Source organism: Bufo bufo, chromosome 3 (genome assembly GCF_905171765.1).
Source record: "Bufo bufo chromosome 3, aBufBuf1.1, whole genome shotgun sequence".
Classification (NCBI taxonomy): Eukaryota; Metazoa; Chordata; class Amphibia; order Anura; family Bufonidae; genus Bufo; species Bufo bufo.
In genome coordinates, this window is record NC_053391.1 from 299863081 (window position 1) to 300007259 (window position 144179).

General features: G+C 45.6%; 1 protein-coding gene across 1 annotated transcript; it reads right to left on the reverse strand.

Moving 5' to 3' along the window:
• Positions 1-5522: 5522 nt before the first annotated feature.
• KDM5B (lysine demethylase 5B) lies at positions 5523-107174 on the reverse strand. Its single transcript, XM_040424197.1, has 28 exons — positions 106859-107174; positions 93589-93666; positions 91909-92031; positions 91606-91776; positions 90990-91040; positions 86944-87063; positions 86765-86861; positions 85031-85116; positions 83690-83848; positions 79832-79951; positions 79598-79756; positions 79338-79519; positions 79096-79258; positions 70116-70235; positions 41795-41989; positions 26855-27036; positions 26385-26506; positions 21637-21787; positions 20999-21113; positions 20544-20896; positions 12185-12323; positions 11919-12098; positions 10371-10526; positions 9778-10257; positions 9541-9652; positions 8164-8360; positions 7804-8070; positions 5523-6468 (listed from the first exon to the last, which is right to left on the reverse strand). Exons 1-28 carry the CDS (start codon positions 106991-106993, stop codon positions 6346-6348), a joined length of 4536 nt encoding a protein of 1511 aa, XP_040280131.1. The 5' UTR covers positions 106994-107174; the 3' UTR covers positions 5523-6345.
• Between the last annotated feature and the right edge of the window lie 37005 nt (positions 107175-144179).

A 144179-nucleotide genomic window follows, 5' to 3' on the forward strand; every position in this document is an offset into this window, starting at 1 on the left:
TTCTCAAAGTTGCTGCAGGGACCCCTATATTCAATCATCTTGTAGCATCTTACTGCTGTGTGAGAAGGTAATATTTGAATGTATCCGTATGATGGGAACCCAAAATAAATGTTACTGATGGGCCCTAGGCACCCCAGTCCGACACCGCTTTCTCCAATTTATGTACAGTGAATATAAAAAGTCGACACACCCGTTAAAAGGTTTCTGTGGTGTAAAAAAAAAGAGCAAGATAAATCATTCCAGAACTTTTTTCACCTATAAACTGTACCACTCAATTGAAAAACAAACTGAAATATTTTAGGTAGAGGGGAAAAAATATATAAAAATAAAATAAGCACTCAGTCTTTTTGGGTATGAGTCTATCAGCATGGCACATTTTGACTTGGCAAGATTTGCCCACTATTTGCAAAAACACTCCAAATCTGTCAGGTTGCGAGGGCATCTCCTGTACACAGCCCTCTTCAGGTCACCCCACAGATTTTCAATCAGATTCAGTCTGGGCCATTCCAAAACTTTAATCTTCTTCTGGTGAAGCCATTCCTTTGTTGATTTGGATGTATGCTTTGGGTCGTTGTCATGCTGAAAGATGAAAATCCTCTTCATGTTCAGCTTTCTAGCAGAAGCCTGAAGGTTTTGTGCCAATATTGACTGGTATTTGGAACTGTTTTCCCTCTAGCTTAACTAAGGCCCCAGTTTCAGCGAAAGAAAAACAGCCCCAAAGCATGATCCTGCCACCACCATGCTTCACTGTGGGTATGGAGATCTTTTGGTGATGTGCAGTGTTGTTTTTGCGCCAAACATATCTTTTGGAATTATGGCCAAAAAGTTCAACTGTGGTTTCATCAGACCATAACACCTTTTCCCACATGCTTTTGGGAGACTTCAGATGTGTTTTTGGAAAATGTAGCCTGTCTTGGATATTTTTCTTCGTAGGAAGAGGCTTTCGTCTTGCCACTCTACCCCATAGCCCAGACATATGAAGAATACAGAAGATTGTTGTCACATGTACCACACAGCCAGTACTTGCCAGATATTCCTGCAGCTCCTTTAATGTTGCTGTAGGCCTCTTGGTAGCCTCCAAGACCAGTTTTCTTCTTGTCGTTTCGTCAATTTTGGAGGAACGTCCAGTTCTTGGTAATATCACTGTTGTGCCATATTGTCTCCACTTGATGATGACTGTCTTCACTGTGTTCCATGGTATATCTAATGCCTTGGAAATTCTTTTGTACCCTTCTCCTGACTGATACCTTTTAACAATGAGATCCCTCTGATGCTTTGGAAGCTCGCTGTGGACCATGGCTTTTGCTGTGGGATGCGACTAAGAAAATTTCAGGAAAGACCAACTAGAGCAGCTGAACTTTATTTTGGGTTAATCAGAGGCACTTTAAATGATGGCAGGTGTATGCTGACTCCTATTTAACATGATTTTGAATCTGATTGCTTAATTCTGAACACAGCTACATCCCCAGTTAATAGGAGGGTGTGCACACTTATGCATCCACATTATTTTAGTTTTTTTTTTGTTTTCTTCCTTCCACCTAAAAGATTTTTGTTAGTTTTTCAATAGAGTTGTACAGTTTATAGGTCACATTAAAGGTGGATAAAGTTCTGAAATGATTTATCCTTGTCTCATTTTTTTACATCACAGAAACATTTTAACAGCAACACTGACATTTTAACAGGGGTGCGTACACTTTTTATATCCACTGTAGCCGAGTTATTTTCGTAGGTCATGTTTGGCGAATCTGGAACATGAGGTGAACAATCTGATGATGTCCTAGGTACTGATAAACCTAGGCAAACTATCTCCTCTCTCTCTAGAGTTTGTAGAGATGTTTTTTAAACAAATATTCCGCAAGAAATGTATACCAAATAGGAGCATGTGCTCCATGATCCAGAGGCTAGGGAAAAGATTTTGATGGGATGGGAGAAAAAAAAAAGCTCTCAGCAGCGAGATTTCAAACTGACCCATAGAGTGATCTATGATATTAAGATTCCAGCATCATTGTCCCATCCAGATAGGCCTACATGGCCCAAATCTTATTTACCTTTAGTGGACCAATGGCACGGTGTGGACATTTTTTTTAATTGAACAGTATTGGGATAGGGTTTCACAATATAGATCTTCATTATTGGCTTCCACATTACCAGGGGATCCCCTAGTTCTCCTCTTTTACTATATCTCTTCACACGATTTGATGGTATGACAAGATTCTCTCTCGGATACCTGTAATACTTATTAGGGGCCTTTCTGCACTGGCAAGGAGAGGCAGCACCATCTAGGGGAATGTGGTGGGTGGCAGTGTGAAACAGTACTGCACAGTGACAGTATAGTACTCTGTGTACGCACTCCTGTTCTCTAAAGACTATTGAGGAGCGGGAGGCATTTTCCCTCCTGACTGCACACAGCACAGCCTAAGTGCTACTCTTTTCCACAATTTTCTGTCCTACCACAGGTTATCATTCACACACACACACACAGTTTGAATGTATTTAAAGAGGACCTTTCACCGATTCTTACCCTATGAACTAACTATACAGACATGTAGAGCGGCGCCCGGGGATCTCACTGCACTTACTATTATCCCCGGGCGACGCTCCGTTCTCCTGCTATGCCCTCCGGTATCTCCGTTCCCCAAGTTATGGTAGACGGAGTCTGCCCTTGTTCTTCTGTAGCGCTGGCCAATCGCATTGCAGAGCTCACAGCCTGGGAGAAAATAACCTCCCAGGCTGTGAGCTCTGCGCTGCGATTGGCCAGCGCTAGGGCAGACTCCGCCTACCATAACTTAGGGACTGGAATCTCCGCCTACTATAACTTAGTGAGCAGAGATACCGGAGGGCATAGCAGGAGAACGGAGCGGCGCCCGGGGATAATAGTAAGTGCAGAGAGATCCCCGGGCGCCGCTCTACATGTCTGTATAGTTAGTTCATAGTGTAATAATCGGTGAAAGGTCCTCTTTAAGCTAAGTCACTTCAACCATTAAATATTGTGTACATACACAATCAAATTTCATTTTGGTTTTTAGTTTGTATCCAGATATGTACATTTCACTTGAGAAAGAAGCCATGTATCACATTTGTTTTACAAAATACGTAGTGGTATACAAAGTGGTAGTGAAATCAGTAATCCATTTGAGCATTTCTACATCTATTAAAGGGGCTATCCTGGAAAAGATATTGATGACTTGTCATAATGATGACCCATCCTAAGGATATCTGCGGGTGTCAAAGCCCCGGCATCCCTGCCAATCAGCTGTTTTAGGGAGTTCTGGTGAGAGCTGCAGGCCCCAAGCAGCTTTCCATGGACAGCGCCATAAATTGTATAATGGTTGTGCTTGGTATTGCAGCTCAACCCCATTCATTTCCATGGGGCTGAGCCGCAACTAGGCCATATGACCAATGTACAGTGATGTAACTGGCCTACAAAGAGGCTGCGGTGCTCAAGGCCTCTCCTAACAGCTGATCGGTGGCGGTCCCAGGTGTCGCACCCCGCACATCTGATAACCTATTTTGAGGAAAAGACCAATATAAATTTTTTGGAAAAGCCCTTAAAGAGAACTTGTCACCATAAAAATGCAGTGCAATGTGCAGACAGCATGTTATAGAGCAGGAGGAGCTGAGCAAATTTATATATAGAGGGATATCTATGAAGACCGTCATTTTCTTTCATATCCCCTGTGCTGACAGTTGATGCGCTTATTTTAGGTCAGATTCACATGATTGTATTTATGGTCTGTATCCGATCTAAATTTTTCATTTCTATTGGTCTGCGAAAAAAACAGCACACCATGTGCTGTCCACATCCATATGTCCGTTCCGCTGTCCCACAAAAAAGACAGAACATGTCCTATTCTTGTCCATTGAAACATAAATATTTTTTTGCAGATCCACGTTTTGCGGACAGTAAAATACATACTGCCCTGTGAATGCACCCTTAAATGCAACCATAATCTGTCACCTCTGCCTTTTCTGAAAGTGGCAAGGGCAGCATAGAAATGGCACTTGCAAAAATATGTCTGAACAAGTGCCATTCAGAAAGCCACAAACCTGGTGCCAGAAAACTGGCCTATGTGAATGATAAATCTCCCCCACAGTTGTGTGGAAAGATTTAATAAAACTTGCAGTTTATTCATTAAAATTTAGCTTTTTCAGCACTCCGTAGCCAAGTGGGGGGGACTTGTCAGCGATTGCCATGTTAACTTTATTCTGTGAATCAATAGGATTATGGCAATAAACTTATCCAGTTGTATGTTATAGTACTTTTGCACAATAAACATTTAAAAGAAAATGTTTTTGTGTCAGCATATTCTGAGAATCATAACTTTTTTTCCATTGATGAACCTCTAGCAAGGGCTTGTTTCTTGCTGACCTACTGTAGTTTACATTGGTACCATTTTGGACACGTACAACATTTATGAAAAATTAAAAAAGGTCTGTAGATATTGGGCAGTTTTTAAATAATATGTGACTTTCATAATTAAACAATTGATTCAAGTTACACAGGTCAAAAATAAAAATGTATCCCGAGGCCAGACACAAAGCTCTTTCAAAAAGTGCCCCTACCTGTGAGGAGATCCCCTCCAAGTCCTCTACTAAGCTGCAGCTGAATCTTCAGTTGGCTTTGACAACATGACCAGTACTACTGGTATGACCCACCTGGCATGTTACAAACTACAACTGCCAACCACTACAATTGACAGTTGTGGCATTCTCTAGTCTGTATGCAAAGTGTTTCATGCAAGTGCTGCTCCAAGGCTAACCAGTGGTGGAACACTGGAATAACTGTTTAAGTTAATGTTTTTTTGAGAAATGTTGAGATTCATATGACTGGTCAAAAGCTGATTCTTGCCTTAAGTTTTACTTTCTGGGCAATTGTCAGTAAAAAGTAGTAGCGGAATACACTGGGACTTTTTAGATATCAAATATGCTGGAAATTGTATATAGGTGTCATTTTAGCACTATTAACATGGGGTTGAAGAATAACCGTTGTTTAAGTTCTAGTCCATAAATCAATAGTACAAATAATGGCAGGAAACTCTGTAAAATATGTTAGCAATTTTACAAACTCTCAATTCACAGCTCAAATCCATCTCCAGTGAAGACGAGTTAGCAGCTCAGTGAAGGAGGAGACTACATCTGTGGGGAGCAGCAGCTGGAGAGGGGCAGAGAGAACACAGTACATGCAACATGCTGATGGCAAGTTACAGTCTTATTTACTGTTGGATTCACCTGAAACTACTTAGTTTTGCTGTATAATTGTCCTCCATTGCTGCAACTCTTGAGCTATACAAGAAGACATGGGAGCAGAGCCTCCCATTTCTCCATGTGCACTATATGAGACAATATATCATCTAATCTCTACTAGCTTGGGGAAAACAGAGAATTGGCGTTAGAGCCCACAGAGGGGAAAACTGGTGAAAATGCCTAATAAAAGTAATAATAATGTTAGTTCATTTACACACAACAGCTTATTCTGAAGTCATCTGAAATGACATTTGCTCTTACATAAGCCTATCTTTCTCCAAACTACTTATGTTGCAATTAGGAACAGTAAAAGGAGTTTTTTTTCTGTTATAACGAAGGATTTTTATTCCACAATATAAACTGCAAAATTTAATACAAGCTACAAGAAAAGCCAAAAACAAACAAGAAATAATAATTAATAGGGATTTAAGGAAAGCTGACATACAGCTCAGTTTGCTATGTCTAACACCCTGGGTGCCCTAAGCACCTACTCACCCAACATTTCTGTACAAGACCCTCATTTGGAAAGGGCTATTATTTTAGAGCAAAAGGTTCAGCATCTGATTTGAGTTTTGGAATTCAGAAAAGAAACAAAACCAAAGTTATTGCTCAGGAAAACTTTCCTACACAAAAAGAAAACACAGAAACTGTATGGTCTTAAATGGAACTGAAACTTCAAATCTTGGTACCTCACCCCAAGTGAAAGAATTAATATAGACTCCATTGTATACTACACAGACCTGCAACCCCTAATTATGAGGTACAAAAAGGACAAAAGCTTCTCTTCAGATACCAAACAACCCATAACAAGCTAATGGTGCCAGGAAACCAGCCGATCTGTAACAGCCTCCGAGTTGAGAAAATTAAACAAAACAACTCATATTTCAGTGAAGTCCGGGTTCCCTGGAAGGAGCAATGGATTTTACAGGGTCTGAGAAGCACCATTGAGAGCCGGATCTGGAAAGGAAACCAGGCATGTGTCTAAAGGAAAGTAAAAGGAATCCTAAAGCTCCTGTTGAGTATTGTTTTCATCAATCCTACCCAGTACTTGGGTAGGGGAATACAGTCTTGATTCACTGAGGGAAGAAGGGGGTCCAGCTCTTATTTCACTTCACTGCAGTGAGTGCACACATAATCCTCTTTCTCAGCTGTTTCTGCAGAAACACCAACGCAGACCTGGTGAAACCAGCGATTACAACTTCCATCACACTGTACCCAGTCCACCTGCCACAGAAAAGAATATAAAATTCATAAAAATGAAGACAGTTCTCTGTTTAACTAAGTTATCAAGTCCCTTATAGACATTTATAGGCTTAAAAGTACCATTCTTAAAAGGGGTTCTATCCTCTGGATAGATCATCAGCATCTGACAGGCGGAGGTCCGACACCCGAGACCACCGCCGATCAGCTGTTTGAGAAGGCAGCAGCGCTCCAGCAGCACCACGGCTGCCTTCTCAAACAGCTGATCGGGAGGGGGGGGGGGGCCCAGGTGTCGGAGGATCGATCATTAGTTAAAACAAACTGCAGAACCCCTTTTAAAGTGGTCATCCATCATTATATCAGACCTTACTGGATGGCCGACCCACAGTACTTACCTGGTCCCCGCTGCTGGGTTCAGTCGCTCCATGGCCAGATTTTCATCTCCCCGATGCGGTGATATCAACGGACACGTGCACGTGGCAGCTAATCACGGCAGGAGCAATCAGCTACCCCCCTTGCATCACAACCGTCACGTGATGCAAGGGAAGCAGTTCACCACTATCGCCAGCAATTGGCTGCAGCTGTCAAATGCCCCCCGTCACCAGGATGAGGATACAAGTGCACCAGGGTGACGTTATGCCGGCCGTGGAGAGATGGAGACTGAACTCAGTGGAGGGTAACAGGTAAGTGGAATCACCACTGTAGGTTGGCCACTCTGAGGTCTGATGATGATTATATTTTACATTGCTATAATAAAGTATTGCACAATATTAATAGCATTCCATTTCTATAAACTTATAGGAAAAACTAATGGACAGCTCAATTGTGGTTGGAAGGTGTTCAAGCATGAAAGCAAGCGCTTTGCTATCTCTAGAATTGCCAAAGAAATGAATAGAGCAGCTGAGCGGGTGCTCCTTTCATTTCAGGCGGCTCCACAGAGTACAGAGCCCCTATTCTCGTGATTGGTGTGGGTCCCAGCGGTAGGACATCCACATAAACTAATAGGTCATCCTATCTCCTGACAAGAATACCCCTTGAAGTAATCTCCCTTGTTTTGTATTATCAGCAAATACTGGCACCGATAGGGGCATGAAAAAAATAAAGTTAAATCATTTAACCTTTACACTGCCAAGTTTTCTAAACATTTGCTGTATTTATGGCAAACAAAACCAGATTTATACAATTATATCTCAATACTCATTTCCCAATAAACTTCTAGACTTGAGTAGGCTAAAGATGGAAGAAATGATCATTTGCACTCACCGGCAGCATGCAATGATCTTATGTAAATATATAATAAGCAGTATACAATGTGTTCATTTTTTGTGAAGTTTGCATCTTATCTACTCCAACCCTCACCTCATCACCTTCAGGCTCCATACAGAGGTCTGCAGGACAAACTGCATCATCCTCCTCAGATTCAGATGTAAAAGAACATAAGGAGTCACTATCACAGATTTCTAGGCGCTGCTCTCTGCTGCACAGGTCTTTGGACTGCAAGGATTTCACTCTCTTCTTACGTGGAGCAGATGCTTTCTTCATTCTACCATCAGTGCCCTCATGACGCCTTTTCAGCTTTTTGTCTGTGCATTCAGTCCTTTCCTTCTTCATTAAGCAGGATACAACCTTAAACAGGTAAGAAATAAGTAATCCGTGGACTCCCTTCTCACCACAGGAATTTGTACTCAAGTCTGTGTGTTAGAAATATTGTCGTCTTACCTCAGAACGGGTTGTATTCCATTCTGTTCCCTGCTGCTTACAGGAGGTCTTCTCTTTCCCAGCGCCTGTTGTGTTACTCTCACCAGCCAGGTTGTTTGGCAGGGTCACAAGAGCCTGATAAAGTTCATGTACTTCAGGAAGTGAGACTTGTAGAAGCTGAGCTTCCATAAGTAACTCGTCCAATTCAGCACTTAGACCTGGGTCAGAAATAAAAGTATAAAAACAGAAAAAAGTCACTAGTAGGCAACAGCATTAAGTTGAGAGATGAGTATTGTTTTTCAAATTCTCTTTTAATTGTGTATGCTGATCAGGACCTCAGTAGCATTGTGGATTGGTTCTCAGTCAGAGTGAAAATACTTCCAACATCAGCAAAGGTAACAGAAAATTCTTAAAGGGATATTTCCATGTTTGTTCCATGTCCCATGTCCCACAAACAATATTCTACAGTTTTCAACCCAGCACATGCAATATTTTACAGTTTTCAAGCAAACGCCATCTTGAGTTTTTCCAATGATATGTTATCAATCCTACAATGCATCAAGCACAGCATCACATGGGCATCTAAAGCCAAAACTATCTCTGCTTGCCAAGAGGACAAATGTAATTAGCCTACTCCACTGCATTCTTCTAAATAGAAGTATAGGAAATGGGAGCCATGTGGACCCTGCTCTTCCTGAATTTGAAGAGGACCTTTTACAGGTCCAGACATTATCATATAACTAGCGGGTTGTGTAGGGCATAGTGAAGTGATGTTACAGCACTTACTATTTTTCAAATGCACCGCTCCGTTCGCCCGTTGTGCCCCCCCCATACTGGTTTCCAGTCTGGTATGTAAATTCATAGCATCAATACAGTCCTGTTTCTCAAAAGGCGTCTCCTTCTCCCTGGCTGGAAGCCATTAAAGCTAGCTGTCAGACTGTATAACACCACTCTGGGGCAGTACAGGACACTAAGTGGTGTTTATACTACAGTGCCCTTAAAACTAACCATAAAATGCAGTAGAAGAGGTTTATTTTTTATTTCATCTTCACAAAATCACCGGAATTGTAGAGACCAGTGATCCAGATGCCAGTACACACTTGAAGAAACATTTGGGTCACAGACTCATTTCTTGCTCGTTTGACTTGCAGCTCCTTATACACACTGCTCCCCTCTACACAGGAACCAGAAGTAAAACTTTTCATCCTGCTCCTCAATTTCAAAAGAGCGTGCTTCACAAATGTTGCTTCAATAGCTTTGGTTATGGCACCATTTGAAGCCCAAACACAAAGCACCAAAAGCCCAATTATATTTAGATTGTGGCACATAAAACCAAACATGGCATACAAATAAAGCTATATTATTAATGCTGATACTTTATAAGAATATGACACTTACTGTTCAGTGGAATACAGTTGCGTCCAGGAGAAAATGGAGACTGGACATAAGTGGTCCTGTTGTCCCATTCATGAGACAAAGAGAAGGATGTGGCCCCAACACTCTGTGATACCTTTAGAACAATATTTTTTACATTAAAATGCTTGTGTTACCAGCATAACAATTTAATTTCACAAGTTAGTTAAGAAATGATGAAAATAGGATAGGTGATAACTATGCCCTTGAATGTTAACTTACATTGCAAGTATCTGAAAGCTGCCCAGCTGTTGCTTGCCATCTGTTGTACAGCTGACTTGAACTGACTCTCTCCTGTGCAAGCTTTAGCTCTTCAGAAGACAACATATGCTGTGCCCGATGCTGCCAATTGACTGTCCTCTCTATCAGATAGCGCAATGCATCTCCCTCTGGCAGCCGAACACGCAGGCGTTGTAATGATGCCAGAAGAGGGAGAATTTTTTCCAGAGGTGGTTTTTTAGAGCGATGGCACTGTGGACATAGCCAGAGTAGTGATCCGTGCTTTGGAGCAGTTATACAGCCAGTGTGGAAGCAAGCACGGCATAGCTCACACTGGATCATGGGAGCCATGGGTTCACCCTGACAAATACACACTTTCCAGTCACTCTGTTCTTCTCTCAACAACATTCTGTTTTCATTAGAGACCCGCATACTGTGTAAAGACTCCATTTCACAGAGTCTGGCCTCACCAAGAGTTGCCATCTGTTAGGTCACAGAAATGAAAAAAAAAAAATTTTAATTCAAATACAAAAGATTAAATAATAATTTCACATTTGCTTAATGTTCGAGAAATTGAATAATAAAACTATACTCACAGCGGTAGCAGTGTCTTTGCTCTCAGTCAAAGCTTTCTCCAACTCCAGAAGGCCATCTGGCTTGGGATATTTCTTTTTTCCTGCTGGCAGGTCTTTTATTTTTCTCATTTTTCTTTTCAAGCTTGAAGAGCCTAGATCACATCGAGGGCAGAGAACCTGCAATAAATATAAGGGAACCAATAAATATTTAGACCACTAAAGGGGTTTTTCCATTATACTTATCCCCTATCCACAGGAAAGGAAATGTCTGATCAGTGGGTGTCCTTAATAAAGGGACAACTCCTTTAACCCCTTCGCTACCAGCACCGTACATGTACGGCACTGGAGCCAAGTGCAAACATGGCACACGCTCACGTGTGCAGCGGGCGTCATGGCCAACGGGTCTCAAATCATTTAAAAAAAAAAAAAAAAAAAAAAAAATATAATAAATAGCTTGACAAAGGCCTCATTGAGTAGGCCGAAACGTTGCTGGGAATAAAGTTTTGGGGTCTTCACCCTGTCACCGAAAGCTGGAAGTGCTGCCTTGTTATTTGCAAAATATATATATATATATATATATATATATATATATATATATTTTTTTAAAATCACCCCACTTTCCGTATAATAATAAAAAGATTAAAAAAATACATAAACAAAAAATATATACATCATGGGTATCACCGCGATCGAAAATGCCCGTACTATTAAAATATAAAAATATTTTTCCAACAAGGCGAATGGCATAACGGAAAAAAATGGTCAAAATAGCCAATTTGCCATTTTTTCATTGCTTCTCTTACCCAAAAATATTTAATAAAAAGTGATCAAAATGTCACACACACTCCAAAATGGTATCAATAAAAACTAAGGATTGCACTGCAAAAAATTAGCCCCCAAACAGTTCAGTAAATATAACTATAAAGATTGTTGTGAGGGTCAGACTATGGTGATGTAAAAATATGTATTTTTTTCAAAGTTTACACTTATTTTTACCCTATTTAGACATAAAAACCTATACATATGTGGTATTGTTGTAATCATACTGACTCAGAGAATGAAGAGCACAGGTCAGTTCTGCTGCGAACGGAATGCTGTGGGAACAAAAACCCGTAAAACGGTGAAGGAATTGTTTTTATTTTCCTATGCCACCCCATTTGGAATTTTTTCCCTGCTTCCCACTACATCCTATGCCATATTAAATGGTGGCATTAGAAAGTACAACTTGTCCCGCAAAAAATAAGACCTCATATAGCCAAGTGAACGGAAAAATAAAAAAAGTTATAGCTCAAGGAAGCTAGGGAAGAAAAAAGAAAATGCAAAAACGAAAAAAAAAAATAAGGGTTAAAGCCTCGGGTATTCTAGTCGATTGCAAGATCCAGTTGCAGCGTAAAGAGTTATCATGCAGGCTATACAGATGTGTTATGATTGTGATAATGAGAGCTCTATACTGTTAAAAATTTGTAGAAGACCATCTACAAACAGAAGTAGTAAAGGACAGCTTTTGATCTACTGTTGAAAATCTTGCATGCTTTAATAGAGATCACTGAAATTAAGGTTTGTAATTACCTCCAGCAAAGTGTATGGAGAGTTGGGTGTTAAAAATGTGCTTGTGGCACATTCAGTCCAGGCTTGAACTTCACTAACAAGGGCTTCGAGTCTTGGCAGTGGACCAATGTGAACTGGAATTGCTCGGCCATGATTCACAAGCTCAACCAATGTGTCAAGTACAGGAACTCTGGAACCAGTCTGAAAGTGATCACAAAAGATTATTATTATTGACATAGCATTCTGTTATTTGAATTTGTATATTTGAGCTAAAAAACAAGCCTAACCTGCAAAGCCTCAACCTTCTGCAACCATTCTTGTGCTCTCTGCACTGCATCTTTCAGAGACTCTACACTTGGAAGATATGCTGGGACATTTTCCACTTCCCGCAGTGCTACAGTCAAAGTGTCAAGATCATGCCGTGGTCTATAAAAAATAAAAGGGACAGGCAAAACAACATGAGCACACTTTCCTATTGGAAGCAAATCTGCAGCTTAAGACATAATTTTATAGTGCACATATAGCAGTGGTGGCGAACCTATGGTATAGGTGCCAGAGGCAGCACTCAGAGCCCTCTCTGTGGGCACCCACGCCCTGGAAAAAAAGTCTAAGGGGTACCAATATGCCTTAGACTTTTCCTGCTATTCATCAGCGCCGGGCATGCTATGAACAGCACAGGCAGAGCATTGAATGTAGGCAGGCTATTATAGCTAAATGATAAAGTACATGGAAGATATACTGGACTGTAGTATTCAGGTTAAATTGCAGTGTTGGCACTTCGTGATAAATAAGTGGGTTTTGGGTTACAGTTTGGGCACTCTGTATGTAAAAGGCTCGCCATCACTGACATAGAATTAATCCTCATAAAAAAAGTTAGTAAACTTTACCAAAACATTGCATGACTTTTTTTTACATCATTTCAAGTCACAGGCTTCAGCACTCGCAACACTCTGCATTCCTTTGTTGCTCAGCATCTGCTCAGAACTTGCTAAGGTTATTAATAGGGATGAGCAAATCAACTTCGGATGAAACATCGGAAGTCGATTCGCATAAAACTTCGCTCCAATACTGTACAGAGCAGGAGCTCCGTACAGTATTAGAATGTATTTGCTCCGATGAGGTACCACTTGGAACCGAACCCTAGTTCGGGAAATGTTTTTTTAAACTACAAATTAATTTATGAAGTTATTACCGCAAGACTTCGGGAAGCAATAACTTCGGCTCATCGGAGGCAATACATTCTAATACTGTACGGAGCTCCTGCTCCGTACAGTATTGGAACAAGGTTATATGCGAATCGACTTTGGATGTTTCATCCGAAGTCAATTCGCTCATTCCTAGTTATTAACATTCTAAGAATGTTTGTCATCAAACCAACAAATACATAAAGATTCAGCATCACTCTGCAGGTGCTAATAGAAATGTTAGCATTAACCCTTTAAAGCCCGATGACGTACATGTACGTTATCTCTGGACGTGACAAAGCCCAGAGAAATACATGTACGTCATGGTGATCAGGCGGGTGCAGGAATGCCGGACCCCTGCTGTATGCGCCGGCATCGGTGAAATCACCGATGCCGGTGCATTAACCCCTGTGCGGCTGCAGTCATCGCTGACCGCGGCACATGCGGGCTTCAGACAAGTGCGGGGTGAGCATTGGGTCCCCACGCTGCTGTGACGGGGACCCGATGGCAGCTCGATGCCTTCCTTAGGCATCGTGGCTGCCTTCCGGGAGAGCCTGCGAGATCCAGCCCCCTGGATCTCACAGGCAAGCAGGATGGAAGTGTATTACAAGTAATACACTTATAGCCAATGCATTACAATACAGAAGTATTGTAATGCATTGTAAAGGGGATCAGACCCCCAAAAGTTGAAGTCCCAGAGTGGGACAAAAAATAAAGTGGCGGAAAAAAATAAATAAAAAAATTGTAAAAGATAGAGAAAAAAAGAAAAGTAGACATATTCGGTATCGCCGCATCCATATCAACCGTCTCTATAAAAATATCACATGACCTAACCCCTCAGGTGAACAGTCAAAAAAATTTAATAAAAACTGTGCTAAATAAACAATTTTTTTGTCACCTTACCTAACTAAAAGTGCAACACCAAGCGATCAAAAAGGCTTTTACCACCCCAAAATAATACCAATCTAACCGTCACCTCATCCCACAAAAAATGAGCCCCTACCTAAGACAATAGCCCAAAAAAATAAAATAAAAAAGCTATGGCTCTCAGACTAAAAAATGATTTTCTTGGTTTTAAAAATGCTGTTATTGTGAAAAACTTAAATAAAAAAAATAAAAATAGTATACATATTAGGCATCTGCGTCCATAAGAACCTGCTGTATAAAAATATCACATGACCTAACCCTAAAATCTAATAGAATATGACCTAACCCTAAAAATCTAATAGAAAGTGTGTCAAAAAAGCAATTTTATTGTCACCTTACATCACAAAAAGTTTAATACCAAGCAATCAAAAAGTCATATGCAACCTAAAATATTACCAGTCATCTCATACCCAAAAAATGAGCCCCTACATAAGAGAGACAGTCGCCCAAATTTTTTTTTTTTAAACTGTGGCTTTCAGAATATTGACACAAAAAAAAAAAAATTTCAAAAATGCTTTATTATGTAAAACTGAAAAAACCAACCAAAAATAGTAGTCATATTTGATATTGTCGCATCTGTAACAACCTGCTCTATAAAAATACATGATCTAACCTGTCAGATGAACAATGTAAATAACAAAAAATTAAAACTGTGCCAAAGCAGCTATTTTTTGTTATCTTGCCTCACAAAAAGTATAATATAGACCAACCAAAAATCATATGTACCCTAAAATAGTACCAACAAAACTGCCACCTTATCCCGTAGTTTCCAAAATGGGTTCTTTTTTTTGGAGTTTCTACTCTAGGGGTGCATCAGGGGGTCTTCAAATGTGACATGGCAGCTTAAAATTATCCCAGTGAAATCTGCCTTCCAAAAACCATATGGCATTCCTTTCCTTCTGCGCCCTGCCGTGTGCCCGTACAGCAGTTTATGACCACATATGGGGTGTTTCAGTAAACTACAGAATCAGGGCAATAAATATTGAGTTTTGTTTGGCTGTTAACCCTTGCTTTGTTACTGGAAAAAATGGATTAAAATGGAAAATCTTCCAAAAAAAGTGAAATTCTGAAATTTCATCTCCATTTTCCATTAATTCTTGTGGAACACCTAAACGGTTAACAAAGTTTGTAAAATCAGTTTTGAATACCTTGAGGGGTGTAGTTTCTAAAATGGGGTCGTTTTTGTGTGGTTTCTATTATGTAAGCCTCACAAATTTCAAGATTTGCTTCTAAATGTCCCAGAATGGCCTGAAAAAGGATATAGTGTGGAGACGTATACCTTAAAAGAACTAAGACCAAAGCCCAGATCCAGGCCCATTTGAAAAAAATAATAATAAGACGGTACGTAGGAAAAAATGCATGGGAGGCAGCTGAAGTTCTTCACATAATCAAACAAAGGATTTCCAGGTCTGATGGTAGACATAGGACCCCAAAGATACATAACGAGTGGTTGGGAAAGAGGGTCTGGATCTTCTCCAGGGCTGACCACACTGGAACCCTGTGGTAAGGTTCTTAAAAGTCAAAAAGGATCCCAGAAAGCTGGAGGGGCACCTGGCCCTTCATCTCCATCTCCATCGCCTTATTAGTGAGCGACACAACCTGTACCATTTTAGTGAGGGAGCACACCCAAAACAGGGAGGGAGTGGGAAGACAAGCAACATTGACTGACAATGGGATTTTGTGTGGCAAGAGGAGGAGGCAAAATGTTGAAGTCACCACCTGTTTTGAGGGTTCTGCCCCAGGTTCCAACATGACGACTAAGGGGTTAATGCACTAATCCTGAAAGCGTAGAAGCAAGCCAGGGTAAATCTTACACAGTCTGAAGATGGAGTCACCCAAGAATGTAGCAGAGCTGGAGCTGCGGAAGATGTCCCTCTGGAGAAAGAGAACACCAGACACATCTGCACGCAGAAAAGAAGGCTCAGAGAGTGCCAGCCAAGAAAGAAGGTGGAGCCCTTATGGATACTGTATGAGAAGAGTGGAGGCAGCACAAGAGGTGGCTGCTTCCTGGCTAGGCTACATTACACCATGTCCAAGAGTATGTTTTGTGCTTTTATAGCAGTTTATTAGTCTTTACACCATAGATTATCACACCATTTGGTTACAGGCTATTTATTGCTCTCCTTTACGTTTATATATGAGGGATCACAGGCATTTATTGAGTCCCTGTGGATAACTGTGGTACAAGTCATAATATTGCTTGCTTTAAAGAGGTTGTCTCATCTCACAGTTACTAAGGCAAGATTAGACACAGTCCTGACCACCAGCCAGCTGGAAAACAACAGAGTGCTCCACCGCTCACTGTTTCAGTAGCTCCCATTGCAGTGCCTGATGGAAACGGAAACACCATATCACAGCAAGCTATGCTGTTTCCCTAACTGAGAAACAGCATAGCTTGTTGTGCTACACTGTTTCCGTAGCTCTCCTGAACGGCAATGAGAGCTACTGAGACAGCAGAGCACCCTAGCAGGGTGGTGGTCAAGACTGTGTCTCACCCCGCCTTAGTAACAGCGAGATGAGACAAACTTTTTAAAGATATATAGTGTGATAAGGTGTACAAGTGCGGGAAGGTGTGTATATCCCACTCAGATACCACAGCTGGGTGGGATGGATAAGATCCAGAGTGCAGAAGTCTCAGCAGCAAGTAGGTTGCCTAGACAATGTTTTTTATGGTATGTTCTGGGCTGGATTTTAGTTGGATTGGTGGATAGGACTGTTCAGAAGGGATCGCAGGTGAGGTCTGCTCTAATCAGGCTGGGATAAAGCACCTCCTAGGGTGTCAGTCTGAGAGTTGTTATCTTGTAACAGAGACCTGCAGAGGTTCTGAGTGGTCTCAGCTGGGTAGGCTGAGGGGCCATGAGGTTAGGTGATAGCCTGAACTATGGGGGACTCAGCGACGCCTGGGGAACGGAGGTCGGAGTCGGGAGGACTGCTAGACCACAACCCCCAAAGGTACTCGTAATTGCACAGCCTGGGGGTTGGTGGACTGTTTGGCTGGGAAAGCCGGGCCTGATGCCAGGTATGAATTGTATTCTGTAGGTGAGTCAGGGATTCCGTTATGTATTAGGTAGTGTCCAGATGGGCAGGCTTTTATTTTGTACTGTTTTTATTGGTGTTTGTGTCGCAATAAAGTACAGTTTTGATATGAAAAATGCGTGGTCTGAGAAGTCTGTAAGCGTGACCCTGGAAAGAGAGCTAACCCTCACAATAGTTATTTACTTCATACACTAGCTATTTGCTATTGTCATAGCTCCATATACCAACACTGGTGTTTTATTACTTCATTTTAATTTCATTAGATTTGAAGTGTTATAACTGATATCATCTCATCTAATTATCTTTAACTATATATTTGGTTTTCCGACCACCAGGGTGTCCTCTGTACTTTTTGTGTAACTGCTATATATTATGCTTTTAACAGTTAAAGATTTGTAATATGTGCAAATACATTTTTCTTTATTTGGACCAGATCTTTTAATAGTGTTTATGTTTTGTTGTGGTTGTAGAATGGGTCTCTGTATATTTATGGGCATAGGTAGCTTATACCAGAAGCAAATAGACCTGGAAACAGTGCAGTACAGAGTCCTGCTGAAGGAAGTCTCACCCTGAAAGTGAGGCTAAGCAAACACTGGTGACGGAGTGGATCCAGTACATGACCAGCTGGCAGGGAAAGGAGAGTCACCAGAAGCCATCTGGTAGATGGAGAAAGGCCCAAACAATGGTGTGGCCACCACGTAAAGAAAGTTCTAGTCCAGGGAAGGAAACCCAAATTACAGCCCCTTTAGAGAACACAGCGCTTGATTGCCCAGAGTGAGGGAGGCTGGGTCTGGGGAAGGAAACTACTGCGGATACTTGCCTATCCTATCCTATGAGAAAATGATTCCCAATTCCAGCCCCTTCCATTTAGCTTGCTGCCTCTTGGGGAAAGCAGTTATGCTGGAAAGAGAAAATCCAAATGGTGAGGTAACCCTCGCGGACTAAAGGGGTCCACTATACCCCTTTGTCTTCAGGAGGGGGAGAATAAACAGTGGATTTAGTACTGGGAAAAAGACATTGATTACAGGTAATCCGTTTTCCATGAGCCCATGACAGCACCTGTAAGAGATACTCCCCCTTCCGGACAGGAAACATGAACTTCCCAGATCTTTAAAAGGGTCCATTCCTCAGTTTGTGACAAGATCCATAGGACTGCCAAATTACTATGTACAGTTAAACCTTAACATACCATACATACAAAAGCACCTTCAATATATATCTGCAGGCATATTTCTTCTTTAAGATTACTTGTGAGAGATTAGACTAGATAAATCTAGGGTGGGACTACCGCCTGCAAGACTTTCCTCCTGAAGGTCGTCTTGAGCAGAAGATAGATCCAATCTATAATGTTTGTAAGAGCTCCAGTTAGCAGCTCTACAAATTTGGTCAATGGTGGCACAGCCTTTCTCTGCCCAGGAAGAAGCTATAGCTGTCGTGAAGTGGGCCGAGAACCCCGTAGGAACCTAAAGACCCACCGAAGAATAGGCTAGACCTATTGTTCTCATTATCCACCTGGCTATGGTACGACTTGTAACCTTTAGACCCCTGTTAAAACCCTGAAATTGAATAAATAACTGAGGGGCTTTTCTCCATTCTTTGGTTGATTTTAAGTACCTACACACACACACACACACACACACACACACACACTTCTCCTTACATCTAGTGTATGGAACCAAGAGGGCAAAATGATTTCCTGAGACCTATGAAAATCGGAAACCACTTTTGGAAGAAAAGCAGGATCCGGTCTAAAAACAATCCTGTCTTCCAAGACAGAGGTATAAGGGGAGGGAGCAACAAAGCAGAAATCTCCCTCTCTGGAAATAGCCAGGGATCTGAAAGAGACAGCTTCCTTAACCAAGTATACCATACTCTTTTTGGCCAATAGGGGCTATTAGGATTACCGTTGCCTCCACCTTATTTTCTGGATTACTCTGGGCAAAAAAGAGTGAGAGGCGGAAATGCGTAAACCAGATCCTTGCCCCAAGGTTGAGACAGAGCCTCTATCCCCTGGGCTGAGGAAAAAAAAAAAACCTTAGGTGCACTGCTGAAAGAGAAAGTACTCTCCCTTCTAGTATTTGGAAAATCTTGGACGTCAGATCCAGTAACTGAGGTGATCTGGGTTCGGAGTGTTGCTTCTGCCTTTCAGTGCGCTGTGGTGTCTCCCCTTCCTTCCAAAGGGGAATCCGGAAGGAAAATTGGCAGTTCTCCTGAATTTGCCACACTGCTGCTCTTGCTGCTTTTTCCCTCCATGACAGCTGGCCGGTGTCCCATTTATACAGGCCACGCATTGCCCGCCATGTTTCATTGGCCCCTCCCCTGTCCCGCGTGGAACGCACGCGTCACATCCGGCACACCTGCTCAATGCACGCCTGCAAGAAAGTGCCGTACTGGCGATCCTGGAGATGACGCATCTCCCCTCCTCACCGGAACTTCGCCCGGCCTCTGGTAGAAGAGAACGAGGTGGCTGTCAGGTATCCCCCCCCATGACAAAAGGGGACAAAAAAAAAAACGGACTTCCACAGTGGCTCCTTGTGGAGTCTTACTCCATCAGGGACCTCCACTAAGTATGTGGTTAAAAATAATGAATAAACCTAGAGGCCCTGCAGCCCCCTAACAGACCTGGGAAAGATCCATCCCCCTGTCCTATGGGCAGGAAACAGGTAGAAACTGAGGAATGGAGTACGGAAGACTCTTTTAAAGATCTGGAAAGTTCTCGTTTCCTGACCGGAAGGTGTGGGATCTCTTACAGGTGCTGTCATGGGGCGTAATGGAAAACTGTGAGCTATGCTGCCTGTATGTCCCTTTCCAGGTAGAGAGAAAAAAAAAAGAAAAAATTTTAGCAGATGTGCCAAGGCAGGCATGTCTGCCTCTTACTGACAATAAGCCAAAACGGTTTTAGCTTAGTCCCTGTGGAAAGAGCATAGCTGGTGGGAGGAGATTTATGATTAGTGTCCGCCTCCTTGTGGCAGCAGCTATACCCATGGTCTGTCCTGTATCCTCCAATGACACCGTTGAGAAGTTAAGTTTTAAATAACAGGAAGGTAGGAAAAGTGCACTAAAATGAAGTTGGTTATGTTAAAAAGATAAAGCTTGGCTAGTCCATCAAGGACTGGAACCATAATGCAGATAGAGGTCTATAACAGAGGACTAACAGTATTGCTGCAATTTACTAGCTGCTGCAACAAAGGTGACTTGCCCACACGATCATACCAACTTCCATTTTGTGTTTGCATACAAAATTAACTCAAAATATATAAGCACCAACTTCATTCCGCAGCAATTAAAAACAGGCAAAGAAGTGCAGAACAATGATTATTATGTGGAAAAAAAACTTCCACACAAGCATGATGCCCTATTCCTGTGAATGTAAGTTTGTTCTAGAGTACAGGCTGTAAATCAGGATTAGTGTTAACTTCCATGTATATTATATACAAAAGGTGGAAAATCCTTTAAAAATAACGATTTGAAGCCTCCAAAAAGGAGGTTGATACTAGACCTTGTTTTAAGGAGACTCTTGCACTTGTCATCCCAATGTTCAGACATGGTCAGCAATTCCTGAAGTTTGGCCATTGCTTTCTCCACAGTTGTATGAGGCGCTAGTCCTACACCCAAGTCTATAAGTCGTCTCATAACTTCTATTGTGAGTGTCCCTGGATCCTGGCATGCTTGCTCCTCTTCCTCCAGCCAACGTGCCTGCTCCAGACGCTCTCGAAGGCTTCCTAGTGGTAATTCCAAGTCAAACTGAAAACTGGAATCAAGAAGGTCTTGAAGTTCACTAGCTTGTGGCATTTCCGCTGCTAAAAGCCTCTGGCTCCGTGCCTGAAATTCTTCCACGCGACGCAACAAGTCCTTAGAGCCACAGATAGGAGTAAAATTATTATATTTAATTTTTTTAATTTTTTAACAAAAATGAAAATGTAACAGTGGAAATGTTTTTTTTTTTTCTTTTACCTTCAGTTGAGGAGTTTGGTTGATGCTACATGGCAATAACTGAAGTTGTTTTACAAATGACCTGAGTTCTGCAACCGTAAGCTGGTTCTGAGATTTTCCACCACCTGACCGAAATCTACAGTAAGAATAAAATGGAAATAACTGACCATCTGAATAATGAAGAACAAAGGGTAAGTTAACAGAATACATCTTCCCATAGATTTAATGGAGTACAATTAATTAGTGTGTTTACCGTTCAGTGTTCCACATATAAAAAGTATTTGTTCCCAAACCGCTAAAGTAACAGTCGGCCACGGCAGCAAATATCCAAAATATGAAAGACTTCAGCGAAAAAATCCAATAATCTTTATTTCATGTTTTATTTCACATTTCAAAACGCGCCTTTTAAAACATGAAAAAGATTACTGGATTTTATCACTGAAATCTTGCATATTTTGAGTACAATTACAGATTCACTTCTTTTCACTTATTTGTCACCAACAGTACAACAGCTTGGGAATTCTAGTTATAAACACCAAAGTCACAATGTCACTATTTGGGAAATCAAATTTATGAAGCAGTATAACCTTCACAATGTAAAACTCATCCAAAAATAGCTCGGAAACATCTTTCTCACTAACAAACTGCACTTTTGTTACCTGGTGTGACGTTTTCCATTCAGCAGCTGCTGCGCCAGTGTTGCACACTTTTCTGAATCTTGTACTACAGCTCGCAAATGCCGCAGGAGGTCATTTTCAGGAAATTTCTTTGACTCCGATTCTTCTACAAGTTTTCGAAGGCATGAGAGACCTATACAGTGACAAGATAAGGTAAATCACGATACAGCAAAGAGAGGACAGGCAGGCAAGAAGCATGAACAAAGCATATCGTAGTCCACAGCAGTGAACAGAGAGAACAGCGCGTATGACTGGCCACCGCACATTTCACAGCTACGGAGAGGACAGCACGTATGAGTGACCACCCCACAAATCACAGCTACGGAAAAAAACTGTGCGTATGAGTGGCCACCCCACAATTCACAGCTACGGGATGTCTGAAAATAGCAAAGCCAGTGCTCAGCAAAACACTGAAAATAAGAATATAAAAAATAACGCACCAAGAAGGAGTGGTCGGAGGCAAATGAAACTTTATATGGGTGAATATAATGATCTACGTAAAGGTCCCTTTAGACAAGACAATTCAGCAGGCGATTGTCAGGAGGGAAGCATTGTCAGTGGAGGAGACCGCTGCTATTACATGCAGCGATCTCCTCCACAGTATGGGGAGGAGCGGTTGTTAATGCTCTTCCCCATACAGGATGCTTGTTTGTCGACAGCAGAGGCTGTTTACACGGTACAATCTGCTCCCTGCAAATGATGATTTAGGTGCCTGCACAAACAAACCAATTACCCTACAAACAAGCCTTTCGATCGTTCATTGGGTAATCGGCAGCACCTTTACAGCAGCAGATAATCGCTAATGAGTGTTCCTATGAATAATAGCGATTATCTGGTAGATTCTCGGTCCATGTAAAGGGCCCTTAAGTGATTACAATATTCGAGTGAACGGATGCGTTTATAAGGGGAAACTGCACAATTGAAAGGAGGTTCTAGTACCCTGTTGGTCAGCCTCCAGCCTGGATAAGGTTGGGCATGGAGGCATACAGGTTCTGTATGGTATCCTGCTGAACATTTGTCCACAGATACTGCAGCTCAGCCTGTAGATCCTACACACTCTGACAGCTGGAGGATATGCCTCGGCTGGTCCCGTAAATGCACAACTGGCAATAAATCTGGCAACCAGGCTATGTAATCTGGCAGAAACATCCCTGGGAAATCCTTGCTGTCTGTGAGCGAGAATTTTCCAAATGAAAAATGCCAGCTGGAAGCCTTGCCAGGAAAGGTAATACATGTGGTTGCAGGATGTCCTGCTCATATCGCTGAGCTGTCCCTCGTATCACTACTGGGGGTGACTGACTGTAGTATGTGCAAACAAAGGTGATGAAGGCTAGCTGTCAATGGCAGGACACGTATTGGACACTGACACCAAATTTCCTTTTGCTAAGCACCTGGCACGAGCAGAGAGAGTTGCGCAATGAAGGTGCCACCTGTGCCTGGATGGGGATCAACAAAACTGTGGGAGGAGCTTGTGCTTGTCAGCAGATCAAACAATCCTCTCTGCTGATTTGTCTGGCCTGTCCAAAAGTTGTCCACCATGTGTGCACTCATGTAACCAGAGTTTCCAACACCTCCTAAACAGCTAGGTCAGAAGAGCTTAGATAGTGGGCAATTTGTTGAAACAAGTCTGCTTCTCTTAATCCAATGATGCGCCCCCTCTTAAAGTCTGTCAATTAGGCGAAATGTCTTCAAGTGCATCTAGCAGTCAATGATCTCTAACAGAGGTACACTATCCAAAAGTAGGCTCTGGGGGCCTTTTTTATAGGGCAACGGGAAAAATCACGTTTACTCCCTCTTTTGGCTAGACCACATCTATAATCATTTATATAGCTGCCTTAGATATAACTGCATGCCAAGTTTTGCAGCATTCTGAAATGTCTATCAGAGTGCGATATTTTTTTTGTCAATGGCTATTTTCGGAAGTCCTATAGCAGTGAATAGAGAAAGCAATGGATGCACAACTTGCTCTCCACTCATGGTGGGACCTTGTTCTTGAGACAGGAGCACATGTTGTTGGTACAAATTTTCTGTTGTACTCAGCTGTTTGTTTGTTTTTTCTTTCGGAATTAGCCCCCATTGCAGAGCTGCGCAAATTTCTTAAAAATTTTTTAGGGTGCCATATTTAAACTGCAGTCACCTGGGGCTAATGTTTGAGACTTGTGGTAATGCCAATCGCGGACGTTTAACCCGTCAGATACTGTGGCGCACACTCCCGGCCATGCTCCGGCTCCCCCCAGCGGAGATCAAGGGAGCCGAAGTGTGTGTGTGTGTGTGTGTGTGTGTGTGTGTGTGTGTGTGTGTAGCAGCCCCTGTACTCAAGTGTGGTACAGGGCTGACGCACATTAGTTCCTATGGAGAGCCTGCCTGTAGCTAATGCGAACTATTAAAAAAGTGCAAAAAATATTATATATTATATATATATATATATATATATATATATATACACACACACACACACATTCGAATCACCCACCTTTCCTCAAAATTAAATATAAAAGTACATAAAACAATAAAAAAAATAAAACAAACATCAATGGTATTGCCATGTGCAAAGACGCTTGTACTGTTAAATGGGTTGTCCAGGTTCAGAGCTGTACCCAGACAAACCTCCATTTTCACCCAGGCAGCCCCCCTGACTTGAGTATCAGAGCAGTTCATGCTCCAATGCTCTCCTTTGCCCTGCGCTAAATCGCGCAGGGCAAAAGCTCTTTTGTTGACAATAACACACTGCCGGGCGGAGGCTTCCGCCCAGCAGTGTGTTGGGTGACATCACCGGCACTAATGGGCGAGCTTTAGCGCTGCCCTAGCAGTTTTACTGGCTAGAGCAGTGCTAAAGCCCGCCCATCAGGGCCGGTGATGTCACCGGGCTCCCTGAGCAGCCGGAAGAAGAGGCTTCAGCTCGCCTGCAAGAGACACGGTACGTCACAGAGTATAAGAAAACAGTCACTTCCGGCTAAGAATTTCCTATATGAAAACGGGGCTTCAGAAATATGTGGCAAAGGTAGGACATGTATGTATGTATTATGTATGTCACTCTAGTACTATTACACCAATGTCCCCAATCCCGGACAACCCCTTTAAAGGGTAACCGTCATGTTTTCATCATAAAATCTATTTTAGCATATGTTACTGCTGCAGCAGCATTATGTATAAAGCAATCTTTAGTTTCTTCACATACCACTGTTTTCCTTGAGTTTTTCCCTTAGTTACAGCTATTTAAAGATTTACAATATGAGGGCCTTCTCAAGATGGCTCCTCTGCCAGTTCTCTGAGGCCAAAACTGCTTTCCCTCACTTCCCATACACACTTGCTGTAGCCAGCAGCCTTCTGCCAGCCAATTAGATTGGATTACTGAGAGACACGCCTCCTCACTCTGAAGCCTAATGCAGGCATGCAGTGTGAAGGACCGCCCCTCAGTCTTCTGTGTACACTAAAGGAGAAGACAGACAAGCCCTAGCAACGGTCTTTTAAGGGAGCAGCGGAAAGGGACAGAGAACATTAATAAAAGCGGACAATCATTGGCAGACTAACTCAGGTATACATGCCTAGCTCTAATAAACTAGTAAATAAAAATATAAATATATGACAGTTACCCTTTAAAATATCCCATACAGCAAATGGGAAACCGAAAAACAACAGTCAAAATGGACAAAAATAGACGCCATTTTTTGGTTGCTTCACCTCCCACAAACAATAGAACAAAACGTGATAAAAAAAAAAGTCATACACACCCCAAAATAGCTCAAACTAGTTAACCCCACAAAAAATGAGCCTACAACACAGCTCCATACACAAAATAAAACAAAAAGTTATACATATGCGGTATCGTAATTAGGGATGAGCGAATAGACTTCAGATGAAATGTCCTAAGTTGATTTGCATAAAACTTAGTTCTAATACTGTACAGAGCTCGAAGTATCCTGTCACTACACTTCACATTGTGCACCTTTCCATCAAGCCAGAGAATACATATTTTTGTGGAAGCCTCTTTAAAAATACGGAGACAAGCTTTGATATTGATAACTGTAAATCCCACAAAAAATAAGGCGCTTTGAGACATGGCTGCGTTCTCATATTTTTGGTGCAGTTTTCTGTAATCATGGTGGTTTTGCCATCTTGCAATTGTGGAAGACTGCGGCAAAAAACGCATTGGCCGTGACACTACCACGATCTGTAAACAGACTTAGGCTACTTTCAGACTCGCGTTTGGTGCGGATCCGTCATGGATCTGCACAGACGGCTCTGTTCAGATAATACAGACGGCTCCGTTCAGATAATAACGTCTGCATCCATTCAGAACGGATCCGTTTGTATTATCTTTAACATAGCCAAGATGGATCAGTCTTGAACACCATTGAAAGTCAATAGAGGACAGATTATTTTTCTATTGTGTCCCCATTGACTTAGATTGTGTGTCAGAACGGATCCGTTTTTCACAGTTTCGTCAGACGGACACCAGAACGCTACAAGCAGTGTTTTGGGGTCCTCCTCCAAAGCGAAATGGAGACCGAACGGAGGCAAGCTGATGCATTCTGAGCGGATCCTTATCCGTTCAGAATGCATTAGGGCCAAACTGATCCGTTTTGGACCACTTGTGAGAGCCCTGAATGGATCTCACAAACGGAAAGCCAAAACGCCTGTGAGGCGTAGAAGACTTGGCATCAATTAGCAAAGTGCATTGTATACTTGATAAGAGAAAGCAAGATACATGTTATTTATCCAGCACACACCTTTTTTACTGCCTGTGGATTTCAGTGCATTAATAACCTCAGAAGCCCAGTTATCATAGGATTCTGCACGCAATGTCACAGCATTCATCATGGGATACAAATCATCCAGGGTGTAGCGATACCTGTTACAGAAGCAAGAATCTGACCGTCATATAAACAGTTTTGTTTACTACTGTAAAAAATAAATAAACACTCAGAAGAAGCAATTTCAGCCAACAAATTCATATAAATACAATTTGCACAAAGAAAGAGAAATTAAGTGCTAACAACTATGAGATTGCATCCTAACTAGTCAAAAGACATTGCCAAAGCCTACAAAAAGAAAAGAAAAAGAAAATGGGACATCACTACAGCTATAAAGGTAAGTACCACTGTGCAAAATAACAAGAAAAAGGCCAGAGCCATGTAATGGTCGACTGGACAGTTGTAGAAAATACATACACTAAAGAGGTCAGCTTTACGTATCTTACCCCATCTTATACTTGTAGGTCGGGCATGAGCACAGAGCGTCAACATGGTGCAGACATACAAGAACACCAGGACTACAGGGACAATATACTGCAGATGTGAAGCAGGTGGTTTTACACTTTACACATTGCCGTTCATCATCAATTAGTATCTCAAGATCGATCTTTTCTGACTCCACAACTCCCTAGAGAAAATAAATACATATCAGGATGTTCACTGAACATTGGTTACATAGTAATAAAGGTCTATTTACTACCATCTATTTGTAACACAGTAACTATTATGATCCAAGCAGGACAGCCAAAGGACAGTCTGCTACATTGACCACTCTCCAAGCCATGTGCATACACAATTCCAATAAGGTCATGGGTGGAGGTGCCCATTTTGTTGCTCTTTTACGGCACAGACCCACACCATAAGGTCATCTCAACCAGATTTTTTTATTAGTCAAATACTTCATAGACAATATGAGAAAAACACATCAAAAATTGTGACAAAAGCAATAAATGTGAACTCAACCTAGGGGTGGGGGTGCTTCGACACTTAGATTTTTTATTTTTGCCTTGTAGAAAAGCCATAACATGGATGCATTTTTAGTGAAGCTTCTTTACTTGCAGATCATCAATATCAGACTGGTAGTTCCTATACCTAGCATCCCACCCAACCGGTGCCAGAAATAACAGTGGATGGAGCCACAGCTTACTGCAGTTGATTCCACGACGGTGGCTGCCAAACACAACTAATTGGGGGGGGGTTCATGACCTATCCACATAGTACATCCATATCTAGACACTGGAAAATCCGTTTAAGTTTCTTCTTTTTCAATGATCCATAAGTATGGATAAAGAAGAGATCAGGTGAAAATACCTTTTTTCTGGCATCCAAAAAAGAATTTTTAACCAAAAATAAATAAAAACTTTTAGAGATTATAAGTATTAATTTTGCAGTCATAAATTTTACACTAGGTTCACATCACATTTTTGCCACGATTTTACGTTAATAGATGCCTCAGACTGATGCAATCCAGCAGTATCTGGTCACCATAGAGTTCCATTGTAAAAAAAACTAAAATAAATTAAAAATTATAAAAGTTAACATTTTTTTTTACCAGATTAAGGATAAAAAATCTATCTATTTTCCCAATGTTAACCCCTTAAGGACACAGCCTTTTTACACCTTAGGACCAGGCCATTTTTTGCAAATCTGACCAGAGTCCCTTTAAGTGCTGATAACTTTAAAACGCTTTGACTTATCCAGGCCGTTCTGAGATTGTTTTTTCGTCACATATTGTACTTCATGACACTGGTAAAATGAAGTCAAAAAAATTATTTTTTTTGCACCAAAAAATACCTAATTTAACAAAAATTTGGAAAAATTAGCAAATTTCAAAGTTTCAGTTTCTCTACTTCTGTAATACATAGTAATACCCCAAAAATTGTGATGACTTTACATTCCCCATATGTCTACTTCATGCTTGAATTATTTTGGGAATGATATTTTATTTTTTGGGGATGTTATAAGGCTTAGAAGTTTAGAAGCAAATCTTGAAATTTTTCCGAAATTTACAAAAACCCAATTTTTAGGGACCAGTTCAGGTCTCAAGTCACTTTGCGAGGCTTACATAATAGAAACCACCCAAAAATGACCCCATCTAAGAAACTACACCCCTCAAGGTATTCAAAACTGATTTTGCATACATTGTTAACCCTTTAGGTGTTGCACAAGAGTTATTGGCAAATGGGGAGGAAATTTGAGAATTTCATTTTTTTGTCTAATTTTTCATTTTAACCCATTTTTTCCACTAACAAAGCAAGGGTTAACAGCCAAACAAGACTGTATCTTTATTGCCCTGACTCTGCTGTTTACAGAAACACCCCATATGTGGCCGTAAACTACTGTACGGCCACACAGCGGGGCGCAGAGTGAAAGGTGCGCCGTTTGGTTTTTGGAAGGCTGATTTTTATGGACTGGTTTATTTACACCATGTCCCATTTGAAGCCCCCCTGATGCACCCCTAGAGGAGAAACTCCCTAAAAGTGACCCCATCTAAGAAACTACACCCCTCAAGGTATTCAAAACTGATTTTACATACGTCGTTAACCCTTTAGGTGTTGCAGAAGAGTTATTGGCAAATGGCGATGAAATTTGAGAATTAAGTTTTTTTGCCTAATTTTCAATTTTAACCATTTTTTTCCACTAACAAAGCAAGGGTTAACAGCCAAACAAGACTATCTTTATTGCCCTGACTCTGCTGTTTACAGAAACACCCCATATGTGGCCGTAAACTACTGTACGGCCACACAGCGGGGCGTAGAGTGAAAGGTGCGCCGTTTGGTTTTTGGAGGGCTGATTTTGCTGGACTGTTTTTTTGACACCATGTCCCATTTGAAGCCCCCCTGATGCACCCCTAGATTATAAACTCCATAAAAGCGACCCCATCTAAGAAACTACACCCCTCAAGGTATTCAAAACTGATTTTACAAACTTTGTTAACCCTTTAGGTGTTGCACAAGATTTAATGGAAAATAGAGATACAATTTCAAATTTTCACTTTTTTGGCAGATTTTCCATTTTAATATTTTTTTTCCAGTTACAAAGCAAGGGTTAACAGCCAAACAAAACTCATTATTTATGGCCCTGAGTCTGTAGTTTACAGAAACACCCCATATGTGGTCGTAAACAGCTGTACGGGCACACAGCAGGGCGCAGAAGGAAAGGAATGCCATACGGTTTTTGGAAGGCAGGTTTTGCTGGACTGTTTTTTTTTTTACACCATGTACCATTTGAAGCCCCCCTGATGCACCCCTAGAGTAGAAACTCCAAAAAAGTGACCCCATTTTAGAAACTACGGGATAGGGTGGCAGTTTTGTTGGTACTAGTTTAGGGTACATATGATTTTTGGTTGCTCTACATTACACTTTTTGTGCAGCAAGGTAACAAGAAATAGCTTTTTTGGCACCGTTTTTTTTTTTTGTTATTTACAACATTCATCTGACAGGTTAGATCATGTGGTAATTTTATAGAGCAGGTTGTCATGGACGCGGCGATACCTAAGGCTACTTTCACACTTGCGTTCAGAGCGGATCCGTCTTGGGTCTGCCCAGACGGATCCGCTCATATAATGCAGACTTGGGATCCGTTCAGAACGGATCCGTCTGCATTATAGCTTGGAAAAAATTCTAAGTCTGAAAGTTGTTCAGACGGATCCGTCCAGACTTTACATTGAAAGTCAATGGGGGACGGATCCGTTTGAAAATTGAGCCATATAGTGTCAAATTCAAACGGATCCATCCCCATTGACTTACATTGTAAGTCTGGACGGATCCGTTTGCCTCCGCACGGCCAGGCGGACACCCGAACGCTGCAAGCAGCGTTCAGGTGTCCGCTTGCTGAGCGGAGGCTGAACGCTGCCAGACTAATGCATTCTGAGCGGATCCGCGTCCACTCAGAATGCATTAGGGCAGTACGGATGCGTTAGGGGCCGCTTGTGAGACCCTTCAAACGGAGCTCACAAGCGGACACCCGAACGCTAGTGTGAAAGTAGCCTAATATGTATACAATTTTTTTTATTTATGTAAGTTTTACACAATGATTTCATTTTTAAAACAAAAAAAATGTTTTAGTGTCTCCATAGTCTAAGGCTGGGTTCACACTTGAGCGTTTTACAGCGCGTTTTTCAGCGCTGTAAAACGCTCAACACATGAAAACCAATGCTTCCCTATGGCCCTGGTTCTCACTTGAGCGTTTTACAGCGCTGAAAAACGCGCTGTAAAACGCCCTACGCTCAAACAAGTACTTGAGCTTCTTTGGGGCGTTTTGACGCGCGTTTGTGGCCATAGGACATTGCAGTCAATCACACAAACGCGCGTCAAACGCGCGTTTACTATTGCAAAAAACGTGCATCAAAAACGCGCGTAAAACGCGCATATCAAAGACGCTCAGGTCTGAACCCAGCCTTAGAGCCATAGTTTTTTCAGTTTTTGGGCGATTATCTTAAGTAGGGTCTAATTTTTTGTGGGATGAGATGACGGTTTGATTGGCATCTATTTTGGGGTGCATATGACTTTTTTATTGCTTGCTATTACACTTTTTGTGACGTAAGATGACAAAAAATTGCTTTTTTTACACCAATTTTATTTTTTTACGGTGGTCATCTGAGGGGTTAGATCATGTGATATTTTTATAGAGCCGGTCGATACGGACGCGGCGATACCTAATATGTATGCTTTTTTTTTTATTTATGTAAGTTTTACACAATGATTTCATTTTTGAAACAAAAAAAATCATGTTTCCATAGTCTAAGAGCCATAGTTTTTTCAGTTTTTGGCGATTATCTTGGGTAGGGTATGATTTTTGCGGGATGAGATGACGGTTTGATTGTTACAATTTTGGCGTACATGCGACTTTTGTGATCACTTTTATTACCTTTTTTGGGAAGTAAGGTGGGCAAAATTTCAATTTCATCATAGTTTTTTATTTTTTATTTTTATGGCGTTCACCGTTCGGGTAAAGTAACATGACCATTTTATAGATCAGGTCGTTACGGACGCGGCGATACCAAACATGTGTAGGGAAATTTATTTTTTTTTCATTTTTTTAACCCCTTAAGGACATAGGACGTACCGGTACGCCCTATTTCCCGAGTCCTTAAGGACACAGGACGTACCGGTACGTCCTGACTTAAAATCTGTATTCCGGCGCCCGAGGGGTTAAACGGAACGGGATTTCGGCTGAAATCCTTCAGCCGGCATCCTGTGACAACGCCAGGGGGGGTCATGTGACCCCCCCGTGTCGGCGATCGCAGCAAACCGCAGGTCAATTCAGACCTGCGGTTTGCTGCGCTTTTTGCAGTTTCTGATCCCCGCGGTCCCTGACCGCGGCGATCAGAAACTTTAGAGTGGCTAAAATCTATATTTTTCACCCCCCCCCCTGCACCCCTGCATGATTTGATGCCGGCGGGTGGTGCGGGGGGGGTGTCGCATGCGGTGGGGGCGTTGCGGGAGGCGGGCGGTGCGGCAGGCGGGATCGCGATCCCCCGCCCGCCTCCCCATGAATGATCGTTGGCTTCTAGTGGGTATACCAGGGTGCCAGCACATTGCTGGCACCCTGGTATAAACGGCTGACATCTGTACGGACCGCTGTATGGAAAAAGTTAACTGTCATCGGTCAGGGAGCTCCCTCCCTCTCCATCGGGGGGCTGCTGTGCCTTTGCAGCCCCCCGATGGAGAGGGAGAGAGCCCCCAGAGAGCCCCCCTCAGCCCTGTGCTTACCCTTCCCCGTCTGCGAAGTTCTGAGCAGACGGGGAGGGTTCCCATGGCAACAGGACGCCTGCTCAGGCGTCCTGCTGTCCATGGTGCTGAACAGATCTATGCTGAAAGCATAGATCTGTTCAGTGTAAGTAAAATACAGTACAGAACAATATATATTGTACTGTACTGTATTATACAGACATCAGACCCACTGGATCTTCAAGAACCAAGCGGGTCTGGGTCAAAAAAATGTAAAAAAAAGTGAAAAAAGTTAAGATACAAAAAAATAACATTTAGCACTGAATAAAAATTAAAAAAATAAAATAAACTACACATATTAGGTATCGCCGCGTCCGTAACGACCTGATCTATAAAATGGTCATGTTACTTTCCCCGCACGGTGAACGCCATAAAAATAAAAAAATAAAAACTATGAGAAAATTGAAATTTTGCCCACCTTACTTCCCAAAAAAGGTAATAAAAGTGATCAAAAAAGTCGCATGTACGCCAAAATAGTACCAATCAAACCGTCATCTCATCCCGCAAAAAATGAGACCCTACTCAAGATAATCGCCCAAAAGCTGAAAAAACTATGGCTCTTAGACTATGGAAACACTAAAACATGATTTTTTTTTGTTTCAAAAATGAAATCATTGTGTAAAACTTACATAAATAAAAAAAAAGTATACATATTAGGTATCGCCGCGTCCGTATCGACCGGCTCTATAAAAATATCACATGACCTAACCCCTCAGATGACCACCGTAAAAAAATAAAAACAGTGTAAAAAAAAGCCATTTTTTGCCATCTTACGTCACAAAAAGTGTAATAGCAAGCGATCAAAAAGTCATATGCACCCCAAAATAGTGCCAATCAAACCGTCATCTCATCCCGCAAAAAATGAGACCCTACTCAAGATAATCGCCCAAAAACTGAAAAAACTATGGCTCTTAGACTATGGAGACACTAAAACATTTTTTTGGTTTTAAAAATGAAGTTATTGTATAAAACTTACATAAATAAAAAAAATGTATACATATTAGGTACCGCCGCATCCGTGACAACCTGCTCTATAAAATTACCACATGATCTAACCTGTCAGATGAATGTTGTAAATAACAAAAAAAAAAAAAACGTGCCAAAAAAGCTATTTCTTGTTACCTTGCTGCACAAAAAGTGTAATATAGAGCAACCAAAAATCATATGTACCCTAAACTAGTACCAACAAAACTGCCACCCTATCCCGTAGTTTCTAAAATGGAGTCACTTTTTTGGAGTTTCCACTCTAGGGGTGCATCAGGGGGGCTTCAAATGGGACATGGTGTCAAAAAAACAGTCCAGCAAAACCTGCCTTCCAAAAACCGTATGGCATTCCTTTCCTTCTGCGCCCTGCCGTGTGCCCGTACAGCGGTTTACGAACACATATGGGGTGTTTCTGTAAACTACAGACTCAGGGCCATAAATAATGAGTTTTGTTTGGCTGTTAACCCTTGCTTTGTAACTGGAAAAAAAATATTAAAATGGAAAATCTGCCAAAAATTTGAAATTTTGAAATTGTGTCTCTATTTTCCATTAAATCTTGTGCAACACCTAAAGGGTTAACAACGTTTGTAAAATCAGTTTTGAATACCTTGAGGGGTGTAGTTTCTTAGATGGGGTCACTTTTATGGAGTTTCTACTCTAGGGGTGCATCAGGGGGGCTTCAAATGGGACATGGTGTCAAAAAAACAGTCCAGCAAAATCAGCCTTCCAAAAACCAAACGGCGCACCTTTCACTCTGCGCCCCGCTGTGTGGCCGTACAGTAGTTTACGGCCACATATGGGGTGTTTATGTAAACAGCAGAGTCAGGGCAATAAAGATACAGTCTTGTTTGGCTGTTAACCCTTGCTTTGTTAGTGGAAAAAATGGGTTAAAATTGAAAATTAGGCAAAGAAAATGAAATTCTCAAATTTCATCCCCATTTGCCAATAACTCTTGTGCAACACCTAAAGGGTTAACGACGTATGTAAAATCAGTTTTGAATACCTTGAGGGGTGTAGTTTCTTAGATGGGGTCACTTTTAGGGAGTTTCTCCTCTAGGGGTGCATCAGGGGGCTTCAAATGGGACATGGTGTCAAAAAACCAGTCCATAAAAATCAGCCCTCCAAAAACAAAACGGCGCACCTTTCACTCTACGCCCTACTGTGTGCCCGTACAGTAGTTTACGGCCACATATGGGGTGTTTCTGTAAACGGCAGAGTCAGGGCAATAAAGATACAATCTTGTTTGGCTGTTAACCCTTGCTTTGTTAGTGGAAAAAATGTGTTAAAATGAAAAATTTGACAAAAAAATTAAATTCTCAAATTTCCTCCCCATTTGCCAATAACTCTTGTGCAACACCTAAAGGGTTAATAATGTATGCAAAATCAGTTTTGAATACCTTGAGGGGTGTAGTTTCTTAGATGGGGTCATTTTTGGGTGGTTTCTATTATGTAAGCCTCGCAAATCGACTTCAGACCTGAACTGGTCCCTAAAAATTTAGTTTTTGTAAATTTCTGAAAAATTTCAAGATTTGCTTCTAAACTTCTAAGCCTTATAACATCCCCAAAAAATAAAATGTCATTCCCAAAACAATTCAAACATGAAGTAGACATATGGGGAATGTAAAGTCATCACAATTTTTTGGGGTATTACTATGTATTACAGAAGTAGAGAAACTGAAACTTTGAAATTTGCAAATTTTTCCCAATTTTTGGTAAATTAGGTATTTTTTTGTGCAAAAAAAAATAATTTTTTTGACTTCATTTTACCAGTGTCATGAAGTACAATATGTGACGAAAAAACAATCTCAGAACGGCCTGGATAAGTCAAAGCGTTTTAAAGTTATTAGCACTTAAAGTGACACTGGTCAGATTTCCAAAAAATGGCCTGGTCCTTAAGGTGAAAATGAGCCCGGTCCTTAAGGGGTTAAACTCGCTTTATTGAAAATGAGTAAGCAAGATATTTAACAGTACATTCAAAAAGCAATACAATTTGCAAAGTAATACATTACATTAAAGAATGCGCTGACAAATTGAACAATCTGCAACATTACAGATATCAAAAAGTCGCAACACATTGACCCCGGTACATCATGCTAGTAATCATCCTTAGTCAATATAGTACAGTATGAGTAGTGATTTATCTCTATTAAATTAAATAAAATAAGTCCCATTAGTAAACTTTGAAGATGCGCAGCCAATTGAGCATATTGGTAAGGCCACAGAATGTAGGTGGGCCGCGGTAGCTGTCATAGGAGAAACACACCATGGTCCCCATATCTTCTGGAACTTTTGAGAACAGCCCCTACGAGAGTACATAATCCTCTCAAAGGGAATAATATTGTTGACCATGGTTTTTCACTGACTAACCGAAGGAGGTCTATCCGCCATCCATCTAAGGGCAATAGCTTTCCTAGCAATAAACAGAGCCTCCCTAATAAAAGTGAGTGTGTAACGTGAACGTGACTCTTCTTCTACAATACCTAGAAGGCAGGGCTTGGGACAAATCACCAATGAATCTGGGATCAGGGAGGATACTACAGCCACCACCGCTCTCCAAAAAGCCTGTATATAACTACAGTCCCATATTAAGTGCCAAAAATCCGCATTTAATTGTGAGCACCTATGGCACTCTGTGTGCGTTCTCCTGCCCATTTTGAAGAGCCTAGTTGGGGTCAAGTAACACCTGTTCAGAATGAAGAGTTGTGTCAATCTATTATTGAGAGACGGAGATACTGCCACTGGGGCCTCCAGTGCTTCACCCCATTCCTCACTTGTCAGATTAGGTATATTTCCTCTCCATTTACTTTCTGCAGCCAATGCAGATGCTGAGGTCTTTAGATTAAGTAAATGTGTGTAAATGGCAGATATCAGTCCCCGTGGTCCCTGTGTCCTGAAAACCCCTATCAAAGGGTAAGCTGATACGATTCTCTTCAGTTCTCTCAGCTAGGTCTGAAGGGCATGCCTCAACTGTAGATATCTGAAGAAGTGTGGCCTCAAAACACCCACTCTAGTCTGCAGTTGTGAGAAGGAGAACAAAATGCCATTTTCATACAAATCCCTTAGGTAACATACGCCATATCCCTTCCATATCACCTCCCACTCTCTTTGTATCAGATGCGGAAACAATAAGTTATTCCATAGTGGAATATCCTCCGGCAGATCCCTGTACTGCTGTAACTTTGCAGCTCCCCACACCTGATGCGCCAACTTATGGATCGGAAGGAGCGAACCCGTCACAGATGCTTGGCCCTCCAGGACAGGCCATAGGGTGGAGAGCTGCAAGAACTCCCGCAGATAATATTCAGAATTAGGAAGCACATCCTGGGTCACCCATGGCACCAAATACCGCAACTGACCAGCAAGGAAATATAAATGTAAATCCGGTAAAGCCGCTCCCCCCTGGTCCCAGCTCCTCTGCAGAGACTTGATGGCTAGTTTTCTTCTGTTTCTACCCCATATAAATGTTGCCATAAGGGAGTGTAGCCTGTCAAAGAATGCTCGTGGCACAGGTGCGCAAGCATGTTCCAGTAGGTACAAGGCTTTGGGCTGAAGAACCATTTTGATTAGATTTACGCGACCCATGGTGGACAGCGGCAATGTATTCCAGGATTTAAACTTGTCTACGAAGTATGAGACCAGGGGATCAATGTTCAGCAGATGTGCTGACCCTGGAACTTTGGTAATAATGACTCCTAAATATTTAAACCTGTCTACCACTAGCAAGTTCTGATATACCGAAGGCCACTCCGAATCCCACAAAGGCATAATGGCTGACTTGGTCCAGTTTATACATAGTCCGGAGAACACACCAAACTGTTCAATAATGGTTATTGCCCTAGGTAAAGTGCACTCTACGGAGTCCATGTACAAAATGAGGTCATCAGCGTATAGTCCCAACCTATCCTCTCTATTTCCCATCATGATACCCTTATACACCCCATCCTGGAGAATCCTTAATGCTAAATGTTCAATGGCCACTGCAAATAGCAAGGGAGATAGGGGGCATCCCTGTCTGGTACCTCTGTGCAGACTAAAAGTGGAGGACAATGAGCCGTTAATCATTATGTTCGCCGTCGGGGATTTATATAGGATATTGACCCATTTAATAAACACAGGGCCAAAGCCAAAAAACTGCAGTACCTGCACTAAATAAGGCCACTCAACGGAGTCGAACGCCTTGGCTGTATCTAAGGCAGCCAAGGCCCACGAGTTGCGGTTTGCACATCCAAACTGGGTGATAACCTGTGCTCTACGTATGTTACCAGAGGTAGATCTGCCAGGAATAAACCCAGATTGGTTTTCATGTATTATAGTTGATATGACCCTGTTCAGCCTATTTGCTAACACTTTAGTAAGGATTTTGTAATCCAAGTTTAACAGCGAAATGGGCCTATATGACCCGCACTCCAGGGGATCTTTGTCAGGTTTTAATAAAACTACAATAGAGGCTTCATATAATGTCTCTGGAAGAGTACCACTATTTAAAGATTCCTTGTACATGCTCAAAAGCTGCGGAGCCAGGATCTCCACATACTTAGAATAAACTTCTAATGGAATTCCATCTGGCCCCGGGGCCTTTCCCATGTTTAACCCTGCGATCGCCTCACTCACCTCTTCCAGCGTGATCTCCTCATCTAATATTTCCCTATCCGACTCGGATAATTGTGGGTATGTTACTTCCTGCAGATAATTCTCCAGTGACTGGGAAGAGTACTCAGCATGTGAACAATATAGGTCCTGATAAAATTCCCCAAAACGGTCTAAAATCCCCCCAGGGTCTGACACTACAATACTATCCTTGTTCGCTATGCGGAGTATCGGGGGCGCCATGTTGTTCCTCCTCACTATCTGCGCCAGTACCTTACCCACCCTGCTGCCTTGTTCAAAAGTTTGCTGCCGCCAGAAAAGCATCTTGCGGTCGCTCTTCTCCTGCAGGTGGTTCATATAATTTCTACCTTTCAGCAACCAATCCTTTCTATTCTCTTCCGTGGGATTTGATACGTACTCAGACTCTGCGTTTCTGCACTGCATGCTCAGCTCCTCCTCCCTGCACCGAGTGGACTTTTTAATGTATGAGATGGAGGACTTAATGCATCCACGCAAAAAGGCCTTCAGGGTGTCCCACAATAATGCCGGGTCTGTATCTACTGGGTGAGCCGCAAAAAATGCGTGTAGTTGATCGGGCACCCTATCATTCAGGGACATCAAAGAAAGCCAGAATGGGTGTATGCGCTGTTTGGGAGTACGGACTGCCACGTAAGGGTCATCCAGTGATGCTATTACAGGTGCATGGTCAGACGCACCTTGAGGCCCATACCGAATCTCTCGTATTGCCATATAGGTGCCAGGGGTGCCCAGGAGGTAGTCAATCCTAGATAGAGCTCCCCTAGAAGGAGTAAAACACGAAAATTCTATTCTGTCAGGGAATCTCTCCCTCCATATATCAATCCATCCCAGTTCAGACAGCAGACGTGCTAGAGCAGTTCTGTTTAAGGGCCGTTCAGGGTGGTTAGTAGACGGATTACAGAATCTGTCTTTCAAGTTATCTAGGGTCATATTAAGGTCTCCCATGCCGAGAATCCCGGCTGATGGGAATTGCGCTGCAAATCCCGCCGCTGCCTGAAGCAGCGAGACTGGCCGGAGGAGGATTGTACATATTCAATATCACATACGGCATTCCATTAATGTGGGCATAGACAAATACAAATTTCCCCTCTGGGTCAATACTTGTATGGTGCGGTTCCCATCTGAGCGCCCGGTGAACCAACAGTGACACACCTCTGGAATAAGAATTACCATACGCACTCTCCACCCATTGAGCCCAGGGTTTCTTTACCCTCCCCCCTGTTTCTGTGGTAAGATGCGTCTCCTGTAGCCCTAGGATGTGTGGAGAGTAACTTCGGATATGTGAAAATACAGCCATGCGCTTCCTAGGCCCGCCCAGCCCCCTGACATTCCACGACATTATTTTAATGTCCGCCATATTGAGTACCAGTTATAAAAGGAGGAGAAAAGCCCGGCTCCTGGGACTTCCTATGGCGGAGATGATGTACATGGGTCAAAAACACATAAAATACTTGTGATGCATTTCAATAAAAAGCGAAAAACAAAAGGCATAAATTTAACCACCCAAACAACGGGTGAACCTGTAGAACATAAAATATGCCTGTATTAGCAAGTGACCACATGCATTGGGGGACCTGCACGGTGTATGTGGATGTAAACCCAGTGCAGGTGGAGTAGCGGCCCCCACCATTTGCATCATATTTTACCGACTGTATGCATTATATCTGATCAACAGCATATGATATTAACCTTCAACATCTCTGAGACCATATATAAGTGAGGTAGTACATTACCAAGCTAGGAAACAGATAAAGTGGAAAAAAATTAGAGCAAAGGTTAGACACAATGCAAACCTTGCAGGGGTTACCCTGAGTCTCTAGCTGTTAATAATAAGTCCTTGGCCTCATTCAGGATCACTTGGGAGGAGAGCGTCTGGGTCTCCCGGATAGCCAGTTCTCCGCCTCAGTAGGTGTGGAAAAGAATAGTGATTTATCGCCATCTATGATCCTCAAACGCGCAGGATACGCCATTGAATATTTGAAGTTCATCTCACGAAGGCGTCTTTTAATGGAGACAAAGGTGCCCTCCTCTTCTGCAGGTCAGCGGAGAAGTCCGGGTATAGGGATATATTCGCTGAGCCGAAATGGCCTGCACGGCTCTGGCTTGTGCTAGGATAAGGTCCCTGTCGCGCCAATTTAACATGCGGGCAAGTAGAGGTCTCGGAGGGGCACCGGGTGGATGCGGCCTAGCCGGGACACGGTGTGCTCTTTCAACGGCATATGCAGAGGAGAAGGCAGCGTTCGTGAACACCTCTCTGAACCACCCCTCCAAGAAGGCCGCTGGATCTGCGCCCTCCGCCCGCTCCGGCATGCCGATGATGCGCACGTTATTACGGCGCGCACAGTTCTCCAGATCGTCGCATTTTTGACGGTACAGTTCCACTGATGCTTCCACAGCGGTTATTCTCGCCGGTAAGGGAGTAGTCAGGTCCTCCAGGTCAGACACTCTGGTTTCGGTGAGTTTGACCCTCTCCCGCAGCTGTTGCACGTCATGCCGTAGTAGGCCCAGGTCCACCCTGACTTCCTCTATCTTCCCGGTCAGGGAGGCCTGGCACCCGGTGATTGCCGCCATCAGCTGGTGATGTGAGGCCTGCAAGGTGAGTTCCGGTGCAGGATCTGTGTCAGAAGGGAGCTGCTGGAAGGACTGGCTCCTTGTATTGGCCGCGCGGGATGGTGAGGAGGCCGCAGCGCCATGTTGGGAGTCCTGTCTTGCGAACTCCTTGAGTCGCTCCGCCGCCAACTGTGCCTTACTTGGGCTCATGGTTTAGGTCCGGTCTCCTCGCTGTCCCCAGATAATCTTTTAGAGGTAAATATATCAGTCCTTAGGTACAGGATGGCTCAGGATTGCTGGTGGGAGACGGAGCTGCTCTCAAGTGCGACCGTCCATGACTGCAGTTGGCCACGCCCCCTTTTTTTTTTTTTTTCATTTTTAAATCAATGATAAATGTGTTTTTTGATTTTTATTTTTTTTTTTCTTTTATTCACTTTTTTTTGACCCAGACCCACTTGGTTCTTGAAGATCCAGTGGGTCTGATGTCTGTATAATACAGTACAGTACAATATATATATATTGTACTGTACTTTACACTGTCTGAACAGATCTATGCCTTTTAGCACAGATCTGTTCAGCGCCATGGACAGCAGGATGCCTGAGACGGCGTCCTGTTGCCATGGGAACCTTCCCCGTCTGCTCAGTAGTGATCAGAACTGCGCAGACGCGGAAGGGTAAGGAGGGGATCTGTCGGGGGGCTGTCTGGGGGCTCTCTCCCTCCCCATCGGGGGGCTGCAAAGGCACAGCAGCCCCCCGATGGGAGAGGGAGGGAGCTCCCTGCGCTGTTAACCTTTTCCATACAGCGGTCTGTACGGACTGCTGTATGGAAAGGGTTAAACGGCTGACATCGCATCGCAGATGTCAGCCGTTTATACCAGGGTGCCAGCAATGTGCTGGCACCCTGGTATACCCACTAGAAGCCAACGATTATACAAGGGGAGGCGGGCGGGGGATCGCGATCCCGCCTGCCGCACCGCCTGCAACCCTCCCCCTGCACCTCCCACCACCATAAAATCATTCGGGGGTGCAGGGGGGGGTGAATAAAACGTTATTTTAGGCATATAAAGTTTCTGATCCCCGCGGTCATGTACGCCCTGTGTCCTTAAGTACCAGGGCACAAGAGCGTACCTGTACGCCCTATGTCCTTAAGAGGTTAAACAAACGTGAAAAAAGTGATGTGAGCCTTAGACATTTTCCACAAGGACCATTACTTAAACAATCTCTAAAATGGCGTCCTAAGTACCCAGTTTCTCTTCATCCCATGGCAAGGAGTTTGAACTGCGCTCAACTATTGCCATCAATCCCATAGGCTTTAAAGGCAGTGTGTATGTTTGATTGAAAGTTTATTCAAATTCCTCTTCACTGCACAACTTTGGGGGGAGGGGGGCTTGGGAACATTGTTCTAGGGGTTGAGGAGGTCCCAGAGTTGATGCTCCCAATGACCACCTATCTTGTAGCATGAAAACCAGTTATCACAAAGCGAAGAACCCTTACCATCTTTCGAACAGCCTCTCTGAGTCTTCGCTCCTCATCAATCATCATAGCTAAATCTTTCTGTACAGAGGAAGCCAGAACAACATCCAATTCTTCTGCTTTACAAGCCATCTTGCAGATCATCTCATCATGAGAGAACACACAGTATCTGTTCAAGGCTCGATAATGTTCCACACACTGGCGACCAAGAGGCAGCTGAGAGGAAAGGGAAAAAAAAAAAATCTTTCAGGACCTAAATTTTCATGTTAAAAATTAGCAATTTTTTTTGTCTTCCTTCCCTGTGCTGGCATCAGCCTCAGGGAACGAACTGTGCATGCGCTAGCTGCGAGATTACGGCACTCTAACTTTGTGACGTGGGGGGGGAGGAGGGGAACAAGGAGGAGATTCGGAGGATGTGGGCGGTGCTGGGCTCCTTCACAGTGGGCGTGGCTGGGCACCAGAAACGTTAGTAACAGCCCCTTGGACACCTTACTTTCCTCATTTACATACATACATATATATATATATATATACATATATATATATATATATATATATATATATATATATATATATATATATATATATATATATATATATATATATATATATTTTATTTTATTTTTTTATTTAAAAAAAGTTTTTTTTGACACAATAAAAGCACCGAGAGCTATGGGTAATGTATATTGCGGACGTGCTAGCAGCGATCTAGCAGCGCATGTCTGCAGATCTATAGGCAAAATCCAGGTGACAGAATCCCTTTAAGATTTAAAAAAAAAAAAAAAAAACACCCCATCAGTCTGCATTCAATACCCTTAAGCCTCATGCAGACGTCCGTGGAACACGGTCCGTGAGATACCGGACTGGCATTGCAGGAGAGCACGGAGTCATAGCAACCAATGACTGCGTGCGCTCCTGCAATGCCAGTCTGGTATCTCACGGACCGTGTTCAACGGACGTCTGCATGAGGCTTTAAAAGGGTTGTCTCATCATGGACAATAAGAGCACATCGCTAGGAAATGACCCCATTGTCTAATAGATGCGGGTCCTGCACCTATATAGAGAACGGAGCCCCGCAAGTGAAGGAGGGCGCACTGCGCATGCGCAGCCATATTCTATGGGGTCAGCAAAAGTAGCCGAGCACTGGCTTGGCTATTTCCATCGGCCCCATAGAAATGGATAGGAACGGGGGCCGCGCATGCGCGGTACACTCCCATGCACTTCTCCAGAGTCCTCCAGCCACCACCTTGCGGGGCTCTGTTCCCGACCCGCACCTATAAGACAATGGGGGCATATCCTAGTGATAGACGCTTGTAGCAGGTCACAGCACATCTCCCTGTGACCACAGCTGTCTAATGACCGCATTGTCACAGCCATCTGCAGCAGCAGAGGCCGCCAGAAAAATCACAAAAAACCCTGACGTTTTTATACTGGGGGTGTTACATAGCAGTGCTCAGAATATTCAGCCCCGCCTCCTAGTGCTCAAATTGCTCATTTACAGTACATATGAATAAAAGAACCGATTTCTATGCAGCCGTTTAACATACAAATGAAAGGTACAGTTTTAATTAGGGGTGCACCGAAATGAAAATTCTGGTCCGAAACCGAAACCGAAAATTCAGGATGCCCTTGACCGAAAACCGAAACTGCCTTTTTGCCCAAATACTTTTAAAATACTTTTTTTTTAATGATTGGCGCTGTTATGGAGAGGGGGATCTGTGGGTGGCGCTGTTATGGAGAGAGGGATCTGTGGGTGGCGCTGTTATGGAGAGGGGGGATATGTGCACTGTTATGGGCATAACAGTGCACAGATCCCTTTCCCCATAACAGTGCACAGATCCCTTTCCCCATAACAGTGCACAGATCCCTTTCCCCATAACAGTGCACAGATCCCTTTCCCCATAACAGTGCACAGATCCCTTTCCCCATAACAGTGCACAGATCCCTTTCCCCATAACAGTGCACAGATCCCTTTCCCCATAACAGTGCACAGATCCCTTTCCCCATAACAGTGCACAGATCCCTTTCCCCATAACAGTGCACAGATCCCTTTCCCCATAACAGTGCACAGATCCCTTTCCCCATAACAGTGCACAGATCCCTTTCCCCATAACAGTGCACAGATCCCTTTCCCCATAACAGTGCACAGATCCCTTTCCCCATAACAGTGCACAGATCCCTTTCCCCATAACAGTGCACAGATCCCTTTCCCCATAACAGTGCACAGATCCCTTTCCCCATAACAGTGCACAGATCCCTTTCCCCATAACAGTGCACAGATCCCTTTCCCCATAACAGTGCACAGATCCCTTTCCCCATAACAGTGCACAGATCCCTTTCCCCATAACAGTGCACAGATCCCTTTCCCCATAACAGTGCACAGATCCCTTTCCCCATAACAGTGCACAGATCCCTTTCCCCATAACAGTGCACAGATCCCTTTCCCCATAACAGTGCACAGATCCCTTTCCCCATAACAGTGCACAGATCCCTTTCCCCATAACAGTGCACAGATCCCTTTCCCCATAACAGTGCACAGATCCCCCCTCCCCATAGCAGTGCACAGATCCCCCCTCCCCATAGCAGTGCCATAGACCGATCCCCCTACCCATAACAGCCCCGGCCCTGCTGCTCACAGCATCACTCACTGCATCTTTATTTTACCTTACAATCGTGACGCTCCAGTAAGAACTCTGCAGGCAGAGCGGAGGGCGGCGTAACGTCACTTACTCACGTGACGCACCTGCTCCGCCCACTTTATGAATGAAGGAGGCGGAGCAGGCGCGTCACGTGAGTAAGTGACGTTACGCCGCCCTCCGCTCTGCCTGCAGAGTTCTTACTGGAGCGTCACGATTGTAAGGTAAAATAAAGATGCAGTAAACCGCCCGCCCGCAGATGGTGGGTGACAAATCCTACACCCCATATTTTCGGCCGATATGTAACAATATCGGCCGAAATGGATTAGGTACATTTTCGGCCGATATTTTCGGCTGCCGGAATTTCGGTGCACCCCTAGTTTTAATCAGCATGATGAGCCCTACCAGGCAGTATGTCTGGTTTAATAGGGTTGATCCTGGTGACAGAGCCTCTTTAAAAAAAAAATTATACTAATGAACTATCCTCCTTATGGTCCACCGTTTAGTTTCTAGCGCCAGCCACAAACAGCTGTTAAGTGGGGATTGTTGGGCGTCAGACCCTGACCAATCTGAAATCTATCTAGAGGATAGGTCATCAATATCAAAAAACTGGAATATCCCTTTAAGTCCAGAGCTATATTTATAATCTTACTGGTTAAAACTAAAAACGGTCAACAAGTAAATTAGCAAACTTTAACCGCTTCATTACCAGAGAGTTTTTCTCCCTTCCTTACCAGGCCAATTTCTCAGTTGTACCAATGGGCCTATTTAACCCCTTAGGGACCGGGCTCATTTTCACCTTAAGGACCAGGCCATTTTTTGCAAATCTGACCAGTGTCACTTTATGTGGTGATAACTTTAAAATGCTTTGACTTATCCAGGCCATTCTGAGATTGTTTTTTCGTCACATATTGTACTTCATGACACTGGTAAAATGGAGTCAAAAAAATTCATTTATAAAAAAAAAAATACCAAATTTACCAAAAATTTGGAAAACTTTGCAAATTTTTAAGTTTCAATTTCTCTACTTCTATAATACATAGTAATACCTACAAAAATAGGAATATATTTATATATCAATAATTATATTGACATTTTCAAAAACCCACTTTTCAAGAACCAGTTCAGGTCTGAAGTCACTTTGTGAGGCTTACATAATAGAAACCACCCAAAAATGACCCCATTCTAGAAACTACACCCCTCAAGGTATTCAAAACTGATTTTACAGACTTTGTTAACCCTTTAGGTGTTCCACAAGAATTAATGGAAAATAGAGCTACAATTTCAAAATTTCACTTTTTTAGCAGATTTTCCATTTTTATATTTTTTCCCCAGTTACAAAGCAAGGGTTAACACCCAAACAAAACTCAATATTTATGGCCCTGATTCTGTAGTTTACAGAAACACCCCATATGTGGTCGTAAACTGCTGTACGGGCACACGGCAGGGCGCAGAAGGAAAGGCATGCTATACGGTTTTTGGAAGGCAGATTTTGCTGGACTGGTTTTTTGACACCATGTCCCATTTGAAGCCCCCCTAGAGTAGAAACTCCAAAAAAGTGACCCCATTTTAGAAACTACGGGATAGAGTGGCAGTTTTGTTGGTACTAGTTTAGGGTACATATGATTTTTGATTGCTCTACATTACACTTTTTGTGAACAAGGTAACAAGAAATAGCTGATTTGGCACCGTTTTTTTTTGTTTTTGTTATTTACAACATTCATCTGACAGGTTAGATCATGTGGTATTTTTATATAGCGGGTTGTCACGGATGCAGCGATAGCTAATATGTATACTATTTTATTTATTTATGTAAGTTTTACACAATGATATAATTTTTGAAACAAAAATAAATAAATCATGTTTTAGTGTCTCCATAGTCTGAGAGCCATAGTTTTTTCAGTTTTTGGGAGATTATCTTAGGTAGGGTCTCATTTTTTGCGAGATGAGATGACTGTTTGATTGGCACCATTTTGGGGTGCATATCTTTTTTGATAGCTTGCTATTACATTTTTTGTGATGTAAGGTGACAAAAAATGCCTTTTTACACCATTTTTTTACGGCGTTCACCTGAGGGGTTAGGTCATGTGATATTTTTATAGAGCAGATTATTACGGACGTGGCGATACCTAATATGTATACTTTTTTTGATTTACTTAAGTTTTACACAATAACAGCTTTTTTAAAACAAAAAAAAAAATGATGTCTCAGTGTCTCCATATTCTGAGCCATAGTTTTTTTTTATTTTTTGGGCGATTGTCTTAGGTAGGGGCTCATTTTTTTGCAGGATGCGGTGACTGTTAGATTGGTACTATTTTGGTGGGCATACGCCTTTTTCATCGCTTACTGTTGTACTTTTTGTGATGTAAGGTGACTAAAAAAAATTGTTTATTTAGCACAGTTTTTATTTTTTACGGTGTTCATCTGAGGGGTTAGGTCATGTAATATGTTTATAGAGCCGGACGATACGGACGCGGCGATACCCAATATGTCTTTTTTTTTACCAATTTTTTTTTTTTTTTTACTTTATTTGGGGGAAATTGTGTTCTCTGGCAAATGCCAAACGTCCTGTACGGTGTTGGGCTGTAAGCACAACCCCCACCTGTGGACGTCGGGCCCTCATATCACCCTCATGGAGTCTGTTTCTGACCGTTTGAGCAGACACATGCACATTTGTGGCCTGCTGGAGGTCATTTTGCAGGGCTCTGGCAGTGCTCCTCCTGTTCCTCCTTGCACAAAGGCGGAGGTAGCGGTCCTGCTGCTGGGTTGTTGCCCTCCTACGGCCTCCTCCACGTCTCCTGATGTACTGGCCTGTCTCCTGGTAGCGCCTCCATGCTCTGGACACTACGCTGACAGACACAGCAAACCTTCTTGCCACAGCTCGCATTGATGTGCCATCTTGGATAAGCTGCACTACCTGAGCCACTTGTGTGGGTTGTAGACTCAGTCTCATGCTACCACTAGAGTGAAAGCACCGCCAGCATTTAAAAGTGACCAAATCATCAGCCAGGAAGCATAGGAACTGAGAAGTGGTCTGTGGTCACCACCTGCAGAACCACTCCTTTATTGGGGGTGTCTTGCTAATTGCCTATAATTTCCACCTGTTGTCTATCCCATTTGCACAACAGCATGTGAAATTGATTGTCACTCAGTGTTGCTTCCTAAGTGGACAGTTTGATTTCACAGAAGTGTGATTGACTTGGAGTTACATTGTGTTGTTTAAGTGTTCCCTTTATTTTTTTGAGCAGTGTACATGGGTACAGAGTAAGGCTACTTTCACACTAGCGTTTTCAATTATGCTATTAAGATACATCATACAGAGAACCAAGTTTTAAGCGCACAGTGAATTGTGTACTTTAGGCAGAAAAAAATAAATAAATAAATTAATAATAATAATAAATAATAAATTTATATATATATATATATATATATATATATATATATATATTTAATTAAATTAATAAAGTATATTGGAAAAAGTTTTTAGGGCATTAGGGACAGCATATTAAAATTTAATTCAAAGGTTTAGTTACTCTTTAAGGACAGAGTCACATAAAGATACCAGTAATGTGCAACAGTAACATGTGACTGGAGTAATCTAGGTTTCATTTACATGGGGGGGGGGGGGGGACTGTTAAAAATCTGAAAACACAATGAACAAGCTGCAAACTTTTTTTCCTGTTTTTTCTAAATCAGACACTGACAGGATGACACCTCTGGATGCAAATCCCTAGAGTAAGCCCTATGAAGACACAAAGCAATCACAGAATGCTTGGAAATTTTAACTCTGGAGACTGAAGCAGTTTTGTGACCCAAAGCTAGAAATGGAAAATATAAGGCTCTATTAACTATTCTGTCAGAGGCTCCGTTAAGGGCCTCAGTCAGTATTTGTCATAATGGATGTGAAAAATGGTGTGGCATGCTGTCAAAATAACGTATACCCTGATGGAAACTTGACAGCCCCATTATAAGTGAATAGTGTTTATTGGGTGGCATTAGAGTCCAACAAAAGACGGACCCAACATTCTGTTATTTTTGTGTTTCTGCTCCTATGAGAAATTTTAAACATATGTATGCACAAAAGCAGGTTTACACAGCCCGATTATTGGGGAAGAACATTCCTACGATCACTTGTTCCCAATAATCTAAAGGTGACGCAGATAACCCCATTAACAAGTAAAACACTAGTTCATTGGGTCAAAGAATCGTTCATGTGGACACCTTATTGTTTCTGGGCAGCAGATTGTACTATATTAACAGCACTCTGCTGCGCAGAAACAATACAGTTGTATGAGGACGATAGCAATCCCTCGTCCTCACACTGTGGAGGAGATCGCTGCATGTAAATGCAGCGCTACACCTCCACTAACCAGCAGCCGGGGCGTGGCCTGACCGGCGATGTAGAGACGCATGGCGCAGAGCTCCTGGATATAGTCCTGCAATTCATAGTCTGCCTGTCTCCTACCTGACCTCAGTGAGGACAGACACTGCTCAGAAGCCTCCCTAGACGCTGGGCAATAATCCGGACGCATTATGACCCGTCAAAAGTCAAAAGGAGAAGGAGAGTAAAGAAAGCGGCATGGACACGCCGAACAAACAAAATGGCGCCGCGCATAATACAAAACTCTCTGATGTGGCGGCGAAGCTGGTGAAGTTTGCCCGCAACTCAGCAGCTGCAGCAAGTGATCCGGTGCCTGATGCTGGGTCGTCCAGTGAGATAAGGGGAGCGGAGTCCTTGGAAGCGGCCTCGTATGCCTCTGATACACAGCAGAAGGTGGGTCCAGAGTTGCTGCCAGAGACGGCACCCATATCCGAACCTACCATAGCAGATGTATACAAGATGGTAGCGCAATGCAGTACAGCCCTCACGTCCCTAAACACTAATATGGGAGGCCTCAAGGAAGAGGTTTTATTGATAAGGCAAGATATGCGGCAGTTTAAAGAACGAGTTGGAGAGTTTGTAGGTCGCATTAGTGAAATGGAAGACCATCTACCACCTGTTAAGAGGGACTTGCAACGTGTCATACATAATGTTTCTCTGCTCATATGAAAATCAGACGATTTGGAAAACCGTCTGAGACGGAATAATGTGCGATTTATTGGAATTCCGGAGCACACTGAGGGCTCAGACCCCGTTTCATTTATGGAAAAATGGCTGGTGGACACTACTGGGAAAGAAAAGTTATCCCCGCTCTTTGCAATAGAAAAAGCGCATCGGGTGCCATTTCGCCCTCCGCCACCTGGGGCGCCTCCGAGACCTCTCCTGATCAAGGTTTTGCATTACAGAGACCGGGACACCATACTTAGAGCAGCCAGGAATACCCCTGACATACAAATTGGCGGTAGCCGAGTTCTGATGTTCCCGGACTTTTCTGCCGAAATACAGAAACGGAGAGCGAGATTTTTGGAGATCAAAAAGCGGTTGAGACTACTGCAATGGTCTTACTTCATGTTATACACGGCTAAGCTTCGGGTGGTGGCGAATAGATCCACGCATATCTTTGAAGATCCGAACGAGGCATGTCAATGGCTGGACACTCATGAAAATGATCGTCGTGGCAACAACACATGAAGAAACGGTGATACTTTTGATGTGACTGTTCTAGCTACACAATTGTTCTTAGGTTATTACCCTATGCTATAGGTTTTAGCTTTTTGGGATTATGGTCTGTTCTCTTAATGGGGGAGGGAGGTTTCATGTGATGACCTTTAACCTTTTACCTCTACTAATGTGTGGGTCGTCATGTGGTTGGGGGGGGAGGTTAGGTGGACTAACCCATTTGCATATCCAGGTTGCAGCGCCTATGCTAACTAGGCAACTGATTCGTCATCTGTGCTTTTATCGCTAGCTCATAACTGGGCAATTGGGCAGGTTCTACTTCTCATCCTACTATTAATGGGAGGGTCCTCTGGGGTTGTCGGCACTGGCTTCTATACATGCATATGAGTCACCATGATGTCTTCTATTAAAATTCTTGCATGGAATGTAAGAGGGATGTCACAGGCGTCTAAACGATCGGCTATTTTTCATACCTTGAAAGATATACAGCCAGCTATTATGTGCTTATCCGAGACCCATCTAACTGTTGATAAGACGCATCTGATCCATAAAGCATGGATGGGTTGTGAGTTTCATTCTACATACTCCACGCATGCCAGAGGTGTTAGTATTTTAGTACACAGATCTATTCCGTTTGTCGCCCAGGAATCATATATTGACAATGATGGTAGATTTATTTGTATAGACTGTCAGATCTTCCAATCCAGGATTATTTTGGTGGCAGTGTATATTCCCCCTCCATATTCAGCTGAAATTATGAAGATGATTATTACATTTACGTCTAAATTCCCATCAGTCCCTAAATTAATTGTGGGAGATGTGAATATGTACATCGATGGTTCTCTGGATAAATTCCATAATGGACCGGGAATTTACACTGATTGTTATCGGAAGTAGATTTATGTGACATTTGGAGAACCATACACCCTGGTCGGCGTCAGTATTCATGCTATTCATCTTCGCACAACTCCTTATCCAGAATAGATTTAGCAATTGGATCCTCAGCCTTAGTAACACTGACAAAGGAGATCTCATATTTGCCTCGTAGTATATCTGACCATTCTCCACTATTGATTACGGTGGAAGTGGGGAGGCAACTATGCACTACTCGGCCTATCTGGCGTTTAAACCCATTTTGGTTATCGATAGTGGATACAGGAACGGATATTTCTAAGGCCATTAATGATTTTTTGACTATTAATGTGGGCTCAGCGCCGGTGGCAATGGTCTGGGATGCCTTAAAGGCATATGTTAGGGGACTGTATATTAAACATATTCGTATTAAAAAAAATCTAAGAGCCGTATTCTGGATAGATAGAGTTACGCATTTAGAAGCTAAATTTGTAGAACAGCCTACATCGACTAACGAGGCACAGTGGAAAGAAGCCCAAAAGCTTTTGAAAGAACACATACAGACTAGGGACGAGGATAAACGTCTCTTTGTGACTCAGAGATATTTCGCTGAAGGGGAAAGTGCGAGTCACTTATTGGCTACTGTGACTAAAGCACAAAATGGTCCTTCCTGTATAGCCTCAATTAGAGGAACTGGAGGACAACTAGTAACAGGAGATGAGAATATTCTGGGAGAGTTCTATGCTCATTTTAGGGAAGTGTATAGGTCCAGACTGGTCACCAATGCATCTGATAGATCCAACTATTTAGAAGGGATAAATATTCCTGTCTTGTCTGAGGAGAATAAGTTGCTTCTTGATGAAGATATAGCTCTGGAAGAATTAGAAATGGCGTTGAACTCCATCCCTAATGAAAAGGCCCCGGGTGGGGATGGCCTTCCTGGGGAATTCTATAATAAAAATGGGGAATTATTACTTCCGCAGCTTCTAACGGTTTTTAAAGATGCCCATCGAGAGGGTAGGTTGCCCTGCTCCATGAGAGAAGCGATAGTAGTAGTGATACCCAAATCAGGCAAGGACCCCTCTCTAGTAGATTCCTATATGCCCATCTCTCTCCCGACAGTGGATGTAAAACTTCTGGCTAAAGTTTTGGCCAAACGCTTAATTAGGGTTATTCAAACTATTATCCACGATGATCAATCTGGATTCATGCCTGGAAAATCTACGGCTTTGAATCTTAGGCGATTATTTTTGAACCTGCTGGAGGGAAGAGATGGACAGGATAGTAGAGCTGCGGTGGTCTCACTTGACGCTAGGGGTGGGCGGTATAGGCGATATGCGATATAAATTTGGGCCACGATATTGATTTTCGCCATATCGCCGGACCGCGATATGATCGCGCTCTCTGCGCGCACCATTTTCTCCTGAGCCGGCCGGCACAGTCAAGGGAGAAGGAGGGAGTCCCTCCCTCCCAACTGTGCGCGGCTGCCGCTGAACACCAATGAGGACAGAGTAGGAGGAGGAGGGGAGGGACTGTGGCCACTGCACCACCAATGAATGTGCCGGCCATATCCCACAGGGTCCCCCTCCTCCCCCCCCCCCCAATCATTGGTGGCAGTGGGCAGTTCCGATCGGAGTCGGGCGCTCCTTCTCATAGGTCTGTGCGGCGCATTGCTAATGCTATAAGCATTAGCAATGAGCCACACAGACAGAAGAAGGAGCGCCCGGCGGCCACGGCGCACGTGAGTATAATGCTGCTCACTAACATACCATCGCAGCCAGGACTTCAGTAGCGTGACTCCTGGCTGCCATGGTAACCGATCGGAGCCCCAGCATTACACTGCTGGGACTCCGATCGGAACTGCCCACTGCCACCAATGATGGGGGGGGGGGCGGGACCCTGTGGCCACTGCCACCAATGATTAATAGGGAGGGGGGGTGGGTTTGAGTTACCATAGGGGGCGGATCAGAGGCTGGGGGGGGGGGGGGCAGATCAGAGGCGGGGGGGGGGGCAGATCAGAGGCTGGGGGGGGGCAGATCAGAGGCTGGGGGGGGCAGATCAGAGGCTGGGGGGGGGGCAGAGCAGAGGGTGGGGGGGGGCAGATCAGAGGCTGGGGGGGGCAGATCAGAGGCTGGGGGGGGCAGATCAGAGGCTGGGGGGGGCAGATCAGAGGCTGGGGGGGGCAGATCAGAGGCTGGGGGGGGCAGATCAGAGGCTGGGGGGGGCAGATCAGAGGCTGGGGGGGGCAGATCAGAGGCTGGGGGGGGCAGATCAGAGGCTGGGGGGGGCAGATCAGAGGCTGGGGGGGCAGATCAGAGGCTGGGGGGGCAGATCAGAGGCTGGGGGGGCAGATCAGAGGCTGGGGGGGGCAGATCAGAGGCTGGGGGGGGCAGATCAGAGGCTGGGGGGGCAGATCAGAGGCTGGGGGGGCAGATCAGAGGCTGGGGCGGGGCAGATGAGAGGCTGGGGCGGGGGATATGAGGGGCGGGGGATATGAGAGGCTGGGGGGGGCACATGAGAGGCTGGGGGGGGCACATGAGAGGCTGGGGGGGGCACATGAGAGGCTGGGGGCACATGAGAGGCTGGCTGCCATGGTCAGCTCCCTGCTGTTGTGTGCACAAAGCACAGGGCAGCAGGGAGAGTGTAAAGTCCTATTCACCCTAATAGAGCTCTATTAGGGTGAATATGACAAGGGTTCTAGCCCTTAAGGAAGCTAATTGTTATTAAATAAAAAGTAAAAAAAAAAAAAAAGTTTAAACACCCCCCCCAATATATCGCAATATATATAGCATATCGCACAAGCTTAAAGGGACACTGACAGGCCCAATTAGCATATTTAGGCATATATATGTCAGTACAGGTCTTATAAAGTCTATTAAAATCATCTAAGTATCCCCCCTGTCCACCTTATAAATACCGAAATATTAAGTTTTATAACCTGCTTGTCCGGTCACCAATCTGCCCAAGGGGTGGCGTTTCATCTGAAAATGCGCCCAGCCAGCCGCTCCCAACTGCCGTCTGCAGCCCCGCCCAGCTCATCAATATTCACTTCGCTGGGCGGCGGCTACAACTCTCCCGACTCAAGATTCTGCGCACAGCCCATTCGATCCTCTGGGCACGTCCTCATCCCAATCTTCAGCGCATGCGCCCGGCCGGGGTCACATCGCGCCTGCGTACAGAGCGCTGCAGCCCCTGCTTTATGCGCATGCGCCGGGCACTTGAGTCGGGAGAGTTGTAGCCGCCGCCCAGCGAAGTGAATATTGATGAGCTGGGCGGGGCTTCAGACGGCAGTTGGGAGCGGCTGGCTGGGCGCATTTTCAGATGAAACGCAGCCCCTTGGGCAGATTGGTGACCGGACAAGCAGGTTATAAAACTTAATATTTCGGTATTTATAAGGTGGACAGGGGGGATACTTAGATGATTTTAATACACTTTATAAGACCTGTACTGACATATATATGCCTAAATATGCTAATTGGGCCTGTCAGTGTCCCTTTAAAATTATATTGCAATATAAATTTTAGGCCATATCGCCCACCCCTACTTGACGCTGCCAAAGCTTTTGACAGCGTCGAGTGGGAATATCTTTGGGCAGTCATGAATAGGATGGGCTTCGGATCGGGATTTCTAAGATGGGTCAAGCTCCTATATTATGAGCCTAGGGCTAGAGTTAGAGTGAATGGTCAGTTGTCACCTGCAATTGCTCTGGAGAGGAGGACGAGACAAGGCTGCCCGTTGTCTCCCCTATTGTTTGCGTTAGCAATAGAACCGTTAGCATGTCTCCTAAGGTCTACGCCACTGATAAGGGGGCTAGTGAGGGGCCCCATGGAAGAACGTGTATCTTTATATACGGACGATATGCTGATTTATGTAGGTGATTTAGCTGACTCCATGGATTCTATAATCTCTATAATTTCAGAGTTTGGTGAACAGTCTGGACTTCTCATAAATTGGGATAAATCAGTGATCCTTCCAATATCTTCGCAAGTGCAAACCCATAATGCCAATTTCTCTGAGCTCAAAGTAGTACACTCTTTTAAATACCTCGGAGTGATAGTATCGATGAACCCTGGTGATTATATCTCTAATAATCTAATACCTTTGATAGGAAAGTTCAGAAGTAAGATTGCCACCTGGCACAAATTACCATTATCATTGGTAGGTAGAGTTAACTTACTGAAAATGATTCTAATGCCTCAGCTGCTATATATTCTGCACAATTCCCCTGTATGAATTCATGCGCATTATTTTTATAAGGCTACTTTCACACTAGCGTTCGGAGCGGATCCGTCTGATGTTTCATCAGACGGATCCGCTCCTATAATGCAGACGTTCGCATCCGTTCAGAACGGATCCGTCTGCATTATAACTTAGAAAATTTTCTAAGTCTGAAAGTAGCCTGAGCGGATCCGTTCAGACTTTACATTGAAAGTCAATGGGGAACGGATCCGCTTGAAGATTGAGCCATATGGTGTCATCTTCAAGCGGATCCGTCCCCATTGACTTACATTGTAAGTCTGGACGGATCCGCTCGCCTCCGCACGGCCAGGCGGACACCCGAACGCTGCAAGCAGCGTTCAGGTGTCCGCTCACTGAGCGGAGGCTGAGCGCTGGCAGGCGGATGCATTCTCAGTGGATCCGCCTCCATTGAGAATGCATCAGGGCTGGACGGCTGCGTTCAGGACCGCTCGTGAGCTCCTTCAAACGGAGCTCACGAGCGGACACCTGAACGCAGGTGTGAAAGTAGCCTTAGATACAACAACTGTTTAGGTTTTTTATCTGGAAAAATAATAGAGGCAGGATCAAATACAAAACTTTACAGAGAAAAAAAAATGCAGGTGGTTTGGCTCTACCCAATCCTATGCTATATTTTTTATCAGCCCAACTACAACACTTCAAGGGGTGGGGAGCGTTGGGTGAATTGGGAGGAAAAAATGGTCGGCTGATGGGATGGTCATGGAATAGGTCTCCCCCATTAGCAGCTATAGAAGGAGAGGTAAAAGGGGAAGTGGGGCATATTCCAATTCTACAACTTATGAGAAACGTTTGGGTTAAGGCAAAAAATATTGTAGGAATAACGGGGCTAATGAATATTTCACCTTTATGGAACAACTCGGCGCTTCATGAATTGGTTGGCTTGAATGGGTACTCACAGTGGGAAAACAAAGGGATATGGAATTTAGGCCACATTTATTCCAATGGGATTCTAAAAGCAATACCAGCAGTTGTGTTATGAATTTGGGCTGCCCTCTACACAGTTCTACAGGTACTTGCAGCTTAGGCATGCATTGGAAGCTCAGTCCAAAACAACCATGGTGACATTTGTATCCAATCAGATGTTAAACACAGCGGTGAATGCAGGATCGGTAAAGGGAGCGATTTCCATGATATATCAAACCTTGTTAGAGGACTTTCTTAAAGGGTACCACCTTAAAAAACGAGATTTTTGTATAACTTACCAGTAAAATCTCTTTCTCGCTCTTTCCTTGGGGGACACAGAAGACCTTGGGTATAGCTCATCTCCATAGGAGGCGTGACACTAAGTGAAAGCTGTTAAGCCCCTCCTCCACAGCTATACCCTCAGCCTGGAGAGAGAGACTGCCAGTTGCGTGTCCAAGCAGTGAGAAAAGGCAAAGTCCAACAAAGAACCAACAAGCCAACTACCCAACGGGTAACACAAACTCGGAAACCGTGTAGAGAAAAACAATGAATGGGTGGGTGCTGTGTCCCCCAAGGAAAGAGCGAGAAAGAGATTTTACTGGTAAGTTATACAAAAATCTCGTTTTCTCGCCCAGTTTCCTTGGGGGACACAGAAGACCTTGGGACGTTCAAAAGCAGTCCAAAAGGGGAGGGACCACAGCTCCAAGGCGAAGCACCCGAAGGCATCAAGGAACCGCCGCCTGCAGACCCAGGCGGACCAAAGCAGCATACGCCGAAGCCAGAGTATGCACCCTGTAGAACTCTGTAAAGCGTGCAAGGAAGACCTGTGGCCGCCTTGCTCAAATGCATGGCCGAAGCCCAATACCTCCGGCCCAGGAGGCACCGACCGCTCTGGTGAAATGAACGGTGACAGCAAAGGCAGAATCCTGCCCTCGGTGCGGTAACCTCAGCAATAGCCAATCTGATAAAGCGGAGGAAAACGACCCTGGAGTCCGTCAACTCTAAGCGCGGACCTCCAGGAAACCCAAGAGACCGAACGTCGACAAGAGTCGGAGATCTCCAAGTAAAACCGGCAAGGCCCAAACAACGTCCAAATCGGTGAAGTGTTGAAGCGAAAGGCAACACCACCTTCAGAAGGAAGGAACGGGATGTAGAAACAGCCCTGTCCTGGGAAAAGACAGAAGGCTCAGAACAAAAAAAGGGGCCATTCAGGCACCCGTCAGAGACACGACTGATACGGAAACACAACCGTACAGGACAGGCGGGGTAGAGAGAACTTCTGTAACGGCTCCAAGGAAAAGATTGGAGCGCCGAGAGCTCAGTATGTAGTTCCCAGGGCGGTACCGAAGGACAGTACAGAGGAACCCAAGAGCCATTTCAAGTAAGAAGGTCTTGACAGGCCCAGAGGGCCGGGGAACGCTGGAAGAGGAAGAACAGCGCTGACACTTGACACCTCAAGTAAAGGAATCTCAGTCCCAGGTCCAGGCCGGACTGGAAAAAAGACAGAACCATGGGGAGAGAAAAAGTCAGAGTGGGGAATGCACAGCTTCCCACAGAACCCCAGACAAAAAAACCATAAGTCTTACGACAGATCCTGGACGAAAATACAGCCAGGAGCGGACAATAGCGAACCCGCTGGAGTCGCCTGGCAAGCGGGCGAAAACCCAATGTGATCAGGCGCAGACCAGTAACACGGGCAGAAGTCGACAAAACTGGTCCAGTCGGCCCCCGAGCAACGTTGTCCCGTATCCACCCAGTGGGGGAGCAGAAGGACAGACGGAACGGAACCAAAGGGTCCGCCCAGTATCCGCCAGATGCCAGGACAAGACAGGCTAAAGTCCATGCTGATGTAGCCATGTTCTACAGTCCCGGTGTGGGAGATCAAAGGACAATCTGGACCGAAAGGTAGTCCCCCCAAGTTACCGAGAAGGTAAGTCTACAGCAGGACCATTGTCTTAGAATGGACCACGCAATCTGCACTCAGCGGGAGGACAGAACGCGGTAGACTCGGTAAATAGGCACAGCCAATACAGCCAGTGTGAACAAGGGAGACAGAACGAGGCCAAAAGGAACACCGGAACCATCCACATGAACAACCATGCTCTTCCCAGAGGGGAGGACAGTGAAGGAACAGCCTCTGAAGTCTGGCGGGACAGAAGCCACATCGGAGTGATCTGTACCGAGCGGGAGCCAAACAGAGCCAGCGAGATAAGGTAGTCGAGACAGAGGCCGGCATAACACCCTCCAACCGAACGGAGGAGTGGGCAACAGGGAAGCCATAGGACAGCTCAAAAGCAGAACCCTGCTACACTGCGAGATGCCCGGTTCACCGCCTCGCAGAAGGCGAATACCCTGAAGAACCCAAGGTGGAGGTCCTCCGACCTGGGTAATCGAGCACCCAAGAGAATTTGGGTGACCTTCCCGAGAAAAGCAGCCCGCACTTGGTAGCAGATCAGACTGAAGCGTAGAGGCGCCAAGAGGAAGGACTCATACCACACTACATCCGAAGAGGAGGAAATTTGAGCAGGCAAGGGAACCGCAGTCCTGCCAGAGCCAACGAAGAATTCGAGGGGCGCTCCAGACAACAGCACTCTCGACCATGTGACCACTAGCGCAGGGAAGCAATACCGCGGAAGGACGAATGGGCACGCATCTAGGAACCACGAACACTCCCTGGGATGAAGGGCCAACTAAATGAATGAGTACCACCCAGCTCCGTGCAGCATAGAGCAAGTAGAGCCCGTCCGGGTCAGGTGGACAGAATGAACTCCTTAGAGACGAGTGCAAGGCTTGCGGCAAGCATCGTATCCCAAGAAAACAAAAGTATGCCGCAGGAAGCAGATGAGGCATACGTACGAGCAGCTCGTAAGCAGTGAGAAGGCCAACCCACCTACAGGAGGAGAAGGCATACACGGCCCAAACAACGCACAAGAACGTCCGCTCACTGCAAAAGGTTAATTCAGCGAAAAAGGGGGCTCGCCACAGAGTGCCACAGCATGTACGTAATTGCAAAGTGCAACCTGCAAGGGAGTTATGCACAAGCCTAGTATAGCATGCGATGGAACGCAAGCAGTCCGCCCCGAAAGGGGGGAAATTGTATCTGGCAAACTGCAGTCGGCAAGAGTGCAAAGGCCGGTCCCAAAAGGGAGTGATGCCTAAGGCCGTACCTACTTCAGAGAAGCAGGACATACCATATAATCCAGCAGGAACGCAGGAGGTCCACCTAGTGAAAGGGGAACATGCACAGGGTTATCCTAGCATTAAGTGAGTGTGCAATAATACACCCAACACTGACTTAGCGAGAGTGCAACTACTCTGCCAATGAAGGGGGACATGTACAAGTCCAGCACAGCCATACAAGGACAGCCGTGAATCTCATGAACGTGCCAAATTCTGCCCATGGAATGTGGGGTGGTCACGCACAAGGCCAGCACCGTATCCAATGGGAGTGCAAGCGTTCCACCCATGTTAGAGGGCCATGCTCATGGCCAGCAAGGTATCCGGTGAGAGTGTAGCATGCCGCCCAGACAAAAAGGGGGGGTAATGCACATGGCCAGCATCTCATCCAGGGAGAGTGCGTGCACCCGCCATGTATGGGAGTCATACACATGGCCAGCAACGTACTGGTGAGAGACAAACACAGTCAGTGAGAATGTATGTATGTCACCTGAGGAAGGAAGGCATGCCCATGGCAGGCAGCGAATCCAGCGAGAGTGCGTACACCGCCCACGGAAGAGGGGTCATGCATATGGCCGACAGCGGATCCAGCGAGAGTGCAAGCACCCCGCCATGTATGGGGTACATGCACATGGCCAGTAACGTACCTGCGAGAAAACACCACAGACAGAGGGATGTATGTATGCTGCCTGAGTCATGCCTATGGCTGGCAGCGAAACCAGTGAGAGTGCAGCATAGTAACATAGTACATAAGTACATCATAGCCCATCAGAGAGAGTGCAGCGTTCCGCCTATGGAAGGGGGTCGTGCACATAGCCAGTACCGTATCCGGTGAGAGTGCAGTATTCCGCCTAAAAAGGGGGGGGTCATGCACATGATCGGCAACTAATCCAGTGAGAGCGCTGCCTTCCGCCCATGGAAGGGGGTCACGCGCATGGCCGACAACGAATCCAGTGAGAGCGCTGCGTTCCGCCCATGGAAGGGGGTGACGCACATGGCCGGCAGTGAATCCAGCGAGAGTGCAGCGTTCCGCCTAGAGAAGGGGGTCGTGCACATGGCCGGCAGCAAATCCATAGAGAGAGTGCAGCATTCCGCCTATGGAAGGGGGTCGTGCACATGGCCAGCACCGTATCCGGTGAAGGTGCAGTATTCCGCCTAAAAGGGGGTCATGCACATGGCCAGCCGGGAGCCAGGGAGAGTGCAGTATCCCGCCTAGGAGGGGGAGGATGCACATGGCAGGCACCATAACTGGAGAGATGATGAATGCTGCCTACGGAAGGGCCGCATGCACTTGGCCAGCGCCGTATCCTGGAAGAGGGCAGGAAAACCGCCTAAAAGGGGAAATGCCCTAGCAGCGACGCAGGTTGGGAGCGCAACACTATGCCGCCTGTGGAAAGAGGGCATGCAGACATGCAGCACTACTGATGAGGCTGCAGCGTCCTGCGCAGTCCAAAAGAAATCTGTTATTATTATATATATATATTTATTATTATTTCTTTTTTTTTTTTTTTTTTTTTTTTTTATTAAAAACACAGCCTCTCTGAGGCTAAAGGGTGCCACCATATAGGGGCACAGATAGTTAGGAAAAGGAAAAAGGGGGGCCAGCCATACCGGCCCATTGGGATCCGGCCTGTACCCAAAGGGTTAACATGGATCCGGCCTGGAGGGCGGCGCTGCGATCCCCTGGGGGCGGAGGAACCTCCCGGCGGGAAAAATTTGCGCCTGGAGAAGTTCCCGCCCCCTCCACCAGAGGCCGGAATTTTGCGGCCTAGTAGGCCGTGAAGCCGGGGACTAAATTTGCGGCGCCCGGTATGTACCGCCAGGACCTGAGGCGGAGTGGCGCATCAAACCGGCCGCGGGTGCCCACCCCGCGGGCCGGTCGGAATTGCGGCCCAGCAGGCCGCGAAGCCTGGGCCAAAATTTGCGGAGCCCCACCGACCGGCACCGACGGTCGGCCGGGGCCTGCTGGGCCTAGAAGTCAAGCCCAAAGCCGGCCGCGGGAGCCCACCCCGCCGGCCGGAGGAGTCAGGGGCCCAGAATGGCGGCTTGCCGGCCGCGGGAGCCCACCCCGCCGGCCGGAAGAGTCAGGGGCCCAGAATGGCGGCTTGCTCGGAATGGCGGCTTGCCGGCCGCGGGAGCCCACCCCGCCGGCCGGAAAAGTCAGGGAAGCGGAATGGCGGCCTGGCAGGCCGCGGAGCCTGGGCTAAGATTTTTGCGGCGCCCGGCCGCACCGGAATACCAATGTCGGCCGGAGGCGAGGCCTTACTCCACAGCCGTCAGGAGCCTCAGGCCTGGAGCAACACTCCGGTAGGAGATGTAGGGGGGGACCCAGAGACCGGGTGCCTGTGCTGATAAAGAAATAAACTATGTTGCCGCTTCTGTAGCTGGCTGTGGAGACAGCCACTGGCTGCATGTCCCAGGCAGGAAGGGGGCAGAAGGAGATTGCCGCTCTGCGGCACCCCAGGGGCCAGCATAGATCCAGCAGGGGACTAGAGGCCCAATATGGGGGTCAGGCACGCAGGAGACCAGGGTGGGGGGGTGGGAGACGTAGGGCTGGAGAAGCCAATCTCTTACCACAGCCGTCTTCACCCTCGGTCCATTCCAGCAGGGTCGCCCCTTCAGCTACTGGCACCGTAGTGGCAGGACGCTGGAAGAGGGACTTGGCGTGCGGGCGACCCTTGCGCTGGCGGGATGTAGGGGAGCTGGGCTGCCCTGATCCACCTTGTCTTCTGTGGGGGAGGCAGCAGTGCGGGTGACCGGCACTGGCGCAGCTCAACCCCGGGAGAACAGAGAGGTCTAGTGCGTCTCTGTTATCCCTGATGATCTGGAACAAAAAGAAAAGAAAAAACTAAAAAACTAAAATTTAAACAAGGAGAAACCAGCCCTGCAGAGCAGGGAGTGTCTTGCCTCCTTGGACACTAAGCAAAAAACTGGCAGTCTCTCTCTCCAGGCTGAGGGTATAGCTGTGGAGGAGGGGCTTAACAGCTTTCACTTAGTGTCACGCCTCCTATGGAGATGAGCTATACCCAAGGTCTTCTGTGTCCCCCAAGGAAACTGGGCGAGAAATAAACATTGGGAAAGAGATGTGGGTGAAATTACAGATGAGCAGTGGGAGGAGGTGTTAGACCTCACCCCTAATTTATCTCTTAGTGAGGCGGCGCGGCTATCCCATTTGTACTTAATACATAGAGTTTACAAGACCCCAGTGTTTTTACATAAAATAGGCTGTAGAGACAGTCCGGCTTGTCCGAAATGTGGAAGTGCTGAGGCAGATCTACTTCATATGTTGTGGGCATGCCCTTCATTGACATCGTATTGGAAGGCTGTAATACACCTAGTAAACATATATTTTACCCTAGACCCTAAGTTGTGCCTATTGGGCATAATTCCGGAAGATAATCTACAAATCTGTTATAGCTACTGGAATAGGAAGAATGCTATACCAGGCAAGGAAAACGTTAGCGGCAAAATGGATCCAATCAATACCTCCAGATATTTCGGAATATGTTGCTAAACTAAATATGGTGACTCGCCTGGAAAGGGGAGTATACCAAAAAAGGAAAAATCTGTCCAAATTTGAGGCGATATGGGGAAGCTGGATTGATAATTCCGGTTGTCTACAAACATGACATAATGGTGTTAAAAAGACTAAAAACTGATAATAAAGAATTATCTGATTAAAAAAAAAAAAAAAAAAAAAAAAAAGGAGACTTTTGTATTACTTACCAGTAAAGTCTCTTTCTCGCTCTTCCTTGGGGGACACAGGAAACCATGGGTATAGCTCTGCTCCCTAGGAGGCGTGACACTAAGTGAAAGCTGTAAGCCCCTCCTCCATCAGCTATACCCCTCAGCCTGGAGAAGAGACTGCCAGTTGCGTGTCCAAGTAGTGAAAGATAACCACCAACCGGAAAAAGAACCGTCAAGCCCCAACGGGGGCAACCAAGCCGGAACCACAACTGTAAACCCAAATGAAGGGCGGGTGCTGTGTCCCCCAAGGAAGAGCGAGAAAGAGACTTTACTGGTAAGTAATACAAAAGTCTCCTTTTCTCGCCCATATTCCTTGGGGGACACAGGAAACCATGGGACGTTCCAGAGCAGTCCCAGAAGGGAGGGACCAGAACAAACTAGACCAACACCGGAGGCATTAATCAACTGCCGCCTGCAACACCAGACGACCTAAAGCAGCGTCAGCCGACGCATGAGTATGCACCCTGTAGAACTTGGTGAAGGTGTGCAAGGAGGACCAAGTGGCCGCCTTGCAAATCTGCTCCGTAGAAGCCCGATTTCTCTGAGCCCAGGAAGCCCCGACCGCTCTAGTGGAATGAGCGGTAACACCGAGGGGCGGAACCTTGCCCTTGGCGAGATAAGCCTCAGTAACAGCCATCTTGACAAAACGGGCGATAGCAACTTTGGATGCCGCCAACCCTCTGCGCGACCCCTCCGGAACCACAAAGAGCGAGTCAGTACGCCTGAAAGAGCCGGTTACCTCCAGGTAAGCCTTGAGCGCCCTGACAACGTCCAGGCGATGAAGTTCCCTCTCCCTAGGGTGGGAAGGGGAAGGACACAAAGAGGGGAGAACGATGTCCTCGTTCAGATGAAAGGCGGAGACCACCTTAGGAAGGAAGGAAGGGACCGGACGAAGAACTACCTTGTCCTGGTGGAACACTAGGAAAGGTTCCAGACAGGAGAGTGCAGCCAATTCGGACACCCTCCGAAGAGAGGTGACTGCTACAAGGAAAATAACCTTGCAGGACAGAAGTCGCAAGGAAACCGTCCGCAGAGGCTCGAAAGGAGAAGCCTGGAGCGCTGAGAGAACCAGGTTCAGGTCCCAGGGCGGTACCGGAGGCCGGTACGGGGGAACCGCGTGAGCCACGCCCTGAAGGAAGGTCTTGACAGGACCAAGGGGGGCCAGTGGGCGCTGAAACAAAATGGACAGCGCAGACACCTGACCCTTCAAAGAACTAAGACCCAGACCTTGGGCAAGTCCGCTCTGCAGGAAGGACAAAACAGTGGGGAGAGAAAAGCGGAGCGGAGGAATCCCTAGATCGGCACAGAACCCCAAATAGGTCCTCCAGGTCCTATAATAGATCCTAGAAGAGGACGGCTTACGGGCGCGGATCATGGTGCGGACGACGTCCGCAGAAAAACCCCTACGTGTCAGGACGGTGGTCTCAACAACCACGCCGTCAAACGTAGGGACCTTAAACGCGGGTGGAAGATCGGTCCCTGAGAGAGAAGATCTTCCCTGGCGGGCAGCGGCCAGGGCGCGTCTGCCAGGAGCAGCATGAGGTCGGCATACCAAGACCGGCGGGGCCAGTCCGGAGCGACCAGAATCACCGAGACGCCTTCCGTCGCGATCTTCCGAAGGACCTTGGGCAGGAGTGGGATGGGAGGGAATATGTATGGACGCGCGAAGCCTCGCCAAGGAAGAACGAGGGCGTCGGCTCCGCAAGCTCCCGGATCCCTGGCCCTGGACAGATAGGCGGGGACCTTGTGATTGAACTTGGAGGCCATGAGGTCCACGTCCGGTATGCCCCAACGAAGGCAAATGGCCTCGAATACCTCCGGGTGAAGAGACCACTCGCCGGGGTCGACAGTGGTGCGACTGAGGAAGTCCGCCGCCCAATTGTCCACCCCTGGAATAAAAATTGCCGATAGGGCCGGGACGTGGGCTTCCGCCCAACGGAGAATGCTGGAGACCTCCCTCATTGCAGCAGCGCTGCGAGTGCCCCCCTGGTGGTTTATGTACGCCACAGCCGTGGCGTTGTCCGATTGTACACGAACTGGATGACCCTTCAACAGATGAGTCCAGTGTCGTAGAGACAAAAGGGCCGCTCTCAGCTCCAGGACATTGATCGAGAGTTTGGACTCCGATGGAGACCAAATGCCCTGGACGGATCGGGGAGGAAACACGCCTCCCCAGCCCAAGAGACTGGCATCGGTTGTAACCACCAACCAGTTGAGTGGCAGAAAAGACCTGCCCAGAAGAGGGGACTGTAACCACCAGCGGAGAGATGACCTCACCGGAGGCGATAGATGGAAGGGATGATCCAGAGACTGCGGCGATTTGTCCCAGGAGGAGAGGATCGCCCGTTGGAGAGGGCGGGAGTGAAACTGCGCAAACGGGATCGCCTCGAAGCAGGCAACCATCTGCCCCAAGACCCGCATGCAGAAGCGGAAGGACGGTCGACGGTGGAGAAGGAGACCCCGAACCGCCCCACGGAGGATCAGACGTTTTTCCGAGGGAAGACGTACTTCCGCCGCTCCCGTGTCTAAAAGCATTCCCAGGAAGACCAGTTGTCTGGAGGGGGGAAGGGAGGACTTGGGGAAGTTGATGACCCAACCGAACCTCGTCAGAGTCTCTAGAGTGAGATCCACGCTGGCAACCGCTTGAGAAAGGGACGGAGCCTTGATGAGGATATCGTCCAAGTATGGTAGCAGAAAAACACCCCTGGAACGGAGTAAGGCCAAAACCGGGGCCAGGACCTTGGTGAACACCCGGGGGGCTGTTGCCAGCCCAAAGGGAAGGGCGACAAACTGGAAGTGGAGGTCCCCCACGGCGAATCGGAGGAAGCGATGGTGACACCGGGCTACCGGAACATGGAGGTAGGCATCCTGTATATCGATGGAAGACATGAAATCTCCCTGCTCCAGGGAAGCCACCGCGGAACGGAGGGACTCCATCCGAAACCGTCGAAGGAAGAGAAAACGGTTGAGCTTTTTGAGGTCCAAAATGGGCCGCACCGAACCTCCCTTCTTGGGAACAACAAAGAGGTTCGAATAGAACCCTTGGAACCTTTCCTCTAGAGGAACGGGGGTAATCACCCCTCTGTCCAGTAAGGCTTGAACAGCCGCGGAGAACGCAGCCGCGCTTTTCGGGTCCCGCGGGGGGCGGGAGCGAAAGAACCGATCTGGAGGGAAAGACGCAAATTCGATTTTGTATCCTGAGGACACAATTTCGAGAGCCCAGGCGTCGGAGATGTGAGCCATCCAGATGTCCCTGAAAAGGAGGAGCCGGCCCCCCACCCGGGTGGGTGGGGGCGCGCCTTCAGGCAGAGGATTGCTTTGCTGCGGGTGTGCGGGCAGCCTGCGGCCTGCGCCAGGAGGGCTGTGCCCGAAAAAACGGCTTCCTACGTTTATCCTGGGGAGGGGCCGAAGCGGCAGCTGCGGGGGGAGCCCCAGAGGTCCTGCGGGAGGACCGAAAACGAGACGCACCGGGGCGTCCGCGGGGGGCGCCCCTGGCTTGGGGTTGAGGGAGATGGGTGCTTTTACCACCCGTGGCCTCCGAAATAAGCTCGTCTAGGCGGACCCCGAAAAGGCGGGAACCCGCAAACGGTAGCCCCGCCAAGGAACGTTTGGAGGCAGCGTCCGCTTTCCAAACTTTCAGCCAGAGCTCCCTCCTGACGGAAACCGCCAGGGCGGAGGAGCGTGCAATAAGGGCTCCCGCATCAAGGGAGGCCTCACAAACAAAATTCCCGGCCCGAATAATAAGCTGAGCCAAGGAACGTAGGTCCTGGATGGGGACGTCCGAGTCCAACTCCTGTTCCAGCTGCGCACCCCAAGCAGAGATTGCTTTACCTGCCCAAGCAGAGGCAAAAACCGGTCTGAGAGCAGAACCGGAGGCAGCAAAAATGCCCTTGGAAAGGGTCTCCATGCGACGGTCCTCCGCTGACTGAAGAGAGGACCCGTCGGGAACAGGGATGGCCGTGTTTTTTGACAGACGGGCCACAGGGGGGTCCACCTTGGGTGGGGACGACCAGGTGGCCACGACATCGGCTGGAAATGGATAGCAAATGTCCAGCTTCTTGGGATTGACAAAACGGGCGTCCGGGCGAGCCCAAGCCTTAGACACCACGGAGGAGAAATCAGAGTGGATTGGAAAGACTTTTGAGGCCTGCCTGGGTCTGATAAAGGAGACGCTAGCTGCGTCAGAGCTAGGGGGGTCATCCTGCACCTTAAAGGTGTCACGAATATCCGAGATGAGTTGACTCATCGCTGAGGCTAGCTTGGACGGCAGGGCCGAGTCCATTTCCAAATCTGAAACCGCCAATTCACCTTCAGAGAGCGAATCCTTTGGAGAGGAGAGGCTCGTCTGGGTGCGCACGCGTGGCGGGGAGAGGGAGGCATCCGAGGAGGAGGCTCGCTCTACTCTAAGACGCTTCTGAGAGTGCCTAACTCGGGAGGGGTCACTAAGAGGGAGTGAACCCGCTGCAGCGGCAGAAGCGGTGGACCCGGAGGGCGCGACAGTAAAAGTAGCGTCCTGCGGGGTAGGTGGCCTGTCTATTAGGCGGCCCACAACATGAGTGAGGCTTTCCACGGCCTGGGACAGGGATCTAGCCCAGTCAGGCGGGTCAGAGGAAGCAGGGAGCGACACAGCGGGCGACTGAGGCTGCGGTGGAGCTCGGCATGCAGGACAGTGCGGATCAGACTGCCCCCGGGGAAAGGGTTCCCTACAAGCAGTACAGGCATGGTACCAAGGCTTGGCAGCTGCAGAAGGGTCTGACATGGTGGAAATGTTGCCTTATGGGAGACCCCAGGGCAAAAGGAACGGAGATTACACCCAACAACAGTACTGGCACGGAGGGGGTTAACAGTCCTACCAGACCCTGCAAGCGGCAGCAGCAAGGGAAGCAGACAGAAGGAGGCTGTGGAGGGGAGGCAGCCGGCACGGGGATGAACAGCTTCAGGATCGGACGTAGAGAGGATTCCACGCAGTATGCGATGTGGAGCCCGACGAACCCGGAAGTAGCGGAGCGCTATGAAGCTCCGCCCACCCCTCGCCGCGCTGAAGAGACGCAAAGCCGCGCGCGCGCGGCAAAATGATTTTAACCCCCAAGATTGGATGAGTGCCGGCCAGCTATGGCGCCTGTTCGTGCCAAGGAAAAACGGCCCCCAGCCTACAGCCGTTCCCTGAAGGGAACCTCCCTTCTATGAGTTCGTGCCCTGCCGCTAATAAAGTGGATTTTTGTCCTGACAAAGTCCCCCCCAAATGATACCCGGTAAGGTGCCGGTAAGATATGCCCATGGGGGGGGGGGGGGGGGGGGGGGGGGGGGGGGGGGGGGCTCGATGTAGCAGCAGTGGGAAGGAAGGGGAGGCTGGAGCAGCCACTCTCACCATACGCTGTCTTCGCCCTCAATCCATCCAGCAGGGTCGCCCCTTCAGCTACTGGCACCGCAGTGGCAGGAAGCCGGGGGAGGGACTTGGCGTGCGGGCGACCCTTGAGCTGGCGGGACGCAGGGGAGCGAGGCTGCCCTGGTCCACCTTGTCTTCTGTGGGGGAGGCGGCAGTGCGGTATTACCGGCACTGGCGCAACTCAACCCCGGGAGAAACAGAGGGGTCTAATGCGCCTCTGTTGTCCCTGTAAGTAGAAAAAAATCGAATTAAAACAACAAATAACGCAAAAAATTAAAAATTATAGGAAAACAACCCTGCATAAGCAGGGGGTGTCTTGCCTCCTTGGACACTAAGCAAAAACTGGCAGTCTCTTCTCCAGGCTGAGGGGTATAGCTGATGGAGGAGGGGCTTACAGCTTTCACTTAGTGTCACGCCTCCTAGGGAGCAGAGCTATACCCATGGTTTCCTGTGTCCCCCAAGGAATATGGGCGAGAAAAACTGTTGTCAGGACGGAGTGCTTCCTTCCCAACAATTGTGTGCTCAGACACTGCATGTATACAATACACCATTGGTCATTCCTTTATACGCAATATATTATTTGCGTTCCGACCTATCCCTTGGTTGAACTTGAGGGACTTATGTCTTTTTTGAAACTGAACTAGGGTACTCTCTCCCTAGCGTTCTCTTTTCCGGCATAGAGTTCCGTCCTAGGGGCTCTATACCGGAAAAGAGCTGATCAGTTTTATCCCCATGCAATCTGAATGGAGAGTAATCCGTTCAGGATGCATCAGGAGATCTTCAGTCTTTTTGACTGTTCAGGACGGAGATAATACTGCAGCATGCTAGGGTTTTATCTCCGGCCAAAAATCCGGAACACTTGCCGAAATGCCGGCATATTTTTTCCATAGGAATGTATTCGTGCCGGATCCGGCATTCAAAATACAGCAATGCCGGCTCCGTCCTTCTGGTCTGCGCATGAGCAGACCGAAAAAAATGTGAAAAATAAATAAATGCCGGATCCGTTTTTCCGGATGACACCGGAAAGACGGATCCGGCATTTCAATGCATTTGTAAGACAGATCAGGATCCTGATCAGTCTTACAAATGACATCAGTTTGCATACGTTTTGATGGATCCGGCAGGCAGTTCCGGCGATCACTCTGCCGCAAGTGTCAAAGTACCCTTAACTATGTAACTTTATGTAACTATGTAATAGTCTTTATTTTTAGACATTACAGAATGAAAAATCAAGAATTCAACGAGGGTCCTACTTGTTAGAGCTTACCATCTGTATTTCTTTATAATTTTATGAAAGCACTGTATGTAAAACCAACTTTGTATGCCATCTTTAAGATTAAAGAGGACCTGTCCCCGCTCCTGACATTCCTGTTTTAATAGCTTCATGCGTTCCCCATATAACAACAATTCTGGAGCATCTATTCTTACGGCTCTATGCTGTGCCGTTCCTTTATTATTTCTACTAGTTATGAATGAATAGCTATTAGCCTTCAGTAAGGGTACAGAGGGGTGTTACCAGTTGGGGGTGTACCTGCATAGTCGGACAGTGGCAGCACTGATTGGATAGAGTCAGTCTGTGCAGGTACATTCCTCCAACTTGTTACCTCCCCTCTGTACCCTTACTACAGACTGCAAGCAATTCATTCAGAACTTTTAGTAGAAATAATAAAGGAATGGCACAACATACCGACTTAAGAATAGAGGCCCCAGAATTGTTATTACATGGGGAACGCATGAAGCTAAATAATACAGGAATGTCAGGAGTGGTGAAAGGTCCTCTTTAATGCAAGGTCATTTTATATACTATTTAAATACTTCTCATACCCAGTCCACTGTGCAGAAATTCACAGCCTCTGCAAAGTTGAAGCCCTGATTAAAGCCACTGTGATATGCCCGAGGAAAAGTGATGACAAATTCTCCAGCACACTGATTAGTCCGATATATCTGTAAAGAATTAAACAAGTAAATAATAAACATTACTAAATAAAAGAATACATAACCATAGCAAGACAAAAAAACTGCTAGAATGGACAAGACAGAAGAAGATGCTAATGAAGGGAGGCTGTGAAACTCGACAACCACCTTGATTTGTAAAATGAGAGGGTAGCAACACTCCCTTGACCAATACATTATAGTCACACAACAAAAGCATCAAAAGAAATGAATGCTGCCTTTGCTTTTCTGTGTTACAAATCTAAGTGGAATCAAAATGCACATGGATTGCCATTTATTGTGGAAATCACAGGCTCACATTCAGCAAACTGATCCAACATGAGACGCTGACATGTCAGAAGAACGGCAATTCTCCGTCAGGGACAGGACTCATCTCAGGATAATTTGCATATGTATCAAATCGTTTTTTTTACACAATAAAAGCACACAGAGCTATGGGGACTGGGTATTGCGGATGTGCTAGCGGCCATCTAGTAACCTATGTCCTCAGCTCTATGCACAAAATCCCGGTGACAGGTTCCCTTTAGGCCAAATGCACACGGCCGTGTTCCGCGGCCGAGAGCGGTCCGTGGTATACCGGGCTGGATTCCTGTTCAGAGCAGGAGCGCACAGCGTCATTGGTTGCTATGACGCCGTGTGCTCCTGCTCTGAACAGGAATCCAGCCCAGCATACCACGGACCGCTCTCAGCCGTGGAACACGGCCGTGTGCATTCGGCCTTAATGGCAGGGATTCCAAATGGTGTTTTTCAACACAATAATGCTCGCCAACACACAAAAGGTTTTTCAAGAATGTCTCTGACACATTGCAACACTTGCTTGCCCTGCCACCAGATTTATTACCAATTGAACATTTAAGGGACCAGATGGGACACCAGCTTCAGTAAGCTATAAGTGCACAGGATCTACAGGCCCAGCTGCAACATCTGTGGGCAAATGTGCCGCACGATACCATAAAACGAGATTTTTGTGAAACTCACCTGTAAAATCTCTTTCTCGCGGGGTTCATTGGGGGACACAGGACCGTGGGTATAGCTTGCTGCTGCCACTAGGAGGCGACACTAGGCTGAAAAGTGATAACTCCTCCCCTGCAGGCTATACCCCCTCCAGCCTGGAGAGAGCATATCAGTTTGTGCCCAAGCAATAGGAGTAGGAAAAAATAACCATACGGTAAACAACCAACAACTGACCAACGCCAGTCGGATCAAACCAGAACTGGGGCCATACTGGCTCCACAACCGCCAACAATCACGGCAAACAGAAATTACTGGGTGGGAGCTGTGTCCCCCAATGAACCCCGCGAGAAAGAGATTTTACAGGTGAGTTTCACAAAAATCTCGTTTTCTCGCTGGTATCATTGGGGGACACATGACCGTGGGACGTCCTAAAGCAGTCCACGGGGAGGGAAAAAAATCACATGCCCATGGAGTAAAACGCCTTAGAGGATGCGTAACTCGCTGCCGCCTGCAGACTTTGCTGCCTGGAACGGTATCTGCCGGTGCCTAGGAAGGCACCCGGTAAGACTTGACGAACGTGTGCCCAGAATATCAAGACATTGCCTTCCACACTGGGAAGCTACTGCATGAAGGAGATGGACCCGAGAAGCACCAACCGCTGGTCGGGTGGGCCAAGACTCAGCTGGGCGTTGCCTTACCCGGAGGGCGGAATGCCTGAGCAACTGTATAACGGATCTAACTGGAAAACATCCTTTGGAGACCGTCAGCCTTGACAACGACCCCAGGATAAAAATTGGTAGAAGTCCGTACGGCTGTCAGTGCTAGTCAAGGACAAGCAAACTCAGAAGCCAAATCACATGGCTGATGGAGAGCTCGGTCTGTGTAATGCGAGGGAGAAAGACGCCCATGTCTGTGAGGCGTGGAAAGACAACCACCTTCTGCGAAAAAAGAGGATCCTGGCGAGAACACTGCCCTATGTTCATACTTAAAGAAAAAAAGTACGTACCAGAAGGCCTACCAACCTCTGAGAAAAAAATTAAAAATTAACGCCACGAAATAGCTGGCTCCTGGGCGCATTAGAACTAAAAAGCCAAGTCCGCAGGATTCACCTCTGGTCAAGAGAACGCCCCCTAGGGAGCAGAATATTGGTAGACCGATGCCCTTTTAGCCGTAGAGGCTTATGTAGAGATTTCTAGTGAGAGAGGCTGCCCGAGAATCACTAAGAAACAAACGCCTGAGCCAGGCGTGCCCCACTGCCGGCCAAAGCATCAACACAACTCGAGAAAGGTAGAGTAAGGCCAATGTGAGCACCACCTGTCATGGGAAGCCCCGTCATTGACCATATTTTAACCAAGCGGCAACGCTGTCTGGAAGGGCAGATGAGTGGAACAAAGATGACGGAAATACTCCTGCCTGGTGAAGTTTGATTACAACGTCCAACGCATCCAAAATAGCGATGGGCTTCCAGAGCCGTACAACCCATGGCTACTGGTCAGCTAGACAGAAGGATAAGGAGATCAGTTATCCAACTCGAGGAGAGATCGGAAAGGAAAAATGTGTGATCCATTCCAGGGACAAAACCCCTACTAGCGGGGAACGTCGTAACAGGCACCCGCTCTACCCGTCTTGGGAAGGCTCTCAGTCCACCCCTGGAATGAGCAGTGAAAGAACAACCACCATTGGCTTGCGGTGACGTAGACATTACTGATATCTGAAGAGAGGTAGCACCAATGGCGTTACGGTATGACTACTAGAATCCAAGCCCCGCTTCGAACGGCAATCTAGTGTTGACGAGTGCCGTAGGGACTGAACTACCCAGCAGAACGCACTCAAAGGTAGGTGCTGATCAGCCATGGTAACTACACCATCGCCACGCCCGAGCCGACGACAGAAGGACAACAGTTGTCAGAGCCACTGACCCTTATTGGAAGTAAACCAGAAAGAGGCCAGAACTAAAAACCCATTCCCATGTGAGACTGGCGCTCTACAGAATCTAGTGGTAATGCGATACTCCGCCTGAAGGGAGGCCATACAAGCCCTAAGAGTAATGCTCACGCCATACTCCAGCTGAGGAATAGGCCACACCGTAGAGGTCACTGAATTATCGTGTTAAAGGAATCCGTTGCCTGACGTAAGAACTATGCAGTAGGAACCTTAGCATGTAATGGTGACTCAAAGACCCCTCGTGCGGTAGGGGCTACCGCATGCTCCGCCAGCGTGGACATGAGGGGAAGGTCTGAGGACATCCAGTAGAAGTCCTGGTATCAAGCTGGCCCAGTTAGTAGAGTTAACCTTAAACCCTCCACCTGAAAAGGGCGCTGAACAGAAGCAACCGTCAAATTAGTACCAGGGTAGAACCCCTACCTGAGGGGGCTGTCCCGCTACAGCGATTAGGAGCATCTAGCCCTAGCGTGAAGACTACCCTGCAAAGGAGAAGACTTGTAGTAGTCACTGCGGAGTGTCAGCATAACACCCTCACCTAGACAAGGATGAGTGGTGGATGAAGCATCCGGAGTCAGTGGAATATTCTGCTTGCTGGATCTTTGTGTGACTGACCTGAATGGTGGAGGCTCATGGGGATGGGGAGTCTCTAGGACACATAAGGCTGGATGACTCCCCTGAGCGCACAAAGGCCGACATTTTTGTGTCTCCAATAAGTGCATGAAGAAAAGAGGGATACAATATGGGAGTATCCCTAGTATCCAGTGCCAGTATCCACTAGATGGAGAATATCAGGCACTAGCGGTACCGACTGTTGCCAAGGACCACCTGTGAAGGCAGCCCAGTCATCTAGAGACGTGGCGTAGTCGAAAAACCGCATGCAAAGATGCATAGTGATTCCCCCGTTAATCGATCGTTTGTAGCGGGTAATGCCATAGGAAGTATGTGATGGCAATGAGAGATGGAATAGCAACCAATGGCAGCGCAAACCCCGGGTTAGGGAAGGGGGTAGCGCGATAGCCAGAACCGCAATCTACGGAAGTGTAACTACCCACTCAATGCAGGGGGAAAAAACCTATGGTAAGCACTGCGCCCAGTGGCAGTGCAAACACTTTACCTATGGTCGGGAGTAACATATCCAGTAAGTACTGTAACCCGAGGCAGTGCAAATACATCACACCTCGAAGGGGGTAACGTACGTAGCAGGAACTTACATATGACGAGTTCTGTACTCTGTGGGAAGTGCCATTATCCCAGCCCAGTAAGGGGGTAATGCGTACGTAAAACTGCGACAGCAGTGAGCATGCCATAATGCCACCTATACAAAGGTTAATGTATGCTGACGATACTGAGCCCAGTGGAACTTCAATTCCGCCACTCACAGAACGAGGGGCACCTATGGCTGGCATGGAGACCAATGCTAGTGCGGTCGGTCCACCTCAGGAAGGAGGTAATACCCAATTAAGCACTTAATGCATACACCAAAAACCGGCTAGCACGGACGTAATCTTGAAAAAATGATCCGGATTCATGTCAGAGTCCGAATAACTGTCCTGCTTCGGCCCGCTCGTGCGCAGCTCCACCTCTCAGCCTCTAGCCCATGATTGTTGCAGGCTGTGGCGGTGTTGACATGAGGACCAAACTACCCGTAGGTGGAATGGAACTAAAGGTCTGCTGACCGGATTGCGCAGACGGTGCTCTATTGACCAAACTACCCCGGAGGGTGGATTGGGAACTTCCAGAGGTCCTCCGCTGTGTTGCGCAGGAGGAGAAACATCAAACAGACGCCCCCGAAGGGTGGATGGGAAGTTTCAGTTGTCCTCAACTGGATTTGCGCAGTTGGATATTTGTGCAGTTGTAGCATTATCAACCAACCGGCCTCAGAGGGCAGATTGGGATCCTTCAGATGAACCCCACTGGATTTACGTAAATGGAGCATTATCAACTAAACGGTTTCAGCGGGTGGAATGGGGATCCTTCGGATGTACTCCACCGGAAATATGCAGTTGGAGTATTATCAACCAAACGGCCCGGAGGGCGGATTGGGAAACCTGCAGATGTACTCCACTGGATTTGCGCAGTTGGAGCAATATCAACCAACCGGCCTCAGTGGGCGGATTGGGGATCCTTCGGATGTACTCTACTGGATTTACGCAGTTGGAGCATTATCAACCAAACGGCCCAGAGGGCGGAATGGGAATCCTCAGATGTACTCCACTGGATTCTTCTCACCCAAACGGCCCCGGAGGGCGGATTGGGAACCCTTCAGATGTACTCCACTGGCTTTGCCCAGGTGGAGCACCATCAATCAAACTGCCCATAAGGAGGATTGGGAATCCTTCAGATGTACTCCACTGGATTTTGCGCAGTTGGAGCATTATCAACCAAACGGCCCCGGAGGGCGGAATGGGAACTGTGAGAAACCCTCCACTATCCGGGACGGACACCGTGAGGAGGGCAGGCCTGTATGGGCGCACTTCTTTATTTAAAAAACCAAAAAACAAATATATATATATATATATATATATATATATATATATATATATATATATACACACACACCTTTTTTTTTTTTTTTTTTTCATTATTATTATTATTATTTAACCGGGTGAGGACCTAACCTCAAATGGACAAGGGGCAGGAAAAACGGCATACTGCAATATTAAGGCACATCGTGCCTGCAGATAGAGACCCAGGGTAAGGGTAATCTGGTCCCTGGATTAGGCAGGGTTAAACTGTCCAAGGACCGGGGCGGAGTCAGCTGGCTCCAGAGGAGAAATCGCGCCAGAAAATGGACCCGCCCCTCCATACTTCAGGGTGGAAGTTGCGGCCTAGAAGGCTGCAAAGCCGGGAACTAAAGTTTAATGCAGGCCGACCGAAACGCACCGCCAGCCGAACAACGGTACCTGGATCGGTGCAAGAATGAAGCCGCCTATGCCCACTGGCCGCGGAAGCCCGCCCCGTGGGCCAGGAGAAGAAAACAGCGTGGCCGGAAGAAACCGGAAGGCCCGAATGAAGCCGGGGCCTAGATTTGTGGTGCCCGGCCGACTGGAATCTCCGCCCGCCGCAAACCAGGTCCGCCGGATCCGGAGCGGCACTAACAGGCGACTATGGTGTTTGACCGGTCGGGGAGCCCGCACGGTCTGTCTAAGAACAAGGGGCACGACTGGAGCGCAGCGGCGCCAGTTTCTGAGTGCCCTCTGCCCGATATAAGCCACGTTAGAACGGAGGGGTGTAGAGGGAGAATCTAAAATGCTGCCGCCGGGTTATGGGATTAACCCCTTCATTACCTCAATGAGGTGATATGCGGCGACTGGTGGAGGATTTACAGCCTCCCTAATAAAGGGCCATGGTGTGAGGGGGACAGGGAGGGACAGTAATACTCACCTGTCTTCATCTGTGGTCTTCACCCTTAGTCTTGTCCAGCAGGGCCACCCCACGACCGCTGGCACCAGGCGACAGGGGTCCGGGCAGAGAAGGGCTGGAGAGGAGGTGGCCCTCTTGCTGGCGGGAAGCAGGGGAGCGAGGCTGCCCTGGTCCACTTTGCCTTCTTGGGGGAGGCAAGGCGGTGAAACCAGCAACACCGGCCAGCCTCCCAGGGAGACAGGGACGCAAGCGTGCCTGTGCCCCATCCATGAAATCTGTGAAAAATAACAAAATGAAGAAAATCAAAAAAGGCCACCCTGCTAAGCAGGGAGGTCTGCCTCCTACGACACTAAGCTAAAAACTGATGATATGCTCTCTCCAGGCTGGAGGGGGTATAGCCTGCAGGGGAGGAGTTATCACTTTTCAGCCTAGTGTCGCCTCCTAGTGGCAGCAGCAAGCTATACCCACGGTCCTGTGTCCCCCAATGATACCAGCGAGAAAGAACCTTTATACCTTCATGTCCAACCATATCTCAACCGGTTTCCAGGCTGCAAGTGGCACAACAGGGTAATAAAGTCAGCTTTCAAATTGTATAGATTTCTCCAATAAAAACTTAACCTTACACTGTAAGGGTCCATTGACACGTACGTATGTGTATTGCGGTTCCGCAAAACAGACACCGGCAATGTGCGTTCCGCATTTTGCGGACTGCACATCGCCGGCAATCTCATAGAAAATGCCTTTTCTTGGACATGTTCTATTTTTTGGGGGAATGTGGATGCGGACAGCACATTCCGGCCCCATTGAAAATGAATGGGTCCGCACCTGTTCCGCAAAATTGCGGAACGGATGCGGACCCATTTTGCGGACGTGTGAATGGACCCCAATATTGTAATAGCTTACATAGATCAACATTACATTCACACATATAGTGGACCCTCAAAAGGCTCTGGGATGACCCATGTAAATTGAAACCATTATAACGTGAGTCAATAACTATGGAAAAGTAGTATTTGGTTCCAAAGAACCAAAATGTCATCCCAATATAAGAGAAAATAAACATTTAAACAAAAATGAGCAAAGAACCAAGACAGGTAAGGCTACTTTCACACCTGCGTTTAGGTCGGATCCGTCTGGTATGTGCCCAGACGGATCCGCACCTATAATGCAAAAGCTTAGATCCGTTCAGAACGGATCCGTTTGCATTACCATGAACAAAAAAAAAAAATAATAATATATATTTTTTTTTTTGTTCATGATAATGCAAACGGATCCGTTTTGACTTTACATTGAAAGTCAATGGGAGACGGATCCGTTTGAAAATTGAGCCATACTGTGTCAACTTCAAACGGATCCGTCCCCATTGACTTACATTGTAAGTCTGGACGGATCCGTTTGCCTCCGCACGGCCAGGCGGACACCCGAACGCTGCAAGCTGCGTTCAGGTGTCCGCCTGCTGAGCGGAGCGGAGGCCAAACGGAGCCAGACTGATGCATTCTGAGCGGATCCGCATCCATTCAGAATGCATTAGGGCTGGACGGATCCGTTCGGGGCCGCTTGTGAGCCCCTTCAAACGGAACTCACAAGCGGAGCCCCGAACGCTAGTGTGAAAGTAGCCTTAAAGAGGACCTTTCACCTGTATAAACTATGTGAACTGAGTATGCTGCCATATAGAGCGGCGCCTGGGGATCTCACTGCACTTACTATTATCCCCGGGCGCCGATCTGTTCTCCCGTTATAGGCTCCAGTATCTTTGCTTTTTAAGTTATAGTAGGCGGGTCTTCCCTTGTTCTGTGGGCGTATCCTTCTCCTAGGCTGCAGCGCTGGCCAATCGCAGCGCACAGCTCACAGCCTGAGAGGTTTTTTTCTCCCAGGCTGTGAGCTGTGCGCTGCGATTGGCCAGCGCTGCAGCCTAGGAGAAGGAGACGCCCACAGGACAAGGGAAAACCCGCCTACTATAACTTAAAAAGCAAAGGTACCGGAGCCTATAACGGGAGAACGGATCGGCGCCCGGGGATAATAGTAAGTGCAGTGAGATCCCCGGGCGCCGCTCTATATGGCAGCATACTCAGTTCACATAGTTTATACAGGTGAAAGGTCCTCTTTAAGTCTCTGCATGTAACAGCCAGGAAGAGCTGCGGGAAGCTGTAATTCACTTTGTATGAGGACAGGAGCTTCTTTACGGTCCTGTAGAACTAGGAAGGAATTGCGTTTTGTTTGATTTTTTTTTTTGCTTCCCACTACATTGTATGCAACTGTAAATGATGCTATTACAAAAGTACAACTTCTCTTGCAAAAAACTAGCCCTAATACGTAACAAGCTAATGCTATGTGGATGAAAAAAATAAAGTTATGGCTTTGGGAAGGCTGCGAGTGAAAAAAAAAAAAAAATATATATATATATATATATAGAAAAAAAAATCGTCTGGTCCTGAAAGGGTTAAGAGGATAGTTAGATCCAAATTCTAGAGCCATTATATTATAGCATAGCAAGCATTTGAAAAGCACGATGTAATACATACGTCTTTGGCAGTGAAAGGGTGAATGCAAATTGTTTCAGCAACCATGGAACTAACACTAGGAAACATACCGGCACACCATGAGACATCAAAGTGTTTGGATTCATGATGGTAACCAATTGGTGGAGGAGGTCAGGTTGAGCAATAAATAACTCTGGAGCCAATTTCTTCATCACCTCCTCCAGCTGTTCTGCAGCGTATCCAGGAGCACCATACCAAGTCTTCGGCTCACCCCTGATAAAATAGCAATGTAAAACTAAGACCACAGCGTTTAACTGGTATATTACTTAGATGTTTACACATAAAGTCTTACCAGTGTAAGTAATTGATTGAATAACTCCAATGATCCTCAATGTGCCAACAAAAAGAAGAGAAGCACATGCCCACATAAAGCCAGGGCAACTTCATCCCACAGATATCTGCAGTTATATGGGCCAAAACAGATGCCTCCATTACAGGCATATTATTTAAATTCCAGCCACAGTCCAGGTAATCCTAAGAAGATCATCAAAAATTAACACTAGAGAAACAAACTGGACATTCATGGTTATTTCCAAGTTGTAAGATATTTACCTCATCTTCATGTTTTACACGGAACCTCCCGCCTCGCACAGGAAATCCGCTTCCAAACTCTTTTGAAGCAATATCCGCGCCATACTCAACAGTTACATCTTCCTCTATAGTGCTTACTAGGCGCCAGAACTCTTTCTCTACCAGCTCTGTAGGCACCATCTAGCAAATAAAGGGAAGGGCTATACTCGGCTCTTAAGAACAATAGGATATCATAAACACATCAAATATACTTACATGCACAGGCATGTTAAAATAATCAGACTTGAAGTTATCTGCCATTTCTCCAAACATACGTAGGGTATAATCTCTAGCTGCTTGCTCAAAACCAAATGCTTCTTGTGGCTTACTGCACTCCTGAATGGAAAAATAATATATATAAGAATGAAAATCAAAAAACAAATTAACATAAAATGGAAAAAGTTATTTAAGTTACTCTTTTGGTTGATAAGACCAAAAAAATTAATAAAAAGAAGGAAATCTCCCCAAGATCAGATGTTGCTTTGTTTGAGTAGGTTTTGCTCCCGGTTACCCACAATCCTACTCCACACTGAGGAGCAACACCCCAATACAGGTGTCTGCGGACGGACAACCGGCTTAGGTTTTCCCCTGTCACGTCCTTAAGGCTACATGCACACAAACTTATTTTGTTTCCGTGTCCGTTCCGTTTTTTTTTTTTGCGGATAGGATGCGGTCCCAATCATTTCAACGGGTCCGCAAAAAATGCAGACAGCACACCGTGTGCTGTCCCGCATCAGTATGTCCGTTCCAAAGCCCCGCCAAAAAAAATAGAACATGTCCTATTCTTGTCCATTTTAGGCATTGTTACAATGGTTCGGATGGCATCAGTTTTTATTTTTTTTGCGGACCGCAAAATACATACGGTCGTGTGCATGTAGCCTAAGGCTTGTAAAAGAGCTGGATTTTGACATAGGGGCCACTTAATATGGTGGATCTGGTGATCTCTATAATGGGGACACCACTTTTGCTTGGTTTTTCTTCCCCGGAAGGATATCTGGCTTTCAATGTGTTGTAGACCCATAACTGGCGTTCCACAAGTATTTCGCATAATGTTCTGGCTGCACAACCCCTTTAAGGGGTGCATGGAGTGGGCTCATGCGCTGAGCTGGCTCCAAACACAGCAGGCGCTAGCTGTATAATATAGCCGACATCCATTGGCAGTGACCGGGACCATTTGCAATGCAAAGAAAAAAATTATTTTTTCAAAGGTTTTTATTTATTTTAAGGCTACTTTCACACTAGCGTTCGGGGTTCCGCTTGTGAGCTCCGTTTGAAGGCTCTCACAAGCGGCCCCGAATGCATCCGTACTGCCCCAATGCATTCTGAGTGGACGCGGATCCGCTCAGAATGCATCAGTTTGGCACCGTTTGGCCTCCGCTCCGCTCAGCAGGCGGACATCCGAACGCTGCTTGCAGCGTTCGGGTGTCCGCCTGGCCGTGCGGAGGCAAACGGATCCATCCAGACTTACAATGTAAGTCAATGAGGACGGATCGGTTTGAAGTTGACACAATATGGCTCAATTTTCAAACGGATCCGTCCCCCATTGACTTTCAATGTAAAGTCTGGACGGATCCGTCTGAACAACTTTCACACTTAGAATTTTTTCTGAACTATAATGCAGACGGATCCGTTCTGAACGGATCCCAACGTCTGCATTATAGGAGCGGATCCGTCTGTGCCGACACCAGACGGATCCGCTCTGAACACAAGTGTGAAAGTAGCCTAAGGGTTAACTTGAATGGGTCATGTTCCATTTTTCGGCGGTGTGGAGGCATGGAGAGAAACCCCACATAAGCATTTTTTTAGGAACCAGTTAGGGGTATGTATGGTGTAAATAACTTATTTTCTTTTTAGGGGGAAAGATAAAAAAAACTGCAATTTTGTGGAGTTTATAAATAACTATTATGTGGGTCAGTACAATGATGATGACAAATTTACATATGTTTTTTTTTTTTCTTTCCTTCTTCAGGCTATCAAGTTTACTAACTGCCCCTGTCCACCAGACTGAAAGGGAGGGGATACACGCTAGGTACATATATATTAAAAACACAAAATAAAATAAGTATATGATAAAAACATAGATAACGAAATCCCCCCAGTGACAAAAAGGGCCAAAAGCACAATCAATACACAATAAAGCGCTTTCTAAATTGGTTGTATGTATCGTGCATGAGAACTGGCAGGAGTTAAATATATGGCCAACTCACATACACTCTACATATATATTGCTATTTAGGTAGGTCAAGCGGCAAGATCCTTCTTGCTTAGCACATATATAGTATAGATGCAGTACCACATAGGTACAATAGGATCAATAGGAGATGTATATGTGGTACTGCATCTATACTATATATGTGCTAAGCAAGAAGGATCTTGCCGCTTGACCTACCTAAATAGCGTTATATATGTATAGTGTATGTGAGTTGGCCATATATTTAACTGCTGCCAGTTCTCATACACGATACAGACAACCAATATAGAAAGCGCTTTATTGTGTATTGATTGTGATTTTGGCCGCAGATTCAGCCACGAATCCCCTTTGAGACCTAATCGGCGTCAGGGGGCGTATATCTATGTATATCCTTCTCCAGCCAAGGATCCATTTTCAATACAGCACACCAACATGATTTTTTAATATGCTTGTTTATTGATTCATTACATCCTACCATTACTAAACAAGCACGTCAGACATTGCGGCCAATGGGGATGTCGGTAGTGGCTTTGAATGCTCTGAGTCACACTGACGAGACCTACAGCATTCATGCTGCAGTTCTTATTTTGGCCACCAGATGGCAGGCCAACAAAAGAAATGAGCAGTAGACAGTAGTAATAAACTTATTTTAAAAATACATGATTGTTCAAAATTAAAAACAGATTTTATAGGCTCATATATGAGCTTCAAAATCATTCAAAAAATGTGTTTTAAAAAAAGTTAAATATAAAAAAAAAAAAATTATATATATATAAAGTTTAAATCACCCCCGTTTCCGTATAATAAAAAAATAAATACCCAAATAACAAAAAATATAAAGATCATGGGTATCATTGCGACCAAAAACGCCTGTACTATTAAAATATAAAAATATTTTTCCAATACGGCGAATGGAGTAATGGGAAAAAAAGGGTCAAAATGGCAAATTTGCCATTTTTTCATTGCTTCTCTTACCCCCAAAAAATTTAATAAACTGTGATCCAAAAGTTCCACACACTCCAAAATGGTATCAATAAAAACTACAGATTGTCCCGCAAAAAATTAGCCCCCACACAGCTCAGTACATACAATTATAAAAAAGTTATTGGGGTCAGAATATGGTGATGTAAAGTTCAAATGTATTTTTACACTATTTGGACATTAAAAAAAAACTATACATATGGGGTATCATCGTAAACGTACTGACCCAGGGAATGAAGGGAATTGGTCAGTTTTGCTGCAAACGAAACGCTGTGGGTACAAAACTTGTAAAACAGTGGAGGAATTGCTTTTTTTTTTTTATTCCACCACATTTGGAATTTTTTTAACCGCTGTCCACTACATTGTATACCATAATTAATGGTGGCATTACAAAGTGCAACTTGTCCCCCAAAAATAAGCCCTCATACAGCTATGTGAATGGAAATATAAAAGTTAAGGCTCAAGGAAGATAGGGAAGAAAAATGAAAATGCAAAAACGAAAAAATCTCCGGTATGCTAAGGGTAAAAAAAAATACCCCTTTAGTGAAAATCCTATGTCCTAATAGGGCATATGAAGAAGGGTTGCCCTGACTGGACAAACTAAAGGGCTATGGGGGACATTTTTCAAGACTGGCATTCCCAAATGCCAGTTTTGATCCCCCTGCACTGGATTAAGATGCGCCTAATTTATTAAGAGACCGATGCATTTCTGGCACTCCATGCGCCAGAAACTCAAGTGTATGCTGGATAGACTGAGTTTAGTGGTTTAAAGACATTGATAAATGCCCCCCTATTTGGCTCAAAGGTTAGGTAGTTATTAGTTTGTTTCCTCCACTTTAATAATGTCCTAGAAGAAAAGCATTGTTGACTATTTCAGCATTCTAAGAGGGCTGAGGCGATACCTGCACTAGACATTTTGGGCATCTCCAATCCCCCTTGGGCACATCATGCAGTGGCGGAATAAGACAGAAGGTATGGTAACTGTCATCACAACCATCACACAAAAGAAGTCGGTCTTCATCAGTTCCACTTCCACAGAGAAAGCAAACATATAAATCCACCTTCAAAATAAAATAAAAAATATAAAAAAGTAAAAATAGTGAGATTTTGTTTCCCCAATTTTATACAGTGAAGTTCTTGTGGCACGAAAAAGACATTATGTGGTAAAACAAAATCAGAATGACATTGAGCATGTAAATGTTTCAACACGGTGAGAACACAATTATTATCTCTATAGTACAGTTAGGGAGCAAACTTTATTGGGCAGTCTGACCCAGTGAAGGAATGGATTTGGCATCATAGTATAATGCCATCTAACACCGCTCCAACCAGCTTTGTACGTGACATAGATCCAGAGATGTCTACAGTGATTGATCTGCTCCATTTTCTTTAGGGTGCCTTCACACATGGCAGATTTTGTTACTGAATTTTCAGCACTTGGAAATAAATCAGTTCCATTCATTTGAATGAGGTGGCAAGCACATGGATTTCTGTAAGCCCCATTCAGTTGAATGGAACCGAATTTCAGTAGCAGAAGACACACTTAAGCCTCATGCAGACGTCCGTGGAACATAGTCCGTGAGATACCGGACTGGCATCCTCCTGAGTGCAGGAGCGCACAGCGTCATTGGTTGCTATGACGCCGTGCGCTTTGTGCCGCCGCTGTTGTACAGTAATACACTCGTATACAGCGGCGGCACGAAGCGCACAGCGTCATAGCAACCAATGACTCCTGCACTGTATCTCACGGACGTCTGCATACGGCTTTAGGCTGGAAGCTTAGTGGGTGTGTCCTTTCTGCTGCAGCTCTCTCTCCCTGTTATTGCGATCAGTTGTTGCAAGCAAAACCAGGTGCAGGTCAAAAACACAGAATAGGTGCAAATCAAATGATTACACCTGATCCCCGAGTAGGCTTCACCACTGGCTTTGGCTCAGAATAACTGATTGAACTATCTGATCAAATAACTGAGCCCTAACTGGCACAGCTTTTAATTGTAGACAGAACTGAGCATGTGCGTCCACCTCAGCGATGTTACCGAGGTAGACAGAGAAATAAGAAAGCAAACAAACAGCACTATACAGAGATTTTACCGAAAAACTCAGTAACTATACTAAATTTTTAATAAACATAATTCCAAAAGTATTCAGATCTAGCTGCTGGTTTGACAAACATTAAATATTTTTCATGTGAAATCCCCTTTAAGACTAGAAGAAATAAATAACACGATCGCCTTTATGCTTACTGGACTTCGGCATTTCTTTGATTTCGATTTTGGCTTCTCTATCACTGGTTCTACAGGCTCTCGTTTGACCACTATTTGATTTTCATCTACAGGGAAGAGAAAACAAAAAAAACAAAACGGGATTAACATGTAGCATTGTAGAGCAAAATGAAAGTGGTTTTCTGAAAAGAAAAAACAAAAAAGAAAAAGAAAAGAAAAATAGCTAACTGCCTAACCTTTAATTCCTTTGTGACTGCCAATGCCCCTTTTTACACGGCCCACTAAAGGCAGACACCTTTTTTTGGCAGCCTAGTCTAAGCGCTTTATGAGTCTCCTGTGCAGTAAAGAACAGAAGCCCAGCTCTCTCATGACAGATTGGCTCTTGCTCCAACACTCTGGATTGGCAGAAGTGCCAATTTGGGCCGCTTAACCCCTTAGATGTCGCAGTCAATAGCGACCGCTGCAAATAAATGGTTTAGAGGGAGGTGGCTACCTTTCTCAGGTATCAGCACCACGCAAATGAGATTGCAGGGTGCCAATGTTTTAGTATGGCAACTGGGGGCCTAAAGAAGGACTTTAGGCCTGCACTCAGTGTATGCCCATCAGGCTGAGCCAGAGGCACAGTCTTCTAGTGCCTTCAAGTATTTTAGTTACATTCACAAAAAAGCTTTATTTTTATTGCCTTCTGTAGCGATAACGCATGTGGCCGCAGTATACCCTGCACAAACCACTGAGCTGTTTGTGTCCCTCGTATCACTACTAGGGGTGACTGAATGTCCTAAGCGAAGGCTGCCCAGGTCATCACACCAGCCGCTGGCGAGGTGCGTCAATTCAAAGCAAAGGCAGGATCACAGCACTCAATTCAAGACCTCCATACTTGAGCCCGAACATCGTGGGATCCCAAACAGAAACTGTATTCGTTGATAAAGATAATACAGTTCCACAAACACACTACAAGAAGGTGACGGTTGCTGGCTGTCAAAAGGCAACGGACACCTAATTTCCTTCTGCCAAGTGCCTTGAACTAGTCTGAGCCGAGACAGGGGTCTGTAACGAAGATGCCAACTGTGTCTGGATAGTGGATGACGAAACTCATGCTTGTCGGCGGATCAAACAATCCTCCCTACTGGTGGTCTGTCTGTTCGCCATGTGTACATGCTCTCACATAACCACTGCTCCCAACATCTATGTCAGAATGGCCTAGATATCCATCAATTCCTTGAAATAACCATCCCTATTGTTTTTTAATGGTGTCTATGATAGGTATTCTTTGGGCTCTCGTTAATATGTATAATATTGATGAGGACATTGTAGGTTTTGCATATCTGCCTGAGACACAATTGCATGCAGTTTTGCAGCAATCCGACATTTCTATCATGGTGAGTTACTTTTTGCCAATAAGTATGTGTGTGTGAATAACTAATAGAGGGCGCTCACACGCATTTTCAAAGACCTGAAGGGAGCACAAAGCTGCAGTCTAAAGATGCCAAGGATTAGAAGGATGCTGCTTCTTTTTAAAGAAGCAGGTTTGTGTCCTGATGGTTAAGAGCTGAACAGATTATCATTGCGAGTCACAGGATCTCACTCCTGACCAAGGCAAGTATCAATGAGGCCACGTGGCTCCCTTTAATAAAGCCTATGGCAGGTACAGAAAAAGCTGATCAAGACTTTCAGACCTGAGCAAGCACTCACAACTCCAACACACTTTCCTGGACAGAGAAGTACACCTAAAAGGCTTCCCACAAGATAACCTACCATTTTCACAAATGGAGGGTGTAGACCCCATCCTTCGGCGTAAAGTCCGATGTCTTAATTCTGGTGCTTCTTCTGGTTCAATTTTAACCTTAACACACTAGGGGAGAAGAAAACAGACTTAGTATTTGTGTAGTAATTGTTTAACCCTTAAAATCAAGTGAAGGAAGACCAGCACCTACTTCTGCTCGCATACGTTTAGCCCGTCGGGCACAGTTTTCTGTAGGCTGAACAGACTGCCTCTGGGGGATATCATGAGGTTTGTACTCCTTGTCTTTAACATCAGGAATAAGAGTTGGTTTCTACAAATTAGAATACATTATACAGATTACAATACTAGACCTATTAGATGAACTATATCACTTTTCTTTACGATTCATACAAGGAGCAAAGGGGGATTGCCAGTTAATCCACTTACCTGTTCCATCAATGCTGGGCTACAAAATCTACAAGTCAACATGGGGACACAAACGGTCTGTACCCCATGCTATTAGGCCCCTTTCACACGGGCGAGTATTCCGCGCGGATGCGTGAGGTGAACGCATTGCACCCGCACTGAATACCGACCCATTCATTTCTATGGGCTGTTCACATGAGCGGTGATTTTCACGCATCACTTATGCGTTGCGTGAAAATCGCAGCATGCTCTATATTCTGCGTTTTCCACGCAACGCAGGCCCCATAGAAGTGAATGGGGTTGCGTGAAAATCGCAAGCATCCGCAAGCAAGTGTGGATGTGGTGCGATTTTCACGCACGGTTGCTAGGAGACGATCGGGATGGAGATCCGATCATTATTATTTTCCCTTATAACATGGTTATAAGGGAAAATAGCATTCTGAATACAGAATGCAAAGTAAAATAGGGCTGGAGGGGTTAAAAAAAAAAAAAAATAATAATAATAATAATTTAACTCACCTTAGTCCACTTGATCGTGTAGCCGGCATCTCCTTCTGTCTCTTTTGTTGAACAGGACCTGTGGTGAGCATTAAGTACAGTTACAGGACCTTTGATGACGTCACTCCGGTCATAACATGGTACGTCACATGATCTTTTACTATGGTGATGGATCATGTGATGACCGGAGTGACATCAAAGGTCCTGTAACTTTACTTAATGCTCACCACAGGTCCTGTTCAGCAAAGGAGACAGAAGGAGATGCCGGGCCGCGATCAAGTGGACTAAGGCGAGTTAAATGTTTTTTGTTGTTTTTTTAACCCCTCCAGCGCTGTTTTACTTTGCATTCAGAATGCTATTATTTTCCCTTATAACCATGTTATAAGGGAAAATACAATCTACAGAACACTGATCCCAAGCCCGAACTTCTGTGAAGTTCGGGTTTGGGTACCAAACATGCGCGATTTTTCTCCCGCGCGTGCAAAACGCATTACAATGTTTTGCACTCGCGCAGAAACATCGCGGGTGTTCCCGCAACGCACACGCACATTTTTCCGCAACGCCAGTGTGAAACCAACCTTAGAATGTAAAAAGAACCTGTAGACCAGGCATGCTCAACCTGCGGCCCTACAGCTGTTGCAAAACTACAACTCCCAGCATGCCCGGACAGCCTACAGCAGGGCATTGTGGGAGTTGTAGTTTTACAACAGCTGGAGGGACGCAGGTTGAGCCTACTGTAGACTCTCCTGACATGTTTTAGAGAATACTTGTATTCCTCGTAAAATAATTCTTGAGTACTTTCTTATAACTGTTGTGTCGTTCGATTGTTATTCCACTGAGAAAGATAAGAATAAATTGCGAAGTGGGTGTTACCATTTCCCTAACCAAAGGGTTGTCACTACGCAGACTGATACTGGCAGAGCTTATTGAATAGTGAGTGTGCAATGACACATCCTCACCTTGTAACGAATTCATAAATCCATAGTGGTAATACCACAGTTCTTCGAAAGGATGCTGCAAAATATTTCTTATATTTCTTGGGACACAAGCAAGACAATAGGTACAATCGCTGCGTCTAGAAGTCAGACACTAATTAAAAAGTTTTAGCGCCCCCCCACCAACTATACCTTTCCTACAGGGACTAAGCTAAAACAGTTTTAGCTTACTGTCTGTAGGAGGCAGATACATCTGGTTTGCAGGTCTGCTATCATTTTTCCTGGGTGGCTTCCATTTACAAGTGGCAGCATGCTGAAGTGACTGGGCTGGATGGGGGACACAAGATGTTAGAGGGGTAGATGCCTCCCCCTTCCCCTTTGCCTGTTAGGGAAACTATGGTGGAAGAAGTTGGAGTTAACCTTCCATAGCCCCCCCCCTGCACCATCTCCACACTGCTTTTTACCTGCCTCTAGTCCACCTGGATGCTTCAGCCACATTCCATTCTCTCACTGCTCTCCACCATGCTGGAGCTGGGTATTCAGGGCCCCTGACTATACACCCTGGATTCCTTGCTGGCTAGGCCCAAACTCAGGAGGTGGGGCATAGAGTATCTCTTCTACCTGCTCCGGCCGCCTTGCCACTGCCTGGCTCTTCTCTTGCTCCTGGTGACTCCACATCTGCACTCTCTCTTGGCATCAGCATCTCTCCAACTTATCTTACCTCTCTGCTGCAGACCAGGTATGATCTGCCCTAGTCAGCCTAAGTCTTCTCTGCTTTTCCTGAGTGTGTTAGCTTTTGGGTCACTATTAGGTTAAAGACATGGAAGCCTCTTCCGAAGAAGGGTTATTGTTTCAGTGCTCATCAATATCCGAAATACTTCCCAGATCAAACATTTTGATTTCTACCTTACCAAACAGTGGAATTTTTCTGACAGACATTTCTCCAAGCCTAAGGGTATGGAGCCACTTTATCCACTTCAGGAGGATTTAATCAAAAAGTGATCCTCTTTTCCCATTGCAGATCCTCCAGTATCCCATCTTGCTAAGCATACAACCTACCACACCAGCCTCAATGTCTTTTTCGGATCAGTAATATAGGAAGCTGAACTTGTTAAAGAGTCTTTCTTCTGCCAGAGAAGCAATTGATCCTTCAGTAGAAGATTCACTCCATCCTATGGCCGCTCATGACTCCAATTAGTGCACGAGAGTCCTTTTTCTTAAAGTCTCAGCCATTGAGATGGATGCCTATGCTCAATTTCACACCTGCCATAGCTAATCACCTCCTAAGCATCAACCATATATATAGGGCAGTAGAATACATAGTTCACCTCCTTACAACATTCATATATACATCATTCATGTACAGGGCAGTATATTACATAGCTCATCTCCTTACATACATCCTCCAAGGGAGTATCTCCATAATATGTAGTCCATATCAGGGCTGAGGCCTGCCTATGTCAACTCAGGGGTCCCAAAGTGAATGGGAGTCCATCGTACGCTGAGGCTGCAGGGGGTAGGGGGTAGAGCCAGAAGCGCAGCAGAGTGTCGGCTGAGGCCTGCCTATGTCAACTCAGGGGTCCCAAATCGTATGGGAGTCCATCGTACGCTGAGGCTGCAGGGGGTAGGGGGGAGAGCTAGAAGCGCAGCAGAGTGTCTAATGTGCTGACATGAGCACTCCTTCCTGCACAAGGCAATATTAATGGCCCACACACAGGCATGCCGCGCCACTGTGCCTCACATTTAAAGAGCGGACTGGCCGGCCCCCAGCTTGCCAGTACAGGCCTGCCTATAATCCGGCCTTGCGCATGTGCCCACAGTGAGGGCGCTGCATGCCCCCTCTGGCACGTGTAACATAGGTTCGCCACCACTGCTCTAGGCTTCTCCAACTATCCCCCCTTTGAGCCTTTTCAAGATGCTTGTGTTTGTTTCCTTTCCTACAAGGCAGATATTTTTGCTGGCGGCGCTTTCCTATAAATCCTCCTTCGTCAAGCTTTATGACGATAAAGGCCATCCTTCTCTATTTTTTCCCCACCCTTGGAATTACTTTTGAAAGTCTCTTGGTCTTGTCTGTGTCCTCCAATGACATCTACCTAAATGTTTTGTTTTTACATCTCTGTCTTTCCCAGTTTGGGCTATTCTGTTCAGGTAAGGAAGCGCTCTCACAAGCTCCTTTGATAATACTGGACTGCTGGCACACATGAGCATGGGGTGTAGACACGGGCACATAAAACTCTTCAATCCCAAATACATATCTGATTCTGGCATGAAATGCATTGAATGTTTTATTACATTATAATACACAAAAGCGACTGTAAAATAAATAAGCTGCTAGTTCAAAATGTACATACTTTATAACATGAGAAAACAAACAGGAAACAATTCATATTTTCAATACCTTATCTGAGCAGATATCATCAGTGAACAATTTGGTGCAGGACTCTGGAGCCTAATGTCCAAAGGATAGAAAATTATTTCACCAAAGTGACATATTGAAATGGAAACGACAAAAATAAGACAGTTTGCTGAAGCTAAGCAAGTAACAAATAAACTGAATGCAGTAGGCACCGGAAATCTATTTTACATCATTACGAAGAGGCATTGGGGGAAGAAGCAGGCAAAAAACATTAAAAGGGAATAGCTGCTTTATAGTGACATTTTCTTACAGGTTTATTTGTCCTATTACTTTACCCTTAGCTCTGTGCCACCCATGGTTGGGATATGTAAACACCTGAGAGTGGCAGTCTCCTGGTCCACAGGATGCAAGATGGCAGCAGTCATGTGATTTACACTCATGATCGCATACTTTGCTTTCCCTTGCTGCCTGTATCCGCACATGCACTAGACACATTATGTTACCATTCCACATTTGCACACAAATAGATGCTGCAAAGGAGAGCCAAGGAAGGAGTCCTGTGAGTAAATTATATGACTGCTGCCATCTTACGCCCTATGGATGCGGAGAATGCCGCTCGTCTATAGGGTCTATGTAAAGAAAAAAATGTGATGCTTACCAATAAACTAGATCTAGACTGAAACAAGTTGTAGGGGTACAGGATACGCTCGTAATGGCCCCGAATATGAGACCCAATAGCTTTTCCGGTTGAAAAGCCCATGTTTACAGCAATCTTAGTCCATTTTCTCTCTCTGCAGACCAAATCAAAACCGCCTTCTTCAGCCACCAACTGTAATGAAAAGAAAATACAAGAAGCCTTGAACAAAAAAAAAAGACTGCTGCTCCTCAAATATGTAAACTGCCACCCTCCAGAAGGCAAGTCTTGCTGATCCTAGCCAATTCATGCCATGTATTTTCTCACCTTGTTTAGAAGAAATAAATCCAGTATTTTCCGTTCAACATGAGGTATTTTCAGAGTACATCCCTGCAGTTCCCAAAACTTGGCAATCTGATCCAAGAAATTCAACTTCACCCTGGTTTGTGCCTGAGGGTAACAACACACTAATAAGATCACTATTGTCTTTTGACTTAAAGGAAAGGTGTCATCAGAAAAGGACCTATTGTTAAATTCCTGTTTTTATGTTGAACATATTTTTTAATAATTTTTAATGTTATTTTTAATTTTCCATGTCACTGTCCTGCAGTTTTCGCGCTGGCCCTTCTTGGGTCTGTACTTTTGACCGCAGTTATATATTATTCTAAACCTGCCTGTAGTGATATCACCTGTGTATAGATAAGACAGGATCCAGCAATCCCAATAGGCGATTGGTACAGTTCATCTATTCCTTCCTTGTACAATGACCTCTGCACAGGTCACACACTATGCCCGGAAAACTCTCCCATAAAAGTCTATAGTGGCCCATCTTGAACATTGTGTCTCTGGCCCACTGGGCTGCCGTAAAGCAATTTTTCTTAGGGCTCTTTCACACTTGCGTTGTCCGGATCCGGCGTGCACTCCACTTGCCGGAATTACACTCCGGATCCGGAAAAACGCAAGTGAACTGAAAGCATTTGAAGACGGAACCGTCTTCAAAATGCTTTCAGTGTTACTATGGCAGCCAGGACGCTATTAAAGTCCTGGTTGCCATAGTAGGAGCGGGGGAGCAGTATACTTACAGTTCGTGCGGCTCCCGGGGCGCTCCAGAATGACGTCAGAGCGCCCCATGCGCATGGATGACGTGTCCAATGCGATCACATGATCCATGCGCTTGGGGCGCCCTGACGTCACTCTGGAGCGCCCCGGGAGCCGCACGGACGGTAAGTATGCTGCTCCCCCGCTCCCCACTACACTTTACCATGGCAAACAGGACTTTAGCGTCCCGGCAGCCATGGTAACCATTCAGAAAAAGCTAAATGTCGGCTCCGGCAATGCGCCGAAATGACATTTAGCTTAAGGCCGGATCCGGATCAATGCCTTTCAATGGGCATTAATTCCGGATTCGGCCTTGCAGCAAGTGTTCCGGATTTTTGGCCGGAGCAAAAAGCGCAGCATGCTGCGGTATTTTCTCCGGCCAAAAAAACGTTCCGTTCTGGAACTGAAGACATCCTGATGCATCCTGAACGGATTTCTCTCCATTCAGAATGCATGGGGATAATCCTGATCAGGATTCTTCCGGCATAGAGCCCCGACGACGGAACTCTATGCCGGAAGAAAAGAACGCAGGTGTGAAAGAGCCCTTAATGCTGTTTTAACGCGGTTAAGAACAGCTCAGGCAAGATGGCAACCCCCATAATCACATTCAGGAAATAAATAAATCTGTAATCAGAAAATAAAATCAGATTACCGTAGATAAAAAGGATGTGTGTTGCTATCTGGTTTTAACTGGCAGATAAAAATTTTGGTGACACATTTCCTTCAAAGGGCTTTTTGAGTTCTAGATATGGAAGACTTCGCTTTAGGATAGGTGGGGGTAAGACAGCTTATCCTAGCAATATACCATAACCTGTAATGTGCGGAATAGTCCTTTAAATAGAATGGATAATAATGGAATGGAGTGATTACACCAATGTGAGATTATAATTAAATAGCCAACCACATTACCTCAAGTTCATTAAGTCTTTGGATACGTGGGGTGAAGTGAAGTTTATCAACATCACAAGCAAATGGAGGTTGCCAGTCCTGCAAAAAACACAAGTGATAAAGAACATTAAATCTAGTTCATTCTTTTACTGTATCTTTCCCCAAACAAGAAATTGATTTCCTGCAATCTGTACATAAACCAATCCACCCGCAGTCTCAAACCCAACCCACTGCTGGAACAATGTCACAGTTTTTGAGCTACGAGTAAGGACTACACGTGCGAAACACGTCAGCTGGAGTTTTATTCATTGCAGCGCTGGATTACTCTATTCTTCTGCCCAACCTACGGCCTGCGGGCCACATCCGGCCCCGCGAAGCAGTGTCATGCGGCCCGCGCAATGACCAGAGGCGGAGCTTGCGCACAGTGGAAGAGGAAGGAGAACAAGCCACACACCTGGGCGGCTGCTGTGGCGCAGTGCTGAATCTCCATTCTAAACATCAAGGTAACTCAGGAAACGAATGTAAGTGTAACAAGTTCCCGTTGCCCAGTAGTTGTTTGTAACGGCAACTGCTATGTTTGGATGTGTGCGCTGCTACATGCGGAGGAAGGAAGGGCTGACCACCTTACTGCTTAATGGCGGGCACAGGCGACAGTGGTCTGTGTGTGAGCAATGTGGTTTCAGGAGGGCTGCCCCCTGTGAGTGTTGCTGGTACCTTAGTGAGGAGAGTTGGTTTATATCCTGAAGGGCCAGTGGTGTCCATGTGGCAGCAGGTTCAGCAGTACATGCCTTTGAGGGGTAAGAAGGGAACCCCTCCTTGTTGCTTGGGAAGGCCAGGACTAGGGCTGCACGATATGGGAATTTTGTGCGATTGCGATTAGGGCCCTAAAAATTGCGATAACGATGTGCGATGCAATATTTTAAGGGAATTGTGCTAGAGGTCTATTTGCTTGGATTTTCCCATATGAGCCGCTGACGCGGCTGGGTATGACATAGTTATGGGGGATCTGTGGAGGACGCTGTGTTGTGGGGGATCTATGGAGGACGCTGTGTTGTGGGGGGATCTGTGGAGGACGCTGTGTTTTGTGGGGGATCTGTGGAGGACGCTGTTTTGTGGGGGATCTGTGGAGGACGCTGTTTTGTGGGGGATCTGTGGAGGACGCTGTTATATGGGGGATCTGTGGAGGACGCTGTTATATGGGGGATCTGTGGAGGACGCTGTTATATGGGGGATCTGTGGAGGACGCTGTTATATGGGGGATCTGTGGAGGACGCTGTTATATGGGGGATCTGTGGAGGACGCTGTTATATGGGGGATCTGTGGAGGACGCTGTTATATGGGGGATCTGTGGAGGACGCTGTTATATGGGGGATCTGTGGAGGACGCTGTTATATGGGGGATCTGTGGAGGACGCTGTTATATGGGGGATCTGTGGAGGACGCTGTTATATGGGGGATCTGTGGAGGACGCTGTTATATGGGGGATCTGTGGAGGACGCTGTTATATGGGGGATCTGTGGAGGACGCTGTTATATGGGGGATCTGTGGAGGACGCTGTTATATGGGGGATCTGTGGAGGACGCTGTTATATGGGGGATCTGTGGAGGACGCTGTTATATGGGGGATCTGTGGAGGACGCTGTTATATGGGGGATCTGTGGAGGACGCTGTTATATGGGGGATCTGTGGAGGACGCTGTTATATGGGGGATCTGTGGAGGACGCTGTTATATGGGGGATCTGTGGAGGACGCTGTTATATGGGGGATCTGTGGAGGACAGTGTTATATCGGGTATCTGTGGAGGACGCTGTTATATGGGGGATCTGTGGAGGACAGTGTTATATCGGGTATCTGTGGAGGACGCTGTTATGGGGGATCTGTGGAGGACACTTATGGGGACCTGTGGATGGCACTGTTATGGGGGATGTGTGCTATGACACATAGGGCCATGAGGGGGGGGCAGCATAAGACATAGCATCTTATGCTGGTCCCCCTCATGGCCCTATGTGTCCTAAACTGCACACATAACTGGCTTTGTGTTAAGTATTTTACTAGTGTGTGAAACAATCTCTCTCCTATTGATAACATGGCCGCCTCTGTTACTCACTGTCACTATGAATGCACTGCAGCGAGCGGCAGCTAGCGGGTCACTTAGTAACGCTCCTCCCACTTCAGGAAGCAGGAGCGTTACTAAGTGACGTCAGTCACGCGCCGGCCGGCCCGCTAGCTGCCGTTAGCTGCAGTGCATTGCATTCATCGTGACAGTGAGTACAGAGGCTGGACCTGTTATCAAAAGGAGAGAGAGAGATTGTTTCACACACTAGTAAAATACTTTACACGCAAAGCCAGTTATGTGTGCGGGGCCCCTTCATATATAATCGCGGCATTTTCGGGTCGGCCAAATCGCCATTTCGCATTTGCCGATTATCGCGATTCGATTATTTTTTCGATTTATCGTGCAGCCCTAGCCAGGACATGAGTGGTGTTCCTTGTTCTTGGTTGGAATTGTGACACTGGTAGCGGTGGTCTGCGCTGTGGCTGGCAGTAGAGAGAGTGGCCCCTTTACAGTAATAAAGCCCACATGGGCCCCCTTTGACAGGGGTAATGCCCACATGGGCCCCCTTTGACAGGGGTAATGCCCACATGGGCCCCCTTTGACAGGGGTAATGCCCACATGGGCCCCCTTTGACAGGGGTAATGCCCACAGTGTTTAAAATTCTTTCTGGCAAAGCTACGTGTTTCTAGCCCGCAAAATTTATATCATGTCTAGTGCGGCCCTCAGACGAAAAATGGTTGGGCACCACTGTTCTAGAAGATATTCTATACCTGAGGTCCGGGGAAGGATTTGTGCGGCCATACATTGGCCAAGGACTCTATTCACACCATCTGTCTTCGGGTGAGCTGCGCTTATTTTTCTTTTGCTCACAGCTTTTGTTAGACACGACCACAGCTTATTATTCTAAACTACTAACTTAGAGCTATGTCATATGACCGCGGATGGTCCAGGAAACACAGTCCTTGCGTAAGCCACATCTCCCGGACCGTTCATGGACCCCCTGACCAGAACTGACTGCAGGTCTACTGTACTGACATAGATGATCCACGTACGGTCCTGGAGATGCGGTGGACTGTGTTTCCGGACCATTTGTGGTCATATGAATCAGCCCTATCTGCTGAAAGCAGAATGAAAAAAGGGGTGGTCCATCAGCCTTGTCCTTTCTAACATATGCCAGGGTCCAGAGGTATCATTCACTACAGAACAGAAGAGCTGATGCCTTGCACACTCCCCTGACGATTTACAGTCTGGATTGCGAGCAATAAATGAGTAAACATGACCACAATCACCTGACCAGTCATCACATTTCCTAAGGCCTCTTTCACACAAGAGATACAGAACTTGTTTTTCCCTAGACATTTTTTTCCTTCAATTTGTATCCACGCAAAAAAAAAAAAAATTTACATTTGCAGAAAACACGCAAACCGTTTTTGATGCATTTTTCACGTATGTGAAGAAAAACTGAAGAACACCCAACATCTAGCAAACATCAGTTAAAAAATTGCATCCAAAATGCCTTCAGTTTTCCCTGCAGTGCCATTCATTTCTATGGGCTAGGGCTGCGTGAAAAACGCACGTTACAGAACATGCTGCGATTTCTCCTGAACGAGAAGATATTCCGTGAAAAGCAATGCTCAAGTGCTTCCATCCATTGAAATGAAGCGGTCAGGATTCAGGATGCTGTATGCAGAGTTGGGCGATATAAAAAATATTCAGACGATAACTATATTAGGAAATGTATCGCAATAACGATATATATCGCGATAACGATATGTGTCACGATAAATACCCATTTAAAAGGGAAAAAAACCACAAGGAGACGTTATACTGTGTGTGGGGGGGGGGGGCAGCCACAGGGAGAGGTTATACTGTGGGGGGGGCAGCCACAGGGAGAGGTTATACTGTGTGGGGGGGGGGGCAGCCACAGGGAGAGGTTATACTGTGTGGGGGGGGGGGCAGCCACAGGGAGAGGTTATACTGTGTGGGGGGGGGGGCAGCCACAGGGAGAGGTTATACTGTGTGGGGGGGGGGGCAGCCACAGGGAGAGGTTATACTGTGTGGGGGGGGGGGCAGCCACAGGGAGAGGTTATACTGTGTGGGGGGGGGGGGCAGCCACAGGGAGAGGTTATACTGTGTGGGGGGGGGGGGGGCAGCCACAGGGAGGGGTTATACTGTGTGGGGGGGGGGGGGGCAGCCACAGGGAGAGGTTATACTGTGTGGGGGGGGGGGGGGCAGCCACAGGGAGAGGTTATACTGTGTGGGGGGGGGGGGCAGCCACAGGGAGAGGTTATACTGTGTGGGGGGGGGGGCAGCCACAGGGAGAGGTTATACTGTGTGGGGGGGGGGGGCAGCCACAGGGAGAGGTTATACTGTGTGGGGGGGGGCAGCCACAGGGAGAGGTTATACTGTGTGGGGGGGGGGGGCAGCCACAGGGAGAGGTTATACTGTGTGGGGGGGGGGGGCAGCCACAGGGAGAGGTTATACTGTGTGGGGGGGGGGGGGCAGCCACAGGGAGAGGTTATACTGTGTGGGGGGGGGGGGCAGCCACAGGGAGAGGTTATACTGTGTGGGGGGGGGGCAGCCACAGGGAGAGGTTATACTGTGTGGGGGGGGGGCAGCCACAGGGAGAGGTTATACTGTGTGGGGGGGGGGGCAGCCACAGGGAGAGGTTATACTGTGTGGGGGGGGGGGCAGCCACAGGGAGAGGTTATACTGTGTGGGGGGGGGGGGGCAGCCACAGGGAGAGGTTATACTGTGGGGGGGGGGGGGGCAGCCACAGGGAGAGGTTATACTGTGTGGGGGGGGGGGCAGCCACAGGGAGAGGTTATACTGTGTGGGGGGGGGGGCAGCCACAGGGAGAGGTTATACTGTGTGTGGGGGGGCAGCCACAGGGAGAGGTTATACTGTGGGGGGGGCAGCCACAGGGAGGGGTTATACTGTGTGGGGGGGGGGGGGGCAGCCACAGGAAGAGGTTATACTGTGTGGGGGGGGGCAGCCACAGGGAGAGGTTATACTGTGTGGGGGGGGCAGCCACAGGGAGAGGTTATACTGTGTGGGGGATGCCACAGGGAAAGGTTATACTGTGTTGGGGGGGCAGCCACAGGGAGAGGTTATACTGTGTGGGGGGGCAGCCACAGGGAAAGGTTATACTGTGTTGGGGGGGCAGCCACAGGGAGAGGTTATACTGTGTGGGGGGGCAGCCACAGGGAGAGGTTATACTGTGTGGGGGAAGGCAGCCACAGGGAGAGGTTATACTGTGTGGGGGAAGGCAGCCACAGGGAGAGGTTATACTGTGTGGGGGAAGGCAGCCACAGGGAGAGGTTATACTGTGTGGGGGAAGGCAGCCACAGGGAGAGGTTATACTGTGTGGGGGAAGGCAGCCACAGGGAGAGGTTATACTGTGTGGGGGAAGGCAGCCACAGGGAGAGGTTATACTGTGTGGGGGAAGGCAGCCACAGGGAGAGGTTATACTGTGTGGGGGAAGGCAGCCACAGGGAGAGGTTATACTGTGTGGGGGAAGGCAGCCACAGGGAGAGGTTATACTGTGTGGGGGAAGGCAGCCACAGGGAGAGGTTATACTGTGTGGGGGAAGGCAGCCACAGGGAGACGTTATATTGTGTGGGGGGGCAGCCACAGGGAGACGTTATACTGTATAGGGGGATGCCACAAGGATACGTTATACTGTATAGGGGCAGCCACAAGGAGACGTTATTGGGTGCACAAGGTGACATACTGTATAGGGGTACAAGGAAACATTATACTGAGGGGGGCCAGAACTTGTTCATATAGTAATGTAATGTTGCTCATTTATGGAGGACTCATTATTCCCTAAGGCCTGCTATTATAGATCAGTGTGAAGACTGCAGCTTGCAGGCAGGCAGGAAGGACCAGGCCACAGAAGACAGACAGACATAGCGCCTTTATGTAGGACACCCGGGCTGGTTCTATTCTATGTTCTCTCACTCCTTGCAGGCCAAACTCTGTGTGTGGGAGTTGGAGAGACTTTTCCGCCTGGCTGTTGTGCTTGCCTTGCTGTTATCCGATTCAGACGTTGGTGGGCGGAGACATGAATATGGGGAGCTAGGAGGAGCCGTGGCGGCAGCTGCGGGCAGTAATGTGGTTGGGAGTACTGTTATGCAGGATGCAGGGGCGAACACAGATTTAGAAGCTGTCAGCGCACATGTGACTGCTTCTATGCCATCACAACATACAGCGGTTATTAGGAAACAGCGATATCGCCACCAGGCTACTAATCCACCAGTGAGAAAAAAGAAAAGTTGTTTTTTAAATCAGTACTAAAACAAAAAAACTATACATAAGTGGTATTGCTGTAATCGTCCTGACAAATGAAAACAACAGGTCAGTTTTACAGCATAGTGAATGCTGTAAAAAAAAAAAAAAAACATTTTTTTTTTTTTAACAATTTCAACCCATTTCTACTTTTTTTTTTTCAGCTCCCCACTACACAATATGCAATAAAAGTCCCCATACGGCTACATGAACAGAAAAATGAAAAAAAATAAAAAGCTATGGCTCCAAGAAGGCAGGGAGTAAAAAACAAAACAAAAATTATATTGCTCTGTCAGCAAGGGGTTAAAATCTGCAGCATGTCAATTGTTTCTGCGATTGCACTCCTTATGTAGAGTGGTTTCCCGTATAGACTCCAATGGGGTTGTTAAAGTGAAAATCCGTGCCCAAACTGCCCTAAATAGTGCGGATTTGTTTGCTTTTTTTGGTGCGGTCTTGGTTCAGATTTCTTGTGGATTTTCTGCACACAAATCTGCACCACGTGCAGATAGCAGAAGCATTCCCAATAATTGCCTGATGAGATGAGTATTGTTGGTGCCATCAGAAGGACAGAAGCACCAGATGAACAAACCCATAATCCCTGATAATAAAGTCTGAATATCGGTCCATGAAAAAGGACCTTTACTTACACTCCCTGCAGACTGTGCAGCTGAACAGTGGTCATGCATTAGGCCGAAATGCGGGAAATTTGTGGCATTTTTATGCACTTTAGATGAGGACCTGTAACCTCCCCTGAAATGTCTGTTTTAGGCTTTCACATGAGCGAGTTTTCTGTCTGGATGCAATACGTGTAGCGAACGCAGAGCACCCATTTCAATGGGTCTGTGCACATGGGCGTCGTTCTTCATGCCGCATCCTTGCGCTCAGGGAAAACTGAAGCATGTTTTATATTGTTAATTTTTCATGCAGCCCTAGCTCCATAGAAGTGAATGGGGCTTGTGTGAAAAACAGAAGACATCCTGATGCAATGTATTTTTTACTAATAGATAGATTGGATGGTACCGTATTTTTGGCCCTATAAGACGCACTTTTATCCCCCCCAAAGTGGGGGAAATATGCGTCTTATGGGGTGAATACTAATGAGCGCTTCCATTATAGAAGCGCTCATTAGTACAGGAGGACCGGGAAGCGGTGAAGGCTCTGTACTCACCGCTTCCTGGTCCTCAGCAGTCAGCTGCGTAGTGGCTGCGCACAGCGTGAAGGCGCTCTGTGACCTCACGCTGTGCGTGCCGGTTCACAGCACAACCAACAGCAAGAGGAAGAAGATCGTGGGCGGAGAGGAGCGGCGGCATCCAGGAGCAGGAGAAGTAAGTGGTTTATTTATTTTGTGATCTGAGGCTGGGGGCTGATCACATATGGCTGCGGGCTGATATGAGGCATGGGGGTCTCATCTGAGGTCTGATTGGGGATCCTCTTTATATTGGGCTCGAATCTGAGGTCTGATTGGGGGTGATTCACATTGGGGTCTGAGCTGAGATCTTATTAACATTGGGGATCTGATAGGGGCTGTGAGCTGAGGTCTCATTAATATTGGGGGCCTGATTGTCCTCTAAAACCTAGGTGCGTCTTATGGGCCAGTGTGTCTTATAGGGCGAAAAATATGGTACATTGTTGTTCTTCACGCGCGCGAAAAAAGCCTGCAATCCGGATACAATCCTGATGGAAAAAAACACACTCTGAATTCTCAACTTGTAAGCCATCATTTTTTCCCTGAACAGATCCTGACACAATCCGTTTTGCTAGTGTGAAAGAGGTCTTACCATCTACCTGCAATCCTCATTTAATAATTCTGGAGAACCTATTCTTACGACTATGTTGGGTCATTTCTTTATTATTCCTGCTAGAAGTAACAAATTAATCACTAGCAGTTTGTAGTGAAGGAAGAGATAGGTGTTACAAGTTGGGGGGAGTGTCCTTGAATATTCAGACACCAATTGGATAAAGTGCTGGGAAACATCCTCAAGTGGTAACACCCATCTGGAGCTCTATAGCATACTACTGGTACTTCATTCATTACTTCTAGCAGGAATAATAAAAGGATGGAAATAGATGCTCAAGAATATTTATTACATGGGGGATGCAAGTAGTTGCTAAAACATACATGTCAGGAGCCATGGTAGGTCCTCTAACTAAGGCCCCTTTCACACGGGCGAGATTTCTGCGCGGGAGCAATGCGTGAGGTGAACGCATTGCACCTACACTGAATCCGGACCTATTCACTCCAATGGGGCTGTGCACATGAGCGGTGATTTTCACGCATCACTTCTGCGTTGCGTGAAAAATCGCAGGAAGCTCTATATTGTGCGTTTTTCATTGTGCATAGAAGTGAATGGAGCTGCGTGAAAATCGCAAGCATCCGCAAGTGGTTGCTAAAATGACAGTCTATTCCCTGTATTACTTTCCCTTATAACATGGTTATAAGGGAAAATAATAGCATTCTTTAATACAGAATGCTAAGTAGAAGGTCAATTGAGGGTTAAAAAATTTAACTCGCCTCCTCCTCTTGATCGCGTAGTTGCCGATCTCTTCTTACTTCTTTAATCATGAGCTGCCAGCTAAAGGACCTGTGGTGACGTCACATCACATGGTCTATCACCGTGGTGATGGACCATGTGATTAGCTCAGTGACGTCACCACAGGTCCTTTGACAGGTCCTGAAGAAAGAACAGGAAACCGGCAGCTACGCGATCAATTGGAGGAGGCGAGTTAATTTTATTTATTTATTTAACCCTCAATTGATCTTGTACTAAGCATTCTGTACTAAAGAATGCTATTATTTTCCCTTATAACCATGTTATAAGGGAAAATAATTACATCTACACAACACCGAACCCAAACCTGAACTTCAGTAAAGAAGTTCGGGTCTGGGTACCACATTCAGTTTTTTTATCACGTGCGTGCAAAACGCATTGCGCCCGCACGATAAAAACGGAACGCAATCGCAGTCAAAACTGACTGCAATTGCGTACCTACTCACGCGGGTTTTCCGCAATGCACCCGGGACTCATCCGGAGCCAAAACGTGACGCCCGTGTGAACCTAGCCTTAGCAAGCCAAACAAGAAGTGGCTTCCCCCCCCCCCCGAAGTACTCTGGAATATATTCATCACATATACATGCACTGTTCTAATGATATTTTCTTATGATAAAATAACAAGGTATATGGATAAAAAAAAAAAAAAAACATGCACAAACTATATTAAAGGCACACAAAGGTCACTTATCAGTTATTTATGCAGCTGTTGTGTGACAACGGTCTACAGTGAAATTAGAGGGGCTGACTACTTTCTTGCTCCTGTTGATGGTGTATATAAGAGGACTTTACCGCACTTAGGGCTCATGCACACAACCGTATTTTCTTTCTGTGTTCTGCATTACGGAAAAGGATAGGACTGTTCTATCAGGGTCCAGCAGTACCGTGCCGCAAAATATGGAATGCACACAGTCAGACGTCATGTATATTTTCTGAGGATCCGTGTTTTGCGGACCGCAAAATACATACGGTCGTGTGCATGAACCTTTGCTATTCTGCTTCTTGTTCTATATTTCATAAGGTATACTCCTTGTTGGTAAAGTCTTTTGTGCAGTCTACGCAGAGGTTAGGTCCATAAAATGGCTGCTGACGGAGGGTCACATGACCAGACTCCACTCAAATACAATGTGCCTGTCATCTACACTTGCACTGTTTGGAGGTTACTGCAAGCGCAGAGTGTTCGAATGGACGAGGCTGAGTGATGTGTCTGGCCACATGACCCTCCATCAGTGGCCATCTTATGGACAAGACCTTTATGCGGACAGCAAAGAAGAAACAGACATGGCTTATGACATGTAGCAAACAGCACATAACAAAGACTATAATAGTGACATGTACTTACATACACATTGGTCAAGAGCAACCAAAAAGTGGCCAACCCCATCTGTCATTTGAATGTCACTTTCGTGTTGCAATCCAAGTCTGACAAAAGACCTGTAAACTGCAATACATGTGCACTTTAACACTATGTAAATTAGGGCAGTTTTAGGGCTCTTTTTACACGAGCGGATGCCGTGCGAGTAATCTGCTGCGTGAAATACTGCCAAGCCCAGTTCCGGACAGCAGAGACACGGAGCACTAACATGACTGATAACGCTCTGTGATCTTTTTACTACAAAATCACAGTGAGATAAAGTTGTCACTGTGATTTTGTAGTAAAAAGATCAGAGAGAGGCACGGAGCGTTATCAGTCATGTTACTGCTCCGTGTCTCTGCTGTCCAGAGTGCGGCTTGGCTGTCTTTCACGCAGCAGATTACCCGCACGGCATCCGCTCATGTGAAAGAGCCCTTAGGAAATTGACATATTTAGGGCTCATGCACACAACCGTATGTATTTTACAGTACGCAAAAAACGGATCTGCCAAAAATACATGCGTGTGCATTGCGTATTTTGCAGAACAGAACTGCTGGCCCCCAATAGAACAGTCGTGTCCTTGTCCGTAATGTGGACAATAAGAGGACATGTTCTATTTTTTTTTGCGGAATGGACATCAGGAAACGGAATGCACACGGAGTAACTTTGGTGGTTCCGCATACAGTCTGCAAAAAAACTGAACGGACAAGGAAAGAAAATACGTACGTGTGCATGAGCCCTAACGCCAACTAATGATTAGAAATGTAAGACCACACTGTAACTTCAATGTTGTGTCCCAGTGAAAGTCCCTGGCATCGGCAATGTAAACCGAGGGCTGGCATTCCTCACGTCCATAGGACACAAGTTGACAGCGGTTTGGGGGCTTGTCTTTATGACCACTTCCTTGGGCACAGGTGCTGAACAGTAACTGCAGGATTCCAGTCCATGCGCTAAACCTGTCCAGTTATCAGGACTGTCCAAGGAAGTGGTCAATAGGATAAGTCACATGATCGGAACGGTAAATGCCAGACGGCTGTTTATATGACTGATACATGGGCAGCCGGTGGTCTTCAATTTATAGCTGTACGAGACCAATATTGCTGTTTATAGCCTCTTTTAGAAATGTACGCACTCCTTTAATGGTTTTCCCACTTATTGGTGGGGAATGCAACCACTTGGAACCCCTAAATCCCTAGAACGACTAGAGACTGGTGCGTATGGAAGAATTAACGAGCAAGTGTTTGGCTTCTTCTACATCAGTCTATGGGACATACAGAAATGGGCAAATACAAACAAACCTAGCTATGAAATAAACTAGAGATAAAAGGCTTACAAATTGCTGAACCAACAATTCAGATGTAAGATTATATAGGTAGAAGAAGGCATTATGTGAAGGTTGTCACTTTGTCTGCATCCTTTTACACACTTTACTACAATACCTACTAGTTTTGGTGTAGAATTTCTACACTGCACTAAAATGCTAGGTAAAAGCTAAAGAGGAAAGGGTAGACGGGCTGTGGTGACAAAGTGCACACATGTGAAATGAAGATGGTGGTGGCAGACAATACAGGGAACTTTTCATGCAGCATCTCTGCTGCTTCCAGCTTGTGTGTAAAATGGTGGACGCTGCTGAATGAGAAAGATGGAGGAGAGTCAGTCAGAAAACATGGAGGGCCTAGAACTAGAAGCAAGCCAAGCTCTGAGCCCTCACATTCACTACTAAAAGACTACAATGGCAACATGGAGCTGCAGTAATCCTGTGCTGAGGGTGCACTTCTGTCTGTGCTCACACACAAAGCCCCAAAGTCCAGCATAACCTGCTCTGCAATCCTGCCACAGGCCCATATTATATGCCCTTGATAATGCCCCAAAAATCACAGAGGAAGCCTGCCATGTACACACAAACACAGCAGAGAGGAGAAAAATCCACGTGTCCTCAATTAAAATACTCTACGTGCCATCAACATACACACACTAACATATTATATATATATATATATATATATATATATATATATATATATATTCATAGGGGATTATGAACCCAACTACTGTCACATAATTCATCTTCGCTATCAAACTAGAAAGGCAGGAACAAAATGTGTGTGGAATAAACCCCCACACAAGATGGAGTGCCTTGTAGGACAGGACAAGGTATAAGGTGACATTTCCTTGCCAGGTATTGGTTGAGGTTGTAGAAGTTTTAAAGATGGCCAACCAGCAGGGTGTGATCTTGCTCAATCCTTGTATAATGGGATTAGCAGACAGGAGACAGGGGGAAGAAAACAATGACCAGAGAAGAAGAACCACCACCAGAAACCAGAATAAAGCACAAAAGAGATGGGGGCAAGGTGAAGGCACTGCCCCATGGCCTCATGGTAGGCTATCCAGGCAGAACATGTGCCCATCTAATGTAGTTGACTACAAGGAGGAGGACCTCCATGTCAGTTGTCTTCTTCAGCTCCAGCAACAGGAGAACCTGCCCCAAGATAGCCAGACTCCTTCCATGGCAGCTGGACAATGGCTGCTGGATGAGCACATGAAATGGCCACTGCTGCAGTGTGTCACTGCCATCTCCTGCCTCACTGGGCCACCATTTTGCCCGTTTGGGTCCCACTTGGACAAGGGGTCCGGTTTGGGGGAACTTTCCTCAGGAATCTAGCACATACAGGCAGTGGGCTGCGGTGTCATGTTATCATACGGTACACCCCCTCACAGAACACACAAAGGATTGGGGTCTCGGGCGCCATATTGAATACTTCCTGTAGTGCCCCCCAGCTGGCTCTAACCCCAGAGAAGTAAACGGGTCAGGTAGAAATCCAGTCAGACTTCCGGGAGTTAACACCTCAGCGTGCACTAAGGGGCTGCCGGAGCCCGGCTCCAGGGGCTCGTCACAAGCAGCACCCCAAAATATACACAGCCAAAGTAATCTGGGGGCGTCCATTTCCTCAGCTCTTCAGACCATGACAACATCTTTTCTCCCCCAACGCTCCTTAGGGGGTCTCCAAGCTGCTTGTGTGACCTCTCCGGACCCCCATACTCACCGGCGGCGGCCGGACCTTACAGATGCCCGTGCGCTCCGCGATCGGACGGATCTTGTTGATATAGGCATAGGGGTCAGCAAACTCCTCTCTGGTGGGCTCGAACACCGGGCACTCCGGCGGGGGCACGAACTCCATCTCGCCGGGCAGCAGACCCGGTCAGGGAAGCGGTCGCCGACCACAGTCTGCACACAAGCCCCTGGTAACACCGGGAGTGCAGTCCACGAGGGAGGCGGGGCGACGCGCACCAACCGACAGAACGAGAGGCCGCAGACTGCACAGCCAAGGTAGAGGTGCACGTCCGCGGTGTAGGGGTGGCAGAAGACAAGTAGTTCCAGCGTGTACTCGGATCAATGGGCACTGGTCAGGTACACTGCCACCCGGCCATGCCCGATTGTTTCATTAATAAAAGTGGCACTCGCACACCCCAGTACCAGCTTTATTCTAAATTCAGTAGCTGAATGCCGTCATCTGCGGCGACAAGGGAAGTTAGTCCCTGGTTGGCTGTGTGTAAACATTTCTTTCAGAAGGCGCCTATACACGGCGCACTGAGTAGTCCCCGGGCTCGGCACACGACTGGAATTCTCCGCAGTGTTAGTGAGTAGGGTCAGTAGTCACTAATTCTAATGGGGCCATACCCCTCCTCCACTGGGTCTGCCCAGCACAAGTGACAGATCTGTACCACCGCCACCAACTAGCTTCCAACTGTGGGATCTACTCCTTATGTTTACATGGGCGGATGGATTTGTACACAGCTGACTGCCACACCATCGCCGGGACTTATTTTTTTAAAGAGCCTTATTCTGGCCGTGGATTGGTTGAGGGCGCTGGAGACGTCAGGCTGGGATAGAGGCGTCTCTCACTAGCTGCATCTGGGAGTTCATTGTCTACATTGAGCTTGTCAGCTAGTCACGTGGTATCGGGGAGGCGTGGCGCTCCGGCCTGGACTGGGCGGGTCAGAGTGCCTCCTTCTATTATGTGCAGGAGAGCACTGGAGGCAATGCTGACAGTACTGCTATGGCTTTACGGCCCTATTGCTGTGCTATGGATAAACAGCAACTGGGACTGAAAATGGCTACCAAAATTAGGGGGCAGTCACAATGGTGCCAGGATTGGAAGCACCATGCATTTAGCTATTAGTACATTCACATGTGCAGGTGTTTTTAGGCCGTTTATGAAGCCAAAGCCATAAATAGATCCTAAACTGGGAACATATACACTCACCTAAAGAATTATTAGGAACACCTGTTCTATTTCTCATGAATGCAATTATCTAGTCAACCAATCACATGGCAGTTTCTTCAATGCATTTAGGGGTGTGATCCTGGTCAAGACAATCTCCTGAACTCCAAACTGAATGTCAGAATGGGAAAGAAAGGTGATTTAAGCAATTTTGAGTGTGGCATGGTTGTTGGTGCCAGACGGGCCGGTCTGAGTATTTCACAATCTGCTCAGTTACTGGGATTTTCACGCACAACCATTTCTAGGGTTTACAAAGAATGGTGTGAAAAGGGAAAAACATCCAGTATGCAGCAGTCCTGTGGGCAAAAATGCCTTGTGGATGCTAGAGGTCAGAGGAGAATGGGCCGACTGATTCAAGCTGATAGAAGAGCAACGTTGACTGAAATAGCCACTCGTTACAACCGAGGTATGCAGCAAAGCATTTGTGAAGCCACAACACGCACAACCTTGAGGCGGATGGGCTACAACAGCAGAAGACCCCAGCGGGTACCACTCATCTCCACTACAAATAGGAAAAAGAGGCTGCAATTTGCACGAGCTCACCAAAATTGGACTGTTTAAGACCGGAAAAATGTTGCCTGGTCTGATGAGTCTCGATTTCTGTTGAGACATTCAAATGGTAGAGTCAGATTTTGGCGTAAACAGAATGAGAACATGTATCCATCATGCCTTGTTACCACTGTGCAGGCTGGTGGTGGGGGTGTAATGGTGTGGGGGATGTTTTCTGGGCACACTTTAGGCCCCTTAGTGCCAATTGGGCTTCGTTTAAATGCCACGGGCTACCTGAGCATTGTTTCTGACCATGTCCATCCCTTCATGACCACCATGTACCCATCCTCTGATGGCTACTTCCAGCAGGATAATGCACCATGTCACAAAGCTCGAATCATTTCAAATTGGTTTCTTGAACATGACAATGAGTTCACTGTACTAAAATGGCTCCCACAGTCACCAGATCTCAACCCAATAGAGCATCTTTGGGATGTGGTGGAACGGGAGCTTCGTGCCCTGGATGTGCATCCCTCAAATCTCCATCAACTGCAAGATGCTATCCTATCAATATGAGCCAACATTTCTAAAGAATGCTATCAGCACCTTGTTGAATCAATGCCACGTAGAATTAAGGCAGTTCTGAAGGCAAAAGGGGGTCCAACACCGTATTAGTATGGTGTTCCTAATAATTCTTTAGGTGAGTGTATAAGGCTAGGTCTACACAATGACATCTTGAATGGTTTTTTTGTGACCGTCGTGTCGCAGTCGCAGTGCGACACCATAGACTACCATTATAAAAGCTGTCGTGTAGACCTAGCCTAATAGAAGGACTCAGTAGAGATGATTGAATCAATTCATTCATCAGAGTTGTGGAGCAGCAAGGGGCTGTCCCCACTGCTCAAGAGGTTCCTCCTTCCACTTCACAGTGCCAGGCATTTAGCAGCTCACACCTGCACCTCTGCTCCAAGTTGGGCACAAGTGCGGAGTCTCTGCCCAGCTAACTGTGCATGCCCCGCTACCCATAAGAGTAGTGGAACATACACATTTGTTGCACTAGTAGCAGATACTGTTGAGCGAACTTGTGTTTTAAATTTGGGTTTGGGTTATCGGAGAATCGCGTTATGGATTCTGCTACCACGGACCATAACAGAATTTAGAATCCATAACGCGAACTTTAGACGCCGAACTTAAAACACAAGTTCGCTCAACACTAGTAGCAGAGCCTTTGCGCAGCGGCATGGGAGTGAGATTGTCGGCCCTGTCAGTCAAGTGGCAGGGGAGAGCCTCTTGCTGCTCAGGGACTCTAATGAACGATTCGCTCATCTCTAGGACTTAAGGCTGTTTCACACGAGCGGATGCCGTGCGTGGCATCCGCTCCGTGAAAGAGTGCCAAGACCCGATGCAGACTGCAGAGGCACGGAGCATTAACATGACTGATAATGCTCCGTGTCTCTCTGTGATCTCTTTACTACGAAATCACAGTGACAACTGTGATTTCGTAGTAAAGAGGTCACAGAGAGGCACGGAGCATTATCAGTCATGTTAATGCTCCGTGCCTCTGCAGTCTGCATCGGGTCTTGGCACTCTTTCACGGAGCGGATGCCACGCACGGCATCCGCTCGTGTGAAACAGCCCTTAGACCTCTTTCTCACGAGCCGTCCGGATTGTGTCAGGATCTGTTCAGGGAAAATCTGGTGGTTTTGTATGCAAGTTCAATCAGTTTTTTCAGCAACTGCGTTCAGCGAACTTGTGTTTTAAGTTCGGCGTCTAAAGTTCGGGTTATTGAAGAATCGCGTTATGGATTCTAAATTCCGTTATGGTCCGTGGTAGCGGAATCCATAATGCGATTCTTCGATAACCCGAACTTTAGATGCCGAAGTTCACTCAGCACTATTCAGCGTGTGTGTTTTCCTTCCGGATAGCATGTTTTTTTCAGCACATGAAGAATAACAATCTATATATCCTGGCAAACATCAGTAAAAAACACATTGCATCCAGATGTCTTCCATTTTTCACCCAACCCCCATTCACTTCTATGTAGCCAGGATTGTGTGAAAAACGTACAATATAGAACATGCTGAGATTTTTCCTGAACGCAAAGATAAGGCCTCATGCACACGACCGTTGTTGGGTTCCGTGTCCGTTGTTCCGTTTTACGTGATTTTCTGCGGACCCATTGACTTTCAATGGGTCAGTTGAAAACTCGGATAATGCACCGTTTGTCATCCGCATCCGTGATCCGTGTTTCCAGTCCGTCCAAAAAATAGGACCTGTCCTATTTTTTTCACGGACAACGGTTCGCGGACCCATTCAAGTCAATGGGTCCGTGAAAAAACACGGGGCACACAAGATTGTCATCCGCGTCCCGTGTCCGTTTTTTTCCTATCATTTGCAAGGCAAACTTGACTTAGATTTTTTTTTTCTCTTTTTTATGTCTGGTGATCCTCCAAAAATCAAGGAAGACACACGGAAGCGGATCACGGAACAACGGAACCCCGTTTTGTGGACCGTGAAAAAATACTGTCGTGTGCATGAGGCCTAAGGCTGCTTTCAGATGAGTAAATGTCACTCTCCAGACTCGCAGTGCAGCACCCGTCCTGAACTTCCAGCACTGCCAGGGTCGCATAGCATTATAGTGATTTAAGATGCTGTGTAACTCTTATGGGTCATGTGCACGACCGTAATGAATGGCTCCGCATACAGTCAGCAAAAAAAAACGTTACGGACACAGAAAGAAAGTTAGTTCGTGTTGTGACACAGTGAGAGGTTTGGTTTGGGAAAACAGGTATTTTCCTCCCAGCATGTGCTGCTGGGCTGATTTACAGCCAGGTGAGGTCAAATACCGGACTGGATTTTAAATGCCGGTCTGGGTTTTGGCAGTACCTGGCTGTCCTTAAATAGGCAGCTGGGCTCAGAAACGAGGTCTCTGTGTTGGGATCTGGGAGCCTTGTGTCTGGATGAAGGCTTGCTACCTGTTTGGTGTGAAAACAGGTATGTGCTGCTATCAACAAGGACTCTTCGAGGCAGAATTGCCGCATGGTGTGAATTACTACCAACACCGCAAGGTGACTTTTTGTTTGATTAAAAGAACTTGTTGTTGCCTCAATACTGTGTCCGCTAATCCTGTATACCAGAACATCATTATGTCAGTGTTATCCAATACATTCCAGCACTGCAAGGGTTACATAGCATCATAAATCACTGTAATGCTATATGCAACCCTGGCAGTGCTGGAAGTCCAGAACGTGAGCTGCGCTGCGAGTCCGCAGCGTGACTCTCTCATCTAAAAATCATAATTTTTTTTTTTTGGTACACTCCTGGCTGTGGCTTAAAAAACTGCATAAAAACCTGAACATGGAAACACACCTGTAAGAATTATTATTGTTTTTTTTTTTCCCCCCCTTCAATTAAAGCTTCATTCACAAACCAGTATTCTGGTTGGTACTTTGCATCAGTATTATGCCTTAGGCTAGATTCACACAACCGTATGTGTTTTGCAGTCCGCAAATTGCGGATCCGCAAAAAAAATAGATGACATCCATATGGCACCCCTTCCCCTTTTTTATTTATTTTTTTGCGCATCCATTATAACAATGCCTATCCTTGTCCGCAAAACGAACAAGTATAGGACCTGTTCTACTTTTTTTTTGTAGGGCTACAGAACAGACCTATAGATGCGGATAGCACACAGTGTGCTGTCTGCATTTTTTGCGGACCTGTTGAAATGAATGGGTCCTCATCCAATCTGCAATAAAAAACTGAACGGAAACAAAATACGTTGGTGTGAATGTAGCCTTAGGTCTCTTTCACACGAGTGGATGCTGTGCGGGTAACCCGCTGCATGAAAGAGAGCCCAGCTCCATTTCGGACAGCAGAGACATGGAGCACTAACATGATTGATAATGCTTTGTGCCTCTCTGTGATCTTTTTGCTACAAAATCACGGTGATAACAAGGTGCGTTTCTAAACACAGAACAGGATCAGATCTTTCCCTTATGTCTGTGGAGGCTCCAGTCCTGGTTTTGGCTCAGAATCACAGATCAAAACAATGACGTGTGAATGAGGCATAAGGTTACATTCACACGAACGTATTTTGTTTCCGTGTCCGGTCCGTTTTTATTTTTGCGGATTGGAGGACCCATTGAAATGAAAAAAAATGCGGACAAGAATAGGCATTGTTGCAATGGATCCGCAAAAAAAAAGGATGTCATCCGTATTGTTTGCGGACTGCAAAACACATACGGTCGTGTGAATGTAGCCTTAGGCTCTGTTAACACTTCTATCAAGTTTTTTATTTTCTGTTCCATCATAGGATTGGAAAAACAAAAATGACAGATTGCAGGATCCATTATATAATGGATACCAGCCGCACCCTACAAACTTTATGAACTTCTATTGGTGTGATTGTGCAGCTGATTGAAGACAGGAAGAATACAGCTGCATGTTGTGCTAGTCTTCCTGTTATATGACAAACTGTGAACAGAGCCGTAAATAAGCCCAAACCAGGAGAAGGTCATAAAACCCCAGAGGAGCACATTTTCCCACTATCTTTTTTTTTTTTCTCTGTTTAGGGTCCAGTGCTGGTTTTAAGATTTCAAATATTACTGCAAGATACTGACTAGAAAACTGCCTAAGACCTCTTTCACATGAGCGCATTTGTAGTCCGTATATATGGCGTGTATTTTGTGTACTGGAATCCGCTGCTAATATTAATGAATAGGGCTTTTCATATGGCTGTTTGATTTCCATCAGTATTTGAAATCCGCAGCATAGAGGTCTTCTTCAAACTGCATTATCTAATGGCCATGTCCTCTCTTTTAAACCCACAGGTTTCGCGCCGCAGAAGGCTTCCTCCAATCAGCTGAAGATCATCTTCCCACTGCTGGACAGCTGACCCAAGAGAACTTGTCACCGGGCAGAAACAGAACCTGGACCAGCTGTAACCTGATTTTCACTCCAGGTAAGCCCTGTAGCGAATAACAAGGGAGGGGGTGGAGAACACCACATACCACAGCACAGACCAAAACAATAAAACCACCAAAGTGACCGTGTCACCATGCGTCCCCCCAAGCTAAACTGTGGTTTCTGCCGTGGGTTTCTATTTTGTGTGGTGCGGATCTGCTTTCTGTTTAGCGCTATGCACAGGCTCCTGCTGCAGCTTTGGGAGGTGTTAAAAAAGACTGGGGCTCATTAACTTAGACTAGCTTTTTACGCCAGTCTTAGCCCCTTGTCATAAAGGATAGTCTACGTCAGTCTGTGCATTTAGCGTTAAAAAACGAATCCAGCCCCTGGTTGGAGTAGTTTTTCGTCAACATTTACTCCTGTTTGCAGGCCGACATGGGTCCTGACACGCCCCTGCTCCACCCTGATCCCGCCGAACTGCCAAATACTGTGTAGAATGGCTGCGCAACTAAATATTATTGCATGGCTGGTCAAAAAAATGACGACTAAAATAGTCCCAAGTCCCTAAAAAAATTACCCTTAGGCCTCATGCACACGACCGTTGTGTGCATCCGTGGCCGTTGTGCCGTTTTCCGTTTTTTTTCGCTTACCCATTGACTTTCAATGGGTCCGTGGAAAAAACGGAAAATGCACCGTTTGGCAGCCGCATCCGTGAGCCGTGTTTCCTGGCCGTGAAAAAAATATGACCTGTCCTATTTTTTTCACGGACCCATTCAAGTCAATGGGTCCGTGAAAGAACACGGATGCACACAAGATTGGCATCCGTGTCCGTGATCCGTGGCCGTAGGTTAGTTTTTATACAGACGGATCCGAAGATCCGTCTGCATAAAAGCTTTTTCAAAGCTGAGTTTTCACTTCGTGAAAACTCAGAACCGACAGTATATTCTAACACAGAAGCGTTCCCATGGTGATGGGGACGCTTCTAGTTAGAATACACTACAAACTGTGTACAAGACTGCCCCCTGCTGCCTGGCAGCATCCGATCTCTTACATGGGGCCGTGATCAGCACAATTAACCCCTTCAGGTGCGGCACCTGAAGGGGTTAATTGTGCTGATCACGGCCCCCTGTAAGAGATCAGGGCTGCCAGGCAGCAGGGGGCAGACCCTCCCCCCCTCCCCAGTTTGAATATCATTGGTGGCCAGTGCGGCCCCCCCCCTCCCTCTATTGTAATAATTCGTTGGTGGCACAGTGTGCGCCCCCCCCCCTCCCTCCCTCTATTGTAATAATTAGTTGGTGGCACAGTGTGCGCCCCCCATCGGCCCCCCCTCCCTCTATAGCATTAACAACATTGGTGGCCAGTGTGCGGCCTCCCATCTCCCCCCCCATCATTGGTGGCAGCGGAGTTCCGATCGGAGTCCCAGTTTAATCGCTGGGGCTCCGATCGGTAACCATGGCAACCGGGACGCTACTACAGTCCTGGTTGCCATGGTTACTTAGCAATAGTACAATAGTAGAAGATTCATACTTACCTGCTGCTGGCTGCTGCTGCGATGTTCGTGTCCGGCCGGGAGCTCCACCTACTGGTAAGTGACAGGTCTGTGCGGCGCATTGCTAAATGAACTGTCACTTACTAGTAGGAGGAGCTCCCGCCCGGACACGAACATCGCAGCTCCCAGGTAAGTATGAATCTTTTACTATTGTACTATTGCTAGTAACCCGCTGCCACCAATGATCGGGGGGGGGGGGGAGATGGGAGGCCGCACACTGGCCACCAATGTTGTTAATGCTATAGAGGGAGGGGGGGGCCAATGGGGGGCGCACACTGTGCCACCAACGATTTATTACAATAGAGGGAGGAAGGGGGGGGGGGCGCACACTGTGCCACCAACGAATTATTACAATAGAGGGAGGAAGGGGGGGGCACACTGTGCCACCAACGATTTATTACAATAGAGGGAGGAAGGGGGGGGGGTGCACACTGTGCCACCAACGAATTATTACAATAGAGGGAGGAAGGGGGGGGCACACTGTGCCACCAACGATTTATTACAATAGAGGGAGGAAGGGGGGGGCGCACACTGTGCCACCAACGAATTATTACAATAGAGGGAGGAAGGGGGGGGCGCACACTGTGCCACCAACGAATTATTACAATAGAGGGAGGAAGGGGGGGGCACACTGTGCCACCAACGAATTATTACAATAGAGGGAGGAAGGGGGGGGGGGGGCCGCACTGGCCACCAATGATATTCAAACTGGGGAGGGGGGGGAGGGTCTGCCCCCTGCTGCCTGGCAGCCCTGATCTCTTACAGGGGGATATGATAGTACAATTAACCCCTTCAGGTGCGGCACCTGAGGGGTTAATTGTGCTGATCACGGCCCCCTGTAAGAGATCGGATGCTGCTAGGCAGCAGGGGGCAGTCATGTACACAGTTTGTAGTATATTCTAACTAGAAGCGTCCCCATCACCATGGGAACGCCTCTGTGTTAGAATATACTGTCGGAAATGAGGTTTCACGATCTAACTCATATCCGACAGTATATTCTAACATAGAGGCGTTCCCATGGTGATGGGGACGCTTCAAGTTAAAATATACCATCGGATTGGAGAAAACTCTGATCTGATGGTATAAAAGGGACTCCTGACTTTACATTGAAAGTCAATGGGGACGGATCCGTTTGAAATGGCACCATATTGTGTCAACGTCAAACGGATCCGTCCCCATTGACTTGCATTGTAATTCAGGACGGATCCGTTTGGCTCCGCACGGTCACGGATCACGGTAAAACGGAACCCCGTTTTGCGGACCGCAAAAAAATACGGTCGTGTGCATGAGGCCTTACTATATGGGAAAAAAAATGCTACAATAAATGCCGATCAAGTTAGGTGTTTTTGAGTCCGAACTTTGTGTGAACAAACCCATAACGTGTAACAAGATTTGCACCTGTTCTGTGTATTTCTAACTAATGCAAATTGTTGACCAAATACTGCCATGTGAACGAGGCCTCAAGCTAGTATTACACTGACCAATTCTCAGCCAGATCATTGCTGACATGCATTCATAGTAACGCTCGTTAGTGATGATCTGGCAATGTAATACTGCCGCCGATTACCCGAAGAACAAGGAAACGCTCGTTCGTCGGCTAACTGGAATCTTTAGCGGGTTTAAAAATCCTTGTTTGTCGGCGGCAGATCGTGCTGTCTAATCGCAATCTACTGCTGGCAAACAACTAGTCAGTATGGGGATGAGCAATGGCATTAACGATCGCTCCTCCCCATACTATGGAGGAGATTGCTGCATGTAATAGCAGCGGTCTCCTCCGCTAGTGAGCAGGTGATTGCCGGGAAGGAACGCTTGAACAACAATTATCTGCCTGTTCTTTTACTGTAATACAGTAAATGCAGCATTCCAGATTCGTACCTATGAAACTGACCTGTTATATGTGCGCCTGGCAGCTGAAGGCACCTGTGTAGGGCAGATGTTCATATGTGCCCGCATTGCTGAGAAATAGGTTTTCAATTTCAGCTGCATTCACTGCATCCCAATTTCTGTCACTGCTATAACTCTGGTATTGTCTGAAAGCTTGGGATGTCAGCTTTCAAACAATACAAACCATATCTCTAGCTGGTACCAAACCAGAGATATGAGCAGCTAAAGCAGCCCCCCCTCTACCATCAGTCTGAAGGAGAGAGCAGTTGCAGAGCTGACTGGCTGCAGGAGAAAAGAGAAAATAGTAAAAATATATGGAAATGTTTGTGCACAGTCTCGGGCTTCAGTGCAGATCGGTGGCATGTTACTATGTTGCCACTGGTGCTGAATGCCCTTTGTGAGGGGGCACTCATGGCAGGAGTGCAAGGGTATTTCTTGGCTAGGCTTGCCACCCTGGGAAAATTAGCCTGGTGCAGCCTCCACCACGCCAGTGGGTCAGCTTTTCCTTTTACATCCAGTGCCAGTGTAGTGATCCAGATAATACAATTACCACACAGTGAACGCCGTAAATAAATCCTACAAAATAATGTAAAAATTGCTGTTTTTTATCTTTCCCCCTAAAAATTAAATAAGTTATTAAAAACCTACAACTAACCCTGCAAAATAAAAATAAAATAAAAATCTGAAGGAAAAATTTTAAAAAAATTTTTTTAAGTTATGACTGCTGGAACACAAAGGGGGGAAATATTATTGGTCCTTAAAGCTAAAATGAATGATGTCACTTAAAGGTTAAAAATGCAATAGTGTCCCCTGAGCTGTGTGCCAACAAGATTTACTGCAGACACGCATTAAAAATCTACAATAAAGTGACATTTTTGGGAGGGTTTTTCTAATTTTAACGTAACTGTTAGGAGGTTAATATAACTGCTGCAACCTCTCCACTTTGCTTGACAAGGCCGGGGAGTGCAAACTTCATCACTGCCTAGCCCTGTCAATCAAAGTATAGATGGCGCGGCCTTTGCAGAGAGAGCAGAGCTTCTAGGTGTAATGGCAACTCACCCATTACTCCTGGAGTCTCATTTTCATATATTAAAGCATCATTTAAAACTCTTTTAAAAACTCTTTTACTCACTTTTCTGGAGGATTTTTCTTTCCTTTCTGCTTGCATACAGTAACTCATCAATAACCAGCATCTCACAGGATGTACTGCAATTAGCTCTTAACTCCTTGTGCCCTGCATACAAAATAGTCCCTCACATATGGCCTCAGACACAGATATAGTACGTAATGCCCCCACAATTTCCTTCTCCACTATCTAGAGAGAGAGATATTTCTATGAATTTAGAATTAAGGTCGAATGATCACCTATCCTGTCAGATCATTGGGGGGTCCCAAGAATGGAGTATAGCATAAGTGCACATCAGGCCACCGCTCCATTCACTTCTCAGGAACTAACACAGAGCTGTTTCACATACTTTGCAAAAACGTTGCAGTTTTTGTAACAGTTTTTTAGGAAAAAGCCAAAGGCAGATTCAAAAGTTATCTAATACTAAAAGCTGAGTGAGTGTGTGTATGTATGTCCGATAAAGGAATCCGCACTGTCGCATTTACAATCACAAAATTTTGCACAGCCGCCTCCTGTGACTCGGGGAACATCATAGACTATGTTTTTGGTGGAAATTTCCACCCTGCGATTTCCAATTATTTGCCAAAAAATATGCTTAGTAAGGCTACTTTCACACTTGCGTTCAGAGCGGATCCGTTTGCTGTCTGCACAGACTGATCTGCTCCTATAATGTAGACGTTTGGATCCGTTCAGAACCGATCCGTTTGCATTATAGCTTAGAAAAAATTCTAAGTGTGAAAGTAGTTCAGACGGATCCGTCCAGACTTTACATTGAAAGTCAATGGGGATGGATCCGTTTGAAAATTGAGCCATATTGTGTCATCTTCAAACTGATCCGTCCCCATTGACTTACATTGTAAGTCTGGACGGATCCGTTTGCCTCCGCACGGCGGGTGTCCGCCTGCTCAGCGGAGCGGAGGCTGAACGCTGCCAGACTGATGCATTCTGAGCGGATCCGCATCCACTCAGAATGCATTGGGGCAGTACGGATGCGTTCGGGGCCGCTTGTGAGCCCCTTCAAACGGAGCTCACAAGCGGAGCCCCGAACGCTAGTGTGAAAGTAGCCTAACCGCCAAACTATAGGAGCCATTATCTGTTGGCTGTTGTGGCAGTTAGCCTGGATATTTATCAGGTTGCATATAGCAACCAATCACAGCTCAGCTTCTATTTTGCTACAAGTCATTAATATGAGCTAGGGGTGGGCGATATAAATGATATATGATTATTATCGTCATCAATTCGACTGGCGATATAGATTTTAGTTATATCGCGATAGATGACCACGGAGCGGTAGTGAATTGAAGAAGCTTCTCACTCACCGCTCCATGGCCTCCCGATTCTGCACCGCGCTGCAGGGCCCTGCGTTCACACATTGTCAGCGCCCTGGAAGACTGTGTGTGACATCAGGTCTCTCCCCGTGCATGCTGGGAAAAGACGCGGCCCGTCTCATCTCCTGCGGACTCAATCAGCCAGCCGTGCAGGAAAGGTAAGTTTCAGCAGGGGCCCAAATCTACTGGGGGGGTGGATGGCTATGGCATGGGGCTGATGATGGTGCTGGCTGGGGGACATGATTATGGTGGCAAATGGAATAGGGCTCATGGCGCTGGCTGGGGGACATGATGATGGCAATGGCACATGAGGCTGATGGCGCTGGCTGGGGACATGATGGTGGTGGCAATGGCACATGGGGCTGATGGTGCTGGCTGGGGGACATGATGATGATGGTGGCCAATGGCATGGGGCTGATGGCGCTTGCTGGGGGACATGATGATGATTATGATGGCAATGGCATGGGGCTGGTGGTGCTGCCTGGGGGACATGATGATGATGGCAATGGCATGGGGCTAATGGCGCAGGCTGGGGGACATGATGATGGTGGCAAATGGAAATGGAATAAGGCTGATGGCGCTGGCTGGGGGACATGATGATGGCAATGGCATGGGGCTGATGGCGCTGGCTGGGGGACATCATGATGGTGGCAAATGGCATGGGGCTGATGGTGCTGGCTGGGGGACATGATGGTGGCAATGGCACATGGGGCTGATGGCGCTGGCTGTGGACATGATGATGGTGGCAATGGGGCTGATGGCGCTGGCTGGGGACATGATGGTGGCAATGGCACATGGAAATGATGGCGCCGGCTGGGAGACATGGTGATGGTGGCAATGGCATGGGGCTGATGGCGCTTGCTGGAGGACATGATGATGGTGGCAATGGCATGGGGCTGATGGCGCTTGCTGGAGGACATGATGATGGTGGCAATGGCATGGGGCTGATGGCGCTGGCTGGAGGACATGAGGATAATGGCATGGGGCTGATGGCTCTGGCTGGGGGACATGATGATTGTGGCAAATTAGCAATGGCATCGGGCTGATAGCGCTGGCTCGGGGACATGATGATGGTGGCAATGGCATGGGGCTGATGAATAAAAATATTGTTTTCATAAAGCAATTTTAGCAATATGTTAGTTTAAGGTTTTTCTTATTAGAGTACTTGATTAATACTCAATTGCTAAAATAATAGTTTCCTGCAGCCCTAGATGTCATCAAGCTGTGTGCCTGTTTTGGTCAACTCGCAAGCATGGAGCAGCTTACATGTGTGGAGGTGGTGCTCATAAAGAAGACCGGTGTGACGTCGGTCATATGGATCTGGTTTGGGTTTAAGGAGTCAGATGTTGAGCAGAAAAATATAATCTGCAAACTATGCCGGGCGAGAATAATAGCGAAGATGGGGAATACAACTAATGTGTTTTATCACCTCAAAGCGAAGCACGTTTTGGAATACGAAGATAGCCAAAAACTGCCCCCTCCGCCACAAACGCCCAGTTAGTCAAGTGGAAACCAAAAAAGTGGCCCTGCTTCTGCCCCTACACACCAGATTCATATTTTAAAGGCATTCCATATGACAAAAGAAATTGGTGGTGGATTGATATTACAAATGCCATTACCCTGTACCTGTGTAAGGACATGGTGCTGTTTCTTACAGTGGAGAAAAGCGGCTTTCAGAACACGATTAAGACACTCTATTCAGGTTACGAGGTACCTAGTCGCAAACACTTTACCCAAACTAAAATGCCCAAACTGTATGACAAAGTACGCTAGCAAGTGAAGAAAGAACTCCGGAGCATAAAACACTATGCAACTACCACAGACTTGTGATCCCGTCGCACAATGGAGCCTTACATTAGTCTCACAGTCCACTTTATCAAGGAAGAGTGGAAGTTGTGCAGCAGATGCCTACAGACAGCTTATTTCCCCGAGGATCATATGGGTGAACTTATATCTCAGGGATTAAAGGAAGCACTGGAGTCATGGGGACTTAAAGAAGAGTTACAAGTCTGCATAACCACCGACAATGGCGAAAATATAGTGAAAGCAGTGGAAATGAATGACTGGACAAGACTGCAGTGCTTCGGCCACAGACTCCACCTAGCTGTCTGTAGGTAAACGTTTCTTGTATTCCTAGACTAGTTCAAAATTATGCGGGGGTATTGTGCTAATAATATCTTCTAATTTTGTCCTTAGAGAGAAGTGTGAAAGATGTCCGTGTTGAACATGCAATTGGCAAATGCAAGAAAATAGTGCGTGCCCTTTCTTACACTTGGAAAAGGAAGAGCGAAATGGCTAAGGCCCAGGCTGAGCTAAACTCCTCACTGCTTCATCACTGAAACACCAACAAGATGGGGGTCTCGACAACAGATGATTCAGCGGCTGCTTGAACAAGAGAAGGCCATATCACAGGTCCTGAAAGCAGACAGGAAAACCAGGCAACTGGTACCCACCTGGCAGGACATTGATGTGTTAGAATCTATGAACAAGACCCTCAATCCCCTGTTGGAGTTAACAGATGCTCTGTCTGGAGAAGAGTATGTGAGTGTCATATGTGAAATCTGTGCTCCACCTTCTAAACACCACAGTTCTTCCTCTAGCTGATGATGACATTGACACAGACCTGACGGACAGGAAGAGAGCCATCCTTAAGTATTTAAATGAGAAGTACTCAGACGCTGAAACTGACTACCTCCTGGAAATGGCCTCCTTGGTCGACCCACACTTCAGATCATCATATATAGCAGATGACCGAAGAGAGTTCATCTTCACAAAAGCAGCAGCAGAAATTCAGGCAATGCTAGAGACGCAAGCTGTGTCTGCCACCATCACACACAAGCACAGGAACTGATGGAGAAGCCCAGAGAGAACCCAAGAGGAGTAAATGAAGTCTGGGCAGCTTTTTCAAAAAGGCATCTTCTGAGCCTAGCCCAGCTCCCTTCACTGACAGAGAAGCCATAGAAATTGAGCTTAAGAGTTACCTGCAGACACTGGATGTAGAAGGAGATGCTGACCCACTGGAGTGGTGGAGGCTGCACCAGGCTAATTTTCCCAGGGTGGCAGGCCTAGCCAAAAGATACCTTTGCATTCCTGTCATGAGTGCCCCCTCAAAGGGCATTCAGCACCAGTGGCAACATAGTAACATGCCACCGATCTGCACTGAAGCCCGAGACTGTGAACAAACTTGTGTGCCTGGCGAAAAACCTCGTCTATTGTGCAAGAAAGTTTAATCACGGTATGCAAGGAGCATAAACACTGATGTTCAGTCATGTTTGTATTTGCACTACATATTGCAAGTTTGAAATTTGTTGTATATTTAAAGGGAACCTGTCATCAGCTTTATGCTGACCTCACTGAGGGCAGCATAAAATAGTGACAGAAATGCTGATTTCTGCAGTGTGTCACACATCAGCTAAAAGTAAGTGGCTGCTGAGAACCAGCATCATAATCATTGGAGCCCAGGCCTTGAAGAGTCACATCTACCTGAGAAGAGTCCTGGTTATTCATAATCTCCTGCCCATCTGCTGATGATTGGCAGTTCTCTCCTAGAGAGAAAGGGAGAAAACTAGGTAGAACACTGTCAGTCATCAGCAGGTGGGCAGGGAGAGCAGGAATTTAAGAATAACCAGGACTCTTCTCAGGTGGCCGGGACTCTTTTCCAGGCCCAGTCTGCAATGATTGTGATGTTGGTTTTCAGCAACAACTTACGTTTAACTTATAAATGACAGACCGCTGAATTCAACTCGCCTGTCTCTACTTTATTCTGCTGTTAGTATGGGCAGCATAAAGGTGATGACAAGTTCCCTTTAACGGAAAAGAAACCTGTTGAACTTGAAGGGTTTTTAGTTCAAATATGTGCAGCTTTATTTTTGTGCAATATAAATAAGTAATCAGGACAGCAGGAAGAAATGTAATGTTTATTTTTTTTACATTTTTGCACTTTATTTTAACCCCTTAAGGACTCAGCCCTATTTCACCTTAAGGACCAGGCCATTTTTTGCAAATCTGACAGGTGTCACTAAGTGCTGATAACTTTAAAACGCTTTGACTTATCCAGGCCATTCTGAGATTGTTTTTTCGTCACATATTGTACTTCATGACACTGGTAAAATGAAGTAAAAAAAAAAATTTTTTATTTATAAAAAAAATACCAAATTTACAAAAAATCTGTAAAAAATTGCAAATTTCCACGTTTCAATTTCTCTACTTCTATAATACATAGTAATACCTCCAAAAATAGTTATTACTTTACATTCCCTGTATGTCTACTTCATGTTTGGATCATTTTGGGAATGATATTTTATTTTTTGGGATGTTACAAGGCTTAGAAGTGTAGAAGCAAATCTTGATATTTTTCAGAAATTTTCAAAAAAAAAAAATTTTTAGGGACCAGTTCAGGTCTAAAGTCACTTTGCGAGGCTTACATAATAGAAACCACCCAAAAATGACCCCATTCTATAAACTACACCCCTCAAGGTATTCAAAACTGATTTTACAAACTTCTATAACCCTTTAGGTGTTCCACAAGAGTTATTGGCAAATGGAGATGAAATTTCAGAATTTGGCAAATTTTCCATTTTAATCCATTTTATCCAGTAACAAAGCAAGGGTTAACAGCTAAACAAAACTCAATATTTATGGCCCTGATTCTGTAGTTTACAGAAACACCCCATATGTGGTTGTAAACAGCTATACAGGCACACGGCAGGGCGCAGAAGGAAAGGAATGCCATACGGTTTTTGGAAGGCAGATTTTGCTGGGCTGTTTTTTTTTTGACACCATGTCCCATTTGAAGCCCCCCTGATGCACCCTTAGAGTAGAAACTCCAAAAAAGTGGCCCCATTTTAGAAACTACGGGATAGGGTGGCAGTATTGTTGGTACTAGTTTAGGGTACAATGATTTTTGGTTGCTCTATATTACACTTTTTGTGAGGCAAGATAACAAGAAATAGCTGTTTTGGCACCGTTATTATTTTTTGTTATTTACAACATTCATCTGACAGGTTAGATCATGTGATATTTTTATAGACCAGGTTGTCATGGATGCAGCGATACCTAATATGTATACTTTTTTTATTTTTTATTTATGTAAGTTTTACACAATGATTTCATTTTTGAAGCCAAAAAAATCATGTTTGTGTTTCCAAACATAGAGCCATAATTTTTTCAGTTTTTGGGCGATTACCTTGGGTAGGGTATGATTTTTGCGGGATGAGTTTTATTGGCACTATTTTGGGGTGCGTGTGACTTTTTGATCGCTTGCCATTACACTTTTTGTGATGTATGGTGACAAAAAATGGTTTATTTAGCACAGTTTTTATTTTTTACAGTGTGGGGGTTAGGTCATGTGATATTTTTATAGAGCTGGTCGATACGGACACGGCGATACCTAATATGTATACCTTTTTTTTTATTTATGTAAGTTTTACACTAACAGCTTTTTCAAAAAAAAAATTATGTTTTAGTGTCTCCATATTCTGAGCCATAGTTTTTTTATTTTTTAGGCGATTGTCTCAGGTAGGGGCTCATTTTTTGCGGGATGAGGCGACTGTTTGGTACTATTTTGGTGGGCAAACGCCTTTTTGATCGCTTGCTGTTGTACTTTTTGTGATGTAAGGTGACAAAAAAATGGTTTATTTAGCACCGTTTTTATTTTTTACGGTGTTCATCTGAGGGGTTAGGTCATGTGATATGTTTATAGAGCCGGTCGATACGGACGCGGAGATACCTAATATGTGTACTTTTTTTTTTTTTTAACTTTATTTGGGGAAAATGAAGTTTTTGTTTATTTTTACTTGAAACTTAAAATTTTTTGGGGGGAAAACTTTTTTTTTCACTTTATTTTTTGTCCCACTTTGGGACTTGAACTTTGGGGGGTATATTCCTTTACAATGCATTCCAATACTTCTGTATTGGAATGCATTGGCTGTATGAGTAATACTGTGTGTATTGCTCATACAGCCTCCGGGGCCTGTGAGATCCAGGGGGCTGGATCTCACAGGCTCTTCACCGGAAGGCAGCGCGATGCCTTCCTTAGACATCGCACTGCCTTCCATGCCATCTGGTCCTCCCTACAGCCGCATGGGGATCCGATGGCACAGCCGCCGCAACCGCAGATAAAGCCGCAAACCGCAGGTCTGAATTGACCTGCGGTTTGCGGCGATCGCCGATACGGGGGGTCACATGACCCCCCCCAGCATTGTGACAGGATGCCCGCTGAATGATATCAGCAGGCATCCTGTTCCGATTAACCCCCACCGCGTTTTAAACCCATGACGTACCGGTACGTCATGGGTCCTTAAAGGGCTTCTGTCACCCCACTAAACTCATTATTATTATTTTTTTGTGTACTTATAATCCCTATCCTGCCATATTGCCATACATTATGTTATTAATAATTTTCGTTCAGTAGATTTTGCAAAAAACTTACTTTTATGATATGCTAATTACCTTTCTACCAGCAAGTAGGGCGTCTACTTGCTGGTAGCAGCCACAGAAAACCGCCCCCGTCCTTCTGTTGATTGACAGGGCCAGTCGGGATCTCCTCCTCCGGCCAGCCCTGTCAGCATTTCAAAAATCGCGTGCCTGTGTCGATTTGGCGCAGGCGCTCTGAGATAAGGAGGCTCGTCTCCTCAGCACTCCCTCAGTGCGCCTGCGCCGATGAAGTCTTCTCTTTCGGTGACGTCATCGGCGCAGGAGCACTGAGGGAGTGCTGAGGAGGTGAGCCTCCTTATCTCAGAGCGCCTGCGCCGAATCAACACAGGCGTGCGATTTTTGAAATGCTGACAGGGCCAGTCGGAGGAGGAGATCGCGGCTGGCCCTGTCAATCAACAAAAGGAGGGGGCGGTTTTCTGCGGCTGCTACCAGCAAGTAGACGCCCTACTTGCTGGTAGAAAGGTAATTAGCATATCATAAAAGTAAGTTTTTTGCTAGATCTACTGAACGAAAATTATTAATAACATAATGTATGGCAATATGGCAGGATAGGGATTATAAGTGTTTAACCAACACTTCATCTTTACATTGTTTGGAAAAAGATCTGTTACACAATACACATCTTAAAAATTTCTTGAAAAGTTTTGTAATTTGTATACATACATAAGAAAATAATATATTGTGATATATCGTTATATCGCACATGCTTCAAATTATATTGTGATATAGATTTTAGGCCATATCGCCCAGCCCTATGAGCTCTGATTGGTTGGTATAGGCAACGAAGGACATTCTTAGTATAAGGCAGCTTATGTGTGAGTTAATATGATTTCGATTGTAACACTTAGCCAACGTTGTTGTAGAGGCTGATGTAACTCACATGACCATAAGTGTATACTAATTCTGTCTAAAGACAATAATGCCCCGCTATGGAGGTCTTTGTTAGGGGGGTGGGTGGGGTGTTGTGGAGGTCAAAATTAAGGGGGTAGGCTGCTTTGGAGGTCACATTTTAAGGAGTTGGGGGTTATTGTTGAGGGGTGGGGGGCTGTGGTGGTCACTGTTATGGGGGATACTGTCAATATCTTTTAACAACACACACATTACATGAAATATATATTTCTTCCTGCCCATGTAACAGCGCCCTTAGACTGTCTACTCTAAAGGCCCTATTGAGCCTCATTCTCACGTCAGTGATTTCCATCAGTGATTGTTAGCCAAAGGCCTCATGCACACAACAGGTTTTTTTTGCGGTCCGCAAATTGGGGATCCGTTTCCGTGTGTCTTCCGTTTTTTTGGGCGGACCGCCAGAAAAAAAGTAAGGAAAAAAAAGTGTAATTTTAATATCTCTACCCAGGATACCGGTATATATGCTGGTCATCTGAGTTTAGTTTAGTGGCCATTTTCTGTAGTCTTAACAGGGTACAGAGGTTCGTTTGTCTTGTCTGTGCTGTTTCACCATGGCGGATGACTCTGAGGAAGAGGTCGTACTGCACTGGCTTGTTTTTCGGCGATGGGGACAGCGCTCCCTTTTGTTGGACGAGGAACCGACTAGAAGGCGGCAATTTTGGGTCCATCCGATTGTTTCACAACGCTACCAGAAAGGACACTTTCATACCCTATACCAAGATCTTCGGCAGCATCCAGAGAAGTTTTTTTTTTTTCATTCGGTCGGATGTCAGTGTCTACATTTGATTGTTTGCTGTCGTCTCTACGTACTGTCCTTACCTTCATGGACACCAATATGAGGCGCAGCATTACTCCTGAGGAAGGGATCATCGTCACGTTGAGGTAAGCTATATCTTACTTATAGTTAAAACAGTAATGTGCATGGCTTCTGTCAGGAGGAACATGTTTCTGGAAATGGCTGGTGTTAGACATGTGTTGATGTTTGCTGAAGTAACCTTTCTTTCCCCTCACCCATGACGGCACCCAGTGCGACTCAGGACCTCCCATCAGGACAGGAAACCTGAGAAGATAAAAAGGACACACCTCCACCCAACACCAGTTCAGGTTTCCTGTCCTCCGGATGGGAGTTCCTGAGAAGCAGCAGTAATACTGCACGACATACCTCAGAAGAAGAAGCACCAGCGCTGGGGGGGGTCTGTGGCTATGCCGTGGGAAGACCTATCCCTGGGGAGCGGTAGTTCTGTGGCCGTGCCGGAAGCCGCTCCCCACAAGTCTGCCTGCGCCCGCACTCGCTGCCGGTCCTGCGGGGAGCCGCTGTGGCCGTGTTCAGGCGGCTCCCCATGCCGGTTTGCCCAGTTTGAGAATGGCGCCCGCGCGTCTGAGCGCTTATGCGCATGCGCGGGGCCATCTTTCAGGGCTGGCCGATGACGTCGGGGGGCGGGGCTTCTCCCTGACGCGCAGGACCCGGAAGTGAGGGCCGAGGCGCGTCTTTTAAATCTATAAATGCGGCCGCAGGTGCAGGCAGCCAGCGGAGGCACAGTGTGTTTGTGCTGAAGTAGGATCCAGCTAGCAAGCATGTCGGAGCCTACAGATGGACGCGCTGAACCCCTGGACCCCTTGAGGCCTGCAAGTCCGGTACTGGTCCTAAGGATGGGGAAGGAAAAATTCACATGGTGAGAACGTTCCTTTTTTTTTACTAATAAGGTGTTTCTGTCTTAGATCCCAAAGCCTCCAAAAAAGTCGTCTTCCAAGTCAAAACACAAAGAGTGTGCAGATTGTAAGACGACTCTATCTGCATCCTATCAGAAGCCTCTGTGTACGGCATGTATAGACAAACTGGTAGCGGAGCAGTCCCAGACCCTTACAAGATCTATGAGGTCCTTAATCAAAGCATCCTTCAAGACATTCAGTAAAGGCCGTTCCAGATCCCCGGATAAAGCCACAGAATGTGATAGTATGGAAATGGACTCATCCGATAGTGAGGCCAGAGAATCTGGGCAGCTAGATTCCAGTAATTCAGATTCCTCGGACGAGGAATATTCAGGGAAGTCCTTCTTTTCCCCTGAGGATACGCAGCCATTATTAAAAGCGGTCCGAGCAACTATGCAGCTGGAGGACATTAAGCAGACCAGATCAGTTGCGGATCAGGCCTTCCAGGCATTAGGCCCTAAAAAGCATAGGGTTTTTTCTATGCATGAAAGCATGCAGGCGATTATTAAAAAAGAGTGGAAAAATCCTGACAGAAAGTTCTTCATACCTTCCTCTGTTAAAAGAAAATACCCTTATGAAGAAAAAGTGTCCTCAAGTTGGGATAGGGCCCCTACGGTGGATGCGCCAGTCGCCAAAATTGCAAAAAAGTCTGCCCTCCCATTTGATGATTTAGGTTGTCTTTCTGACCCGTTAGATAAAAAAGCGGACATATATCTTAAACGGGCTTGGGAGACATCGGCCGCCTGTCTCAGACCGGCAGTCGCAGCCACCTGGGTTTCCCGGTCGCTGAGACTATGGATTGACCAGCTAGAGTCACATCTTAAAGAAAAAAGACCTAGAGAAGAGCTCCTAGCTTCTCTCCCCACCTTCTCAAAAGCAGCTGATTTTTTAACGGATGCCTCCACTGATGTGATGCGCTTTTCCGCCAGAGCCTCTGCTATGACAAATGCGGCTAGAAGAGCTATTTGGCTTAGATCCTGGAAGGGTGACCAGGGATCTAAGGCCAGACTCTGTGCCCTTCCGTGTGAAGGCGACAGATTATTTGGGTCATCTTTAGATGACATCCTGGAGAAGGCCTCTGACAAAAAAAGGGGGTTTCCTGTCCCTCAGAAGCCCCCCTTTTTTCGTAGGCCCCAGCAGAGCTTTAGAAGGCAGAGGGGCAAGCCCTACGATAGGAAAGAGAGAGATCGATTTCAAAGGAAATCTAGCGGCTTTCTTTTCAAATCACAGGATAATAAAAAAGATAAGCAGCAATGACGCCGGGCTCCAAGTTGGGGGGAGACTCTCTTCCTTTCTCCCTGCTTGGTCAAAGGTCACCCAAAACAAATGGGTGTTGGGAGGGATAGCAGAGGGAGTCAGATTGGAGTTTCTCTCCTACCCCCCAAATTTCTTCACCCACACTCCAACTCCGAAAGATCCCTTAAAATCCACAGTTTTAGAGGCAGAGGTTCAGTCGCTATTGGACAAAGGAGTCGTTTGTCAAGTTCCCATAAAAGAGGAGGGCAAGGGGTATTACTCCCCACTCTTTCTAGTAAAGAAACCCAATGGGTCCTTTCGAATGATTCTAGATCTAAAACGACTAAACAAATTCCTGAAATACAAAAGATTCCGGATGGAAACGATAAAAACAACTATAGACCTGCTATACAAAGATTGCTGGATGGCAAGTATAGACTTAGAGGATGCTTATTACCACATCCCTATTCATCCCTCCTCCCAAAGGTATTTGAGAACGGCAGTCCAAGTAAAGGGCCAGCTTCTGCACCTGCAATACAGGGCCCTCCCGTTTGGGGTCTCACAAGCCCCGAGAATTTTTACAAAGATTGTGGCGGAGATGGTGGCATTCCTCCGATTGTCCAGGATAGTGTTAGTACCCTATCTGGACGACTTTTTGTTCATAGCCCAGACGAAGGTACAGTTACAGACGGATCTTGTCCTGGTGTGTTCTCTACTGAAAGATCTGGGATGGAAGATCAATCGAGAAAAGTCTTGCCTAACCCCCTCTCAAAATTGTGTATTTTTAGGGATGCAGCTAGATTCCAGGGCTCAGAAAACATTCCTTCCTCAGAAGAAAATAGTTTCAACAAAGAAACATGTTTGGATCCTTTTCCGCTCCTTCCGATGTTCCATCAGGAAGGCGATGGCAGTATTAGGGCACCTGACGGCTACGATTCCCGCAGTGCCGTTTGCTCAGATTCACACAAGATCGTTACAGTGGGATATCTTAAAGAAATGGAATGGTCTTCCACAAACACTAGAGAAAAAATTTCATCTCTCCTCCGGAGCAAGGTATTCCCTCCTATGGTGGACATCCGAGAAGAATCTTTCGGCAGGGATGCCCTGGTCCTTCATAGAACCCATACGGATAACAACAGATGCCAGTCCGTGGGGTTGGGGGGCTCATTCAGATGGGAAATATTGGCAGGGAAGATGGGATCTAAGAACCCGAGCCTGCACATCAAATTACAAGGAACTCAGGGCAGTAGAAAGAGTTCTAAGGGTGGCAGTCCCAGATGTCTTGGACAAAAAACTGGTCTTTTACTCGGACAATTCAACAACAGTGGCCTATATAAATCACCAGGGCGGAACAAAAATACCATCCCTAATCTTCCTCTGCCAGGAAATTTTCAAAATAGCAGAAGACAGGAACCTGCTCCTATCTGCAATACATCTAAAGGGAAAAGAGAACACGGTGGCCGACTTTTTAAGCCGAGTGGAACTCAGCCAGGCAGAGTGGAGTCTGAACGAAGAAGTCTTTTCCCAGATTGTCTTAAGGTTTGGGACTCCAACTATAGACCTCTTCGCTACCCGGAAGAACAGGAAGACAGAGAGGTTCTTCTCTTTAAATCACACAGAGAACCCCACGGCCGTGGACAGTCTGGCCCAGGATTGGAGCCGAGAACGAGGCTATGCCTTCCCACCTATTTCCCTAATTCCTCACGTACTGAAGAAGGTACGGAGGGAGGGAGCCTCTATAATCCTGGTAGCCCCGAAATGGCCCAAAAGAATCTGGTACTCCACCCTGTTAAATCTAGCCAGAAGCCCCCCCTGGATGATCCCTCCAAGGGAGGACCTCCTTCTCCAGGGGCCTGTATGCCACCCCAATCCGGAGATTCTACAATTGGCAGTGTGGAGTTTGACAGGGGCATCTGGTTGAGTAGAGGGCTCTCTAACAAGGTTGTTTCCACCCTTTTAGGCAGTAGGAAAGCTACAACAGCCAGGAAATATAATAGAGTGTGGAATATCTTTACTTCCTTTCTAGGGTCTAGCCCTGATCCATTTAAACCTCCAGAAATACCTAAAGTTTTAGACTTCTTGCAGGCAGGGTTAGACAAGGGACTCAAAGCCTCCACCCTAAAAGTACAGGTATCCGCCTTGAGCTATTTTTTCGACTATCAGTTAGCAATGCATCCTTGGGTCAAGCGTTTTCTTTCTGCCGCAGCCAGAATCCATCCTTCTGTAAGGCCTCTTTCCCCTCCATGGGATTTAAACAGGGTCTTGACAGCCCTAACCGATAAGCCATTTGAGCCCTTGTTAGAGATCCCAATTGACATCCTGTCCATTAAAATGGCTTTTTTACTGGCAATCACCTCTGCTAGGAGGGTCTCGGAGATCCAAGCCTTCTCTGCACATCCACCATATACTGTCATCCAGGACAATCAAGTAGTAATTAGGCCCCTGCCTTCCTTCCTTCCCAAAGTTGTCTCAGATTTTCACAGGAGCCAGGACATTGTGTTGCCTTCCTTTTTTCCTAACCCCTCCAATAGCAGGGAAAAAAGTTTGCATTCCTTGGACGTTAAAAGATGCTTGTTAGTTTACCTGGATGTTACGTCTTCATGGAGGAAAGACGAGAACCTTCTTGTCCAGTTTTTAGGGAAGAATAGGGGTAAAAAAGCATCCTGCGGGGTTATTGCCAGATGGGTAAAGAAGGCCATAACAAGGGCTTACATCTCCTTGGGTCTTTCCCCTCCTTCTGGGTTCGGGGCCCATTCTACTCGGGCAGTGTCTACTTCATGGGCTGAAAGAGCTGATGTGTCCTTAGCTCAGATTTGTAGGGCAGCTACGTGGAGTTCCCCACATACCTTTCTCAGACATTATAGGTTGCAGCTCCATTCTGACGCCTCATTTGGGCAGAAGGTCCTGCAGGCTGTAGCCCCCCCCTAGACTCTACTTATAGTCTATCTCGCACTGGGTGCCGTCATGGGTGAGGGGAAAACAACATTACTTACCGGTAATCGTTTTTCTCGATACCCATGACGGCACCCGATAGTTCCCTCCCCATATATAGATACAGATTCGGATACATTTATAAAAATATATAAAGTATCAGTCAGGTCTATATGAAGTAATATAGATTTAATAAAAAAAAAAAAAAAAAAAAGAAAGAATAAGAGGGTCTTTAATCCCTTATCACTTCTCTCCGGAGAACAATTTATTTCTTCCACTGGTGTTGGGTGGAGGTGTGTCCTTTTTATCTTCTCAGGTTTCCTGTCCTGATGGGAGGTCCTGAGTCGCACTGGGTGCCGTCATGGGTATCGAGAAAAACGATTACCGGTAAGTAATGTTGTTTTGTCCATAATGTGTTTGGACCATTGTAAAGTCTTTTTTTTTTTTTTTTTTTTTTTTGTTAAATCCCTAACACATAACATGGCAAGATTAAAGGTAGTCGTGTATTTTAAACAGGTTTAGGCTCCATTCACACGTCCGCAACGTGTTTTGCGGATCCGCAAAACACGGACAGCGGCAATGTGCGTTTGCAGACCGCACATTGCCGGCACTAATAAAATATGCTTGTTCTTGTCTGCAATTGCAGACAAGAATAGTACATGTTCTATTTTTTTGCGGAACGGAAGTGCTGCCTCATAGAAATGAATGGGTCCGCAATTCCATTCCGCAAAATGCGGAACGAAATTGCGGACGTGTGAATGGAGCCTAACAATTTGTTCAGCTAACGTCATCATCATGCAGAGTGTTCCCATAATCCTTAAGTCGCCCATACATTCTGCATGGAAATGGTATAACTTATAGTTGTGGGAGTACTGCCCACACCCCAATTGCTGCTAGTGTTTTGTTAAGGCCTCATGCACACGGCCGTGTTCCGCGGCCGAGAGCGGTCCGTGGTAACCCGGCCGGGATGCCTTCCGACAGCAGGAGCGCACGGCGTCATTGGTTGCTATGATGCTGTGCGATTCATGCCGCCGCTGCTGTACAGTGATACACTCGTATAGATCATACATCACTGTGCAGCGGCGGCATGAAGCGCACGGCTTCATAGCAACCAATGACGCCGTGCGCTCCTGCTGTCGTAAGGAATCCCGGCCGGGTTACCACGGACCGCTCTGGGCCGCGGAACACGGCCGCGTGCATGAGGCCTAATACACACAAATTCACATTAGAAATGTGTTTTTTTCGTGAATTTGATTGTTTAAACACGTCTCATATCCAACATTAGAGGCGAATCATGTATCGTATGTTCCCTTTTATTAGCTGCTTACTGATATGGTTTTTATTTCTTTTTTCTACAGATTCCTTGCAACTGGGAACTCTTTTTTGCATCCCTGCATTTTGAGCTTCTTTTGGGAACCTCAACAATTGCACAGATTGTACGTCACACTTGCCAGGTCATCTGGTATGAACTCCGAGAGACGGTGATGCCACAGCCCAACATGGACGATTGGGTTCGGATCGCTGAGGGCTTCGGGGCAATGGATGGCAAGCACATCCGTGTGAAGAAGCCTCCTCACTCGGGGTCACGATTCTTCAATTATAAGCAATTTTTTTCGGTAGTGCTGATGGCTGTTGCTGACAGTAACTACCGGTTTATAATGGTTGATATCGGGGCCTATGGAAGCACAGCAGATGCTCACATCTTTAGTGCTTCTAGAATGGGTGAGCAGCTTAGTGCCAATCAGCTTGCCCTGCCCGAGTCCAGAAGACTGCCCGGATCTGCTGGTCCGCCAGCTCCATTTGCCATTGTGGCGGATTAAGGGTTTGCATGGACTCCCCATGTTGTGCAGTCCTTCCCAAAGCGTGGTTTGGATGTAAGGCGTATTTTCAACTACCGGTTGACTCGTGCCCGTCGGTATGTTGAGTGCGCTTTCGGAATACTCTCTAGCAAGTGGAGGGTGTTTTTGTCATCCATACAGATGGATCCGGAGAATGCTACCCTGGTGATTCAAGCTTGTGGTGGTCTACACAACTTCACCAGGATTCATGAGGCTTCCTCTTCTGTTGACATGGAATGTTTTCCTACGTCATCAGTTTGGGTTTGGAAAGGACCCTGCATAGACGACCTGGGACTGCAGGGATTGCAGTTTGGGAACTCTATGCAGACTACTTTTACAGCCCAGAGGGGTCCTTGCCATGGCAGAGGGATGCTATTCGTGGCAGTGTTTGATATCTTCTGGGCTCTTTAGTTTTTTTTTATTTTGCAGATAACGTAAATTTATTGTGGTAGTTGAGTGTAGGGACTCGCAAAAGAATGAGGACCCTTGACGTGGGCTTGCAGGCTGAGGTTTTTTGGCTATCACATAGTTCAAAGTAAATATAAATACTAATGATGTTTTCACCAAAATGTAAAGGTCATTAACATCGTTAGTATTTTGCCTATATGGTCCAAAAAATCTTCTAATACCTCATGTTCACATTACCCAAATACCAATTATGTTCCTCTAAATAAAGTGATATTTTTGGAACTATTGTGTGTGTCTGTTTAGTGGAAATGTGTAGAACTGTAAATGTTTTGTGTATTTTAAAAATTAACACAAGCCAATTGAAAGTTGTGAACCAAACTTTACAGAAAACATGTTGAGCACAAATACAAATCCCAGACAATAACATAGAGGATAATAAAAATAAAAAAATAACACAAAATATAACACTGGACCATATCAAATGAAAGGTCAAACAAGTCTCGCGTAAACGAGCCACCCCATATATTGAGCCTGGCCGTACATGGCCAGGATCTGTGGCCCCAGTTGCCAAACTGGGCTGATAACTTGGCTGCCCAACGGGTGGTATAGGGTCTTGTGACCGGTGGTTGGGGAGGGGGGGAAGATGGCCCTTGAGGTGGGTGTGGAGGCTGGGGGTAGCTGCGTCCATGCTGGGGAGGTGGGATGCTCAATATGTGTCTTCGCAAATCATTAATTTGCGTGTGTATGTCTCCCTGGTAAGGGGAGGCATACATTTTTTATTACAACACACATGATGTTTTTCTGTAGGGACCTGCTTCAATAAAGGCGCAAGGCCCCTCAACATCGACTCTTCAATGCCATCACTCCTCCGGGCAAGGAATTAAGTGACTCGGGCATCTATCACCTCCCGAGTCGGTTGCCCAGAGGTAGAGTGAGGGACATTGCGGCGACGCCTGGGCTGCGGCTGCTGTACTCTTTCAGGGCTCTGCGGTGAAAGGGTGGGCTGGGCCAGTGATGGCTGGTCATCGGTGTTGGGGCAGGACTACTTGCAGGGGAAAATACTGCTGGAGTGTCACTTTCGCCTGTCTCAGATTCCTCTGGGTCATCCAGACTGTCCAGTCTGTATAGAAAAATGACATGAAAACATATATTACGTCATTTGACTACTACATTTCTGAAGTACATAATGTTTTAAAAATAAAAACAGTTGTGTGTGTACTATATACGGTGAGCCTGCATACATCACATATTGTTTAATAATGTTGGATTATCACCTTCAATATGAATTTTCCAAAATAAAAAAACCCATAAACATTACTTTGGTTTATTTTTTGATAAAAACGCTAAATGGGAAACTATTTGTAAAACATTGTTTGTTTGGAGCTGTCCAGCACAAAACTAGGTATACACATTCAAGGACCAAAACCAGTGCTGATATTCTGTCCGTCTCGTGTGTATCTGGCATGCTTCTACCATCCAAACCTCCTTATGTAAGGAAAACCAAAACAATATGGACCAGGCATCACAAGGCCATGGTGGTAGTAGTAGTTAAAAATCAGCTGGAGCATCATTATAATCTATTATAAATAGGAGTATGTTATTGTCATTTTAGAGTTGAACTTTTAGGAATCCATGTTGTGGTTTGTAAGCCAACATTAAAACTATGTAAATGACAATTACAGTACAGAACGGGTACAAAATAAACAAAGTTAGCATGTATGTTCCAAAAAACTAAACATATGCAAATTACTACACTATTCAGGGCCAAAAAAAGGCAAGACGGTTTGTGCAGCCTTTTCATATTTATGACCTATCCACAGGATAGGTACACAAGATCAGATTGGCGGTGGACCAACAGCCGGCGACCACGACGATCCACTGTATGAGGAGACAATGCGTGCAGTACGCACAGGCCATCTCCCTTCTCGATTTCTGCTCTGATTGCAGCCATCTGTTACTTGATCTCGAAAAAAGTGCCACACAGGAAAAAGAGATACGGAAGGCGCCATGTGCGCTCTGCACGTGTTGTCTCATCATACAGCTCATCAGCGGTGGTGCCAGGTGTTAATCCCCCACAAAAATGATATTACCTACACAGAGGATAGGTCATCAATAGTACACCACCACACAACCCCTTAAATTCTTTACGACTATTGCTAACCAAGATTATGAACTATTGATAACCTGCAAATTTTTTTTATTTTTTTTTTTATATCAACAAAAATACTTACGGCCCTAAATCCATCACCGGCCTCAAAAATTGCAACTGGGCCGTGTACAAGTATGGCCTTTTTTTGGAGCTGCCTTCCCCACTCGGGCCTTTGGCAGTTAGATCACGGCGGAATTGATCCCGGCAGCTGTTCCACCTGGTTTTGTCTGTTTCACTGTAAAGAAATCAAAAAGAAAAATTACAAAAAAAAAAATCGAAGAAACAACTATTAAATAATAACAGTACAAATACCAAAGTGAAAATGTTAAGCTAAATCAAGTCGCCAAATCAGAAAAATGTCAGAATTTACAAGATTAAGATGGTACAGTAGTGCAGGTGTGGGGATACTAATGTACAATAAGTTCAGGAAGGAGATATGACTCTATAGATAGACTTTATAATATGGGATGGTGACAACTATAGGATGCTCAATTACAACAGGGACACGTGTCACCAAATAAAAAGTGCACATACAGGTTAGACATGACTACTGTTTGCTGTAGCAAAGGGAGGGACAGCCATTTGAAGTAAAAAATGATGGGGTATGGTATTTAGTGCACGACTCTTCCAAAAACCATGCACAGGCCTATGCAAAATGAAGCTGGCCCACAAAATACAGTTTAATGACCTCATGGAATTTATAGCTACATCATTTAGTGACACACAGGGCAAGGACAGTACAACGGCATTGCTGGCCCTCTGCCATCTGCTTTGGTCCATTCGTCCCGCCTCATGCTACGGGCCACTTGCTCCCAGGCCGCCTCCTTCCTAACTCAGTCCTGGTATGCATTGGTCCGGGTGTCCCAGAGTTAGGGCCTCTCCTGCACCAAAGTTATTAGTTTTTCCACATTCCATTTTGTGGCATATTTGCTGAAATTCACAAGGCACTCACTGCCACACCACACTGCTAGCCACTTGTGGTGAAATTCTGTAATCAGCATAACCTGTGACCTTGAACTTCCTGTATATTATTATTATTTTTTTTTTTTTATTGGCACAAGCTCTGGCAGACAGGTTTGTCATGCAAATGATAGGAAAAAAACGGACGCAGATGACAAGTGCATCCGCATTTTTTAGCGGTCCCATTGACTTGAAGGGGTCCGCAAACCATTTTTTGCGGGCAAAAATAGGACCGTTATGTTTTTCTGACGGACTGGAACCACGGACGCCGATAACAAATGGTGGACTATCCGTATTTTCAACGGCTCCATAGAAAATGAATGGTTCCTAATCTGAACCGCGAAATGTGAGGAACGGACGCGGAAACAAACGGTCGTGTGCATGAGGCCAAAACCAGGATTGGAGCCTCCCCAAACATAAGGTATAAGGAAAAGATCTGCACCTGTTCTGTGTTTAGCGCTGCACCTGGTTTTGGCTCCAAATCACTGATGGAAATTACTGACCGAACACTGACATGTGAATGAGGCCTTACACTGAGAAATTTTCAAATCAATTACGAGGAACAAGCATTTATAGGAACATTGATCCTGATAATTGGCCCATATAATAATTGTGTCTCCGATCAGCCGGAAAAGCTTGTTTGTCTACTGATTTGCATCTTTCATCAGAATGGAAAAAGCACAATTATCTAGAGCACATCACTCTGTGTAATGAGGGATGTGCTATGGATAATCATTAGAACTGCAGCCATAAGAAGAATTGCGGTATTATCGATCGGCTCTCATCCTGACTGAGCATTGGCCAGTCTAATAGGGCCTTAAAGCAGTTGTTCAGGAACAAACTATATATATAACAGGTGCCAGCAGCCTGTCTCCCCTATTGAAAGGATCATACCCGCTCCCCACTGCTCTGGTCCTCAGCGCTGGCTCTGTTTCCAGCTTCCTGTCCGGGGTTTGTTTTCTTCCCCCCTGGCATGGACGTGGTCACCTGATCCTCTTCAGCCAATTGCTGAAGTGTCCATAAAAGACACCGTTACCTAAGAACGCAGGGGTTAACTGGATCAGGTGACCATGCCTATGCCGGATGTTAGAATTATTTATCTTAGCAGTAATGTTTAAAAATTTTAAGAGAATTTGGTAAAATCCATTTTCAATTCTGAAGTGTTTTTGAGAGGCCTATATACTATATAATGCTCCCCCCCCCCAACCCCACCCCCTTTCCTTAACCCCTTCTTGTTTTGCGCTCTCTGCCTTACCAGAGCCATAACTTTTTTTTTATTTTTCCGTTCACATAGCCGTATGAGGGCTTGTTTTTTGCGGGACACCACCATTTAATATTGCATATGATGTAGTGGAAAGCAGGAAAAAAATTCCAATTGGGGTGAAATTGGAAAAAAATAGCAAATCTACCACAGTTTTGCATTTTTTATTTTATTTACAACGTTCGATGTGCGATAAAACTGATCAGTTACTTTCATTCTACAGTACGAATCCTGCGATACCTTTTCATGTATAGTTTCTTGCGTTTTGGAAAAAATCAGTTTTATATTTTCGTTACAATATTTTGACCCCTATAACTTTTTGTAATTATGTGTACAGAGCTGTGTGTGGGCTATTTTTTGCGGGACGATCTGTACCTTTCATTGATACCATTCTGGGGTGTGTTTGATCACTTTTTTAATTAATTTTTTTGTGGGAAATGAAGCGACCAAAAACATTGAATCGTCCATTTTGACGCTCTTTTCCGTTGCGCCGTTTGCCATATGGGGAAGATATTTTTATAGTAAGGGTGTTTACGTGATGTGATTTAATTATTTTTTTTTTTTAGTTCCCATAGGGAAATATAACAAGCAATCATTAGATTGCTATTCTGATAGACTCCAATGCACTAAGGGCTCATGTACAATACAGTATTTTGATTTCAGTATACTGGCCTTTTTTTAGTTCAGTATGCGGTACATATACTGAACCATTCGTTTCAATGGTTCAGCAAAAATAAATGAAGTGTCTCTGTGTGCATTCCGTTTCAGTATTTCCATACGGTGAAAAGATAGAACATGTCGTATTCTTGTCCGCAAATCACGGTGCTTGGCTCCATTCAAGTCAATGGGTCTGCAAAAAAAATGGAACACATACGAAAATGCATTCGTATGTCTTCCGTATCCGTTCCGTTTTTGCTGAACCATCTATTGAAAATGTTATGCCCAACCCAATTTTTTCGATGTAATTACTGTATACTGTATATGGCATACGGAAAAACGGAAACACAACACAAACGGAACAACGGATCTGTAAAAAAACGGACTGAAAAACACTGAAAAAGCCATACTGTAGTGTACATGAGCCCTAACATTGAGGTCTATGAGAAAATTACTAGTTTCCTATGGAGCCCTTGCCTTGTAGCAGCAGCCTCCTGTCATTCACTATGAAAGGAGCTTCTGCACACAAGCTTCAAGTCCTCCAATCTCCGAACACTTCAATTTTATAAAAATGTTCTTTTTCAAACACAGCAAGTGTTATATAAGTGTTTATGTATTCAGAAATATTCCTTATGTGGCCCTACTGTGCAACAGGACCTAAAATATAATAAATTGAAGTGGGGCACACTCTAAAAGCATAAGGATCTTTATTAATACACAATTAGTAACAGTTAATAAGTTGTTCACAATAAAATGTCGGCATGGATAAGATGATAATGGGTAAGAAGTGGCAGATACACTGTTAGTAACAGTAAAATAGATGATACAATTATAGACACAATAAATGAGTGAAAAAATATTAAATCGGATAATATGATAAATATAGATCCCAATAGTATAGATACCATAAGAGGGAAAAATGTTGTATTCGAATGTCCGATGATAATTGTATGGGATAATTCTCTGGTTATGTTAAATTACTCCATGTGTGGTAAGGAGTCCCAATAATACATATGATCCTCTCCTTATAGCCAGTCCTTTATAGCAACTCAGATAGTCAAAGTTCCGAACAAAAGCAGCCTGTAGAATTTTGTTAAATAATGATTAGGCTGTTTGCGTGCACAGCGGCGTCCCGCTGTATTTCATATGGAAAGCGATCGCTAGTGAGAGAACTGCAAGATCTTACCCGAGGGTCTTTGTATGCTGGATGGTGGGCCCTCGGACTCGGAGTGTCTCTCCTAACTCCGGTCTCAAGGGCTGATATCCGGATTCAAATTTGGCGCCAATGAGGTTGGTTTGCTCCACGAGGTTTAGTTGTATACCGTATCGTGGCGTTCCAATCACCTCGGCGGTCCGCTGGTTAAGTAGTTATATCCGGATTCCAAATTTCCTCGGTCTTGCGATGTCTCTCTTCCTGATGGGGGGATTTACACCAGACGCGTTTCGGGGATTTAGAAATGACCCCTTCCTCAGTGGTTAGCATCCCCCTGTTTGCACTCTTCTTTTATAGTGGATGAGAAGTAAATGGATACAGAGTACGGGAAGGGCTGGTCTGGAGTTAAGGTTTCTTTTGAGGATTGGGATCCATAAGTAGTGTTGCTTTCATTAAGCATAAGAGTAATGATCTTTTTGTATTCAAAAGTGTCGGTTATCTCCTCCTAATAGTAGTAAAGCATATTATATGGATGATCGATACATTCAATACATTAAATTATGACAGGATTTTCTCTATATAAATACAATAAATAAAATTATATATCTCAAGAGAAGTCCATAAAAATATATGTTTAAAATGTCAGTATAAAAAACTATAGAAAACTATATATCAATATAAATACATGTCTCAAAGAGAATCTATAAAGACATGTATTTAATATGTCAGTGTAAAAAACCTCAATGGGTGGAAGGTAACGGGTCTTTCATGACAGAGACCTCCTTCTATTTGCGGTTTTTTTCTTTTTTAAAAACACATTTTGTCAAGATATCATGAAGAGCGCACAAGGAAAAACGCATCAAAAAGTACCGATATATCAATGCGGTTTCGGTGTGTGTTCAAGAAGCTTTTCAAAATAGACCTTCAGCATAGTTTCTTCAACATAGATGTTCATTTATGGCCATTGCATTTATCCAATGGTTATTCACAACACAGTGACAGCCGCATCATTGGACAAATGTTAGGGGGTAGTTTTATAGAAATATTCCATAAAGATAGGTCTCTGTAAGTGCATATGTTTGTCCCAATGTCTGATACCCTATGGGGTACCATCCTTTAGAGAGCATGTACGGATTCAAATGCGGTTCTGGTACGTTTTTTCTACCACTTCCATCTTTTAGCTTTTTCATAATAAGGGTAAGCATTCAAACATTAAAGCTGTCATTCGGCTTAGTCATACATTCTTCAAGAGCAAATATAGTGAGGAATTAACCCTTGTGACATATAGTCTGAGTGCATTTCCAGTGTGTTCAAGAAATATCTCCTTTTAGATGCCTAAATAGTTTTTTGTAAAGGCCTTTCTAATATACTATGTGCATGTAGAATTTGTGGATGGGGACCAGGTGTAGAGGAAAAACTGTGCGACTTTGATCATCGACAGATGGCGCCCATCCTATAGAAAGCCAAATAATTCAAAATCGGCATTCAGACCTGACGGTTGTAATGTGTTTAGTTCAAAGATACGTTTCGTTTCTAGGCGTGACATTTTTTCTACATGATTGCCGCCTCTCCAATCCTTTTGTACTCTATCAATTGCTGAAAACTTCAAGCAAGCAGGGTCTTGATTATGTGCTATTTTAAAATGATATGACAGTGAATGATTTTCAAAGCCCTTTTTTATATTGCCAATGTGTTCTGCGATCCGTTTTTTTAAAGTTCTTTTAGTTCGTCCCACATGCTGAAGCTTACAGGGACATTCTATTACGTAAATTACGTCCTCTGTGCTACATGTTAAAAACTCATTAATTTTGTGGCAATGTTTATTTGTTGTGGATCTGATTTCTATTGTTTTTTTAGGGAAGGAAGTTAGTTTGCAGTTCCCGCATCTGCCGCAGCGATAAAAGCCCTGAATATTTGCCCAAGATTGAATGTTTGAAGCATGTTTTTTCTTTTTTTGAACGGTAGGTGCTATTTTGATACTTAAATTTGGGGACTTTGTGAATACAATTTTGGGTTTGACCGGTATTAAAGTGTTAAGTATCTTGTCCTTTTTTAATAAATGCCAGTGTTTACCAATGATGGATTGAATTTTTCTAAAGTCCCCATTAAAGTGCAAAATCATGCGCAAATTAGGGTCCATTAGCTCAACTTTTTTGTCTTGTTTATCTTTTTTGTCAATAAAAAATTCCTCCCTATTCATTTTCCTAACTTTATTAAGGGCCGCATCTAAAATCTCTGTAGGATATTGTTTCTCTAAAAATTGATCTGTCATAATTCTAGCTTCTTTTTCAAAGTCTTCATTCACTGTGCAATTTCGTTTTGCTCTCCGTAATTGTCCCTGCGGGATATTAATCAGCCAATTAGGGAGATGACAGCTATTAAATAAAATGTAACTGTTACAGGCTGTCGGTTTCACGAAGGTTGTACATTGTAATTTACCTCCTTGTTTAAAAATCCGCAAATCTAAAAATTCCAGTGAGGTTTGGCTTGTCTTTCCTGTAAAAGTTAAATTCCACTCGTTTATGTTAATATCAATTAAAAATTGTGTTAGGGAATCCCTGTCTCCCTGCCAGATAAAAAATATGTCATCGATGTATCTTTGCCAGAGCACCAGGTTCGTCCCCAGTTTGGGTTGGATGTTTTCATATTCCCACTGTGCCATGAATAAGTTAGCATAACTGGGGGCGAACCTGGTGCCCATGGCTGTCCCTTGCGTCTGTATATAAAAATCTCCTGAAAAATTAAAATAGTTATGCGTCAAGATAAAATCTATAGCTTCAACTACGTATTCGATTTGCGTTTGACTCAAGGTATTCTCTATTGACAATTGGGACATAACTGAATTTTTGCCTTGCTCGTGTTTAATCACGGTATAGAGTGACTGTACGTCAAGGGTACCCATAATCCAGTTCTCGCTAAAATCCAATGACTCAATGGTCTTTATGATCTGTGTGGTATCCTTGACGTACGAGGGAACTTGTTTTACTCTTGGTTGTAATGTCACATCTATATATTTAGATAAATTTGAGGTCAATGATCCTATCCCTGATATAATCGGGCGACCAGGTGGATTAACGTTATCTTTATGAACCTTGGGTAGGCAATAAAAGACGGGGATACGAGGGGACTTATTGATTAAAAAATTCAGTTCATCTTC

Coding starts and splice junctions, on each gene's coding strand:
- KDM5B (XM_040424197.1), bottom strand. CDS start 106,993: ATGGAGTTCGTGCCCCCGCCGGAGTGCCCGGTGTTCGAGCCCACCAGA. Junction 79,520..79,597: donor GTGTAAAACATGAAGATGAG/GTAAATATCTTA, acceptor TGATCTTCTTAG/GATTACCTGGACTGTGGCTG. Junction 79,259..79,337: donor TCAATCAATTACTTACACTG/GTAAGACTTTAT, acceptor CTATTTTATCAG/GGGTGAGCCGAAGACTTGGT.